Consider the following 144179-nt stretch of genomic DNA (forward strand, 5'->3'; position numbering starts at 1 on the left):
GAGTTGAACCCCGTTCCGGTAAACCAGAAGTCCGACACCAGTGCCTTAGTTTTTGTGTTGTTCATTTACAGGTCCAGGTGTGCATATACATGTGCGCCTGTGCGTGTGTAGGTGCACGCTTCAATATAACCCATCGTTTTTTTCATTTTTTCAATATTGTCAAATCATCAAAAATGATGAAAAACGGCGCGCTATAGTATGCCGTACGATATACGCTATAGCCCATGGTCCAAAATGATGAGAAACGAGGCTAACTTTTTTTTTCAAAATTTCAAAAAACATGGGCTATAACCCATCGTTTTTTTCATTTTTTTATTTTTGTCAAATCATCAAAAATGATGAAAAACGGCGCGCTATAGTATGCCGTACGATATACGCTATAGCCCATGGTCCAAAATGATGAGAAACGAGGATAACTTTTTTTTCAAAATTTCAAAAAACATGGGCTATAACCCATCGTTTTTTTTTTTTTTTTGTCAAATCATCAAAAATGATGAAAAACGGCGCGCTATAGTATGCCGTACGATATAGGCTATAGCCCATGGTCCAAAATGATGAGAAACGAGGCTAACTTTTTTTTTCAAAATTTCAAAAAACATGGGCTATAACCCATCGTTTTTTTAATTTTTTAATTTTTGTCAAATCATCAAAAATGATGAAAAACGGCGCGCTATAGTATGCCGTACGATATACGCTATAGCCCATGGTCCAAAATGATGAGAAACGAGGATAACTTTTTTTTCAAAATTTCAAAAAACATGGGCTATAACCCATCGTTTTTTTTTTTTTTTTGTCAAATCATCAAAAATGATGAAAAACGGCGCGCTATAGTATGCCGTACGATATACGCTATAGCCCATGGTCCAAAATGATGAGAAACGAGGATAACTTTTTTTTCAAAATTTCAAAAAACATGGGCTATAACCCATCGTTTTTTTCATTTTTTCATTTTTGTCAAATCATCAAAAATGATGAAAAACGGCGCGCTATAGTATGCCGTACGATATAGGCTATAGCCCATGGTCCAAAATGATGAGAAACGAGGCTAATTTGTTTTTTCACAATTTCAAAAAACATGGGCTATAACCCATCGTTTTTTTAATTTTTGTGAAATCATCAAAAATGATGAAAAACGGCGCACTATAGTATGCCGTACGATATACGCTATAGCCCATGGTCCAAAATGATGAGAAACGAGGATAACTTTTTTTTCAAAATTTCGAAAAACATGGGCTATAACCCATCGTTTTTTTTTATTTTTGTCAAATCATCAAAAATGATGAAAAACGGCGCGCTATAGTATGCCGTACGATATAGGCTATAGCCCATGGTCCAAAATGATGAGAAACGAGGCTAACTTTTTTTTTCAAAATTTAAAAAAACATGGGCTATAACCCATCGTTTTTTAAATTTTTTAATTTTTGTCAAATCATCAAAAATGATGAAAAACGTCTGCTATAGTATGCCGTACGATATACGCTATGCCCATGGTCCAAAATGATGAGAAACGAGGATAACTTTTTTTTCAAAATTTCAAAAAACATGGGCTATAACCCATCGTTTTTTTCATTTTTGTCAAATCATCAAAAATGATGAAAAACGGCGCGCTATAGTATGCCGTACGATATACGCTATAGCCCATGGTCCAAAATGATGAGAAACGAGGATAACTTTTTTTTCAAAATTTCAAAAAACATGGGCTATAACCCATCGTTTTTTTCATTTTTTCATTTTTGTCAAATCATCAAAAATGATGAAAAACGGCGCGCTATAGTATGCCGTACGATATACGCTATAGCCCATGGTCCAAAATGATGAGAAACGAGGCTAACTTTTTTTTTCAAAATTTCAAAAAACATGGGCTATAACCCATCGTTTTTTAAATTTTTAAATTTTTGTCACATCATCAAAAATGATGAAAAACGTCTGCTATAGTATGCCGTACGATATACGCTATAGCCCATGGTCCAAAATGATGAGAAACGAGGATAACTTTTTTTTTCAAAATTTCAAAAAACATGGGCTATAACCCATCGTTTTTGTCATTTCGTCATTTTTTTCAAATCCTCAAAAATGATGAAAAACGGCGCGCTATAGTATGCCGTACGATATGGGCTATAGCCCATGGTCCAAAATGATGAGAAACGAGGATAATTTTTTTTTTCAAAATTTCAAAAAACATGGGCTATAACCCATCGTTTTTGTCATTTCGTCATTTTTTTTAAATCTTCAAAAATGATGAAAAACTGCGCGCTATAGTATGCCGTACGATATGGGCTAGATACTGGTGATACTTCGACGGGGCGACAGCAGACGGCTGACAAATCCGATTTGCTTGTCAGAGCCTTAGGACCATCTGTCCACACTGTTATGCCCCCATCACCTGGTCCTTGGTGAGTTTGACCTCCATGGCCTGGCACTCTGCGTTGACCACACTCCTCACCTCCCTGGGACTCAGTGGGTCCAGGTGCAGGGTGGGCCACAACCTGGGCAGGCACACACACACAACCATTTACAATTAAAGACGGATTTATACTTTGTCTTATGGCGGTATCGCGCATCTAAAATCGCCGTTCAATAACCTCACAACACGCACAAGTTGTGAGCTTGTAGATTAGCCATTGTGAGCATGTGATACCGACATGCAACGGAGCATTAATTGACTAACTACGCGCCCACTAATGGCACGCATATACCATACACGTCCCGTACTTTATTACATGAAAGCAGTGCTTTTTCCCACAGATGAAGAATAAATAAAGGCTCGTCTGTTGTTGTTTTTTTCCGAACCCAGCGCTTTGTTGAAGTTAACAATTACAAAAGTAAAGACTGCAACTCAAGGGGCTTATCCTTTAGTGAAATGTTTTAATACATTTCAAAATGAAATAAAAGCAATAACACAGCATACCTGCTCTGCTGTACGGTGAAATATAGTCACTGTAGGGTCAACATATCTCACAGTATAGTACCCGCTCTTGTACTGTACGTTATTGCTTGTTCAGAAAGGTATTTAGATATGGAAGCATTGGAACAGATAACAGGATACACATGCTGGATGCGATTGCACGTAGCTTCATTGACAACAACTGAATATTTGATGATAGATACGTGGTCTATTTTCTGATGTGTCTCACCTCCAGGCCTGAGGACATGTTTCCACATTGACAGACACCACCACTCTCACATTGACGGGCAGAGGGTCAATCAGCCACTTCATGTGCCTTTCAGCTTGCTGGAAGCAAAAGAGAAAAGCCTTGTGAATGTCTGCTTCATGTGACTGTTTGACACAGTGGTTCTCAACCTGTGGGTCGGCCTGGGGGTCCCCACATGATTTTGGGGGGGGTCAGATCATTGTCAATAAATTGACAAGTTAAGTACTTTTAAGATTTTTAATTCCTAAAAGAAATCGAAACAAAAGATTGGTCAAACATTGGCCAAATTTTATAATCATGAAAGAGAATTGTGAAACTATATATTCTATTTATCTGTGGACCGGGTCAAACTAAAAGTAATGCCTCAACTCCTACTATTCCCAAGTGCTTGTCAGGGTGGATGTCCCCAGTTCAAATATGATTATTTGGGGGGTCCCCAGTTCAAATATGATTATTTGGGGGGTCCCCAGTTCCCCGAGTTCAAATGTGATTACACATGATTATTTTGGGGTGGCCCAGTTCAGAATTTGGGCCGGTCGCGGCCTGAAAAGGTTGAGAACCGCTGGTCTATCGTGGGTTCCAGCAGTACGGTGTACTGTACCTGTGTCTGGTCGATGGAGTCGATGATGATGATGATGTTTCCATGGTGGCGTGCCGACAGTCTCTCCAGCCAGCGTGGGAACTCCTCCAGGATCTTACTAGGCTCCATGGACAGACCTGAGATGGACCAGAAGTGCTGCAGCAACTATGAGACAACAATCAATCAGACAAGAAAAAAAACCTGTCATTAAAATAATAATAATAAATAATAAAAAACAAACAATGAAATCCAGCGATATACGTTTCTGCCCGACAGCGCCAAATGTATACAGTATGTTAACCTTGACAGAATGCTGAGCTTGACTCTGTGGGAACTGAAGGCCACCTTACCTTGACAGTGAGGCGTTTGATGATCAGAACGGGCTCTGAGCTGGTGGACAGAGGCCGGCCAACAAAATGATAGAGGAATAAAGTGTTGGGGGCCTGCTTCTGCTGAAGTTCAATCCTGCAGGACATTACACAGCAGTCAATGGGGGATGCTGCTAAATTATTTTACCATTTAAAAAAAGCTATATGTATGGGTGGGAGTGGGTAAATAACCTAAATTAAACTTTTAGAGATGTTGAATTATGAGGACAGTGACTCCCGCTTCCCACATAAAAAGGACACACAGTTTTGGCAAGCAGAGGGTCGAACCAGCGACCTTCCAATTCACAGTTGTTCTTTTTGTTTTTTCTTAATAATAAAGTTGGTTCCCTTTATTTTACGTAAATCGACTTAGAAAAGCACTATATAAATCTGAGCTACTATAAACAAGTCAAGTCTGCCTGTGGGGACGCAACCTACTGTATATTAACAGTCATTTGGATGGTGAAATACAGTAGTTGTTACCATTTGGAGAGCAGGAGAGACTTCCCTGAGCCTGGACCTCCAGACACCAGCAGTGGAGGGGTTGGCGGAGGGGCTGCCACCATGTCATTAAGACGATCTATATACTGAGAGGACAGGAAGAAATCATTTAAATCTGCATTCCGTACGTTGTATGCCCTCCCTGACAGTGAGACATTATACAGATTGGTTAAAATAACATTTTATCAATTGGAAGAACTTTCAGATTGCATTGATTAGTGACTGAGATGTGAGAGACGTGGTTAAGGACATCAGGAGGGAATGTGCCCTACCTTCTGGAAGCCTAGTTGAGAGCAGCTGGTGCTGCAGGCCTGCTGGTAAGCTTAAATCTGCTCCTGCTCGTCATGCAGGTCCCACAGCACGTCGCCCGAGTCTTCCTCGTGTCCCTCGTCTATGCCCGAGTCCGCGGAGTCCACGTCTGTCCCCTCCAGGCCCAGCAACTCCTAAAGCAGTGACAGAGACGATATCTAAAAATATCTATACGCTCACAGTGGCTATTCTTTTTGCTGTTTTTGTGCATCACTGTTGTATGACAAACACATGAGGATTCTGCCCAACGGCAATGACATAATACTGTTTTATACCTGCTTGACGACTTTCTCCAGCTGGGCGTAAATCAAGGCTGCTCCATCCTCTGGGGAACCACTATGATCCACCACCTACAGTAGGTGAATGTACACATCATATCATAGTATACAGAAAGGCTGTGTATCAGGGGTCATCAACATGTCCGTACAGTGTACACGGATAAATGTGTCCGTGGCAAGACTTCCGAGGGAACTCTTAGATTTTGATGGTGTTCTCATTATGGCAAAGATGTCCAAGCCAGCCATGTAGGAGTGGCTGATGTGAAAGAATCCAATGAATTCTGCACTTGAACATCTGCAAAGTTACACTTGAACACAGACACACGCATGCGCGCACACACACACGCACACACACCTTGACTTTTGCTGCTTTGTCAGCTGCATTGACCCTCTCCAGCAGCTGCCTGGTGGATCCAGTGAGAGGCTGGTCTCCAGTCCTGAGATACAGCACCAGGGGGCAGCCATCCGGGTTCTTCACAAAGGCCTCCTCACTATCCTCCACCACAGAGCTACACACACACACACACACACACACACACACACAGTTTATATCAGTGAGGATTGCAGGGCCTGTATGAACAGTTTTGGATACCCTGACAGGCTACTTTTCTACAGGGGTTGAACCGGTTCCGCCTAATTTGGAATCAATTTAGAGAGTTTTCACTGAAAATGAATTGGTTCAGAATCCTAAAAGTTTAGAACTGGAACGAAAAACATACTTGTTTTTTCTTTCTCTGAACTGGGAACCAAGGAGGACGTGTCACTATTCTACAGGTTGGAAGATGCCGATGCGATATAAAACAGTGGCAAAATGAAGCAAGCAAAAAATAAACTGAAACTGTAACTACCATTGATGATTGAATTTTCCCCCGTCGATAGTTATCATCACTATCAAAAGGATAAATGCAAGAAAGCCAACAGCTTTTGTGTGTGTGTGTGTGTGTGTGTGTGTGTGTGTGTGTGTGTTTCGTGTACACAAGAGACAATGGGTACATAACACACATCAGATACAGATTTCCATTGCAAAACGATACATAGTCAATGTTGCCGTTTTAATTTCGATACTCTTCGATTACTTGAAATTAAAATAAATGTTTCGATGCACTTACTATATCGTTACACCCCTAGTAAACAGTGTTGAGCAGGCTACATGCTACCATAATGATACCGACATAAATCACATACCTCCACATCACACAAAGTCCACTAGTGAAGAACTAGGGCAATAGATAGGCAAGAAGAAAGAAATTACTTATAAAAATATGTGAATAATGTAAGTCTGAACCAGGACCTTAAATTAAAATATGTCCAGACCACCATGAAAATGTAAATAAAACCCAAATAAATTATCCTAATATAGGAATATAGGACTGTCAGTTTAAGACAGTAAGAAACCTTTTCAAAAACCTTAGGCCTAGTTGTCAAATATAGTGCGCTGTCAATTTAAGATAGCACAATGGATAAACCTTTGAGAGAACTTTGAATGGAACCAAATTAATCGGTATACATTATCTTTTGCAAATGAGTGAAATACCCTTTGAATAAAATCCTTTAGTCACCTTAACCAATCCTAGAAAAACCCTTTGAACACAATCCAGGCAATGGATAAAACACCTTGTTAAAAGACCTTTAAAAAGTAATTGGAAGACGAAGGAATTCAGACCACACCTAATTATAAAGTTTAGAGGAATTTATATAAATTGATTCTCAGTGAAATGATGTTACAGATCCAGGCTTGACATAGCGTTATTCCATGACTGAATCACAACATTATTCCACAGTTTTACAACTTAATATAGTAGGGACAGAGACCAGGGGGTTAATCTGGCAACATAAATATCGTAAGTGATAGGCCCTGAAATATTTGTTATGCATAACAGGATGGGGACAACACAAAAGTGGACTCAGATAAAGAAACCCTTCTTTATCTGAGTCCACTTTTGTGGCAGTTGAAGCAGAGAGAGGTACTCACCCATCTCTTCCAAAACAAGTCAACGAGATACTGCACTTTTTCACCCTTCAGCAAAGTCTTTACAAGTCTTTTGTGCATTTCCATTGCTGACACACGGCAAAGGCCAGGTCTGGGTTGCTACCAGTGGGAGTGAGTGAATTCACATCATATATCTTCTGCAGATCAGCTTCCACCAATATGGAAGGAGGTGGTGTTAGGTGGTGTTAGGATGTGTTAGAAGGAGGTGGTGTTAGAAGTTGGTGGAAGCTGATCTGCTGATCTACTTGCACCTGTCATATATACAGGGGACTTCAATTCCCAACACAAGGTTTGGGGTTACAGTCAAACATCAAATGAAGATACACAGAGCTAATGGGCCTCTAACACACTACTGTTTGACCAAAAAGAGCCCCCAAGCTTCTTTCTCGTGGGTCAGCAATGGAAATATAATTATCAGCACCTCAGTCATGCCACTTGAGCTTGTTGACTTGTTTTGGAAGAGATGGGCGAGTACCTGCCTCTGCTTCAAGAGCCACAAAAATGCACTCGGATTAAGAAGAACCTGGCAATGGCAGACGTTATGATTATGGACGATTCAGTGCCAGAGAGGTTGTGGGTGTGTCGGGAAGAGTCAAGCAGATGATACCTGATGCAAAGGGAAGAGTCGCATACCTAAGCCACTACAAGCAATAACATTCACCCACTTGTTCCCACATACATAATGCCTGCTACAAGCGACTGTCCTTTTATTTCGCCCTTTTTGACATGATTTCTGACATCATTGTTGCCACAATGATGTCAGATCATATGAAGTATTACTTTTAAGATAAAATGCAGCGTTGTGATGTACTATGATATGGTAGCAGTCCATGGTCGTGCTCTGTGAGGAGGCCGGGTCCACAGTCACACTCTTCATAGGCTGAGTGAAGGCTCTGTGAAGAAGCCTGGTCCACAGTCACACTCTTGATAGGCAGCTGGGGGTCCATATTACAAGTCCATGGAACTGCAGAGTGTGAGACAAAAATAAACACCAGGGAGTGGCTCCCCGGATGATGAGTTAGTGGCAGGCCTTACTGGACAGTGAGTCAGTCTGTACAATGTTTATTTATTTATTTGACAGGGAAAATGCTCATTAATCAACATGTCAGTTTTCACATCCATGTAAATGGGCCAGAGTTAGCCAAAAGCTAGTTTACATCTGTAGTCCCTGAGTAGGCTCTTAAAAACGATGATAAAACTATCCATACAAAAACACATACAATAAGTGTTAAACAAACAAGTGTTAACTGATTGGAAATGATCCCACACAACCAAGGGGTTAGGAGAGGAGAAAAGTTAGGGGGATGTTTTTACATGTACTGTATATAGAGCAAAGGTCCGACAGAGATACTACCCAGAGCAAGCAATTTTACAGGCAAATACATTACAATATAATGATATAATTGTGAATACAATTATATATTATCTGACCACATTGATATACCATAACAAGAGGTTGTCATGGTAAAGTTTATTTGAAACAATAAAAATGAAAATAAATGGTACAGGGAATGGGTTAACGATGAACGTGTCTGCTTTACTACATATTTTCTAAATTTCACATGACTTCTGCAGATCAGCTTCCACCACATAATTCAAGGAGGTGGTGTTAGGTGGTGTTAGAAGGAGGTGGTGTTAGGAGTTGGTATTAGAAGGAAATAGTAGAGGAGGTGGTGGAAGCTGATCTTCAGAAGACAAGAGAATGTGAATTCACTCACTACCGCTTTTACCTGCACGTGCTATCTATACAACACTCAAATATCATTCCCAACACAAGGATTAGCCGTTACAGCTAAACATCAAATGGAGACACTTGTCCACCCTTGTCCACAGGTCTTTCCAGTGTGCTTGTCTTGGCCTGCACACAAATGACCAGCTCCTTTCCTACTGTATAGTATCGATGCATAGTTTATTATATAGAAATTTTAACGGTTAGGTTCTTCACTTACATATGATACTTGATGACTATTCCCAGGCAGGCAGACACTCTGTTGCTGGCTCCATGAAGAGGCCTGGTCCACGGTCACACTCTTGAGGCAGCTGGGGGTCCATAGTAGAAGTCCATCGACCTGCAGAGTGGGAGACGAAAAACTCCGGGGAGTGTCTCCCCGGACGATGAGTTAGTGGCACGCCTTACTGGACCGTGAGTCTGTACTGTGTTAATAACAGCCACACTGATGGGAAACACAGGGGGGGGAGGAAAGGGAGGAGGGGGCAGGGAATATAAAATGCCGCCCCCAGGCTAAAAAAAAACTTGAATAACCTCCCTATTCTGCATCATACCGACACTTTACATGTAGAGCAAAGGACCGACAGAGATACTAGCCAGAGCAAGCAATTTTACAGGAAAATACATTACAATATAATATTATATCATTATTATATTCACAATAATATAATCTGACATTGATATACCATAACAAAAGGTTTTCATGATAAAGTTTATTTGACACTTATATGGTTAACATTGAAGGTGTCTGTTTTTCTCCATGTTTTTAGTGATGGGAGATTAATCGGCAAACACATCGGTATCGGCCAATTTGAGTTGTTTTTAGATCAATCGGCATCGGTTCGATGAATCAATTAGACCGAATAATTCATCGGTCCGATTAATCGGTCTGTCTTCACAGATAAACAAGCCCAAAATAACAGCTTGAACAGATCTACAAGCTCACAATATTAAATATAAAGGTATTTAAGTTAAATCTGACTTGCCTAAGCCTGTAGTGCAGTTACCCTGTTACATGTATTTTTCAGAATGGACAAAATCATTAAAAAAATCAATACAGAATGACATATCAACATCGGTAATATCGGTTATCGGCCATAACAGCAATTATTTATATCGGATATCGATATCGGCCAAAATGTCTCATCGGCACATCCCTAATTACCTTTACATATATTTTCTAAATTTCACATGTCTTCTGCAGATCAGCTTCCACCACATTATGGAAGGAGGTGGTGTTAGGAGGTAGTGTTAGAAGGAAGTGGTGTAAGGAGGTGGTGTTAGGTGGTATTAGGAGGTGGTGTTAGAAGGAAATTGTAGAGGAGGTGGTGGCAGCTGATCTGCAGAAGACACGGAAATGTGAATTCACTCACTACCGCTTTTACCTGCACGTTCTATCTATACAAGGGACTATCATTCCGGGTTACAGCTAACATCATTAAATGGAGAGATAATGCTCCAAAAAAAAGATTTATCATGAAAACAATAAACTTAAGTGTCAGTCTGTGTCAGATGAGGCATAACTTGTCCACAGGTATTTCCAGTGTGCTTGTCTTGGCCTGCACACAAATGACCAGCCCCTTTCCTCAGGTATCATCTGTGTGACTCTGCATAGATACTGCTACTGTATGTCAAGTTTCATTACATAGACATTTCAACAATTAGGTTCTTAGCTTACATATGATACTTGACTATTTCCAGGCAGGCAGGCACTCTGTTGCTGGCTCCATGAAGAGGCCTGGTCCACAGTCACACTCTTGAGGCAGCTGGGGGTCCATAATAGAAGTCCATGGACCTGCAGAGGGGGAGACATAAACTCCGGGGAGTGTCTCCCCGGACGATGAGTTAGTGGCAGGCCTTACTGGACCGTGAGTCTGTACAGTGTTAACCGCACTGATGGGAAACACAACCAGGATCATACCGATCAGTCCCCAAGACACTTTACATGTAGCTAAAAGGACCGACAGATACTAGCCAGAGCAAGCAATTTTACAGGCAAATACATTACAATATAATGATATAATTGTGAATACAAATATTATCTGACATAATTTATATACCATGACAAAAGGTTGTCATGGTAACGTTTATTTGACACTTATGTAGTAAAGCAGACACGTTCATAGTTAACCATACCCTGTACATGTCTTTTTCATTTTTATACATATTTTCTAAATTTCACATGTCTTCTGCAGATCAGCTACTACCACATAATGGAAGGAGGTGGTCCAGCCTTACTGGACTGTGAATCTGTACAGAAGAGGAGAAAAGGGAGGAGTGGATGGGGAAATAAAAAATGCTACAATATCAAATATAAAAGTATTTAAGTTAAATCTGACTTGTGTTAGGATATTGTGCTCTGGGGCAGCAGAGGGTTTCACATATATATACACATCAGTCATATCATTCCACCTCATGCACACATGGTTTGTTTATTTGTTTTATTATGTTGGCACCGCCTCTACGTCACAACATTGGAGGCCGGCCACTGGAAGTACGACGTCATAAAATAGACGTCATCACAACGGGACGGGAGACGGAGGAAATGTTTGGACAGCACGGTGTCTAGGGCGTGAGGCAACAGTTAGGAGGACGCGACTCAGTGGTACCGACCGACACATACGAAGGCCACCGGCCAGCTGCACTGAACTAGACGATAGGCCACGGAGGGATAGCGCTGTCCTAAGTAGGTCTATAGTGTTACAGTGGGTTGGGTGTATAGTGGAGCTTCGCGTAGTTGGAACGTTGTTACTGACCGTCCCTTGTTGTCCTCCTGTGTCGGCGCTGAGCCACGACTAATCCATAAAACTAGAAAATACCCTACGGGGAACAAAAAAAGAAGCAAACCAACGGAAGCTATTAAAATAGTAACGACGCGGGTTGTTATCCCCGCACCTGAACACCTACCGATCCAGCACCTCGCTTCGGCTGTGGGCCAACGCCAGAGCTGGCCGTGGACAACAGGTGAGTGGACCGGGGTGTTGGTGATGCGGGGGCCGGTGCCGTTTTTGTTTTAGTTTGACATATGCACGCTCACACGCACATACGTTCATCCACGTCTTTTAGGTCAGGGTAGCTCCTAGTGTGTTGTTAAATATCGAGCCTATAGGAGCAACCCGTGACAGAATGGGGGCTCGTCTATACTGAACCTTTATATCTAGTTGTTTGGAAAATAGTTAGCCTAAGTGTTAAGTGTTAACAGTTTAAAGGAAAACATGGCAGAATTTACACCAGAGACGTTTTTGGGAAAAATGCGCAAACTCAGTGAGTGGTATAACCTGAAGAAAGAGGAGTTGCGGCTAGTGGCTGATTATTTAGCAGTGACGTTAGCACCGGAGATGAAGAAGGGGGAAATGGTGGAGATATTGGTGCAACGAGTGGGGGGAGAGCCGCTTGATAATGCCACTCGACAACAATTGTCAGCAGTAGAATTACAAAAAGTGGCGCTGGAACAATTAAAAATCAAAGAAAGAGAAGAGACGGAGCGTGAGCTTGCTCGTATTGCTTTAGAGAGAGAAAAACTGAGGGTCGAATTGGAAATCAAGAAATTGGAGCACGCTGCTGGACGAAATGAGAGAGTATTTGAGGTGGGGCGTAATATATGTCTCGTGCCCAAGTTTAATGAACAAGAAGTGGATGTATTCTTTTTGTCATTTGAGAAAGTGGCAAGTAGCTTAAAGTGGCCCCCAGAATGTTGGGCGCTGTTGGCACAAAGTGCATTGACAGGAAGAGCTCAAGAGGTGTATGCAGCTCTAGATGAGGAAAAATCAGCTGATTATCAGACGGTGAAAAGGATTGTTTTGGGTGCTTATGAATTAGTCCCTGAATCATATCGCCAGAAATTTCGGGGTTTGCAGAGGAAAGGGGGGGAGTCACATTTAGAATTTGCCAGACAAAAGGAGATGGCATTTGATAGGTGGTGTCGAGCCCAAAATGTGAATCAAGAGTATGATAAACTGAGGCAGCTCATCCTAACCGAGGAATTTAAAAATAGTATGCCCGCAGAGATTAAAACACATTTGGAGGATCACAAAGTAGACAATTTGCATAAAGCTGCAATATTGGCAGATGAATATGAATTGTCGCATAGGACAAATTTTGCTGGGGCAAAGACATTCTATCAAGAGGTACAGGATGAAGGGGGATTTTCAGGTTCCAGGGGAGGGGGGAGGGGGAGGGGAGACAGGCCAGGAGCACCTTCGGGTATGCCGGCGGGACCAACATGTCATTATTGTAGGAAAAGAGGACATATAAAGGCTGAATGTTACAAATTGCAAAATGATGTGGCAAGAGAAGGGGGAGCGAGACCAGTGGGGGTGGTTGCGAGGAATTCTGAGTTGGAGAGGACTATGGAAATGTACAAGGAGTTCATTTCAGAAGGGTCAGTCATAGTTGATGGAAAGGAGAGCTCCATAGTAGTGTTGCGAGACACAGGAGCCAGTCAGTCGCTGTTAATAGAAAATGTTGGAGAGAATGACGGAACGTTTCTCAAGACATATGCGCTGATTAAAGGGGTGGGAGGTGAATATACATCTGTACCTATCCACCAAGTGATGTTAAAATCAAAAGTGGTGAGTGGGCTGGTGTCTGTGGGAATGGTTGCCAGTTTGCCAGTGCCGGGAGTAGATTTTATATTGGGTAACGACCTGGCTGGGGACAAGGTTTTTGCCAACCCTACAATCACTACAACACCAGCGGTGTCGAGGGAGACTGAGGAGTTACAGGATAGATTCCCAGGAATATTTCCCGCTTGTGTTGTGACACGAGCACAGGCGAAACAGACAACAGAAAGTGAGGGAGAAGAGGAAGCAGGAGAGGCTCAGCGTAGTGTGGCAAAGGTGTTTTTTGCAAATGTGGAAGGCTCCATTAAGACCTTTACACATAGGGATTTAGTGAAGGCCCAGCAGGAGGACCCAGACACTAAGAAGCTGTCTGAGGGTGCGATGTCACAGGAGGAAATGGAGAATGAAGCGGGGGGATTTTATGTGAACAATGGTGTACTCATGAGAAAATGGAGGGCTAGGGAGTGTCCAGCTAATCAGGACTGGAAGGTAGTGTATCAGGTGGTGCTCCCACCGGGTTATCGAGAGGACATCCTTAAATTGGCTCACGAGGTTCCGACAGCGGGACATTTAGGAATTAGGAAAACCCAAGCCAAGGTGCAACAACATTTCTATTGGCCAAAGATGCATAAGGACATAGTCTGGTTTTGTAAAACGTGTCACGCTTGTCAGATGGGGGGAAACCAAACCAGGTTATTCCCAAGGCACCACTCATTCCGATTCCGGCCTTTGAGGAGCCTTTTACTAGAGTGTTGATAGACTGTGTAGGGCCCCTGCCAAAAACGAAAAGGGGGCATCAGTATCTGCTCACAATCATGGATGTGGCAACGAGATATCCTGAGGGAATCCCCCTGAGGAATATTAAGGCAAGAACAGTGTTGGATGCACTATTAAAGTTCTTTACCCAGTATGGCATTGCACGGGAGGTCCAATCGGATCAGGGTTCGAACTTCATGTCAGGAGTGTTTCAGGAGGTAATGCACCAGTTAGGTATAAAACAGCTGAAGTCATCGATCTACCACCCGGAGTCTCAGGGAGCCCTGGAGAGGCACCATCAGACCTTGAAGACTATGATTAGGACCTATTGTGTGGAAGACCCAGGTGACTGGGACAGAGGTATCCCTTTTTTGCTATTTGCAGCAAGGGATGCGGTAAACGAGTCAACAGGCTTTAGTCCGTTTGAATTGGTGTTTGGTCATGAGGTAAGGGGACCGTTGAAGTTGGTAAAAGAGAAGTTTCTTGGGCAGGAGGCCGAGGTGAACATCTTGGATTATGTTTCAGAGTTTAAGTCCAGACTGAGGGCAGCCTGTGGGATTGCGGGAGAGCATTTGAAGGGTGCCCAAGAAAAAATGAAGGCTACATATGACCAGACAGCTCAGAGGCGCAGTTTTAATGTGGGGGACAGGGTGTTGGTACTGTTACCTATTAGGGGAGATCCCCTGCAGGCGCGGTTTAGTGGACCCTATGTAATTGGTGAGAAGATCAGCGAGGTGAATTATGTCATTAACACTCCGGATAGACGTAAGAAGAAAAGGTTGTGTCACATAAATATGGTGAAGCGGTATCATGGTCGGGAGGAGAAGCCAGTGGCGGCTATTACCATAGGAAAGAGTGACCCAGAGGAGGAAGGTGGGGCAGAGAGTTTGGAGCCAGTGGGAATCCGGTTGCTAAACAGTGAGGTGATGGATAAGTGGGGTCCGTTGGTGGAGCATCTACAACCAAGTCAGGGGGAGGACGTGTATGCTCTGATCCAGCAGTTTCCGGAGGTGTTTACTGACACTCCGGGGTTGACCTCGGGGGTTAAACATGATATAGAAATAGGGGATGCCTTGCCTGTCAAGCAGCATCCCTATAGGTTAAATCCTACGAAGATGGCTGCAGTTAGGGAAGAAATAAAATACATGCTAGAGCATGATATTATTGAACCTAGCAGTAGTGATTGGAGCTCGCCGGTGGTACTCGTGCCAAAACCGGATGGGAGTATTAGGATGTGTGTGGATTTTCGCAAGGTAAATGCAGTGTCTAAGGCAGACTCATTTCCGCTTCCCAGAATTGAGGACTGCATTGATAGAATTGGCTCAGCCACATACGTATCTAAGTTTGACTTGTTGAAAGGATATTGGCAGGTGCCGTTGACAGAACGGGCCAGAGAGATCTCAGCATTTGTGACTCCCGATGGACTGTATCAATTTCGGGTCCTGCCGTTTGGGTTGAGAAATGCTCCGGCCTGCTTTCAGCGTCTGATGAGCCAGGTCACCAGAGGACTGAGGAACTGTGTAACCTATATTGACGATGTGGTTTTGTACCATGATACGTGGGACGAACATGTAGCTCAGATAAGAGAGTTCTTTGCCCGGTTGACAGAAGCCAACCTAGTCATTAACTTAGCAAAAAGCGAGATTGGCAAGGCTCAGGTGACGTATTTAGGGCACGTGGTAGGTCGTGGTCAGGTCCGCCCACGTACCGCTAAGGTACACGCCATTAATGATCTGCCTGTACCTCAGACAAAAAAGCAGCTCATGAGAGTATTGGGAATGTGCGGTTTCTATAGGAAGTTTGTTCCTAATTTTGCGGCAACTACAGAACCCCTCACGAATCTCTTGAAGAAAACTGTGAAATTTATTTGGAACGAGAAGTGTCAGATAGCATTCGAGCAGATAAAGGCCATCTTAACCTGTCAGCCTGTGTTAGCGGCACCTGATTTTGGGAAACCATTTAAACTGGCGGTAGATGCATGTGATGTGGGAATCGGAGGGGTGCTCATGCAGGAGGACTGTGATGGTATGGATAGACCAGTCGCTTACTATTCGAAAAAACTGAACCGACACCAAAAGTTCTATTCAACTATAGAAAAGGAAGGGTTGGCATTGGTGTTGGGGTTGCAGCATTGAGAAGATCAGCAACCCGTGACACTTGCCTAAGCCTGCAGTGCAGTTACCCCGTATGTATTTTTCAGAATGGACAAATTATAATTTTTCAATACAGAATGAGATCATATTGACATCGGTAATATCGGTTATCGGCCATAACAGCAATTAATTATATCGGATCTCGATATCGGCCAAAATGTCTCATCGGCACATCCCTATATTTTCTAAATTTCACATGTCTTCTGCAGATCAGCTTCCACCACATCATGGAAGGAGGTGGTGTTAGGAGGTGATGTTAGAAGGAGGTGGTATTAGGAGGTGGTGTTAGGAGGTGGTATTAGGAGGTGGTGGTAGAGGAGGTGGTGGAAGCTATTCCGCAGAAGACGGAAATGTGAATTGACTCACTACCGCTTTTACCTGCTATCTATACAAGGGACTATCATTCCCAACAGAAGGATTAGGGTTACAGCTAAACATCAAATGGAGACATTGAGCCAATAAATAAAATGTATCATGAAAACAATAAATGCAAGTGTCAGGTCTCACAGATGAGGCATAGCTTGTCCACAGGTCTTTCCAGTGTGTGCCCACGCGCCTACTGTGGCCTCTAAACTAACCGTACACAGCAGATTAAACATAAAAATAAGATAAATACACCATACCAAAAGCAAATAAAGTACATAGCAGCAACATCTAAACCACATCAATCAATATTAATAATGGCCCAGTATGCGCCCAATCATTGCACATTAGGCCATGGGACAACGGCTTCTAAAAGCTTTAGATTTTGAGATAGTTTGCCCCCAGCCAGCACACAGCAAATAAACAAATCAAAATAAGATAAATATGCCAAACCAAATTCACATAGTAAAGTAAATATATTGTAAATATATATTTTATAAATAAAACATTAGGGCAATAATCAGTGAGGCAAGATACTAAGATAATAAAGTGACAAGTTTATAATTAGCTCTCCTAGGGAACATTTGATTATTAAGGTCAAACAAGACAAGATGGAAACAGACTAAAGTGCACAAATGAACAATATGGCCAACAGTGGCATATGCTCAACCAAACAAAAGCCATTAGCAACATTGGCTGCAACAAACAAGGCCTACCATGTGCTTTCTCCTTCACCCTGCATGAGAGGGTACCCCATTTCCTGCAGCAGAGGCAAAATGGCTCTCAACTAGGAGGAACAAGACTTTTGTGCTTCCTGCTGGTCATGTGACTAGGTCAGGTGCAGTAGGTGCACCCATTCACCTGGATTCCCACATACATTTTGACCATATTTGAAAATAGCCGATCTACAAGCTCGCAATGCGGCGCATTGTTTGAGCTTGTACAGCTGCTATTTTCTAAAAGGTTTTTATACATTTGAAAACTTGAAATGGGACATTCTGCACAATGAGCATAGGCGGATCCTCAAAAAAGATGAAAAACGGCGTGCTATAGTATGCCGTACGATATGGGCCCATGGTCCAAAATGATGAAAAACGAGGATTAAAAAAAATCAAAAATTCAAAAAACATGGGCTATAACCATCGTTTTTTATTAAAAAAAATTTAAATCCTCAAAAATGATGAAAAACGGCGTGCTATAGTATGCCGTACGATATGGGCTATAGCCCATGGTCCAAAATGATGAAAAACGTGGATACATTTATTTATTTTTAATTAAAAAAACGATGGGCTATAACCCATCGTTTTTTTTAAATCCTCAAAAATGATGAAAAACGGCGTGTCTGTTATAGTATGCCGTACGATATGGGCTATAGCCCATGGTCCAAAATGATGAAAAACGAGGATTAAAAAAAAATCAAAAATTAAAAAAACGATGGGCTATAACCCATCGTTTTTTTCATATTTTTTCAAATCCTCAAAAATGATGAAAAACGGCGTGCTATAGTATGCCGTACGATATGGGCTATAGCCCATGGTCCAAAATGATGAAAAACGAGGACTTTTTCTTTTTTTTTTAATTAAAAAAACATGGGCTATAACCGATATTCTTTTACATCAAACTTTTTTAACTAAAATAATCTTTACTTCGGTCACTGGAAAAACATATTTTCAGATGGGGGTCGGCGGCCAATTACATATATTTTTGGGGGTCCTTGACATGAAAATGTTTGAGCACCACTGACATAGAAACATGGGCTTTTCAGAAAACTGTGAGGATTTAGAAGGCATTAAGAATAGTCCTCAGGTCTAAATGGTTAATGTATGTTTTGTAATAAATATTTAAAAGAAATCTGCAAGTAACTAGTAACTAATGTTTTCAAATAAATGTAGTGGAGGTAAAAGTATAATATTTGGATCGGAGATGTAGTTGTTAGTAGAAGTAAAAAATATTGGGAAAAAACTCAAATTGCAAAAAAGGAATGACCGAAAGTACTCAAATTCCCTCGAAAACCGTTTTTAACATTGTAACATTGTAGGAACCTTGCAATAACATTGTAACACTGTAATAACATGATTGTAACATTGTAACACACTCACCGGTCTGCCGGGTCCACAGGCCGAGGAGAGGCAGGGAGCCAAATCTGTACCTCTCCCCCCGCTGTTCTGAGAAGGGTTCCAGACAAGAGCACCAGGCATCATTCTCCTTTAAAAACAAACAAAAAAAGTATATATATTATAAAAAGATCAGACCCCGTCTGAAGTGAGTGGTGCTGTACTGTACTGTACTGTACTGTACAAGCCCTCCTCCCTGGCCTGTGTGGCCTTTGTGGTGAACAAACGCTATAACACTATTTTCGTGCTCGGACCCAGGGACACAGCCACACACATAGCTGTCTATAGGAGTGGTTGCACCACTCAAAAATCACACCCGTGTGAAGTGAGGGTTGCTCATCATCATCGTACATCATCATCAAGAATGGTGGTCCCTTAGTGTTCCTGAGTGTTCCCACCGACATCCGACTGGTTAGCGGATTTGCTCGTCTACATACGACATACATTTTCCCTTCATTGTCAATGGCAATTTATGTTTTGATGTTTAATTTACGTCATGTTTGAAGGAAATTTGACCTAATTTCTCCTGTCATTGGCAAATATTGAGACGTGTGGGGACAAATGCTGTATTAAAAAAGAATCACACTCGTGTGAAGTGAGGGGTGTCTTATCATCGTACATCATCATGACGTAACGTATGTCGATTTGCTCAGACACATATGACGTAAATTCACCATTCATTGTCAATGGGAACTGAAAAAAATAAACCGAACAAGAAAACTGTGTTTGAATTGATTTCGGACCAAAATTGGGCATAGGTTCGCCGTGACATTACTCCTTTAACCCATTTTGGACTGAGGTCGATTAAAAAAAGGCTTCTAGATCCCAAAAGAAAATCTGAAAAACCCGTCTTTCTTTGTCAAATATAAAATAGCAGACCTACAAGCTCGTAGAGCGCCACTCAGTGGCGTGCTATGAGCTTGTAGATCTGCTATTGTTGGCCGTTATAGGGAAACTGTTGGACGTTGTTATATAGGGAAAAACATAAGTAGGCTACAACAGAAAAAAAATGTTACTTGAGTATTTCAATTTCCAGTACTTTTACTTCACTTTCACCACTCTCAGGGGCAAATATTGTACTTTTACTCCACTACATTCATTTGAAAACTTTCCTTACTGTATGTTAGTTTGTACATTTAGAGCAGTGGTTTTCAACTCTTCATATCAAGGCCCAGTATTTATTTATTGGGCATTTGAGCCACTGAACCACCATTTGACGACATTTAGCCTCTCAGACCCAAAACTAAAGAATATTTTCATGTCGTTGGATAAGATCTTTCTGTATTGATGTTGGTACCATTAGGAGAGATAACAGGCAGACGTTGATCAAAATAATTCTTCTACATTCTCTAATTGTGTGGACTTCTGATAAATTAAGTAATGCAGATGTTTAATAATTTAACTCTCGAGAGCGTAAAATGATACCAGGTCCATTTGGTACATCATTACTACAAAACACACATCAACCACATTAAGCCCTATATACACTTCGGCCATTTGAAAATTGCTGATCTACAAGCATGCGATGCGACACATTGAGTTTGTAGATCTGCCATTTTCAAAAATATTTGTATACAATTTGAAAACTTGTGTGAAATGGGACATTCTGCATAGTAATTGCGACCGTAGATCACTATGAAAACCTGCAAAACAAGTGGCTCCGTCACCATATACGCGCGTCAGTCCATCACGACTTGTGACACGAGGACAGAGCGACACGGAGGCTGCCATGACACTCCATATATAGGCATTGCATTGGGACTGGATTACCCAGAAGCCCTGAGAATTAGACCAGAGGACGATTCTACGAATGCCTTCTAAATCCCGACAGTTATGAATATTTTATAAGAATATTTTCAAAAATAGCAGACCTACAAGCTCGTAGCTTGAGCTTGTGAGCTATGAGCTTGTAGATCTGCTATTTTTCAATGGCTAAAGTATAACAATGCTTAAAACACCAAAAGGGGTTCCCACCACAAAATGGGTTAATATTCATCAAAACCAGAGCAGAATTCCCACCACGGGACTCAGGCAATCAATTAATACAGTTGCAACGACTATAGAAATTGTGAAATATCCCTTCAAGAAAAAGTATCAATGCTTCCATGTGGAAATATATCCAGATTTCAAAATGTACTTGATTAAAACACTGTAGACATGTTATTTATTATGAGCTACTTTCTGTCAAGAAATTCTGTGCAGGTGATTATTTTTTCTAAAGTGTTGGAAGCGCTCATTGAAGTCACTGAACAGCCCTGCGTAACACCCGTTTTGAATTTGCATAATGCAGGAGGCAGCATCACGGCCAGTTACATTTTGTGCAGGAACCCCTTTTGGTGTTTTAAAGCATTATGTTATACTTTAGCTATTGAAAAATAGCAGATCTACAAGCTCATAGCGCGGCACCGAGTGCCGTGCTATGAACTTGTACAGTAGGTCTGCTATTTTTTTTTAAATCATGAAAATGTGCCTCAAATCTTTGAATATATATTCTTCAATTTCAGTTTATGTATATACTAAGCTCTTCTTTTCTGACTTCCAACATGACTGTACTCCTCCCTGGCCCCTGGCCTGTGTGTGTGTGTGTGTGTGTGTGTGTGTGTGTGTGTGTGTGTGTGTGTGTGTGTGTGTGTCTGTGTGTCTGTGTGTCTGTGTGTTAGGCTGTGCAACAGTGACACTTGGTGGTGAACAAATGCTATAACACTATTTCTGTGCTCAGACACAGACATACCACTCAAAAAGACAAAACGCCATACAAATATGAACATGAACACCCCCTCCTCTACAGTGCTTTGGCCCTTTCTAATCAACAGGATTACCAACAACACTGCAGATGAGACAGGCCAATGACCCACAAATAATTTAGCTTCCGCAGTGTCAACAAATTAATTTAAATAATGGACCCTGATGTGAAAGGGGTTGAAAAGCACTGAGCTAAGCTAACAGTAGGCTAACACCTGCAAACACACACGGTGACTCACCTGCAGTTTGATGCAGCTGATGGACATAAAGGCCTACTTCTGTTTCCACAATTCTTCTTCATACAGTAGTTGTTTGGTTTTTCACCAGCCATGGTAAAAAAAACACTGACGACTCTCATTAACTCCATGTAGGCCTACATGTCAATAAAAGTTGCATTCCGAGGTGTTTAATATTAAAACAAACGGATTGTTGTAACAAACAAACAAACACTGTCTCTAGTCTAGAGCAGCGTGCTCGCCGTGCTGCTTGTTGGGCGTGGGTGTGGTGGTCGTGGTGGTGTGACGTCACTGTGACCAAAAGGTGGCGTGCACGAGCTGATGTCTTAGATACATGCACGTGCGTTATCATGGATCCCACATCAGCTCAAGCACAGCTCAGCTCAGAACCCCGACTGCAAAGATGCGCGCACGCACACACACGCACACGTACGCTCGCAATAAACTCTTATATGTTCAACAGCAGTAGATAGGGAAGATGAAGAGAAGAGTTGTGTAATTTCAGAGTTCAACAGAAATGTTTAAAAGTATTCTGTTGTGATTTTACATTCAAAGCAAAAGGGATGTAGTGATATGTGCTATAACAGCCACTAGATGGCAATGATGATGACTATATACTATACTGCTATATCTAGACCAGTGGTAGTTCCCAAACTTCTTCATGTCAAGAACCCCCACTAAGTATCCCGCGGACCCCCATTTGAAAACATAATGCCAGGGACCACCATTTGAATGCCAGGGACCACCATCTATCTCTGGGTCCCCCAATGTATTTAACTGACAAATGGAACCAATGGGTCAATTTGGTTCCATTTGTACACTCTCTGAGGTATAGGCCTACAGACCCATTTGGTTACTAACCATCATTTAGCTGGGGACCCCCTAGAACTCCCTCAAGGACCCCTAGCTGGGTCCCCACTTGGTCAAGATGGAAATAATTGATCCAAATTCATCAATTCAATCATAACTACTAACAATGTGAATATAAGCAGTATAGAAAATCAAGGGCAGAGAAAGAAGTAAGTTACAAACACAGTGGTGTACAATTATAACTCAACGTTGTTTTTATGTTTTACATCCAGGTAACTGAATGTCTCGAAAACCAAGGAAATGTGTGTAGACTTCAGGAGAGCCCTCCCAGTTCCCCAGAACAGCGTTGCACATGGTGAGCAAGTCCACCTGCAGACCACTTACAGATACCTGGGTATACTACATTTGACAGCAAGCTGAAATTCGATGTGAAACTGTGAAATGTTGTGCAAGAAAGGCCAACAACGCCTCTTTTGCTTGAGGCAGATCGCTACATTTCAGGTTGACAAATCCCTAATGAAACTGTTCTACGGTGCTTTTATTGAGTCAGTTATCTCATTCTCCATCATTTGTTGGTATGGAAACCTAAACATAAAGGACAAAAACCACCTTGGTAGGATTGTGAGAACGGCCTCAAAGATTGCCGGAGTTCATTTCAGTAGTCTAGATCTAGACCAAGTATTTAAAAATCAGGTGCTTAAGAAAGCCACGTCCATTTGTACGGACAACTCCCATCCCCTCAGCTATGAGCTCAAGCTGCTTCCCTCTGGCATTCGCCTAAAGGTTCCAGGGGCCAAAAGCAACAGGGTATAAGTTCTCCTTCGTGCCTGTAGCTATCCAGGCTCTAAATGCCGATAAGAGGAGGAGGAGGTAACTTGTCACCTGACTCGCTTGTATGAATTATTTATACAACTGTTCTGAAAATGTTATGAATTACAATGTTACACTGATACCTTGAACTGCCATCCTGTCCGCACCTCGTAACTTTGCCTGTTCAAACCCCGTTGGTAAATTTCCTACAACACGGACTACTCGTTTTTGTGAGGTTATGGTTAGTTTGACATGCATTAGAATACGGACCCCCATTTAGTGGCATTTCTATCTCTGGGACCCCCAGCAACAAACAGGTAGGTACTAGGTAGCCTACTGCAGGGGGTCCCCAGACCCCAGCAACCTTTGATTTAAATAATTATTAATTATTAACAGCAGAATTACAGTACATTTTGATTGATATATGGTCATAAATCATTACAATATATGTCTAAAATGGTGCTGACTAGTACACAAAATGTACACAGGCTGGATTAGCAAGATATGTGGTAGTATTGCTTGAAATACAGTGAGACAGCCATGAAACAAAAGTACCTTCGCTCTCATGGTTTCAATCCTCTCCTGCGTCCCCTGCATTAAGGCGTGAGATTCTGTCCTCTCCTTCCTGAGATCCTGGAGGGGTTGTTTTCAATCAGTTATGTGGAGTAAGCTGCTGACATACTGTATGCTAAATAATTAGAATAGTAATCACTTAACATGGAGTGCCGTGATTTCTTCCAGGTGTTTATGAGTTGACAGTACTTCATAAGAAATTTTAACAAATACTGTACACACACACACACACACACATATATATATATATATATATATATATGCGTGTACAGTATTTGTTAAAATGTATATATATATATATATATATATATATATAGACACACACGCACACATGTGTGGGCACCGCTTCGCACCGTTGGTCCACTGAGCCACACAATCATGGGGAATTTCTGTGCTGCTTTAAAGTTGTCCTTCTGAAAGTCAGTGTGCAAAGCAAAGCATCACAGAGACACATGAATAATGTGGGATTTGAACCCTGGACCTGTGGATCACAAGCACAGCCACTCATCACACTGAGCTAACTGCTGGTTACTACAACACAGCTTTTCTGTGCTAGTTGATGTTAGTGTGGAATGCAAAGTGTCAGTAAAGATTTGAGTATGTCGGGGTTTGAACCGGCACACTTCTACTAGGTATACTACGGATATCATTTGACTTATCCGTTGGTCCACTGAGGCACACAATCATGGGGAATTTCTGTGCTGCTTTAAAGTTGTCCTTCTGAAAGTCAGTGTGCAAAGCAAAGCATCACAGAGACACATGAATAATGTGGGATTTGAACCCTGGACCTGTGGATCACAAGCAAAGCCACTCATCACAGTGAGCTAACTGCTGGTTACTACAACACAGCTTTTCTGTGCTAGTTGATGTTAGTGTGGAATGCAAAGTGTCCACTGGCATGTAAGGTACAATCGGGAAGTTATATTTAACCATCCTTTCAGAATAAAGAATGGACATTGAAAATGTTCTTCAGGGGACTTGAACCCAGAATGTCTTATGTCTATGGTTTATATATGCGCTGCGTCACACGGACCCCACAAGGACACGCGCCACCTAGCGACCTGGCATGTATATGCATGCACTTTGTAGCGTTTTCATTCAAGTGTGCGTTCTCATTTAAATGGTCCAAAAAAATGAGAACGCAACAGGACTTTGACGTGTTATATGGAGATGGTCGCCGTCTAAAAGAGGCCTCTCATGGACACACCCAGCCTCTTATAGTGCACCCTGGGAACACTGATCAGGTGCTCCCAATGCACCTGATCAGCAACTCGGCAGGACCTGTGGGAAGCACCAGACTAGGCCTACCTGAAACAAACCACACAGGCCCTAGTAGCCCAACTACAGGGGGCTGTGACAGGCGTTTAAGTTAAATAACTCAGAAACTACAAAACATTTCAAAGTAAAAACTTCCACAGTAAGCTGTTCTGCTGAAAGCTGCAACTCGGAGAGTGTACGGAATGGAACCAAATGGACCCTTGCAGATCCATTTGGTTCCATTTAAGCTGAAAGGAAACTACATTACATTGCATGATTTTTAGATTTATTAGAAATAACAAAACCAGACAAATTAAGCATATGTATACATTCATTTGATGAAGATTCAATTAGGAAATGTACCACAAACCTAAAATAAATATTGTCAATAGCCTATAGCCATAGTTGTAGGTGGCAGTATCTCACATCGTTCTAGAGTAGATATATCCATGAAATGCTTGTTCTAGAGTTGATTATCTTTGTGCAATGCTTGTTCTAGAGTAGACAGGGTGACCGATATCAGCCAATAAGAAGCAAACATGCAGGTTCTGTTTGTAGAAGGTTTTATTCATTGTATATACAAGCTTGTTTTCGTCGCCGAGGTGGGGACTGTCCGAGTCAATGAACACAACAGAAGTAGAACACATCTACAGTATAAGGTGCAGAACAGACATTGCATCGGTCCCTATTCCCTATGCCCCCCCCCCCCCCACACCTCTCCCTCCCACCCCAGACACCATGCCTGTCCCATCCAGCAAAGCTATGTACAAGGAGTTCACATTAATAGACATACTGTACGCCCAGGCAGTTGCTACTGTATATCGTCACTGTCGGGTGGAAACATTTCCGTGTTGTGATTATTTTGTATTTTTGGTAAATGAATTCCCTGCTTGATCAGCGCCACACAAAAAAAGCACCAAAAGTAGCAGATCCGCGAGCTCGAAGAATGGCGCAAAGCGACACATTTGGAGCTTTGTCTGTCCACTGCATTTGCAATGTTTTTTTATTTGAATGCTGAAAAGTTATTTTGGGACATAATGCAGTTTCCACTATATCAAATCGTCGATGCGAGTGGAAAACTTGTAGCCTGGCATTAGCTGATGTGGATTCACTACACGTGTGTGCTGAATCCACGTGATCAGTCTGGCTGATGCCAGGCTAGAAAGCTCGTATCTCCATATCTTTTTCATAAATGAATGCCCTACTTCAGTGGTTCTCAATTTAAACATTTGAAAAAGGACCCCCGTAACCCGTAGAGTGCATAAATGGAACCAAATGGATCTGCGAGGGTCCATTTGGTTCCATTCCGTACACTCTCCGAGTTGCAGATGCTGCATGGGTCCATTTGGAACCCCCAAGAGGAACAGTGAGAGAAGAGTTTACAGTTTGAGAACCATATATCGTCATATCGCCCAACGGGTATGGACTACAAAAAAATGCACATCTCTGGACAAGTGACATTTTGGACAAACAGTGACGATACATGGTACACCCAGATACAGTAGAACCTGTGTGGAGTCCAGACTAGAGTGACGTTGCAAGACAATATAAAGCTCCATGCTAAAACATGCACACTAACAGGCCTGCAGGGGGCGCCATCTGACAGCATATGGAACAGAAGACATGTACACTGGTGGATGAAACAAACCCATATTTTTAACAAATGGGATTTGTAAGCGGTCTGAACAAAGCCTTTACACATAGTGACAGGACCGCGTCTCTCGACGAAATAACAGCAGGTGTTCAAAACGTGATGCAACGCGTCGAGCGAAACAGACTAAATTAGCCCTTAGATTCCATACCCTGCCCCATAATGCACCACCACAAAAAGAAAACAAGAAAAATAGAGAATGTGCCTTTAGGAAATGAGATGACATCCTAACGCCACTTGCATCATGAACCTAGACAAAGCACCTTGGTAAAGTTAGTTAATATGGAGAACCTGTATAGTATAGTTTTGTTATTACCACCCAGAAAATAATAATAAACACATATAATAAACTCTGTGTGTGTGTGTGTGTGTGTGTGTGTGTGCGTGCGCGTGTGTGTGGTTGTACATGCAGGATTCGATTTGTAAAGAAAAACATTGGGAGGGGGAGGGGGGGTGATATAGTAACCCCCCCCCACACACACACACACACACACACACACACACACACACACACACACACACAATCCAACCATGCATGTAAGTCAGTGTCTGATTGAGTGGAACACAGCAAAGTGGAGTTTACAGCAACTGTTTGTACATCTGTCATCATAATATTGATTGATGACGGTGTAAGAATGTGCCTCAAAGACATTTGGGATACCAGGGATACCAGTAACGAGGTCGAAGGGAAAATCAAACCACCCCGATGTGAAGTTTTCCTCGGTATGGCTCGCATGCAGCCTTATCTGGTAAAGCGAATGGTTTTAGTGATAACAACCTATTCTAAAACTTTAAGATGGGTCCGGGGGAGGGCGTGGAATGTGCCCTGTGGGCCCACTGTTGGCTCAGCAGAACCGGTGCTGCGGAACGACGATGACCCGGGCAGCAGGTTGGCGTGCCCACCGTAACCCCACAAAAGCGGATTCGCAGTGGTGGAAATTAACTAAGTACATTTTTCTCAAATACTGCACTTAAGTACCATTTTGAGGTATCTGTACTTTACTTGAGTATGTCAAATTTTCCGTACTTTTACTTCTACTCCACTACATTTCAGAGGCAAATATTGTACTTTTACTCCACTATTATTTGAAAACTTTAGTTACTAGTTACTTACTGTAAAGCATATTAACCACTTCAGCCATGGCTACTTGAACATAGCCGATCTACAAGCTCACGACCAAGCTGTGACCTTGTAGACCTGCTATTTTCAAAGGATTTTTATACATGAAATGGGATATTGTGCATAATGACTACTTTAAACTTTTAGTACTTAAGTATATTTTGAAGTCAATACGTTCTACTTTTACTCAAGTACATTTTGAATTCCGGACTTTTCCATATTGCAGTATTGATACATTTAGTCAACCCATTTTGGGCGCGAACCCCTTTTGGTGTTTTGGTGCTTTAGCTATTGAAAAATAGCAGATCTACAAGCTCATAGCGCGCCACTCGGTGGCTTGTAGGGCTTGTAGGTCTGCTATTTTTGAACGACTGACATAGAAACATAGCTTTTTCAGAAAACTGTGAGTACTTTTTCCACCACTGCGGATTCCATGGAAGTTGGATTCCACCTGCCGAAACAGCATCCTCATGATGGCGCTGGTGCATGTCAGGCACGTACCCGGCCATCCCATATGGCAGTGGTCGCCAAAGTGGGGTCCAAGGACCCCCAGGGGTCCTTGAGGGACTTCCAAGGGGTCCTCAGCTAAATGATAGTTTGGAACCAAAATGGGTCTGCAACTCTGAGAGTTCCATTTGTATACACTCTCAGAGTTAAATTAACATTGATTTTACAATATAAATTGGGATCGCAGAGATAGAAATGCCATTAAATGGGGGTCTGTATAGACTAATGCATGTCAAACTGGGGGTCCTTGAAATTAAACAGGTTGAGAATCACTGCTAGAGCCGTAAACATCTCTCTTGGGGGTCCCTGGCAAATCTTTTCAAATGGGGGTCCACGGGTTAATTAGTGTCAATTTGGGGGTCCTTGACACGAATAAGTTTGGGAGCCTCTGCCATACGGGACATGTCTATGTAGAATGAGTGACCTCCCCGCCCCCAGCGTCCATCCAGTTCAATGGACAGGTGGCGCCATCTTGAGAGACCTTTTTCAGCTATTACTTTCAACGTGTGACATCATGTTCTCTCTCTATATATACTTATAGGACATAAACGGTGTTCATGGGAGGGTTTTCCTTTTCCAGAGAACATTTTTTTTTTAAATATATCCACATAAATAAACAAAACAAAGAAAAGAAAAGGGAAGCTAAATTTTTTTCTTCTTCTTCTTTAAACATTTACAAATAAATACGACCTAAAAAAAAACGTGTGACTCTGAAAAGATTTGCATAGAAAAACTAAAACAAAGAACACAGCTAAAAATGCTTGAAAGGAAAGAACAGCGGACAGCACAAGTTGCACAACATAGTACACCAAGCATGCTCCATAGGATTATAACATAGTAGGATAAATCTCTGGTTCTCAACATTGGTCCCGGAGACCACCCAGGGGGTCTTATGAAGGGGTTCCCAACCACCGGCACGCGGACCGGTGCTGCTCCGCGGGACACGTGTACCACCGGTACGCGAGAAGGCGGACGGGAATTCAGTTTCCCGGCAGTGAATCTAGATTCTAGAAGCTTCCAAGTGGAGAGAACTTGACTCTGTCGCATGAAGACACCAAAGGATTCGTCAGTGATGTCATGTCACTGTGGGTTTTACACAGCTTCGAGTCTGTGCCACTTCCGTGAGGTGTAACCTCACTGTCGAATCCTTGGCATCTGTGTGTTCATGATCAGATGCGTCACAACAAGCTGTCCTGTTTAGTCACGTTCACGCTAATGAAACAACGTACAACTATCAGAAAACGTAAACCCAGTGAAACTAATGTGTCACTTTGCAACCTGTCCACCTGTCCAAATGCCGCGCCAGTCCACAAAATTATTTGGAAACCGTCAGTCGGTCCGTGGTAACAGCAAAGTTGGGAACCGCTGTCCTAATGGATCGTTACGGTTCTGTAACTCCCAAGAGCTTACAAATGGAACCAAATGGACCCCTGGTCGTCCCTGAACCTGCCGTTGAGAACCACTGGGCTAAACAAAAACAACATGGCTTCCACTCCTGCGTGTGTGTGGGGGGGGGGGGGATACAGTCGCCATTTAAACCAGTGACACTCGTTGGTCCATCCGTAGCAACGTGAACGCTATGCTTTGTGTCCTCTCTCGCATCCTCTGTCATCGTAGAAATAGGTCTTAAATAAATATATACACACACCTTTCAAAACAGAGTAAAAAGTTTAAGACGTGACGTGACACGACGCGCTGGGTCGCTTTATGTTCCGGTCTTCATCTCCCATTCCTGCAAGACAGAAGCGGAAGAGATCGACCGGTTAATTGAATACATTCCCATGTGCATTTGTCAAACGTCTATACGTGTCCTGTGTACCTCATTGCACAGATGCGTATACTTTGTTACATGTGCGTTGGGACCGAATAGCAAAAAATAAACAAAGGGGAATAAAACATCCCATTTTTAGTGCTCTTAAAGTACTTAGACAAAGGGTGTGTGTGGGTGTATAGTAATCTCTCGAGAACAGATTCCGAGCTGAGCTCCCGAATCTGTCGGCAGGGGCATTTAGAACGTGTGAACATTGGGGATTAGTGGAATGAAAACATAAGCGCCCCCACTGGAACAGGAGGGCTGAGAGCAGACCCAACCTCGCGTCACCAGGCTTTCCACCTCGGAGGAAAGCCTGGTCTGTGTTACTAAATGGCTGTGTGATGACATCTTATGTCATGTTGTAGTCACTGATTCGGAGTCATCCGGCCAGAACCACATCCAGAATAAGAACTACCCAAAAAAAGTTCCCCGCAATCATAATATTAGGGCCTACCCAATCAAATGTAATTTCCCCTGTGGGATAATAAACGTATACAGATTACAAACGTAAATAGTCTCTGGAGAGAACACTCACATTCATATTTCTTTTGTATTTCAAAAATCTGCTAAACATCTGCCGCATCAATGATTTTATTGGCCTTAATTTCGGCCATTTGATATATTTGAATAGCCGATCTACAAACTTGTAGATCTGCTATTTTCAAAAGATGTTTTGAAAACTTTAAATGGGATATTCTGCACAATGAGTACTTTTTTGGTACTTTAAAGGAGCATTCAGTGATTTGGGAAAACCCCCCGGTCCGCCCCGGTAACAAGATGTGCACATGCACACACTACAGTGGGGGGACACGCAAAAGGCCAACAGCACACACACCAAGGCCCGCCCCCGCTTGATCATGATTGGCGGAAGGCCCCTCTTTATCCCGATTGGATGAAGGCTGGGCCACCTAGCCAAAAACTAAACCTACGGTTAACTCCTTATATGGTCAGCACACTCTATAGTAGGGAGGATTGTCACAACAAAACAAAAAAATAAGTGATATTTGAATTAAGTGAAATCACTGAATATACCTTTAAGTCACAAGTTGATGCCACTACTTTTGTACTTTTACTCAAGCACAATTTGAATTCTGGACTTTTACTTGTAACAGAGTATTTGTATGTTGCATACTTTTAATCAAGCAAAAAAAAATTACGAGTACTTTTTTTTAGTTTTTTTGCCACCACCACCACCGCGTCCTACCTTGGCCTTCCTCAGGACGTGGCCCCTGACAGGCGGGGGCTTACCTTGGCCTTCCTCAGGACGTGGCCTCTGACAGGCGGGGGCTTACCTTGGCCTTCCTCAGGACGTGGCCCCTGACAGGCGGGGGCTTACCTTGGCCTTCCTCAGGACGTGGCCCCTGACAGGCGGGGGCTTACCGTGGCCTTCCTCAGGACGTGGCCCCTGACAGGCGGGGGCTTACCTTGGCCTTCCTCAGGACGTGGCCCCTGACAGGCGGGGGCTTACCTTGGCCTTCCTCAGGACGTGGCCCCTGACAGGCGGGGGCTTACCTTGGCCTTCCTCAGGACGTGGCCCCTGACAGGCGGGAGCTTACCTTGGCCTTCCTCAGGACGTGGCCCCTGACAGGCGGGGGCTTCTGGCCGCCGTGCGCTCGGCGCAGCAGAGAGGCGCTGTTGACGGGCAGGGAGCACGGCTCTGCGTCGCTGGTGTCAGCGCTGGAGAACGGAGACGACTCCTGGTTCCGCCGCAGGAGCACCGGAGACTGCAACCAAACAACGGATTCATTTGGGTATAATCGTCCAAGGCGCTTCACAGAGACACAGAGATCGTGCATTGCATTCACCCATTCATTCACACGCACAGTCGTGCACCGATGGCGGAGGAAACCATGCAAGGCACCAACCTGCACATCGGGAGCAATTATGGGTTCAGAGTCTTGCTCAAGGACACCGACACTAACTCCGGGGTTCAAACCAGGAACCTTGCGATTCACCTCCAGCTGCTCTATACCGGCCACTCTATACCCCTGATCGCCGCCACTGTAGCCGTCTAATGTAGTGTAAGATGTACAGTAAGTGATATCTTTTGGAGGTTGAACAAAAACTTTATTTTTTTTAAGAAAAAAAGGGAAGGGTACGACACTTTTAGTTTTTGTTTTTCTTCTTTCTAATTATTTGTTCGGTCCAAACAATTGTGTGTATTGTCATGATTTGTCACCATCCGCGTTGGCTTTGTCGGCTTAACATTTAAATTGCCTGGGGTTATTTAATCCATTACATTATAGTTAAGTTAAGGGTTATTTAATCCATTACATTATAGCGCCCATTCCATTTATAAACACGGACCACTTTTAGCGACGTGGCTAACCGACATGGCTAACGTATGATCCACCGTTCAACTCCCAATGAAGCGAGGAAGAAGGAAACCACGCGGTCGCCTTCTTTTTTCTCTTCCTCAAAGTTCTCTACCTGGAACGTTCCACTTCTCCCGCGACCGACATTGCATTTCCAACGGGCTCCAACTATGGAACACATCGACGGATGACTACAAACCATGACTACGACATGACGTGAGTCATCATCTGTTCCCCAGACCGGATCATAAACCTCTCAGCCAGGCTACGTTTGGCCCACCCACCCACCTGGGGTCCTGAGCTGCCTGGGGCCTTGGGCCCACCCACCCACCTGGGGTCCTGAGCTGCCTGGGGCCTTGGGTTCGATGGTGAGGCCCAGGGTCACTCCTCCGCTCAGGGCCTTCTTCAGGCTCTCCTTCACCTCCGTCAGCTCCAGCTCCAGGGTCACCCGCTCCTCCTCCTTCTGCTTGTGCTCGTCCTCCACCTTCTTCAGGCGCTCCGTCAGCGAGGCCTGGGAACGCTTGCCTGATGGGGGGGGGGGGGGGGGGAGATGTGTTTTACCACCAGTTTTATCATTTCAGCTCAAAAGGCTTCCAAGCCCCAGAGAAAACTCCAGACCACGGCAAATCCACTGAATGTTCAAAGTTCAGGTTTTTTGGGTGTAAATGAGGTCATAAAACCTAAAACAAAAACGGAAAAATGAAAATGAATGTCACGAAACCTTAAAAAAACGACTGACATAGAAACATAGCTTTTTCAGAAAAGTGTCAGGATGTAGAAGTCATTTCTAGAATCTGATCTCAGGTTAAAATGGGGTTACAACATAGAGACGCGTGGTGTGTGTGGGCCTCTCACCAGCAGCCGCCTCCAGGGCAGAGCGCAGCTCCTTCCGGTCCTTCTTCAGCTGGGTCAGTCGGTTCCGGATGTCCTGCTTCCTCCTCATCAGGTCGTCCTCCCTGGTCTGCAGACGCTTGGCGTCCGCCTCCACGCGGTTCTTACCGTACTTGTACTGCTCTGCGTCTGGTGGAGAGAGAGAGAGAGAGAGAGAGAGAGAGAGAGAGAGTCTATGAGTCTTGACTAGTGAGAGTCTTGTCCATGAGTCTACCTACTATAGTCCGGCAGGGAGGGAGGGAGGGAGGAGAGAGGAGGGGAGGGAGAGAGGAGGGGAGGGAGAGAGGAGGGGAGGGGAGGGAGATAGGAGGGTGGGAGGGAGGAGAGAGGAGGGGAGGGGGAGAGAGGAGGGGAGGGAGAGAGGAGGGGAGGGAGATAGGAGGGGAGGGAGAGAGGAGGGGAGGGAGATAGGAGGGGAGGGAGAGAGGAGGGAGATAGGAGGGGAGGGAGGGAGCGAGGAGGGGAGGGAGAGAGGAGGGGAGGGAGCAGGGGAGGGGGAGGGAGAGAGGAGGGGAGGGGAGGGAGAGAGGAGGGGGGGGAGAGAGGAGGTGAAGGGAGGAGAGAGGAGGGGAGGGGGAGAGAGGAGGGGAGGGGAGGGAGAGAGGAGGGGGGGAGAGAGGAGGGGAAGGGAGGAGAGAGGAGGGGAGGGGGAGAGAGGGGAGGGGAGGGAGAGAGGAGGGGGGGAGAGAGGAGAGAGGGGGAGAGAGGGAGTGAAAACAAAACAAAAGGGGCAGGCAATGTCTCGTTCACAGAGGCCAAAGAGAAGACATGAACCATCCACAAACCCAGTAAACTCCTCTTCACCACAGCACCAAACTGTCATTAATCACGCACGCACGTGCACACGCACACACACACACACACACACACACACACACACACACACAGCAATGTCCTACATAACTGTATCTAGTCTGCCCACATTTCTCCAATCACTAGTGGGCGCGCGTCCGTGTGTGCGTGCATGTGCGCGTGTGTGTGTCTCCCACGAATCCAACCACCATGGAGTGACGCTCTCGACCTCAAACGCAATTATTTGGGCTGACGATGGAAATATGCAAAGTGCTTTTAAATCCCACTTGACAAGACATTCGGAATTCCCACTTTCGGCGAGGGACCGGCGGGCAGTGGTGGAAAGTAACTAAGTACATTTTTAGGTATATGCACTTTACTTGAGTAATTCCAATTTCCAATACTTTTACTTGTACTCCACTACATTTCAGAGACACATATTGTACTTATATGTACAGACATTGTACTCCACTACAATTATTTGAAGGGTTGTGGCGCCGCAGACGAGGAGGCGTGAGAGGCTGAGAGCGGTCCAATCTGTCCTCGTTCACACGTATCCGTCTAAACACACACTTGTCAACAAGCACCGATTTACGGCCTCGACACTCTCCCTCTTTCCCCCGGCCGCGTCCCGCCACCCAACGGCCACAAGCATTTATGTTCTTCTTCCGACAGGCATGAACCCGCCGGTTCTCAACGCCGGGTACGCGGAACCACCAGTGGAGTCCAAATAGCCTCTGGCAGGTCCGCTAACTCTGAGAGTGTACCCTCTGGCAGGTCCGCTAACTCTGAGAGTGTACCCTCTGGCAGGTCCGTTAACTCTGAGAGTGTACCCTCTGGCAGGTCCGCTAACTCTGAGAGTGTACCCTCTGGCAGGTCCGTTAACTCTGAGAGTGTACCCTCTGGCAGGTCCGTTAACTCTGAGAGTGTACCCTCTGGCAGGTCCGTTAACTCTGAGAGTGTACCCTCTGGCAGGTCCGTTAACTCTGAGAGTGTACGGATGGATTGGTTAGGGGGCGGTGGTTCTCAACGAGGATTCTACGGACTCTCTGGGTTCCTTTAGGGGGTCTAAATTTGACTCTCACAAGTCTGTAACTATAGGTTCCATTCGTAGAATCAATACTGCAGATCTAAAAGTGTAAATTGGGTTCGCAGGAATAACCCATCGGATGCTCTCGGGAGTTGCAGACCCGTAAGGGTCTATATTTCGACCTCTGGTGGTCCCTGGACCAGACATTGAGAAACGGTGATGTACAGTACGCTGAGTTGCATTGTTCTTGTTGCTCTGGGGTCTGCCACCATGCCGCTCGGGGGTCTGCCACCATGCCGCTCGGGGGTCTGCCACCATGCCGCTCGGGGGTCTGCCACCATGCCGCTCGGGGGTCTGCCACCATGCCGCTCGGGGGTCTGCCACCATGCCGCTCGGGGGTCTGCCACCATGCTGCTCGGGGGTCTGCCACCATGCCGCTCGGGGGTCTGCCACCATGCCGCGCGGTGCTCGGGGGTCTGCCACCATGCCGCTCGGGGGTCTGCCACCATGCCGCGCGGTGCTCGGGGGTCTGCCACCATGCCGCTCGGGGGTCTGCCACCATGCCGCTCGGGGGTCTGCCACCATGCCGCTCGGGGGTCTGCCACCATGCCGCGCGGCGACACCACGCTGGCTTCCAGGGGCAGGACTTTCGGAGACGCCGAATTAAGCTCTCTCTCTCTCGCAATTTATTTACTCCTGCTGCACAAACCGACAGCAATTTGGAAATTCCTGCATTTTCCAGATTTCTGTGGGGGATGAGGGTTCAGTAGGTTTTTTTTTGCTGCTAGAAAGCAATCAGCGGTGGTGGTGAGGTTTGGGGCAGGGGCGCCAGACTCACTGTCTGTCTGTCTGTCTGCCTGTCTGTCTGCCTGCCTGCGTACAGTAAATTGCGCAGTGTTCATTTGATGGGTGAATTTAGAGTCAAATGAGCCCTGAGGGTTTTACTGTGTAAGACAGACAGACAGACAGACAGACAGACAGACAGACACAAACAAGACTCGTGTTTGAAAGAATTAAATGAAAACACCTTTTAGGTATGATTTTAGAGCCAGTAATGTGTACACACAGAGAGGGCTGGATAACACACTGGTGACATATGCAATATGTATGTGTGTGACAGTTGAGCGAACAGGTATTACAGGTCAAGGATATAAACTATTCTCCAGATAGGCAAACAGCAGTGATAGCTGAGATAGAACAATGTAGTCTACTTGTCTACTAGTGTTCAGCACACACACACACACACACACACACACACACACACACACACACACACACACACACACACACACACACACACACACAGCTTACTGGAGTCCTTGCGTTTGATGGTGGCCGCTCCGTTGGTTCCATTAACACCGTTCTTCTTGGTCAGGTTCTTCTGCTCCGCCTTCTGCTTAGACGCCGTCCCATTGGCTACTGGGCCCTTCTTTCCCTTGAGCTGATTGGCGGAGAAAGAGAAAGTTACTCGACAGCACTCGCGACTCTTGAAAATATCTCAACATAATAAGTTATGGCAGTCGTTTTCAACCCTTTTCATACAGTATCAAGGACCATCAGTTATTCGTCATTTGAGCCACATATGCACCATTTGATGAGATTTAGCCTCTCAGACTATTCTGTTGTCCAAAATCCCATGCTGTATTGATGTTGGTACCATTAGGAGATAACAATTCGTCTACATTCTGTAATTGTGTAGACTTCTTGTAAATTAAGTAGTGCAGATGTTAAAAAGTTTAAAATAAGTTACTCTTGAACTCTTGAGTGTTAAATGAAACCAAATGGACCAGTTTAATTTGACACTTTCAAAGGTTAAAGATCTATAAAGGTCCATGTTTAAACCCTGGTCAACTTATGCAATCGGGGTTGTATTTTGTCTCCCTGCATGCTCTTCTATTGAGACATTTAGAACGTGTCAGAGGTCATGTCTCACCTAGACACGGGATCTGACACGGTATGGCAAAAATGTCAGCACTTGCGCAAGTGTTCAAATCCGTGATAGAAGAAGAAGTTACATCTATAAAGTCATGGCCATTTTTGCTTCATCTTTTGGTTTGCCTGATATTCTTGTGTAAAACATATTTTATGTTATGTCTAAAACAACCCTGTAATGCACAAGATTATGCACATACATTATTGTGTCAGGACAACCCTGTTCTATCAGCAGGTTGCATTGATGTATAAAAAGTGATATGACCATGATGAAGGAAGAAAAACCAAACACAAGCAGAGGACTGCTGTCTAAACCGGCAGTGGCGTGCACAGATAGACACTAGGGGGTGCTAGAGCACCACCTGCCCTTGCCCTCTGGACAGCAATGTGCCCTTAAAAATAAAGAAATAAAACCTTTTTTTTGTACAGTGTATAGTATGTGAACCATGGTGACATTGATCAATTCTTGATTTAAAAAAAGCTTCTAATATATTATTTATGCCCCAAAATCTATAAATCTCACACTATTAAGGCAACTGGCCGGTTCCAACTGGCCAGGAGCACCTGCCCCTCTAAATGTCTGTGCACGCCACAGTAAACCGGTTTGTTCTCAAAGTGGGGTCCGTCCTGGGGGTTCCCCACAAAATAATCTCGGATGGGGCAGGGGGGCCAAAATAGGAGTTAAAAAAATAAAAAATAATAATAAAATAAAATAAAGAAACACTGCCATAATGCGTGTGCAATAAAAGGCTTAATCCAGGAACAGAGCTTGAGGTATAAGTCAACACGAGCTTACATCTACAGCTGTGTAAACATAGACCCAGGTACCCTGCACTCGTCACTGCACCAAACCCACTCGTTTCATTGGATGGCTACATACTGCTGGTGGGGAGAAACGTGTAGTGGAGTAGAAGTAAAAGTACCGTAGAATTGTACTTAAGTAAATGTACAAAGTTACATTCAACCAATGCTCTTCAGTACGCCGAACCCACTCATTTCACTGAATGGCTACATATAATGTACCACATTCACACACAAAGACAGACGTGCTGGTGAAGGCCGCTCCGAGCACTCCGCCTCAATTTACAGCTTTGCAGAGCGAGGCGCAGACTTGGTTGGCCGCGGTGCTTTTTCCTTTTTACACCTCATATAGGACCAGTGGTGGAAGTAAAAGTATCACTACCGCAATGTAGAGTGTGTGTGTGTGTGTGTGTGTGTGTGTGTGTGTGTGTGTGTGTGTGTGTGTGTGTGTAAAGAAATGCTCACAATGATTGTGAACTTGTAGATAGACTATTTTCAAATTGCCGAAATGTACATAGGGCTGAAGTGATGCATGTTTTGTAATAACAATCAAAATCTACAAAGTAATTATAGTAACTGAAGTTTTAAAATAATTGTAGTAAAAGTACTGAATATTGGAAATATTCCAGTACAGTACTTGAGTGAATATACTTTACACCACCGTATAGGACCTTAATGTACTTCTCAAGCCGGTGGTTGTGGTCCAGGAGAGCGTGTTCACAGGCATATTGCCGCGCCACAGAACTCACACACATCAAAGGGCTGGGCGGGGGATGGGGGGGACAGACCAGCCCCGTGTGGTCGCTTCTCCTACAGGGTAGCACTTAAAGAAACCCGCGGCGGAGTGGTTGTAAAAAAAAAAAGAAAAGAAAAAAAAGTCACACATGCCATTTGATGCTGGAAGGGAGTCTTGAGACGGCATTAGAGACCTGGAATTTGTGAGTGGCGATTACCCACTTAAAACACTATGTTCTTTGCATTCCATTGTGGCGGAAAGCCTGCCTGTCCCAAAGATGAGCGCGGACATAACGTAGATCAAGTGGTTGCTGAACTTTTTTGCTCAAGGCCCAGAAGAGAAATTAGAAATGTGCCCCTGGGGACACAAACTAGTGAAAATCAGCACATATACAAGCTCATAATCTATTTCAGTTATGATATTTTTAGGTTATTTTAGACAAAATTTAAAAAAAATCATTTGATTAGCTGCTGCTATTCAAATAAAAGACAAACTAAATTTAATTAATTAATTAAAGCAACTCATGGTGTCTTTAGGCTTATTCTGACTGCATACATTTGATTAAAGAATAGCTACACATGTGTCAGTCTAGAAGGAACAGTACTCTTCTGAACTCAAATAGGTCATTTAAAAATAAATATTCAAGCCATGTGTTTTGTTCTTGATACTATAATGTGTCATATTTTGCTTTGCAGTCGCTACTGTGCAAACTATCATCAGATTGTAAGGGAAGAGAGGTGGATCACTCCTCTTTACTTTAGTTACACTTAACACTAGAATAACTATGGTTGAGTGGGAAATCATCTATGATGAATTGCAAAGAACTCTAGTGATTAGTTGCCGATTCGATTAATCGATTACTAAATTAGTTTAACTGACATCTAATTGAAAAATCGATTCGATTACGATGAATCGATGAATCGTTGCAGCCCTAGAACACGAGGCACACCGTCAGGCTGACTTAGCAACCTATAGGAGCCCAACTCGCAACCCGTACAAATTGGTCCCGACCTACTGTTTGGGAAACGTATGATGTAGCTGAGAGAGCAGAGGGTTGAACCGTGACCTTCTGCTTACCAGACAGCATCTCTACCCACTCCACTCCATCCCCCCACCCAAACACATACTATATACACGCAGAACTGCTAAAACCGGTTCTAGGCCAGCAATTCCCAAAGCGGTTTCCCACGGTGAAGAGGTCAGATGGGAGGACCGCAAAATTATTTTCAAATGGGCCCCTGATCCACAACAAGCTTAGTGAACTATAGTGTTCTAGGGCAGCTTGGCCATTTTAGACCTGAGGCCGATTCTAAAAATGACTTCTAAATACTGACCCGAGTTTTGTGAAAAGCTCCAAATATTTATTAAAAAATGAAAAGAAAAACGTATGTTGCTATATACTGTACATCGCAGCAACTACCCCAAAAGAGGTTCCCGTCTTAAAAGGTAAAAACCCCCAAAAAGGGCTTCCCGTCCTAAATGGGTTAAAATAAATCAAGGTGGTCTGAATGTGAACTAAAATGAACCCTCAAAAGTCATTTATTAGTTACACACTGCTGACTGCTCTTCTAATAGGAAACCACAGCCATTTGATATCCTACCAGACCTGGCCGTGGCACAAGGGATATCTTGACTAGAACCCAAAGTGTGAGGCATTCGCTGTCGACGTCTCCAAATGGGCGAGAGTCCAGCGAATGGACGCACAGAACTCACCAGAGCCCTGGGAAAAAAAGCACACAACACTGGCTGGTGCAGTCGTTCGGACACGCTAATCAACATTATTACGTGCTACAAGCGCACTGGGGACCACCGGGGCGGGTTTACATTTACTCAAGTACTGTCCTCAGGTATACATTTTTAGACAGGAAAAACTTTCCTTGAGTGTGTCCGTTTTTCAATACTTGGTACTCCTACAGTCCTACTCCAATACATCTCAGAGGAAAATTTGTCTTTGCAAGGTCAACGCGTCCACGCAACGTGTTGTGAGCCAGATGAAGTTTGTATAAATACATAACTACTCTCTTCTTTTGTAAAAAATATGTCTACATTGTGATATTGCTCAAAATCAATTTGCGTTCTCACTTTTGTCTTCAATGTTTGCGTTTACACACTTTTGTCTTTGATGTTTGTGTTTACACAGACCCTCAAAGCTGTACATGGGACGGGCTAGCAGCACCCCTCAAAAATAAAATAAAAAGTAAATCTTCCACTACTGGCATTCAGGAGAGCTTGTGGGAAGGCGAGGTGATGTGCTCGTGGGTGGCCAACGTCAACAGTGTTGTGTTCAATCAAAGCGTGTCCAGGCAAGGAACAATAAATGAACGGAGCAAATGAGGGGCTAGGGTTTCCCCTCTCCTTCTTCCACCTTGTCACACTTCCAGCTGAACTGAGATCATCCGCCCAGCGGGTGAAGGAGGAGGCAGCCATGTCAAGCAATCAAACGTTTTTAACCATATGAACCCTATATAGCCTCCTAGTGTAGCGATCCCCATTCTCAGGGATTAAAGCAAAAAAAAGTCATTAATGTGAAAGCGTGAGAAAGGATCCCTCCACTTTAGTGCCGTTGCCTAAACCATGAACACAATATGTAGAATGATGTACTTCTTACTGTTCTACATGCGGTCATCAACCAGTTGAAGAAATTGCCACCCCATTGCCACCCCCAGTTCCTGCTTACTGATGCATGTGTCCCTAGCGATGACATCAGGGACAGTTTTCTACCTCTGGTCTGCTTTGAGGCAGGACTCCAGAGAAGAAGGGAAGATATACCCTCATTGTCAGCTCTGTAGCAGTGGACGGCAAACTGTGTTCTTCTGGATTGGACTAGTGAAGAAACACGGGGAAGGTTGCCGTATATTAGATTAGTCAATGGGTGGCTCTTCCAAGACAGATTTTGCGCTCTCATTAGAAGGCGGGTTTAAGTGCCATCCAACTGTTTCTCTAGTGTCTTTGAAAGTGTCAATGTCTCGGAGCCATAGAGTAGAATCGGCTCAACGGTCGTCCTAAATAATTTTCACTTTTAACATCTTACTAAGCTGGGATGACCAGATCTTATGCATGTCATTGCAGGCTGACCAGGCCATACTCTTCCTAGTTTGAACGTTTTAAAATAGTTCAACTAGCCGATCTACATCGAGACATTGTGAGCTTGTAGATCGTCTATTTGAACTATATTTTAAAGGTTTTTTTTAAATAGTAAAAAATGGCAAATATAGCCTTTGGTGTACAGGGAAACGCAAGCAGACTCAGTACAGAGCCCTTTGGGGAACCCCGGACAAAACAAAATATAATAGGGTTTTCATTAGTTTTAAAAAAGTCCTTCAGCAGGCGTGTCCAGACATACTGCAGTACGCAGTGATAGTGTCGAAACGGCGTTGAGCCGAGGAAGACATTCACTCTGACCCAGGCGGAGAGCTGCTGCATGCGTAGTGTCAATTTAATGTCACAGCCATCTGGCACACTGGCATGTAATGATTGGTTAATGTGAGCTAAGAGTCTCCTTTAAAAGGATGGTTCGGTTTTGGGAGGGGGGGGGGGGGGGGATTTCACAGTTTTTCCTACTCATCCAGAGTCAGTCAGACGAACACATTTTTTTAAAGTTCTTCTCTGCGTGGCATCGAGTATCAACTGTGTTTGAGTTGGAAAAAGATTATAGATCACACACCCCTTCAAAAAGCGGAACTTCCCCAAAAACCCCAGCATCTTTCATATTATTCTGGGGAAAACATTAGGCAAAACAAAAATAATCCAATCTACACGCTCACAACGCTTGTAGCTTGTGGATCAGCTACTTTTTGGCAAAGACATTTTGGTGTCGACAGAGAAATAGCTGTCAAAGTACGGAGCCAAACTCATCTCCAGTCTAGAGCATTGCTCGAGTATATAAATATAATAAATATATATTATATTTATTTATTTTTAGGAGTAAAGAGAGCCTACTTTCAGCTGTCCAGCAGTCCAAATATTATTAAATATAATTTCAGAATGGTACACCTGAGGCCTGAGGCCTACCATACCAGGCCTCAGGTCTGAGGCCTGAGGCTTGAGGCCTGAGGTCTACATGGCACATCTATGCACGAAATGTCTATGTTCACAGGCTTCTGTGTGCGGCCTAGAGGAGCAACTGAGCATGTGCGGCACTACAAGTCTTACACCACATGCGTTCGAGAAACCCAGCCATTGACTGTTGGCCAGTCAACTTCTGTGTCTCGTCTTGGTATGATTGATCCACGACTATCGCCCACCGCCCTCCCCTCAAGCTCAATGATGTGATGAAGATGATGATGATGGTGATGATGATGAGTAGTGTTCAAGCAGCAGGGTGATACAGATATCACACTTGTGTGAAGTGAGGGGCGCTCTTATCATCATACATCATCATAAATCACATTATAATGTACTCATGCAGCCAATCAAATCATCACACAAACACATTCCGTGTTGAAATGGACACACACACACACACACAGAGAGCTGTACATAGGAGGGGCAAGGGCCCTCAAAAAAAGAAGTCTCCGTTCAGAAATGTTAATAGTTTAGAAAAGCGGAGTGCTATTCACCTGAGTGGCACCTTTAGCCTTAGTGTCAGCGCTATTCACCTGAGTGGCACCTTTAGCCTTAGTGTCAGCTGTTAGGAACTTAGAGGACAGTTTAGACACGGGAGCTTTGTAGTGAGAAGAGGAAGAGGAGGGAGGGGGCTTGGGGGAGAAGCGGGCAGACAGTTTTTTGGGCGAGGGAGCATTCTCATAGAGCTCCGTATTCTCATAGAGAGTATCCTCCTGGTTCGGCTGGCGCCCTCCTGTGGCCGGAATGGAGTAGCCAGGTGCGTCCGGGTCCTCGGGGAGGGATCAAGGAGCAAGGATGCAGGGAGGCGAAGGGAAGGAAAGGAGGAGAGGGGAGCGTAGAGGAGAGGAGAGCAAAAGACCCAGAAAAAGATAGGAAAGAAAAGTAAAGAGAGAAACTGAGGTTAGCGACAGTTAGTTAGCACAGCGACAGTTAAGGTCCGTGCAGACTGATGCGTTTTTCAGAGTTTTTGCTGCATTTTTCCACCGATTCTCCGAAAAACACGGTCAGTCTGCATGGGCCTTTACAAGCACAGTGACATTGACTGTTAGCACAGTGACATTGACTGTTAGCACAAGTGGGAAACGGTACAAACAATGTTAGCACAAGTGGGAAACGGTACAAACAATGTTAGCACAAGTGGGAAACGGTACAAACAATGTTAGCACAAGTGGGAAACGGTACAAACAACCTAATGTTTAAAGGCCTCATGACATGCTGTTTTTCCAATCTTTTAAAGTCTTAATCATGGTCCTTCAAACGTGTGTTAAAAATCACACCCGTGTGAACTGAGTGGTTCAATTCCCTCTCTCTCTCTCGCTCGCATTAGCAGGCAACAGTGCAGCACTATTCCCCTCTATTTCTGGCACAACAGCGCCCCTACTGGTACTCATAGTCATATACTGGTGCTCATTAACCAACACATAGACACATAGGTGAACCAAAACATAGGTGAACCAACACATAGGTAGGTGAACACAGACATTGCTGTTCCTTGGAGTGGTTGCACCACTCAAAAACAGAAAAACCCATTCCAGTGAGCCATGTCAGTGTTTTTTTTCTCTCAGTGTTCTGAAGCTTTTCCAGTTGCGATGAAAAAAGCCCTGTTTGCCTGCGGGTGTCGCTGCTGAGTGATATTGCCTGTCAATCATAGCCTTAATCATCAATTAGACGACTTTGACATCAAAGTCTGCAGACCAAATCTACTGAACGTACAACGTTACAGTTCTTTGGGTGTAATTGCTGTGACAAAACAGAAAATATTGGATGTCATGAGACCTTTAAGAATCACTACTAGCATCGCATCATTAAATGCTACCAACGCAGTTGTTAGTGTTATTAAAGGCTATTTGCATAGCGAGAAATGTTAAATGCTACCAATGCAGCTGTTAGTGTTATTAAAGGCTATTAGCATAGCAAGTAATGTCAAATGCTACTAGCACATGTTAAGAAATGCTCCCAACACATGGCTAATAATGTTAAGAAGTGCTACTAACAACTAGTTCAGAGTTCTGTCAGATAACTCACGAACGGATTGAACAAATATCTATTGTGGATCACAGAATCTGGATCTTTTGTGGCCAGATGAAATTTCCTGGGCTCTAGTAGGACTATAGTAAATAACAATAAATAAAACACCATGAAATTAAGAAAAAAGAAAAAAAAAAAGAAGAAAAAAGCCCCTTGTCCGAATGCCCCTGCCCCCCTATCAAAAATAACGAAAGAAACGGCACATAAAAAATAAAAATAAATACGCTTACGGTTCCATTGATGGGGACGTCATCGTAGTGCAGGGCCAATCCAGAGGGACAGGCGTAACCGTTTACAGGATTGTCCAGGTAACGGTTGGGAGACACTGCACGCTTACTGGTGAAACTGGAACCACGCGCACACACACACACCATCAGTGATGAAGTGAGAGCTCAAACATACACACGTGCACAGCAGGCTTACAAAAGACCAGATGAGTGAAAAGCAACAAAAAAAAACCACTGTAAACATTTGATTTGTCGGGCTATTTTATGTTTGTACGGAACCGCATTTTACTCAAAGTACACACGGTAACAATAAAGAAACATTTGGTTCTTACAAAAGAACCTGTGTAATGGTAATATGTGGTCATGTTATGTGTAATGGTAATATGTGGTCATATTATTGCATACATGCAGTGGTAATATCTTATGTGGTCATATTGCATACAGTTCATAGTGTACACATAATGCAAACAGCACTGTGTGGAACATGTGACGCATCAGAAGGCTACATAACATAGCCTGCCTCCCACTGGGACCAAACAAAGCCACTGGCTTTGTTTTTGTGAGTGTGTGTGTGTGGGGGTGGGGGGTCTGAGCAGCTTGGACACACACGCACCCACACGCACATGCACACAGGTTTGACTATACTTGTGAGGACAAACATTTTAGGGCTGCAATTTTGTCGAATCAAGTTTGTTTGTTTGTCATTTTTAACCGTAGCCCTGAGTGGGCTTGTAGATCTGCCCTAACTCCTAAACCTCCCACACACACACGGCAGACGAACGACAAACATTTGCCTTTCAAGTTGATGACAAATGAAGTCACATCCTTCGACTGCATCCCGCTGTGGGAGAGTCGTCTGAACCTGTGAGTGTGCACGTCTGTGGTGTGTGTATGTGTATCCTTACCCCCACGTGTGTGTGTGTGTGTGTGTGTGTGGTCCTCACCAGAAGGACTGCTTGGCCAGCTGGATGACATTAGCGGTGGTCTCCACGTCGATGTAGTCGTAGTGAAGGGCAGCAGGGTCCGTGGTGGAGCCGGTCTCAGCCAGCAGCACACCCAGCCACCTCCCCATAGACTCTGAGGAGGACGCCTGGAGTGGAGAGGAGAGGAGAGGAGAGGAGAGGAGAGGAGAGGAGAGGAGAGGAGAGGAGAGGAGAGGAGAGGAGAGGAGAGGAGAGGAGAGGAGAGGAGAGGAGAGGAGAGGAGAGGAGAGGAGAGGAGAGGAGAGGAGAGGAGAGGAGAGGAAACTATTGTTTTAGCTATTGTTTTGAGTTAGGAAGACATCACATGGGGCATGAGAAAAACAATCAACACTGTACTGCAACCAGTGGGTCGGGACCATTTTGTGTTTTTTATTATTATTTCAAAACATAACAAGCAAACAAAACATAATTATTAACAAAATCATTTCATAATTGAAATTGAAAAATTCCACAAAATGCAACTTTTAGGAAGAAGCTAAAATGGCCGATCTGTCTGCTATTGTCACTATAGTTGGGTCCCGGGAGACATCAAAGGTCTCTTTTCGGTCCCAAGAGGTTTGCGTGCAGACCAAAAAAAAGAAAAAAAGAAAAGATGAAATGAAATGAAAAAGTGGCGAAACGGAGGGAAGCCTACATGGAGCACATCAAACAGAAGGGACAGAAGCCACTGGTTGGTGGGGGAGATGAACCAACCACATGAACAACCAACATGACCAGCCATGGTGAGCAGAGCATGTCGTCATGAGGAGTGTTGCAATAAACACCAACAATATGTGACCTAAACATGGCAAAGAGCAGTTCATTGTTTGGAGAGAAAAGAACAAAGACCCATTACTCTACTGCATCAAAGGTAAACAACAAAGGCACACAGAGGGCGTAGTTGGTATAGCACTATCATCAGCGCCCCAAAAGGGCCTTTCTGTGTGGAGTTTGCATTATTCTCCCCGTGTCCTCTAGGGTAGGTACCCGCGCAACAAAAACATGCAGAAAATCCTGGTCTCTATACTGCCTCCTTCCTGCTCACTCCTCTGCATTGATAGAAGGAGCTCAGTTCGGGTCTCTCCCCAGGTTGGCGAGTAGAGTAGCGCCCAGGATTACTGCTTAGGCAATTGGCGCCGGGATAAATACAGTATTTATTTGGGGGGTTTTTTTAGCCCATTTTGGACTGACTGTCGATTAAAAAAGTGGTGCTCAACCAAGGACCCCCAGAATTATCTCTATTGGGCCACGGACCCCCATCTCAACATTTGTTGTTCCAGGGACCCCCCAGAAGCCAATATTTTAGTTAAAAATGTTCGCTCTGAAATATATATTTCAAAGATTTGTGCCACATTTTCACAAATAGCAGACCTACAAGCTCGTAGCGTGCCACTCGGTGGCGTGCTATGAGCTTGTAGATCTGCTATTTTTCAATAGCTAAATTATAACAATGTTTAAAACACCAAAAGGGGTTCCCGCCCAAAATGGGTTTAAAGGAGAGGAGAGGAGTTACCTCGAGCACGGCCACCTCCTGTCCGTTGCGGAGCAGGCGGAAGGCGAAGGGGTGCTTGTGGTCGAGGCCGGGGCTGACCTCGCAGCCTCGGAGGGGCAGCGAGGCCATGTGGCTCTTCAGGTCGCCGCGGTCCTTGTGCAGCAGCAGCTGGTTGTCCCGGAGGCGACACCAGCGCTCACGCCACCGGTTGTTGGAGAGGACGTTCAGGTAGCCTGTAGAGGGGAGGGTGGGCGAAGAAATGGATTCACTCAAATAACACGCTTTTTAATGCCACAATATTTAAAATTGATTTTATTTTATTATTTTTTTTCGTGTCAGAAATGTATGATTCAACTTTTCGTGCTTTGTGTTGTTTAAAATTGTTTTAAAATGTAAAAAAGTATAAAAAGTAACACCCGTCCTTGTCCTTCCTGTTTTGACATTGCATATGTTGATCTGACCTCATGAAACCTTCTCCTTTTTTTTTTATTAATAATTATCATTATTTTTACCACAGGTGGGAACGTCCTCCTCGGCTGACGAGGTCTGCTCGTCGGTGGAGGGCTTCTTCTTGCCCAGGCCGATGATCTTGGTGATCTTCTTGCCCGCTCCCTTACCCACCGTGCTGCTCTTCTGCTTCACCTCCTTCACCTCCTTCTTCCCTTTCCCTGAGAGAGACGAGACGAGAGGATGAGATGAATAAAAAAAGAAAGACAGCATCTCGTTGCTGTCTCTCCATATTTCAACTCATTGCGTTTTCTTGTAAATGAACGGTCTACTCGAGCGTCCCACGAGAGCATCAAATGGAGCAGATCTGCATGTTCGAGATTTGTCCATCTGAAACTTTTGCCATTTTTGTATTTGAATCCTGAACAGTAACAATGTTGGAGATATGTGCAACATTTATTTGACGGGTTTCCACCCGACAAATACACTGTAATAATGGCGCTGCTTCTCTGTGCCGCAAGTTGAAAGGTACTGCAGTACCAATACAAAGTACCGTACCATACGTTGGTACCAGCTCAGTGGCCTTGTGGTTAAAGTGTCAGGCCTGAGACTGGGAGGTCGGGGCCGGGTCAGAAAAAAAAAAAAAAAGAACGGAAGAAGACAGAGAGAAAGAACCAAGACCAAAAAACCACGACAACAATAACAACAGACAGAAGGAATCCCCCTCGTGAATTGGAGCACACACACAGTCACACACACACACACACACACACACACACACACACACACACACACACACACACTCACACGCACACAGAGACAGCATCTTTTGTTTGCTGAAATTGTGAAAACACACAATTGCTATTGCTATGCCCCTCAACGCAGCTGGCACTGGTCCTAGTGGAACACAAACACTGTATACTGCATCACCCAACTAACACTGGAGAGAAGAGACTCTGTACTTTTCATTTCACATTGCTGCGTGCGTGTGTGCGCGCGCGTGTGTGTGTGTGTGTGTGTGTGTGTGTGTGCGAGAGAGAGAGTCAGGAGAGGAGAGGGGAAGAGAGGAGGAGAGAGAGCTTGAATGAGGGGGTTTCGAAAGCAGGGGTGAAAAAACATTCCCCTTCACTGATGTCATTAGACCAAGACAGCTAAAACTCAAGTGTCTGGAATGATTCCGCGCGCGCACACACACACACACACACACACACACACACACACACACACACACTTCAGTATCTGTGTCAGACACTATCCCTGCACGAGCACACACACACACACACACACACACACACACACAGACACACGGCATGACAGCCAGCGCTGCGATGAGCTCTAATTCAATGTGGAGCCATCTGCACTCAATTTCTGCTGCTATATGGTTTCCCTCGTGACGCACACACGCGTACACGTGCACACGCACACACACACACACACACACACACACACACCAAGGCCTAAGGTGGAAACCAGACACACAGATGTGAAAGCGCTTCAGCTTTTTAAAAGGGGGTATTATTATTATTATTATTTTCTGGGGGGTTTTTTCCCCTCAGAAGACAGGCGTGCAAAAAAATCCTGTGATCAGGTTAATTTGATTCCACTGAATCAGTAACGCTCAGCCTTACCAACCATGGAAGGAATGCTATGCTGATTAGGCTTAAAAAAAGAGTCCTTCCTCTAGAAATCTGAGGCGTTTGCGCCGGTATCAGAGAGAGAGAGAGAGAGAGAGAGAGAGAGAGACCGACCGACCCTGCCTGGTGGTGGGGGTGGAAAGCAAGATTACGTCACAAAGAGAAGAAAAAAAAAGAGTGGTGCAACTCCCCCCCCCCCCCCCTCTCTCATTAGCAGGTAACAGTGCAGCACTCTCTCTCGCTCTGTTTCTGACACAACAGCGCCCCTACTGGTCATACTGGTGCTCATTGACGTCACATAGGCGGACACATAGGTAAACAAGACGGACATTGCTGTTCCTTGGAGTGGCTGCACCACTCAAAAAATTGTTACTTTAAAGAAGTAGTGAAATGAAAAAATACATTTTCACACTTTTAGAGCATATCCATGGTCATCATTATGGGCATGACTAACAAAAGATGTAAAAACAATGGAAAACATTCCATCTTTGTGTGTGTATATCAAAAGTCCATAAACATCCAATTTAAATTACTTCCTTTGAACGAAAACGTGCTGCGTGATGACAACGATAAAAGATTGAGGATTAAAAGCAGCTTCAGGAGTGATTTAAAACGAGGAAGCGAGTCGGCGAGCCTGATCTACAACAGTCTTATAGGAGTCTGCCTCCTTGGCCACGTCTCACAGCGTGGTCTGTAGTGTGTCACTGAGTGTGTGCGCGTGCACACGTGCGTGTGTGCGTGTGTGTACTGTATTTTTTATATCAAGTCCATGCACATCCAATTTAAATTACTTCCTTTGAATGAAAACGTGCTGCATGGTGACGTACTGCTTGCCTTACGAATATAAATTAATCTTGATTCCATTCACCTGTTTGATTCGCATTGCTGGACTTTCCTCCAAACACAGCTGATGTTGATTACAGAGCTACTCCGTTTTTACTCTCATTCAGGATGACATCCAGACAGTGGAGGCTATTACTCATTTTAAACTGATTCAGCACGCTAAAATAATATGTATCTGAAAACATTACAGGTTTAGAAATAAGCCACTTAGTAGCAAACATGCTTTGGTGGCCGTCTGTCTCTCTTGTAAACAATCAGACTCAACTAACGTCCCATAACCTGAAGGGATGCAATGCTCTGATTGGCTCAGAAACACAGAGGCTTCTGTCTTGCGTGTCGCTTTACGTCAAATCGCAAAATAACTTTTTACAAGCGGTTTACAATACGCCGCAAAAATCACTGCTGTGGAAACCGTTTAGATATAACTATGGTGGAAACAGATATTTGTTGCATCTCGGCACATACTGTGTGATATGTCCAGTTAAAAGCACCATTCTGTCGCCAAGTAGTTGCATGTGGGGGACATACGTTAGTCTGTCGTATGAACAGTAGTTGCATGTGAGGGACATACGTTAGTCTGTCGTATGAACAGTAGTTGCATGTGAGGGACATACGTTAGTCTGTCGTATGAACAGTAGTTGGGGACATACGTTAGTCTGTCGTATGAACAGTAGTTGCATGTGAGGGACATACGTTAGTCTGTCGTATGAACAGTAGTTGCATGTGGGGGGCATACGTTAGTCTGTCGTATGAACAGTAGTTGCATGTGAGGGACATACGTTAGTCTGTCGTATGAACAGTAGTTGCATGTGAGGGACATACGTTAGTCTGTCGTATGAACAGTAGTTGCATGTGGGGGACATACGTTAGTCTGTCGTATGAACAGTAGTTGCATGTGGGGGACATACAGTACGTTAGTCTGTCGTATGAACAGTAGTTGCATGTGGGGGGCATACGTTAGTATGTCGTATGAACAGTAGTTGCATGTGGGGGACATACGTTAGTCTGTCGTATGAACAGTAGTTGCATGTGGGGGACATACAGTACGTTAGTCTGTCGTATGAACAGTAGTTGCATGTGTGGGGCATACGTTAGTCTGTCGTATGAACAGTAGTTGCATGTGGGGGACATACGTTAGTATGTCGTATGAACAGTAGTTGCATGTGGGGGACATACGTTAGTCTGTCGTATGAACAGTAGTTGCATGTGAGGGACATACGTTAGTCTGTCGTATGAACAGTAGTTGCATGTGGGGGACATACGATAGTCTGTCGTATGAACAGTAGTTGCATGTGGGGGACATACGTTAGTCTGTCGTATGAACAGTAGTTGCATGTGAGGGACATACGTTAGTCTGTCGTATGAACAGTAGTTGCATGTGGGGGACATACGATAGTCTGTCGTATGAACAGTAGTTGCATGTGAGGGACATACGTTAGTCTGTCGTATGAACAGTAGTTGCATGTGAGGGACATACGTTAGTCTGTCGTATGAACAGTAGTTGCATGTGAGGGACATACGTTAGTCTGTCGTATGAACAGTAGTTGCATGTGAGGGACATACGTTAGTCTGTCGTATGAACAGTAGTTGCATGTGGGGGACATACGTTAGTCTGTCGTATGAACAGTTCAGAACCAGATCAGTCTCTATCCTTTTAATACTCTATGGTTATACCTCACCGCGCAGGTAGTTCTGTAGTCAAAGTGTTAAAGGGTAAGACCACTTTTTTTGAGGTTTGGGTTGTGTAGTTACTTTGCCATGATGCTACTCCAAATGTGGACAAGAAATAAAAAAATACTGCTCCAGTGATTAGAAATTGACAATTCAAAATATGCTCCTCATTGACTTGCATTGTAGCTCAAACAGCTCTCAAAGGCACTCTTTTAGTACGTATACAAACACAAACAAAGTTGATTCAGACAATATAGAGCATCACCAAAACTCATGCGGTTTTATTTTTTCATAAAAATGTTAGATTCCTGTTGATTTTACTATTTGAAGATCTGGATCCGGATCCACGGATCCAGTCCGGGTTTTCTTCCCAATAAAATGGACAAATCAACAGGAAGATAACATTTTTATGAAAAAATAAAACCGCATGAGTTTTGGTGATGCTCTATATTGTCTGAATCAACTTTGTTTCTGTTTGTTTACGTACTAATAGAGTGACTTTGAGAGCTGTTTTAGCTACAATGTAAGTCAATGAGGAGCATATTTTGAATTATCAATTTCTAATCACTGGAGCAGTTATTTCTTATTTCTTGTCCACATTTGGAGTTGCATCATGGCAAAGTAACTACACAACCCAAACCTCAAAAAAAGTGGTCTTACCCTTTAAATACTTTGCAATAGTTTTTAATTGTTGTAAAAGTTGTGACTTCTTTTGCTTAAACATTTTTCATTCGTATTTGGGTCCCAGACACACTGTTTGGTAAACAGTCAACTTGTGATCTACCGCACGAGACAGCTTGTGAAAATGAAATATGATTTGGGTAAAGGATTAATATTGGGCAACATGCTGCAAGACGTGAAAAATGCACTTATTTGGAGATGACTCGTTATCTGGCAGCACGTCACATGGGCTGGCTGCGTGTTACTGCATTCACCACAGTGTCATACGGTGGATAATTATTACACAATCATCAAGTCGTCGTGCTGAATGTGCAGAGAAACGAAACCACGTCATTGGTGCAGACAATCACATGCCCCCGTGGGAGATGTGTCAGTCACAACACTGGGTAATAAATATAATAATAAATGTTGCTCTCAAGAATGTTTTTGAAAACGAGAAAAAGACTGTAAAAAAATTGATTCTATTTGATTACTCAATTCCTTGTTTTTCCGTGGCGCATGCACGCACGCACTGACGCACACACACACACACGCACGTGCGCACCAAAGATCACAAAACCTCACAAAACCTTTTCTAGTCTCCTATGTTCACCTATTGGCACGTACACAGCTTCAGAATGGGGACATGGCACCTCCATTACATATACTCACTGAATAAATCCATTAATTCAATATTAAATCCATCCTTTTGTGATGGTCATTATTGCTGAATGGGGGTCCTTGTCCCGGTCCTTATAGGGATGGGGACCCCCGTCGTCATCATCAGCTGAGGGCTCACAGCAAGACTTTATGTATTCAGGATTTAAGGACATTAATTTTAGTACAATTCGTTGTCCTGTTTCCCAGACTAATCACAACAGATCTCTCTCTCTCTCTCTCTCTAATGGCTACTAATTTTGTTCAAAGGCTCGCCATTAATCAAGTTGAAGCCTATTGGAAGTTGATATTTTTTTCCCACCAGAATCAAAAGTGTTGTTTTGTTGTGCGGAGGGAAGTCTTTCGATTCTTTTTTAATATATATTTTTAAACCAAATTCATCTTGGCGTCACCATTTTGGGGAAACTTTTCTACACTATAAAGGCGTGTCTGCAGCCTGACTTGTAGCACGGCACTTGACCTTGAACTTTTTGCACTTGACCTTTTTGGCAAGACGCTGCAGTGTGTCCTCCTCGGCATCCTGCGGACGGCTTTGGGAACACCGTTGCCCGGTTACTTCCTCAGTGTCAACGTGCCTGTGCCGTTTCACAGCAGGTTTTCAGGCTTGCATTCTATCCACTAGGACAGTGGTTTTCAACCTTTTTCCACATCAAGGTCCATTATTTATTCGGCATTTGAGCCACAGACCAACATTTGATGAGATTTAGCCTCTCAGACCCAACGCTAAAGAATAAGTGTCGATTTTGTCTACAATTCCATGCTGTATTGATGTTGGTACCATAGGACAGATAACAGGCAAACGTTGATCAAAATAACAATTATTCTATATTCTATTTCTAAATAGTAATGCAGATGTTTAAGAATAATTTAATTCTTGAGTCCATTTGGTTTCATGTTGCGCTCTCAAGAGTTAAAGGGTCTAATAAGGGTCCATGTGGTTACCAACTCTCTGTCATTTAGCTGGGGACCACACACACACACACACACACACACGCACACACAAACACACACACACACACACACACACACACACACACACACACTCACCTTGGTCCTTGCAGTCTGTGTGTCCGTTCTCATGGGGCACGTCTCCATCGGAACTCGGCCTCTCGCACGACACCTTCTGAGAGAGAGAGAGAGACGTTAACACCCCAACCAAACAGTAACAGGTGCCTTTAGGGTCCACCAAGATGTTTTTATTTATTCTGTTATTGTTTATAATGGGAGCGACGCATACAGTATTTGGAAACACCGGCAGCGCAGCGTAAGGTTGGGAATTAAGTTTGCGGCGGCGGATTCACGTGGAAACTGCATGTTGAAAGAGAACCAGATAAACTAGGGTTGCATGATAACTCTGTCATCAGATCAGTAATAGCAATATCAGTCTTAAACAATGCAATATCAGTATCAGTATGAAAACACACAATTCCACCGGTAATTGGGTATCGGGCAAAATGTCTATATGGTCGATCCCTAAAAGAAACCTTTGTTTGTACAAACTGGGGTACATACTGTACACAATACACTCCTCAGGAGCATCTACTGTACAACGTCTTGCCGTGTTTCGAGCTTGTAGATCTGCTACTTTGGATGCTTTTAAATATGGAGATAAGAGGTTTCTACACGACAGCAACGATATGGAATTTATGTAATATTCCATCGCATAACGGCATTCCGCTCCAGAAATAGCCTATCTACCAGTTGACGTTGCGCTGCAATGCCACATGTCAACTTGTAGGTCGGCTATTTTGTTCATGGGACGCAGTCTTACGGTGACATATACATCAGACTTTTACGGTCAAATAATTAGGTTGTGTGTGCTGTGCCAAGTTGGGAGCGGTTTGTCATTAAAAACACTCTGATCTAGCTGATTTTCCACCACTAAACACACACACACACACACACACACACGTGCCGACTACAGTAGGGCTCCAGTATTAGCAGCGATTTACCTGCTTTTCCAAATGAAAACCAATAACGGAGTGTTTTTTCCCTCGCCTCCCCTATAGCTCGACTCCAGTGCCACATGTAATGAAGTGTTATTTGGCACAACAATTACAGCGTTTTACTGCCGCGCGTTGCCTGTGTTCTATTAGAGCTGGGAGACGCAAGGCAGGCAGCCCCCCGAGGGACCCAGAGGGGTGTGTGTGTGTGTGTGTGTGTGTGTGTGTGTGTGTGTGTGTGTGTGTGTGTGTGTGTGTGTGTGTGTGTGTGCGTGCGTGCGTGCGTGCGTGCAGGGCTTGGCTAAAACTATATTTTCAGGCCTGATATCAATAAAAAATGTAACTTTTTTTAATGAACGTATTAACAGGTCTCATATGAGGCATGAACTAGTAGAGAAGAGCTCCAGTAGAATCATGTATTTAAAGGCATCCTCTGCCACTCCTTTCTCTGAAAATACACTTTTTCATGCTACTGTATCATACCAATATACTGCATTGCATGATGAATTGAGTACGATGGACTACAATGGAAACGCGCCTTTGTGACTTTTTGTGACCCTTAGATAGCAATTCTGTAGACTTAGATAGCATTTGATACAGACTTATAGCATGTTTTGTAAACAGCATAAGTGCATTGTATGTAGTCATAGCACGTCATAGTACATAATGTATATCATAGTACTATAGATGTATAGCTTATATGTATAGTTTCATTATAGATATTCCACTGTTACTTTCTTAGCTTACGCATGTTTCATGATAAATGTTTTTATGTGATGTATTCCCCATGCTTTTTGTTCTTGCTTAATGTAAGTCGCTCTGGATTAAGAGCGTCTGCTAAATGCCTAAATTGTAAATTGTAAAATTGTGGTACGCTTTTAGCTTAATCTTTGACCTGTACTACCTGTGTGTGTGTGTGTGTGTGTGTGTGTGTGTGTGTGTGTGTGTGTGTGCGTGCGTGCGTGCGTGCGTGTGTGCGTGCGTACGTGTGTGCATGCGTGCGTGCCTGCCCACCTTCTCCAGTTCAGGCTTGTGTACAGGCGATCCATTGCCAGGCCCGTCAGAGTCTGTGTTCCCGTTCAGGCACACCTCTCTCATCACCTAGAGAGTGAGAGAAAACAACATGGACGCCACAGGGTTAAACCATGCAGTTCCTATATACAAATTAATGATACATTAGGGTATGTTTCTATAGGGCTTCTACTGATTCTACCCAGTGAAGACTGTGCCCTCGCTGCGGTTGCAGCAGATTTTTCTGGTTTAATTTCGGGATGGGAAGTTTAAAGACGGCAGATATCAATTCAACGTAAAACGTGTCTTCAAAGCGGTCTGTAGTAACCAATGGTGTCCACATATTTTACAGTCTATGGTAAATAACTGTTTGCCGTCTATGAGAAATGTTCTGATATGGGCCACCCCATGTGGACACCTGCAGTACCACTCATAGCATTACAATTTTCAATTTAGGCATTTAGCAGACACTCTTAATCCAGAGTGATTTACAGTAAGCGAGAACAACACGTGGTAATACATCAAATACATAAAAATAGTCATAAAGGATCATAAGCAAGCTAAGAACCTAACATCCGTCTAAGAGTAGAATATCTGTACAATTAAACTATGACTATACAGTATACACGAGTGCTATGTCCGCAAAATAATTCAGATATTGTTTATAATTTATTTTCAAAAATGTTTTTATTAATTTTTTTGCCAGTGAATTATGGCATGTGTGATATGTGAGATTACCATAATCACAGTAATCCTTAATCATATTCCATCATTCAAGGGATTTGGTTAGAAATGAAACAGACTGTGACTGTGACCACCTTGATGCATCAAGGAAGGCAATTATGTTTCTGCACTGTCAAATAGGTCTACATCTACAGTATTCTAAGATAGTGTCTTGAATACATGTTGTGAAAATGTGTTGTGACTTTGATTGAAAGGTTTTAATACAAATAGTTCCAATGGCATCTAAATGTAAGGTTGCAAATATGCTTATCGGTGTTGCGAGGATACCCCCAAAGGGTACCTGGGCCAAAAAAGTTTGGGAACCCCTGATCTAAATGACATGAAATGACGCCTTCCAGGGGCCCTTTGGGGCTTTTGGGGGGTTGGTGTCATAGAACAGTGTGGGAATGAACGCCTGTCCTGTCCTCTCCCGGTCCTGACCACCATCCTAACCCAACGGAGCATCCTACTGTATGTTTATTTCCTCATGCCATTGCCACATACATTTTAAACAGCTCATTCTATATGCCTAGAGAACATTGCCTGGTTTAATGCAACACATATGGAACACTACTGTTCCACACCCAGCTCTCTCTCTCTCTCTCTCTCTCTCCTGCTATACGGTGCTATAGTATGATCAAGTACGGCGTGTATTTAAGGGGCAAAAACAACAACACAAAGTTAAAATATGGAGACAAGAGTTTTTGTCCGAACATACTGTAGCATATCCAGTCATGCTATTGGCCTGCAGCCAGCAGTACATATAAGAACAAGCACAAACACATGCAGGGCGGGAGGGGAGGGGGGCTGTCGTCTGGTAGACACATTTATGCACCAAAGTGTTTTACTACCATGCCCATTGGAAGCATTATGCAATATTAAGGTCCGGTCTGGGGAATGGGAAATGCAGGGTCGTGTGGATGTACGGGGCGCCACTGCATATTACCGTGACCTTGCGGGACCTCCAGACCTGGCAACGCCCCCCCCCCCACCCACCTCCTTGCTATCAGTGAGGCTGTGGAGACTGTAGTATGTGCATAGCGAGGTTCGGATCTTTGTAAGACATGAATGGCCATTGTCTCTTCCATATCGTTACGTTTGACTTGTAAGCAAACCAATTCATGAATAAAAAACACCTTTTTTATACTGTAGGACAACAAAAACTGAACTTTATTTGGCCACCAGCACAGCTCAGAAGCTCACATGTTGTGAACTACCGGTATGTAAGACTTTTGTAAAAATCACGTAGAAGACTTCTGAAAAAGTGTCCACGGCCAAACAAATAGAGGCGCCAGGTTGAAATTGGTCAAATTGGGACACATTGGCTGCAATGAGTGCCGATACCAATGCAAAGAACGCCAGGAAAATGGCCGCCATATCGCTCTGGCCAATATGTGGGCCCCTGGCACTAACATGCACACTCTCTGTCTCACAAACACGATCCTTCCCCACATGTATTCATTCTAGCCCTTTTCTCTCTCTGCACTCTCTTGCATTGGGAGTTCTTCAGCTCATTGGTTTTGGCTGGGACGGAGTGTAATTGGGCTAGCGGAGGGAAATGACAGGCTGCGATCCAACATGTTTGGCCTCACATCGGGAGCCGGGAGAACGGGACGGAATGGGATAGCTAGAGCTGGAGTACAGTAACTAAGTACATTTACTCAAGTACTATACTTTAACTTAACCCATTTAGACCTGAGGCCAATTCTAAAAGCACTTTCTAATACCTAGCATAGGTTCCTGCAAATTCCTATTCAAAAATTAAAAACAATAATTATGTTGCTAGGTGCATAGCAACGACTGATGAGACACAGAGGTAGCTCCTGGATTGAAAGGTATAACAATGCATAGTTTGCAACAGATCTAAAAGAATATATATATTTTTTTATTACTGTAGCCTATTAGAGTATTTCCAATTTGCAGTACTTCTACTTCTACTCCACTAACAGGCAAATATTATACTTTTCACTTCACTATAATAATTTGAAAACTTTAGTTACTAGTTACTTTGTAGATTTTGATTATATAGCATTAACACAATTTCAAAACCATTAACAACTTATTCAGCCCTATATATATATTTCAAGCTCACAACGTGTCACATTGTGAGATTGTAGATCTGTCATTTTCAAATGATTCTTTTGAAAACTTGTGAAATAGGACGCATAATGAGTACTTTATACTTTTGTAGTACATTTTGATGACAATACTTTTGTACGTTTTCACACAAGTGAATTCCAGACTTGTACTACATGTACAAGAAAAAGGTATTTTTTGTATTTACAGTATCAATACTTTTACAGTAAGTACCGCCACTGAGTATGACCACAACCGGCCATCTATCGCTGGGGAGCGCCAGCTCCACAAATCAAGGCGAGAGTGGTGTGTGGACTGTGGACTGCGTGCGGTCTGGGTTGGGGAGGTGTTGATGAGACACACAGCTCCTCATAAAAACATACACTACATTTGCTGATGGAGAAGTTGTTTCTTTTAATTGCTTTTTGGAAGCTATTTCTGACTGGGAGGGAGGGAGGGAGCGGCTGGAGGACTCCAATACAAAATCCTCAAAACCGCGTGATTATGCATCCCACCAGCGTTCTAGGGAGGCCCCTCTGTGATTGGCCAGTTGTCTCTGTGATTGACAGTTGCTTTCCCCTCCATCGGGCGCCCCGGCTGACCAGGGGGAGGCAGTTTAGCCCATTCTGGGCGGGAACTCCTTTTGGTGTTAGCATTATGTTATGCTTTAGCTATTGAAAAATAGCAGATCTACAAGCTTGTAGGTCTGTTATTTTTGAAAAATCGAAGAACAACCGACATAGAAACATAGCTTTTTAAGAAAACTGTCAGGATGTAGAATCTGATCTCAGGTCAAAATGGGTTAGAGACCAGGATTACTGCATGGTTTTTGTGAGCGTTCCATAGGGGACACTAGGGGGAGAACATGCAAACTCCACAGTCCGCATAGAAAGGCCCTTCTGCCAACCCCACCTAGGGTATGGGCACTGATGAGGCCCACAGCGTCCCCAGCGGGAATGGAACCCGGGACCTTCTAGCTGTGAGGCGAGGAAGGTCTTGTTCTTGTTGAGGAATTGAAAACGCCAGCAAAAACACTGCAATCCAAATATGTAATGAACTACAGACCGCAGCGAAAACCTCCCTCGGAGAGTCAGTTACAAGGAAAACACGGGGCCAAAAAGATGAATTCATATTCATGCGTCGTACGGGTGATTCGGGGTGAATGCCTTCAATACATTCTGAACGACAGACGGTAGCACTAAAATACACCGGACCTTTTACAGAGATGGAGTCGTCGGATACTTTCTGGAATGAACACGCAACTCGATAAAAGTGTTCAAAACGCGGACTGTTCTGCCAGAGGAAAAGATGGACCACACGCACGGTCGCACGCATGAGCGTGCACACGCACGGTTGTGTGCATGCACGCAAGACACACACACACACACACACACACAAACGTTATTGCCTCCATACCTTTGTGGGGAGAGGAAGGGGGGGGGGGGTCTAGGACAGATTCCAAGAAAGAGAGAGAGAGAGAGAGAGAGAGAGAGAGAGAGAGAGAGAGAGAGACAGAGAGAGAGACAGAGAGAGATGGGGGGGTGGTGGGGGGGGCAAGATGAAAGAGAGACAAAGATATTGTATAAGTCACCATGAGAGAAAGAATAACAGCGGGCCATATTGAAGAGGGGAGGAAGGGAGATGCATAGAGAAGGAGGAGGACTGAACTGTTGGACGGCGTTGGGGGAGAATGAGGTAAGGACACGATATGGACATGTCTGTTTCCATAAACACCACGCCATTATAACACACACAGCTAGCGCTCTGCTAGAGCCATTAGCTAGTCAGCTCTCTGGAGGACCTTGAGGAGTACTCCCCTCCCCTCCCCTCCCCTCTCCTCTCCTCTCCTCTCCTCCCCTCCCCTCCCCTCCCCTCCCCTCCCCTCTCCTCTCCTCTCCTCCCCTCTCCTCCCCTCTCCTCTCCTCCCCTCCCCTCCCCTCCCCACCCCTCCCCTCCCCTCTCCTCTCCTCCCCTCCCCTCCCCTCCCCTCTCCTCTCCCCTCCCCTCCTCTCGTCTCCCCTTTTTTCAAGCCGCGTCACAACATACGATATGGTACGAATCGTACGATACAATATGATTATCAGCAAGGAATGCGATACGATTATTTCCATATCGATTAAGTGAACCCACCCATAGTGAATGAGATAAGGCCCTACTTCAACATGTGAACCCACCCATAGTGAATGAGATAAGGCCCTACTTCAACATGTGAACCCACCCATAGTGAATGAGATAAGGCCCTACTTCAACATGTGAACCCACCCATAGTGAATGAGATAAGGCCCTACTTCAACATGTGAACCCACCCATAGTGAATGAGATAAGGCCCTACTTGGTAAATGGTAAATGGTGCATTTATATAGCGCCTTTATCCAAGGCGCTTTACATAGATTGTGCATTACATTCACCCATTCACACACACATTCATACACCGATTGCGGCGGAAGCCATGCAAGGTACCAACCAGCACATCGGGAGCAATTTGGGGTTCAGTGTCTTGCCCAAGGACACTTCGACATGTAGACAGGAGGAGCCGGGATTCGAACCGCCGACCCATGGATCATTGGACGACCTGCTCTACCTCTTGAGCCACAGTCGCCCCAGTACTTCAACATGTGAACCCACCCATAGTGAATGAGATAAGGCCCTACTTCAACATGTGAACCCACCCATAGTGAATGAGATAAGGCCCTACTTCAACATAGTGAATGAGATAAGGCCCTATACTTCAACATGCAAGAGTGTCACACAAAAGGTTGTAGATCTCCTATTATTTTCACTATACCTGGAGATGTTTTGGAAGTAATACTAAACAAAGAACCAGAGGCCAGGCAAAGACCTGAAGGTTCTTTGTGAGTGAAAGCGAATCGTTCTGAGGTGCCGGCTGGCACCACAGAAAGCTACACACAAGACAGAGAGAGAGACCCCGAACCCCCAAAAAGAAAAAAAGGGGGCCCATCCCCCTCCACCGTCCGTTTGATGTCGGCAGGGTACGTTTTCTTTTGAGGTTTTGCGGTTGACTTGATCGGGTCCCGGAGAGACAGATCACAGAGAGAGATAGAGAGAGAGAGAGAGAGAAAGAGAGAGAGAGATCAGAGAGGAAACGGGGAAGGCAGAAGAAAAAAAGTATGTGAGGGAAAGAAAAAAAAAACGTAAGCGGGATCAAGGGAAGATAATGAACCAAAACATCTCATGAGATCCTATCATAACAGATCAGAAAACACCTGCTCGCTGCCAACAGCCACCGCTCGCTCGCATGGCGTCAGGAAAAGGCAAGGACACGGCCAAGCTGCACTTAAAAGGGTTACGCTCACGTCTAATTTTAACTTTCTGACAAACGTCCTCGGTTGACGATTTCGGCGACCTTTCAACATGAGCCGCGGATAAATAAAACAAAATCTCTGGTGAGTCATGCAGTGTTGTGCATGAGCCTTTTACTGTGTTTGACAGTTCCACAATGAAAACCTCCACATCAGTCACGCCTTTCAACTAACATGACATGTTTTTTATTCTGTAGTAGACAGGGCTGCAACTATCAGTTATGTTCTTAGCAATTCATACTATCAACTGATTTTTCCCATTTTGGGCGGGAACCTCTTTTGGTGTTAGCATTATGTTATGCTTTAGCTATTTAAAAATAGCAGATCTACAAGCTCATAGCGCCACCGAGTGGCGCTCTACAAGCTTGTAGGTCTGCTATTTTTGAAAAATCAAAGAACGACTGACATAGAGACATAGCTTTTTCTGAAAACTGTCAGGATGTAGAAGACATTTTTTTAATCTGATCTCAGGTCAAAATGGGTTAATAGTCGACAAGTGTCAACCAATAGTGCTATGCCTTGCTTCGAGATAGCAGTATTAGGGCCAGTCAATTCTAAGCTAAAAAGGGGTGTGACCCAAAATAAATGGACTATCCTGATCACAACGTCCAGTCAACCCCCTTGAGGGGGTTAAATGTGTACACTGTCAATTATTGGGGTCCTTGAAATCAAAACATTTGACCAGCACACATCCAGAGGGACGGTCGTGAGGCACTGTGAGCCTGTGACTGGCTAGATGGTTGTCAAATCTAGGGCTGAATGGCAGGCACATTCTACAAAGCAAAGGGACTTAAACTCATTATGTCTTGCGATGATTTATCCCTGTCCAAAGAGCACCTGATTCCAGTTGGACATACGTAATTGCAGACCCACGCATCGCTCCTATTATTCTTCCATTTTATGTATTGAGGCTCTGTTTTGAATTTAAAGGGATATATTTCACTTTGAAAAATGGTCATTTTTTAATCTACTCAGGCGTTTGTGAGCACAGACAGTTTTTACTCCACTTTTAGTTGAGTAAAAGTACAACAATTGGATCCAAGATGTAGTGAAGTAGAAGTAAAAGCATTGAAAATTGGAAATGCTCAAGTAAAGTAGAAATACCTCAAAATTTTACTTAAGTGCAGTACTTTAAGTACCGTAAATGCACTGAGTTACTTTCCACCACTGCATTCACCGTGCCCTCCCTCTCCAGGGGTCAACAACTCTTTGAACATTTCGACAACCTGCAGCCAGCCACGTGTTCGTTCAGGGGAACGTCTCTCAGCACCGTTTCAGTCCGATTCCACAGCACATCTGTGGCCGTTTTAAACCGCATCCATGCCTTTCTCCCGTTGTAAAACCAGTCCTTAAATCTACTGCTGGACCTGTTCTGCTCCTCTCGGCCGTGACGACAACATGCGTCTAGTTGTATCTGGTTACCCGTTTGCCGGTGTCTCAAAGTGGGGTTCCCCCAAAGAATGAGCTATAGCATATCAACCCATGTACTCAAATACCAGGGTATAGCATGTACCCTACAACAACAGCGTGCCACAATGCGGCGCGTTGTAGGCTTGTAGCTCTTCTATTTTATAAAGAAATGAGAATAAATTATGAAATCTTCTTTTCTGGGAGTCCCTGGCACTAAACCTTCTCAGATGGAGCTTGTAGATCTGCTATTTTTCAACAGGTAAAGTATAACATAATGCTTAAAACACCAAAAGGGGAACCCATTCAGAATGGGTTAATCGTTCCACCGCCTTACCTTCAGCCACTCGTCGGCCTGCTCCTGGCTCTGCACGGCCAGCACCAGGGCGTCCGCCCCCTGGTGGACGATCTTCAGCTCGTGCCTCTTCTTCTTGCCGTCCTTGGGCACGTGCGTGATGCTGCAGCCCGACAGGCACAGCTCCATCTGGGGGTCCTTGTCTTTGGACGACTTGTAGCACTGGAGGAGTAGGAGGAGGAGGAGAAAGAGCAGAGAGGAATGTTTTTTTTTTTGTGTGTGTTTTAGTCAAAGATTGTGAAAATCGGTGTGTAGTTTGCATGTTCTCCCCGTGTCCCCTAGGGTAATGGCACTCTCACAAAAAAAAACATGCCAGTAATCCTGGTCTCTATACTGCCTCCACCTGGCCAGCCGGAGCGCCTGGTGGAGGGGAAAGGAACCCGTTATCCCTTCCACGCGCAACGTCCAACCTGGGAAACTCCCCCCTTGTCAGGTGAAAAGAAGCAGCTTGGACTCAAGCATTGAAGGAAGCATGAGGTCAGTCCGTTGCTCTCCCCAGGTTGCCAGTGGGAGTGTAGCACCCAGGATAAGATAATTGACGCTGGGTGAACAAATGGGTTGCAAAAATCGTGGGAAAAAATTGGAAAAGTTAAATAAAGTTCATCCTATTGTTTTCAATCAATTGACCCATTGTCAGCTTTGCACAGAATACATGCAGTAGGTCGATTGCGTTGTCTTGATCAATTGCCTACTGGTGATTATCGGTTTACTTTCATTGGAATCCGCTATCAAGAGGTAGTGTTGGGCAGGTGAGTTAGTAGGATACAACAGCAATGACAACACACAGTGTGTGGGGAGGAATCAGGTGAGTTAGTAGGATACAGGTGAGTTAGTAGGATACAACAGCAATGACAACACACAGTGTGTGGGGAGGAATCAGGTGAGTTAGTAGGATACAACAGCAATGACAACACACAGTGTGTGGGGAGGAATCAAATGGCCTGATCCTTTCATAGCCAATACTGGTCAGCATCTTGGATACGTCCAAATGTTTTTATGTAGCTGCAGCCGAGTTGATTTCCCCCAGTTCTTTGTTTTGGCAACTGTCCCCCATCATCTTTATCCAATCAGATGATTTGTTATTTGGGTTATTATTCTTTCACGGGTTACAAGATCTACTAGCAGCCAAGAAGAGCATGATAAATCAATTGGCCAGCTGGAAAAAAAAAACACACAACAGATAATTAAACGGGGATGAAATCGTATATAAGCAGATTTTTCTGTTCGTTTACCAGTTCACAACCAATCTAACACACCTAGTATTATTCAGATTATCTGCAGCTTTGATGCCTGCTATGTTTTTAATCTGCTGTGGTTTTTAAATTTAACTGTAAAGCAAGGACAGAACATTCAGTCAGTATAGTGTTTCATGCCCCTATAATTTACAAAATGTTCTCCATTTTTGAACTTTTTATGTTTCTTGTAAATGACTACCCTAGTGGGTAGTAAGCTTCTAGATCCACTATTTCATTGGAAAGAAATAATGATTACATTATTATGTCGGTTACTTATTTGTCATATATCCCCTGTCCAATTTCCAATTTGCGAACAGAAATGCAAATTGTAACGTTACAATGTGGGGGAAAATACGCAATTAAATCGTTTATCGCAATTATTTCTGTGACAATTAATCGTCAACATAAATTCATAATGGTGCCAAAAGAAACTACTACAACCTACCAGCAGCTTGTTGTCCTTGATGACACACAGCAGCTTGGTCCACTGGCCGAAGCGCTTCTTGCGCAGCAGGAAGGCGCAGATGCGCGCGTCCTTCACCAGGTGCATGGACGCCTCCTCGCTAGGCCACTGGTGACGCATCTTCTGACCGCCCTTGCCGTCCTCCTCCTCCTCGTCGTAGGACTCGTACGAGCTGCTCATGGCATCGGAGTCGTAATCTAGACGGCGGAGGAGATGTGGGACCATAATCGTTATTACAAAACAAACAAGAATGACTCGGAAAACACAACTGCCATGTGCAACAAGCTCTTGTAGTGCCCGTTTTCGTTCGTTTCCGACGTTCTTTGGTCGGTGCACTCACTGTGTTTTGTTATAGCTTTCCTCTAGCTCCAGTTAGCTCATAACATTAGCTTCTGTTGCCACACGCGTTGCGGTGTTCAGACTTCAGAGTAGGGGTTTTTATGTCGTTCAGACTATGGGTTTTATGGCTAAGTATTGGCTTAGAGGCAGCCTTTTTCAATCATGAAAAGTGTCCAGTACAGTCGTCTTTATGGTTGTCAGTAGTGGTGCGTGCAAACGTAGTCCAGGTGCTTTTCAAGCACTTTTATTTTGCTTTCCAGCACCAAGTGCTTTTTCAAGCAGGTGGCAAAAAAACACTTGACTTCTATAGACTTAAAATAGTTGATAAAAATTATCACATTTTTGTAACTCTCTACGGGGGAAATGAATTTTCAGTGGAACCAGAAAGCCTGCTGTGCCCTGCTATTTGCAGCACATGCTGTATATGACTCACTGGAGGTGATGTACTCTGGAGCCTTGCCTGGACTCAGGGGCACCGCCTCCTCGTAGTAACCCTCTGGAAGTGACGTGCTGGGGAGGGGAGGGGGGCCGCTGTTTGGGGGCTGGAGGGAGGGAGAGACAGAGAGACACAGAGATAGACTTAGTCACAATGATCACACATTCGTCTAATCGCAATCATTTGAGATACTAACTATCATTCGCATAATCTTCAGAATCGTTAAAGGTTTCATGGCATTTCGTTTGCTTTCGTTTGCTAAATGCTAAATAAAAACTGCTCTCAAAATCAAACACTGGTCCGGTGGTATGTGAAAAAGTTGAGCCTACTCTACAACGTCTTGTCACATCATCTGAAGTCCTCTCATCTCACAAGGTCACATGATGTCAACCTCTCATCTCACAAGGTCACATGATGTCAACCCGCTACGCAGCCACAATGAACCTACTCCAAAGAGCGTTGGTTTTAATCGGCGCATCACAGTCCAGACACTGGAACAGGAAGTCCACTCTGCAGTGAACCGTGGAGGCTAAACTAGGACAGTGAAGTACTGTATGTTTTTCCACTTAAGAGACTGTAGAGAGAGAGAACCGTAGCCATTGTACAATGCTCTAGTCTAACCAGTTACCCCAAAGCCGAAGGAGGAGTCTACCTTCTATGTCCATGCTACATCCTACCGGGTAAACTCCTTTACTTAGCCGACTGCTCAGGGCTCAGTAGTGCTCAATATAGTGTGTGACCCGAATGTGAACCTTATCATCTGCCGGGGTCAATTCAATTCAATTTTATTAAAGTGTCAAATCACAACAAGTTGTCTGAAGACACTTTACAAACCAACAAAGATCCACCCAGAGTAAGCAATATTGCGACAAGGGGTCAATACATGGGTCGTACTACAAATAGACAGAGTTGCGCTCGAAACATACAGACATATGCACATAGAGACACACATTGCCCTTCATTGGAGCGGTGTGCACCGCTCAAAAATGGGTTACACAAAAAAAAAGAGAGAGGTAGAAACCGTAGAAAGAGAGAGAGAAAGAGAGAGAGAGGTAATGGCGGTTTTATGGTGTACTGTAATTTATCACAAACCGCAAAATATGGTAAAACACTGTGCAGCTGCGGGAGTATACAACAGCTGCATGTCTCTCAGTGCAGTGACATTCTGTGATTATTTGCAATAATCGTGTAAAAAAGTTATCATTTTCGGCCAAATACAACGAGCCAAATTAGTTTGGGGACTGCTGGCTTAGGCAATTTGCACTGGGTGAAAAAATGGGTTACAACATTGTGGGATAAAATGTACCCTATTAAGACCTGGAACACATCTTTAACCATTATTTTATACGTTATCTATTGAAATATACGTTACATATTTTCAAATGAGGGTCGGCGGCCAATTCAATTGCACATGAAATAGTTTGAGAACCACTGATTTATAGAAACATTTTCAGAAAACTGTCATGAATTACATATTTGTAGAATCTGGTCTCTGGGTTATGAAGAAGAGGAAGGTTTGTACTATTGGCGCGGTGCGGTAACAGGCCCTGAGCTGCAGCCAGCGGAGGAGCCCCAGAGGGGGATCAGCCAGGCCAGGCTGACGTGATGCGTGTTGGCTCACGCCGTAGCGCTGTAGCGCAGCGCGGCCCTGACATACCGCCTATTAAAGTAACATAATTGCGGCAATAAACATCGTATCCCCCCGTAATCACACAGCGCGTGGAATTAGGCCGTCTCACTGCTGAGTGCCGCACTGTTGCGATTCCAGCATTTCCAGGAACGAGCGGCCTCTGCCCAGTGTGCGTGCGTGTGTGTGTTTGCATGCGTGCGTGTATGTATGTGCGTGTATTCTTTATTACTATACTTGTGAGTGAGGGCCAAATATCAGCCAGAAGTATAGCAGAATTTGAGAAGTTGACGTACACAAAGGGAGAAATGCAGGTTGTTGTATGGTGAGAAAGCATTTGGGGAGTGTAGACTTTTCAAATGGAGTAACCATTATTGTACATTTACTCCACTGCATTAATTTGAAAACTTACTATAGTTACTTAGATTTGAGTGAGTGAGTGAGTGAGTGAGTGAGTGAGTGAGTGAGCGAGCATGCGTACAAGCTCACAACAAACATGTGCGTGCATGCGTGCGTGCGTGTGCGAGAGAGAGAGGCAGAGAGCTTTCCTGATCAGGAATCATATCTTGGCCATCAAATTTCACTGGCTTGCCTGCGCCTGCGGCAAATGAATACTAGCTATTGTTTCCAAAATAAATATGCTTTACATAATTATAACGCTCATTACTCTCATTTTACTCCTAACAAGGGCTCACATGCTGTGTGTGTGTGTGTGTGTGTGTGTGTGTGTGGCAAAGCCTTAAAGTATGTGTCAAACTGCGCGGCGAGCCGTTAAACGACCTCCTTGCGCCGTCATAACTCGTCAAAAGGTTTTTAACGACGCGCTTACGCCGCTTATGATCGCCTCCACTTAGCTCCTCTCGCAAACTGTTACGCGACCGAGCCATTATTCTATGACCACTGCGTCCAATTCACAACTCATTTTATTTCCCTTTCGTTATTTATTTTTTTATTTTTTTGTCTTGCTCTCATGGAAACTTCCTCTTTGCTTTCTTGCATATTTGAACATTTTATTTGGCGGTGGCGGGCGCCATTTCCCCCCCCCCCCCCCCGTTGCGGGGCGGATATTTTAATAGCTTGAGTTATACTTGAGTCGTGTGTCGGTATCTCGCGGCCCGGAAATAGACGATCTACAAGCTCACAGTGCGTCGCCCTGTGCCGCACTGTGAGCTTGCAGATCAGCTATTTCCAGAGGCGCGTGCACGCAACACCGACCAAAGTACAAATGAGGCTTAGCGAAGGAGCCTCGCCCCGCGGGCTGTGAAACCCAGGCGCCACGGGTCATTGGTCGCAGCTCACCCAATCAGGCGTCGCTCGCCGAGGGGAGATGCCAGGCGGGGCGTCGTCGTTGATTCGTTGCCGCGGCGACCGTGGAACATGTGGCCGTGCATGAAAGGGCTTCGGCTAAAAGTGGACGTTGAAACCGTTGGCTTTTTCCAAGAACGTCCAAACTCCATGCGTCACTGTCGTCTGAGTTATGAACGGGCAATAAATAGGGATACAGTAAAACTAACTGTTACACATTCAGAAATCAGTGGGTCTGGTATGTGGGTCGCACGCACGCACACACGCACGCACGCAGGTTCTAAGGTCCTGTGGGGGACAGAAACCTATATGTGTTGAGTGGATTTAAAAACACCAAAATCAAATGGTGCATTTATGAACTGCATGTATGACAAAAAGCAGATTTTATCTGCAGGATCAGAAACACACTTAGTTCTTAAGCCCTGCTGTCATTAAATACAAACGCACGGGCAGGGAAAAAAACATCTTGACTGGGACTTTGAGAAAAACTGGGTCAAGGTGCTTTTTGCAAGACAGCTTTGGAAAGGTTTTCTACTTCTCCAACTATTCTGGCAGCTGCACATTTCTTCTTCCAAGGCTGACGGCCTACTAGACAGAACCCGAAAGCGAGCCATCCACCCCCAGTGCGTAGTTGTACTGTACTGTACTGAATACGTACAGTAAGGTAAGCCCCGTCTGCTACTGCCCGGCACGTTCGAACAATCACAGTCAATTCCGGTTGGCATTGGGGGCTCCGCTTTGGGTCTGCTCGCCGAAGCCCCTTTTCCACCAGGGTCTGAAAATGAAACCTAAAAGTCGCTCCGGAACTGGACCCAAAAAATGTCCGCCGGTTCCATGAAAGCACCAGGGTTCCAAGAGTCTAGAACGGAACCAGTTCTAGAACCAAGGTTATTTTTGGTGGAAAAGGGTCCAAAGTGGGGTACAGGGTTGTCCCCACTAAATAATAATTACATATTTACAGCAACATTACAGCATCACAATCATTTTAAACACGTCTGCTGACTCTCTCTCTCTCTCTCTCAGGGGGTCCAGACCCAGGCAGAGCCTTATCATGTATCCTCGGGTGGGAGGGAGGGAGCAAGGTGGTGAAATAATTTCTTGGCACAGGTAGTGTGCAGAGCCGCTATGCACTTTTGTTCATAAATTAACGTCTTAATACTTGACCATACTACAGCGTCACACCAAAGCATCAAAAGTGGCAGATCTACAAGCTCGAAATATCTGCCCCCCCATAGTAGTATCTCCCTAGCGGTGCCGGACCCCCTGTTGAAGACCCCTGCGTTACGGTAAACGCACTGAAGAATGGACATGTGATCCCACTGCTCTGCTATGCGATGACTCAACGCTATACGAGGGGCAGAGGCCAAGCGTACAAGTGCACACACACACACACACACACAATGCAAAATGAGAGGCGTTGCGCATGCACGCCTTCCCTCCCGCGCGCCAAAAAGCTTGTGCGTTTCCAGCGGGTGGACGACATGTCCAGATCAATTAGCGAGCCGCTCCGCAGAGAGCAGAGTATTGTTGGGTCGTTCCACATTCCGCCCGCGCCGCCGTCCATAAACAAACTGGGTCTGTAATCACGGCGATGTGCACTGCAGCTGTGAGCAGCTCTGCCCCTCGCGGGAACGCTCCGCTCGCCATCTGTTCTACACGCCTCAACAAGAACCGCTTGTGTCCCCTCCGTTCGTCCGTCTGTCCGTCCGTCCGTCTGTCTGTCCGTCTCTCTGTCCATCTGTCTGTCACCACTTGCCCTCGGGTCAAGTGGTGGACACAGTAACAAAAGTACATTGACTTAAACTTAAGTACTTCTTCTTTTCATTTTGTGTACTCCACCACATTTCAAAGACGAGATATTGAATCTTTGACTCCACTATACATTTCTACAATGGGAGACAATTAATGCATTATGAAATCAACCGCTTTATAGGCACCATTTCAAAAATATCAAACATTCCTGGAAAATCTTTTACTTTCAATACAGCCTTACATTGAAGTTAAAAAAAACTAAATGCACTTTTTTTTAAACACATACTCCAGTACTTGTTCTAAAGTACAAACTCGACAGAGCAACTTTCACTTGTAGAGTAACATCTGGCCAGTATCTGTCCTTTACTTAACCCATTTTGGGCGGGAACCCCTTTTGGTGTTTTAAGCATTATTGTACTTTAGCTATTGAAAAATAGCAGATCTACAAGCTCTTGGTCCTCGGTGCAGATCCCAGCGTCATAATGTACTGAGGTTGAGTAGTACTTTGTCCTCGGTGCAGATCTCAGGGTCATAATGTACTGAGGTTGAGTAGTACTTTGTCCTCGGTGCAGATCCCAGGGTCATAATGTACTGAGGTTGAGTAGTACTTTGTCCTCGGTGCAGATCTCAGGGTCATAATGTACTGAGGTTGAGTAGTACTTTGCCCTCGGTGCAGATCTCAGGGTCATAATGTACTGAGGTTGAGTAGTACTTTGTCCTCGGTGCAGATCCCAGCGTCATAATGTACTGAGGTTGAGTAGTACTTTGTCCTCGGTGCAGATCCCAGCGTCATAATGTACTGAGGTTGAGTAGTACTTTGTCCTCGGTGCAGATCCCAGCGTCATAATGTACTGAGGTTGAGTAGTACTTTGTCCTCGGTGCAGATCCCAGCGTCATAATGTACTGAGGTTGAGTAGTACTTTGTCCTCGGTGCAGATCCCAGGGTCATAATGTACTGAGGTTGAGTAGTACTTTGTCCTCGGTGCAGATCCCAGGGTCATAATGTACTGAGGTTGAGTAGTACTTTGTCCTCGGTGCAGATCCCAGGGTCATAATGTACTGAGGTTGAGTAGTACTTTGTCCTCGGTGCAGATCCCAGCGTCATAATGTACTGAGGTTGAGTAGTACTTTGCCCTCGGTGCAGATCCCAGGGTCATAATGTACTGAGGTTGAGTAGTACTTTGTCCTCGGTGCAGATCCCAGGGTCATAATGTACTGAGGTTGAGTAGTACTTTGTCCTCGGTGCAGATCTCAGGGTCATAATGTACTGAGGTTGAGTAGTACTTTGTCCTCGGTGCAGATCCCAGGGTCATAATGTACTGAGGTTGAGTAGTACTTTGTCCTCGGTGCAGATCCCAGCGTCATAATGTACTGAGGTTGAGTAGTACTTTGTCCTCGGTGCAGATCCCAGGGTCATAATGTACTGAGGTTGAGTAGTACTTTGTCCTCGGTGCAGATCCCAGCGTCATAATGTACTGAGGTTGAGTAGTACTTTGTCCTCGGTGCAGATCCCAGCGTCATAATGTACTGAGGTTGAGTAGTACTTTGTCCTCGGTGCAGATCTCAGGGTCAAGTACTGAGGTTGAGTAGTACTTTGTCCTCGGTGCAGATCCCAGGGTCATAATGTTCTTAAGTTTAAGTGAGTGTTTCTTTTTTATTCCTTCTTTTTTTTGGAGCGAGGCTTGACCTCGGTCTTGGACACTCCTATGGTGTGGTCTGTGCTGGTCTTTGGCAGAGGTGGAAAAATAACTCAAATGTTTTACGGAAGTAAAAGTATACTCTAAATATTGCAATATAGAAATACTTCTACTAAAGTACCAACGGTAATAGTACTCATTGTGTCCCATTTGAAGTTTTCAAATGTAGCAGATCTACAAGCTCACGATGGGTCCTGATCGGCTATTTTCAAATGGCCGAAATGATTATTGGGTTGAAGTGGTTACTGTATGTTTTGGAATATAAATAAAACTACTAAGTAACTAGGCTATACTAACTAAAGTTTTCAAATGTATGCAGTGGAGGAAAAAGTGCTAATACTTGGATCCGAGATGTAGTGGGGAAGAAATACTCAAAGTACAACGTTACAAACACTTCAAAGTTAGCCAGAGTTGGCGTGTGCGAGCAGGTCAGTTTCTGGCCCTGTGCGTAGGAGGCCTGTCTGACACTGTGGAGCACTGCTGGACTGGCCTGTCTGACACTGTGGAGCACTGCTGGACTGGCCTGTCTGACACTGTGGAGCACTGCTGGACTGGCCTGTCTGACACTGTGGAGCACTGCTGGACTGGCCTGTCTGACACTGTGGAGCACTGCTGGACTGGCCTGTCTGACACTGTGGAGCACTGCTGGACTGGCCTGTCTGACACTGTGGAGCACTGCTGGACTGGCCTGTCTGACACTGTGGAGCACTGCTGGACTGGCCTGTCTGACACTGTGGAGCACTGCTGGACTGGCCTGTCTGACACTGTGGAGCACTGCTGGACTGGCCTGTCTGACACTGTGGAGCACTGCTGGACTGGCCTGTCTGACACTGTGGAGCACTGCTGGACTGGCCTGTCTGACACTGTGGAGCACTGCTGGACTGGCCTGTCTGACACTGTGGAGCACTGCTGGACTGGCCTGTCTGACACTGTGGAGCACTGCTGGACTGGCCTGTCTGACACTGTGGACTGGAGCACTGCTGGACTGGCCTGTCTGACACTGTGGAGCACTGCTGGACTGGCCTGTCTGACACTGTGGAGCACTGCTGGACTGGCCTGTCTGACACTGTGGAGCACTGCTGGACAGGCCTGTCTGACACTGTGGAGCACTGCTGGACTGGCCTGTCTGACACTGTGGAGCACTGCTGGACTGGCCTGTCTGACACTGTGGAGCACTGCTGGACTGGCCTGTCTGACACTGTGGAGCACTGCTGGACTGGCCTGTCTGACACTGTGGAGCACTGCTGGACTGGCCTGTCTGACACTGTGGACTGGAGCACTGCTGGACTGGCCTTTCTGACACTGTGGAGCACTGCTGGACTGGCCTGTCTGACACTGTGGAGCACTGCTGGACTGGCCTGTCTGACACTGTGGACTGGAGCACTGCTGGACTGGCCTGTCTGACACTGTGGAGCACTGCTGGACTGGCCTGTATGACACTGTGGAGCACTGCTGGACTGGCCTGTCTGACACTGTGGAGCACTGCTTCCCAAACCTTTTAATGTCAAGAACCCCCAAAATGACTCATTGACCTCATTAGCCTGCGTTGAACATATATGCTAAGGACCCCCATAAGAGAAGGTTTTGACGGCTCTAGCAGTGATTTTCATTTTCATTCTTTCCTATTGAAAAAAACAATGTTATTGGACCCGTTAGGGTCCATTTGGTTCCATTTGTACACTCTCTGAGTTACAGACCCATAAGGGTACATTTGGTTCCATTTGTATTTTGTACACTCTGAATTACAGACCCATAAGGTTCCATTTGGTTCCATTTGTACACTCTATGAGTTACAGACCCATAAGGGTCCATTTTGGCTCCATTTGTATAAGTTACAGACCCATAAGGCCCATTTGGTTCCTGAAAACAAGCCCCAAAAGAAGCTACAAGAGCACTGTAAACCTATTATGCACCGGCTGTTTGAAAATAGCCAGTCTACAAGCTCTTGTGTGCTTGTAGATCTGTTTATTTTTTTTAGATTTAGGAAGAAAATGTCAAAAATAAACCAACCATCCATTTTCTGAGGGCCAGGAAAATTGTCTTTCTCACAATGTCAAAATCGCAAATTATTATATGTGTGGGGACATTTGGCATATAATACAAGTATGCACGCACGCACTCACTCACGCACACATGCACGCAGGACTTACTGGGTTTAGGTCAGGGTAAGGTTAAGGTAAAGCCATGTGAATGAGTTAAAAATGAATGCCAGACTGTAGCAAAAGATAAAAACACAGTGTGTCGGTAGGGTGGGGGGGGGGGATGGTAAGTAGTTCCACCCATAAGCCTAAGGGGGGATTGACCTGCACTGGCACCGACCATGGGCCTGCTTTTTGTCCTCAGATGGTCTCGCTGTGCGCCTCAGTTTATACGACTCCATCTGCTACTGTTTTCTGTCCCGTCTGTCCCGCGCACGCTGCCGCGTCCACCTGGCTAGCTCATGGCTGCCATCCGAAAGTTTCTTTTCTCGCACTTAAATAACCGATTTTATTTGCGCTCCGTTTACATGACCGTTTACTCCCGTCGGTCATCGGCGTTGTGCCGTTTCACTCTGATCGAGCGCTGCCGTCTCTAGATCGAGGGGTCTTCGACGTTCTTTCAGGCCCAGGGCCCCCTTAACTGAGAGAGAGAGAGATGAAGCACGGACCGCCACTACAAATTGTGTCTATAAACTTTTTCATAGACTGCTTCCTAGACTTGTTTGACAGCACTATCGTCAGTGCAATATGACTTTCCGACATCACGTCATAGGCCAGCCAAGTCTATGGACATTAATGTTATAGTTTAGGGCAGTAAATGACTATACGTAAGACGTTATCTGATATAAATACATATTGTAATTAATTTATTTCATTTTTCACAGACATGAGAACATCAACATGGTCCCAAAAAACCTGGGTCGCCCCTCACTTCACATGAGTGTGATGTTTTGTAATCACATAACACAGACACTGCAGAGAGTGCAGTGCAGTGCAACTAGGAAATCCCTTCATTCTGTCTCAAGACAAAAATAGGTGGGGGAGGGGCTCAGGTCCCTGGCCGCCAGCATGGGAGCTTTGGGCAGGGAGAGTAGTCCTCCCGGTGGGGGCTCCTCACTGGCAGACGAGTCAGTAGGATGAAACAGCAGTGACAAGCAGTGTGTGTGTGTGTGTGTGTGTGTGTGTGTGTGTGCAGGACCTCTGCTTTTGTTGCGAAGGAAGAAGCGTGGGTGTGTCTGTCTGGTAATGCGGAACGGGGGCTATTGTACTGGACGTCAAGCTGGCACTGGGAAAATATAGGAACACACTGTGATGAGTGTGTCTATGCGTGAGTGAGTGAGTGAGTGACACACACTCATGCACGCAGACACACAGGTTCTGCCAAAGGCAAACATGGACAAAGAATGTACATGTAAACTGTACTCCACAAATACACTCTTACAAAAGACAATACACATAGATTCTCGCACGCACACACGAGGAAAGAAAAAGAAGAAAATCTTCAAAAGCGCCCGGGACAGAGAAGAAAATAGACAAAATAGGTTTTCCCATCGGTGCTCCACTTTTTATTGCTTTCCTCACCAAATAGTGTTGTGCACACACACACACACTCACACACACACACACACACACACACACACACACACACACACACACACACACACACACACACACACACACACACACACACACACACACACACACACACACACACACACACACACACACACACACACACACACACACACACACACACACACACACACACACACACACACACACACACACACACACACACGTGGCCGCTTTTTTAAATCGCACCAATTAAAAGGTGTCATTATAGATTTTGGTGTTGGTGGATATTTAAAAAAAGAAAACAATATACAAGCTCACAGGGTGTCACGTCACGCGTACATTTGCTATTTTTTTAAAGTATTGAAAGAACTACTGGTTTAGAAGGCATTTGTAGAATGGGCTTCAGCTCAAATCGTCTATATTTCGTAAACTGGACCCAAGTTGGCTCGGTACCTGTGTTGATTTTGAATGATTTGTCATTTGAAAAGTGTTAATGGCTGCTTTTACACTTGATTGCATGCTGAAAATAGCGGATCTACAAGCTCACAACGCGTCTCAGGGTGACATGTTGTGAACTTGTAGATCGGCTATATGTTCAGAGCGCAACCAAACTTAAAATGACTCGTCTTTTAGTTCAACGGGAGCTCTTCTCCACTTGTCCCTCCATAAGATTTTAGTCTTGTTTTTTGAGAGAATGTGGAGATACAGTGGTTGCTCATGCATCTTTTGGTCTTGTCCTGTAATGCAACCATTTTGGAAGGAAGTGACAACGCTTATCTCAAACATTATGTGTTTTGGAATAGATGATACATTCACATCTTTGTACCTACAGTAGAACAACTCCCAGATGGGCTAAATCAGGATGACTCCTACTTACGGTACTTAAGATTTGACTTGTAGCAAGCAAAAAAGCTATTGGTACAAGAATCTGGTTACAAAATAATTGTCCTACTGCTGACCTATTTATCAACATTGTGAAACAATTGCATCTCCTAGAACAGATGACCTATTCTTTAAGACTGCAAAAAGAGCTGGGTGAAAGAAGATGGGAGAAATGGATGGAGTATTTAGCTGGGGGGGTGGATATGGAGTGAATATGGGCTGTGTCTTTCCTGTCGTCAATGAATGTAAGGATTCCATCATTCTGTAATATGTATGGTTGTTGCTTGTTGCTGTACATCCCATGACCGCTTCTGTTTTATTGTTTTTTTTTTGTTTTTTCTGTTGATGTTTTTGTTTTATCGTTTAAAAAAATATCTGCCACCCAGCCTGATCCAGCCTCACAGAGACGTAGTCGTCACCCAGCCTGATGCAGCCTCAGAGACGTAGTCGTCACCCAGCCTGATGCAGCCTCAGAGACGTAGTCGTCACCCAGCCTGATGCAGCCTCAGAGACGTAGTCGTCACCCAGCCTGATGCAGCCTCACAGAGACGTAGTCGTCACCCAGCCTGATCCAGCCTCACAGAGACGTAGTCGTCACCCAGCCTGATCCAGCCTCACAGAGACGTAGTCGTCACCCAGCCTGATCCAGCCTCACAGAGACGTAGTCGTCACCCAGCCTGATCCAGCCTGACAGAGACGTAGTCGTCCCCCAGCCTGATCCAGCCTCACAGAGACGTAGTCGTCCCCCAGCCTGATCCAGCCTCACAGAGACGTAGTCGTCCCCCAGCCTGATCCAGCCTGACAGAGACGTAGTCGTCCCCCAGCCTGATCCAGCCTCACAGAGACGTAGTCGTCCCCCAGCCTGATCCAGCCTCACAGAGACGTAGTCGTCACCCAGCCTGATCCAGCCTCACAGAGACGTAGTCGTCCCCCAGCCTGATCCAGCCTCACAGAGACGTAGTCGTCCCCCAGCCTGATCCAGCCTCACAGAGACGTAGTCGTCCCCCAGCCTGATCCAGCCTCACAGAGACGTAGTCGTCACCCAGCCTGATCCAGCCTCACAGAGACGTAGTCGTCCCCCAGCCTGATCCAGCCTCAGACAGAGAGTTGATGATGCATGGTGGTGGTGTCGCCGACGCAGAGCTCCCCTCGTGCGACAGCGCAGGCGGCTCCTGGAACGAGGCTCCATCTGGCTCCGTCCGGGGGCCCATTGGAACGAGGCTCCATCTGGCTCCGTCCGGGGGCCCATTAACATGATTTACATGGGATTTGCATGACGGCTGGGCAACGTCCGTTGCCAATTCTGCGCGGTGGAAATCGATGCACTTGCTCTGTTCTCCGTCCGCGGGGGCTTTCCTTTCCCTCCACGCTTTGCTCGGCGGTTTGCGAGCGATGACATCACCTCCGTCGTGACATCACCAACTCCTTTTTTTTTTTGGTCTGGAAATGTTTTATTTTCTGTCTTTCCCCCCCTTTTTCTCTCTTTCGCTCGGTCACCGTGGCAACCAGAAGAACAACAGGCTTCAGGTTTTTGTAGCTTCGTCACAGCTGTTGTTTTCGTTTTGAGGGGCCTCCAATGCATGACTTTAGAAGAATATACAAGGAAGACGCGCAAACGCGGGAAGCGAACGCAGCTATGTGAGGTGCACACACGTTAGTAGTTAGACAACGAAGCGCTGTTGTGGCAGTCTGACACAGACACACACACATATACATGTTAGACAGCTAACTGCACTGTTCTGCCTGGCTTCCATAGTAACTGCGCCCTCTGGTGGCGGGTGTTGGTGTCACACCGTGATACACAGACTGACAGACAGACATGTTCTGCCTGGCTTCCATAGTTAGGGCTCATTGCATTCGCAATTATGTCATATGGCAGCCAAGTCTATATGGGATTTAATGTTTGTTTAGAGCACTTATGACGACATAAAACGGTAAATGGTGCATTTACATAGCACCTTTATCCAAGGCGCTTTACATAGATTGGGTGATTCACCCATTCACACACACATTCATGCACCGATGGCGGCGGAAACCATGCAAGGCACCAACCAGCACATCAGGAGCAATTAGGGGTTCAGTGTCTTGCTCAAGCACACTTCGACACTAACTCGGGGGGAGCCCGGGTTCGAACTGGCAACCTTGCGGTTCCCATCCAGCCACTCTTACCCCTGAGCCACCGCCGCCCGCAAGACGTCATGTGACAGATATAAATACAGTTGGCGCCCCTCACTTCACACGAGTGCAATCTTTGAGCGGTGAGCCACTCCTACATTCCGCTATCGTGTAGATTCTTGTCCTAACACACATATTAAATGCCATTGACAATGAACGGAAAGTTTACGTCATATGTGGCCAAGCAAATCTGCAATTGTCCTAACACGAAGATTAAATTCCCATTGACAATGAATGGATGATGTATGATGCTAAGAGCACCCCTCACTTCACAGGGGTGTGATTTATTATTTGGGGACTATGGATGGAAACTGGAATTCTTTCTAAATGTGTATTATCTTGTATTATCGGTGTATATCTTACATGGCTTTGTTTGGGTTGTGTTCATGAAATATGAGCTGTCCCTCCCAAAAAAAATTATAATAATAAACAAATGTACCACTCGAACCTCCAGCATTCAACAATCATTATTCTGGGTAGGAGATGCGACCTGGGAAACACAGTCTAGAGTGTCTAAATTTAAATTGGTATTATGATCTACAGTACAAGCTCACAAGTGTCACACGCTTATAGAATATAGATCTTGTACTGTATATGTAGATCTTACAGCCATAGACTTGTATGAAACAAAATGTGTTACAACATGTACATAATATGAGCCAAATGACGTCAGAAGTTGTCAGCCCTAAACGTTGTCAGCCAGTAACAAACATTAAAGTCCATAGACTTGGCTGGCAAATGATTTGCGTCACAAGTGCTCTAAACAGACATTAAAAATGCCATAGACATGGCTGCCATACTACGTAATCTTCAAAAGCCATGCATTAAAAACAAGAAGCCAAACGTTAAAGTTGACTCGGAGACAGGGAGACAATGTAAAGTAGCCAAGACTGGCTGATTGGCTCACATCTTTATAGTTCTCATTAGCAGTCCAGCTGCAGAGTTCTTAATTATTTGCAGTAATCTGTAAGGACATAAATGAGGCGTTACAGTCCAGTCAACTTGACACAAAAGCATGATTCGGCATCATTATGGGATAAAAAACAAGCGTATCCTGGTGGAGGAGGAAATGAAGGAAACCTTATATTTTGAAAACAAAATGCCTCAGAGTTGGTCTTGGTCTGGACTTTATATATTGGCAGATACTTCCATGAGAGTGGGAGAGGTTGTGGAGTTAGCTGCTTTAGCAGACAGTTTGAGGGTCCAATGGAGTTAAGAGGTTGTGTCCGGGGCGCGTTTTGCTACTTTTCATTAGCAGAACGCTAAAAATATTTCCGAAACAACACACAGACGTGAATTAAAGGCTGTTGAATAGCACTGATTTATGCAAAAAAAATCCAAAACCTCATAAATTGAGTTAGGTGTTATCCTCCGACAGCAATGATAAGGCAGTTGAACTTCAGTCCAAAATGACACCTGGACCACCGGCTTGATCAAATGGAGCTGGCCTTATTTAGCTATTGAAAAATAGCAGATCTAGGTCTGCTATTTTTGAAAAATCGTGAAAATATTTCAGAAAACTGGAGGATTTAGAAGATTTAAAAAATAAATTGAGGTCAGGCCTAAATGGGTTAAGCCCCAACTCCCCTTCAGAGCTCAATATGACCACCTGAGCAGTCCCCAGCTGGGTGAAGCTGAAACTGAATTAACCCCAGCGTCTGTAACGTGGGGAAAGCTTTCATCACAGAAATGAGTAGATCTACAATGCATGGCAACGTCAGCTCTCCATTTAAATGAGTAGATCTACAATGCATGGCAACGTCAGCTCTCCATTTTCCATGGAATAGCTTCCCCGACGACAACAAGAAAACAGAAAAAGACCCCAGCACGGAGCCCTGAGGGCTTTTTAAGTGGTTAAGGGAGGGAGGGGAAGGATGGAGGGGGGGGGGTAGAGAGAGAGAGAGAGAGAGAGAGAGGGTGGGCCGGGTGGGGGGAGGGAAGCCCACACTCTCTCCAACATCAACACAGATGGAAGTCGTTATCGTGTGTGCATCGTCAAGTGTCTGCCCGAAGGCCCGAATCTACAAGCTCACCACCACGCGTCCGGGACGCCACGCGTCGGAAGGGGCTTGTCCATCGGGCTATGTCTGCTCATTTTGCGAAGCATTGGTTCTCAAAATGGGGTCAGGGGACGCCCCGGCAAGAGTAGTTAGTGTAGGCAGCGTCGCAATAATTTTAAACAACTTTATCCATGTATATGTTGGCCATTGAAAATTGAGATAAAGGCTCGCAGTGAGCTGGTACATCTGCTATCTTTGAAATGTTGAATAATTTAGGCCTTTTGCTTCTTCTTTTTTTACATAAAACTCTCTTCCACGGGTCCCTGGCACAAAACATTTTGAGATGGGGGGGGGGGTGTCTGCGGCCAAATCAATTTGGGATGAAGTTGAAAACAGTTTGAACCACTGTAGAGGGCTTAAGTGGTTAACTGTGCTCTGCTGCTGACACGACGACGGGACGCGTGCCAAGAGCGACCAGACCCCTAATGTAACCCGTAAACTGCAGAGAGCGAGAGAGGTGTTGAGAGGATGGAGAGGAGACAGAGAGAGGGAGTAGAGTGTAGAGAACAGCAGAGAGAGAGAGAGAGAGAGAGAGAGAGAGAGAGAGAGAGAGAGAGAGAAGAATCTTTTGGTTAGATTCTGTCACGTCTGCCGGTCGTTATGGCTTTAATTGGAGCCAGGCTTCATTCTGTGTGCGTGCGTGTGTATGTGTGTGTGCACGTGCACGTGCACCACACTAAATGTGACACTTTACAATCCGGAAGAGACCATTCGTCTTGTTCCTTGTGGTTCTCCATATGCTTGTGCGCACGCACGCACGCACGCACGCACGCACGCACGCACACACGCACACACGCACACAGTTCCACACCCATGACAAGGTCACGAGTTTGTGTCCTTGACAATTGTGTGACAGTGTAACATTGTGAAGACACAGAGTGTCTTTGTGGGTGAAAATACCACAGTGCTTACTGCTGCTCTACTATACCATTTTGTAAACAGCAAAATAAGTTATCCAAGAAAGGGATTAAGGAGCAATTCTGTACCTCTGTACCCTCATATCGTCTCTGTCGGGTGGAAAGTAAACCTCATATTGGCCCTATGTCCAAAACTGTTGTGTACTTTTCAGGATTACATTTCAAAATCACCAAATGCGTATAGGGTTAAAATTGCTCAACCGGTTTGGATGCTATATATATTGAAAAACAAACAAAACCTGGGTACCCCGCAACTTGGTTGAGGAGCCGGTACCCTTTTCTTTGGGGGTACCGACTTCTAATTGACCCCCGACACACACACACACACACACACACACACACACACACACACACACACACACACACACACACACACACACACACACACACACACACACACACACTCCTAAGTGGATGCCCATGAGGCGGTTCAAAGCAGGCCACTGTGAGCTTTGGGGACTAAAATGGCCCAATCATCTAATCTTTGTCTATCTGATTAACGGACATCCTGTCGGCTCGGCTGATTCCTAATCATATTAGTCTCTGTGTGTGCGTGTGTGCGTGTGTGTGTGTGTGTGTGTGTGTGTGTGTGTGTGTGTGTGCGCGCGGGCGTGCGTGTGCGTGCATATAGGGTTCAATATGGAGTCAGACCTTGGGAAACATGTGTGCAGCGGTTACACACCGGCATTCCCTATTTCGACACACTGCCATTCCGACTCGCCCGCATTACTAACCCTGTCCCTAAAACAGTAACTGCACGCGTGTTAGTGTTAGTCAGGCCTATATACTGTACGTTTTTGGTATAATCTTTCTAAAGCCATGCGTCTGCTTGTCTACATACAGCCAAGCCAAGAAATCAGCTTCACAATACAATGCTTTAAACACAGATTTTACTTTCCAGACAAATGATCACATTTCTTTCTCTCTTACACAAATCCAGTATTTTCTTCGCTCTTTTTTTTTCTTACAATGCTGTTTTCTCTCATCCACTGTTCAAGACAGCTAGCAAATGGCTGAAAACATGTGAGTATTAGTGAGCTGTTTGTTATGGTCTCATCCCTGCATGGTACAGAGCAGAGCAGCCGCTGTTAAAGTCCCACAGAAACAGAGACAGACAACGTGGGCCTCCGTGGAATCCAACATGTCTGAGATCAGTCCTGACCACGGAGGACTTTCCAACGGGATATATCATTAAACTAGAGAGCCCTCGCCTCCCCGGCAACCGACTGGCCAATCACGTCACCGTCCATCCCTTTGCGCTATGGGATCTAAGGACTCCACCCCACAATGCTCTCAGCGACTAGAAGTGGTGCGGGTTTGGCTCGCCGCTGGGCCGCGACCGGGTCACAGACAGGCGTGACGGGCCGGCCTCTCCTCCCCCTGTGCTCTCTCTCTCTCTCTCTCTCTGACTCTTAAATGGCTCTCGCACTCTCGTCTATTTATTGCGTATCCCTCGGTCGAGTTCCCCCCTTCTCTACCCTCACAGACAGACAGACAGACAGACAGACAGGGGTGAGGGAGAGATAGTGAGAAAGTGTCAGACCTTCCACTTTCTCTCTCGTCTTGCAAAACTCCTGACTAAGTGTTACAACTTAAAACCTGAAAGGGTTAAACTGACCGTGTACTCAGTAGAGTAGAGGTCAGTAAATGGTCATTTACACAGAGAGAGAGAGAGAGAGTAGGTGAAGGACTGAGACAGGGAGGGACAGACAAAGATATGGATGGACAAAAAGAAAACATCCCTCCCTCTTCCCCTCTCCCCAGCGTTCCGGGAACAACTCTGTTGCTACACACACAAACACGCGCACACACACACACATGTGCGCGCGCACACGCACGCGCAGACACAGCTGACCAGAGGTGACTGGGGCTGTCGGCTGCTTCTAATTACAAAGTGCGCTGTAAAAGAGCCCTGCGCGGGGCGAGGGTGGGTGTGTGTGTGTGTGTTGTGTAGAACAAGGTGTTGTGGTTCTGCAGCTTCGTGAACCATCAAGAGACACCTGGCTTTCATAAGACACACATCTGCTCTGACACACACACACACACACAGGAACCCCCCACCCCAGCACACACACACACACATACCGGACCCCCCCCCCCCCCCCCCCTCCACCACCACATACGCATTCATCACACAAACGCATGTTCACACATGCACAAGCATACATACAGTATACACGCGCGGCCGCACACACACACACACACACACACACACACCGAAGCAGATGTTCCATTCACATGCACACAGTAAACACCTCCGTACATTAAACTCTGAGAGTGAAACAAATGGAACCAAATGGTCCATTTGGTTCCATTTGTTTCACTCTCAAGAGTTGCCAATCGTTTAGCTGGGGACCTCCCGGAACCCCCTTCAAGGACCCCCCCTTTGAGAAACACTGTCGTAAAGGGCACACTCAAACGGGCTTGGACCTCACGCAACGCCCTCCCACCCTGTCCGACCGCCCCGGGCCCTCCCACCCTGTCAGACCGCCCTGGGCCCTCCCACCCTGTCCGACCGCCCCGGGCCCTCCCACCCTGTCCGATCGCCCCGGGCCCTCCCACCCTGTCCGACCGCCCCGGGCCCTCCCACCCTGTCCGACCGCCCCGGGCCCTCCCTCCCACCCTGTCCGACCGTTTGCCTCTTAGGCAAACGGTCTTAGTTCCAATGTTCAAAGCCAAAGAGGCAATTAGAACATTAATCGCAATTATTTGTATGACAATTCATCGTCAACTAACGGTAAATGTGTAATGGTGACAGCCCTAAGGCGCTGTGTGCATGCACGTCATATTGGAAAGAACTTGGGCCACTTCCCGACTTCCTTTACAGGTGTTACCAACGTTACTAATGAAGGCTCTGTTCCATTACTGGTAAAACAGTGTCAGGGTGCTGCTGCTATTGTGCATGTTGGCACCTTGGCTCAATGGCTCACTGGAAACACTCTGCTACACTAGTGGGTCTCAAAGTGTCCTTGAGTGTGTTTCAAATGGCCCCATACGGGTGTGTACGGGTGTGTACGGGTGTGTAAGAGTCCATTTGTAAACTCTCAGAGATATAATGGTCGTTGAAATAAATAACAAAAGTTTGAGAACAGAGCCTTAATTAGTATCATCGGTAAGACCTGTGAAGGAAGTAGGGAAGGGGCCCGAAAGTAGGAAGAGTTATTCTGTGTGCATAATAGCCCATTGGAGTGCTGAGCAGGGGGCCTAGAAGCAGGTCCTGACATGTCCCGCTGACCGGGTCGCAGTTATACTGGAGGAGCCGCTTCATCACCCCAATAATATTATGTTATTTAATCCTCTTTTTATGGTTTAAAACAAAAAACACACAAAAAAAGGAAAATCCCAGCAGGCCCCATTGTGATACATAGCGAGCTGTCAGCGCGCCGGTAACCCGATCAGACCACATGTATGCAACGCACGTCATCCTCCTCGACCACATCTGAAGACGTGTGAGAGAAAGACAGAAAATTATATGAGTCTTTCTCCTAGAAGAGAAACTTTTTTTCTGCCCCAGACTAAATATTATCGTCTTTGGCCGGTGGAAACCTTGTATGTACATTAAATCACTTTACTTCTCAGGATTCAAATTCAAAAGCAGCAGATCTACACGTTTGAAATGTGTTGATTCGCACCACGTCTCAAGCTTGTAGATCTGCTAAAAACACCAGTGTGGATTTTGTCGATTAAACCTATGACGAAAAACTGACAAAAACGAAATAAAATCTAAGACGACAAAAACGAAGACTTAATACACTGACATAGGACTAGTGGAGAAGAAGAAGAGATCCATAGAACTAACCACATCATGTTATGTTTGGTTGCATGCTAAAAATGATCAAATCAGCCATCAAGGCCAGCCAAAATATTTTTTTGTCGACTAAATCTACTGTAGATTTAGACTAAAACTAAATCAAATCTGCTGTCAAAATCAACACAAAAACACACAAAGTTAAAATATGGATTAAGATGTCTCTCCCCCGACAGTGACCTTACGATTTGGGCCAGGTTATTTTTTATATTTATTCTTCCCGCTTTGTGTTGACGACGATCAGCGTGTGGTTGGTGACTACGTTTCCCAGCCTGCACCGTGTGTCCTGTGGGGTGGGAGGTCAAGGGTCAAAGTTGACAGTCTTGCCCCCCAGAGTGGCTGGCCAACGTTGAAGCCGCCGGCCCTACTAGTCAAAGCTGGAATTGCAGGCGGAAGAAATACATGCACGAGTGTGCCGGTGGGTCTTTGGTTTGCTTTGTGAACGCGTGAGGTGACGTTGGGGTACTCATGGAATAAAGCTAAATAAAATATCAAGACTGAAAATGTAATGATGATGTTTTAGACCGACCGGCTGAAGAAATCAAAGATTTGAGGCATTAAGGTTGCTTTTATGACATTTCTGAGACCATTCATGTTTCTTGGAAGATGAGAGTTTGATCACTTCAAAGTTCAAATACTCTTTCCAGCTGCTTCAAAACGCCGCTGAGCAACCTCCGTTTAAATGAACAGCTGGCTGTCCGCTCTCTAGTTTATCATACTGTATAACTCTGTGGTCTTACCAGCCAGGGCTGAGGGATCTCAGGGAGAGGCATCTGAGGAGGGGCCGGGAGGCCGCTGTGGATCTCTGACTTGAACGAGGGCTCTGGAGGGAGAGGACAAAGGAGACATTTGGGGATCAGATCAGTGGCACGATCTGATGAATAGAGGGAATATGGGCAAGCATAAAGTGAGTGGAAAATCAAGTGGCAAAGTAGGTGGAAAAGTGAATTTAACGTTGTTTAATGCAATCAAACTTTTGGATGTATGCACTGTCAAGGACAGAAAGTCGTTTTTTGCCACTCGGTCAGTGGCTCATGTATGCTTTGTAATAATAATCAAATCTACAAAGTAACTAGTAACTAAAGTTTTCAAATAAATGTAGTGGAGTAAAAGTACAATATTTGGATCCAAGACGTAGTTGAGTAGAAGTGGAAATCGGAAATCCTCAAGTAAAGTAAAATACCTCAACATTAGACTTAAATACAGTACTTACAGTACTTAAGTGAATGTACTTTAACATTAGACTAAAGTACAGTACTTAAGTGAATGTACTTTAACATTAGACTAAAGTACAGTACTTAAGTGAATGTACTTTCCACCACTGCTAAATACTGAATCAAGCAACGTAAAAGGATCCCTGGCTAATAAGACAAATATGCCTTAAAACATTATACTTGCCCTCTATAACTAAACTAATATTTAAACACCTTATATATGTTATTTCTTTCATAAATAGAGAACTCAATAAGAAGTTGATATGTCCATATGGTCTAGCCCTATGGAACGTATGGAATGCATGTGCTAATAAAAAGTATTTAAATATTGCTTTGATGCTCATATTAACTTTAGGAAGTATTAAGTTGTTTTGTATTAGCATATGCATTCCAACATTCCATAGGGCTAGACCATATGGACATACAGTATGACATTATCAACTTGCGACGGGAGCAGTTCCTATTGAGTGAAATATATTTATGAAAGAAATAAAATATGAAGGTGTTTAATTTTTTTTGTCTAGAAGGCAAGTATAATGTTTTAAGGCATATTTGTCTTATTAGCCAGGGATCCTTATAAAAACTGCCTGGGTTGTTCAGAGAAGCCTGAGTAGACGATGAAAAAACAAAACGTGAAATATTCCTTGAAATGCTATGTTGTATTTGATCCATTATGCTACGTCTTTGCTGCTGCAATGACACTATCCCTGGAGGGAATGATGCATCTAATGTTTTATGTTGGGGGGAGGGTGACCCCCGCCGTGAACCGTTCATACCACCGTGGAGGGTTCTGGTCAGAAAACACATGAGCTAACTGAGATGACAGTGTCCTCGTTCTCTCCACGGACCTCCCCTGCTGAGACCAAACACAGACTACAGAAGAAATAAAGCCATCACCGTCCCCTGCCGATGTGCACGTTTTGCTTTGTTTTTTTTCTTTATCCATGTTTAAATGTTTCTTCCAGCCAAACGTTTACTCTGCCAGACAGACAGTTAAACTGGACATGTTCCGTTTTGTCCATTAGAAAGCTAATGCATCGCGTCCTGCTACTTCCCTCTGCCAGAGAAAACCGGTAGCCTAGCCCTTTAGCTCGTGGCCACGTCGGTTGTGCCATGGCCATGTTTTTCATTGTCTTCTTACCCACCCGACCCTGGGTTTCCCCCTGCTGGTTATCTTCTTACCCACCCGACCCTGGGTTTCCCCTGCTGGTTATCTTCTTACCCACCCGACCCTGGGTTTCCCCTGCTGGTTATCTTCTTACCCACCCGACCCTGGGTTTCCCCCTGCTGGTTATCTTCTTACCCACCCGACCCTGGGTTTCCCCTGCTGGTTATCTTCTTACCCACCCGACCCTGGGTTTCCCCCTGCTGGTTATCTTCTTACCCACCCGACCCTGGGTTTCCCCCTGCTGGTTATCTTCTTACCCACCCGACCCTGGGTTTCCCCCTGCTGGTTATCTTCTTACCCACCCGACCCTGGGTTTCCCCCTGCTGGTTATCTTCTTACCCACCCGACCCTGGGTTTTCCCTGCTGGTTATCTTCTTACCCACCCGACCCTGGGTTTCCCCTGCTGGTTATCTTCTTACCCACCCGACCCTGGGTTTCCCCTGCTGGTTATCTTCTTACCCACCCGACCCTGGGTTTCCCCTGCTGGTTATCTTCTTACCCACCCGACCCTGGGTTTCCCCTGCTGGTTATCTTCTTACCCACCCGACCCTGGGTTTCCCCTGCTGGTTATCTTCTTACCCACCCGACCCTGGGTTTCCCCTGCTGGTTATCTTCTTACCCACCCGACCCTGGGTTTCCCCTGCTGGTTGTCTTCTTACCCACCCGACCCTGGGTTTTCCCCTGCTGGTTAGGGACGGATTCAAACATTCATGCTGCCGTTGTCCTTCTTTTTTTGAATCAGGGGGGCAGTCAGACAGATTTTTTGTGAAGCCACTAAAATGACTCACTAAATGAAAGTTCATATAATGGCCTGTTGTGCCGCTATCATTGGGCTCAAAAAAACCCATAGCCCCATAGAAGTCCATGTATTTGGGCCCAACTTCACCTAGACTGTATTACCTTAATAAACATGGTCATGAATACTTTTCGCTTCCAGTCACTAGTTTAAAGTCTCATTTCTAATGTCATAATATTCTTTTTGGAAAATTATGGTCCCATGTATAAAATAAATGACCATAAAGTCGCGCATGTTCTGAGGGGCGTGGCTACCGTTACAGTCTATGAAGGGGATCCCCCACCCACTTGAGTCAAAATAAAAACCAACGAAGAAGAAGAAGGGGGGAAGTCCCGCCTCGTTGTCTGGGCCAGCCAATGGGCCAGCTGGGCCTGGGCCCGGATCTTGAAAGATGGCTGCCTCCACACAGAGACAGGCTTCATTTTACGTTCATGTTAGACCCGCGGAACGCTTTGTCCATATTTTTTACAGTCTATGGTTTGAATAGCCAATATTTGTACAAAATTTGTTTCTCCCAATTTAAGACGCTATACCTCCCCACACATTTCTGTGTTGCCACAACCACCAAATGGAACAGAGCCCTTCATTAGAATCCTTGGAAATATATCTGACCCACAAGCTGTGTGAGTTGCCGTGTTGTGAGCTTGAAATACAGGCTAATTTTATGCACGCGACCACCAAGTAAGCGATAGCTTGTGTTCCAAGTTACCTTTGTCGGCCAGGACTCTGTGCAGGATGTTGGACAGGTGCAGCTTCTTCTCTCGGACCCCGGCGCTCAGGTACTCCCTGTCCAGCAGGTCCAGGAAGTGACGCAGCTCACACACCAGCTCCTCCATCGCTGCAAAACAGAACAACACAGTGGTTACACACCCCATGTCCATACAAACTACAGAATAACACAGTGGTTACACACCCCATGTCCATACAAACTACATGGTTACACACCCCATGTCCATACAAACTACAGAACACCACAGTGGTTACACACCCCATGTCCATACAAACTACATGGTTACACACCCCATGTCCATACAAACTACATGGTTACACACCCCATGTCCATACAAACTACAGAACACCACAGTGGTTACACACCCCTTGTCCATACAAACTACAGAACAACACAGTGGTTACACACCCCTTGTCCATACAAACTACAGAACACCACAGTGGTTACACACCCCATGTCCATACAAACTACAGAACAACACAGTGGTTACACACCCCATGTCCATACAAACTACAGAACACCGCACGTCCACACAAACTACAGAACAACACCGCATGTCCACACAAACTACAGAACAACACCACACGTCCATACACATACAGAAGGCAGGCCTTCGGCCTGGTGGAGACAATAATTTGCATAAACTGGCAAAATAGCAGCATTGCCCAATCAGGACAATGTGGTATTGCAGCTGAAACAGCTTTATACGGCAGAGAGAAATGACTTGGACTGAAACAGCTTCATAAGGCAGAGAGAAATGACTTGGACTGAAACAGCTTCATAAGGCAGAGAGAAATGACTTGGACTGGGTATATCTGAGTGGTGATTTAGAACCAAAACTTTAGAAACACGTTTGAGGGACATTAACAATACGATATTAAAAAAATATTCTTAAAATGCGAAGTATGCAGAGTAAGAATCTCAAGAGGGGGAAGTGCAGCGGATTGTCTGGTTGCGTCATTATTATTAGGAAATTATTAGTAGTCAGTGGACAATTGGTTGAGAAACAGTGGAATGTATACACATGGGATGCATAGTGTTACAAAAGCATTCATCTTAGCCCTTAGCCCATATCCCAACCCAACGCAACTGTGGTCCCCTGGTTCACAATCAGTTGAAAACCTCTGGTGTAGTAGATCCTTTAAGGGTCAGATGGTTTCGCTTTCAAGATTTTCAAGTGTTGGAAATGCTGGGAAATAGACTTTTCTTCCACATACTAAAGTACAAGCACAAAGGGATAGTTGCGTCGGATTTGGTGGATTGGCAAATGTGGCGTCGTAAAACACACAGCTATAAAAACAAGACAGCTAGTAGGCAACCAGCCGGTAATGAAGGTTGCCCTCTCAATCAATCAACTGAGCAGAGGTGAATTGAGTGAATTCCAACTGGAAGCTCCCAGAAGGCAGGATGCCCAGCACCTGGCAACCCACCTGAGGGATCCATCTCATCAAGTAGAATTATAGCTCTAAGTGGAAAACACAGCCACTCGTGCGTCAAAACAAAAGGCCATGGGCTGTATAAACACACGTAACAAGAGGTTGAGGTAAGTGCGTAACAATATGTGTGGCATGCGCGCGTGTCTTTTCTACTTTTATGAGGACCAAATGTGTCATAAGGCTATAAACAGGTAAAGACAATTTTCCTCAGGATTCAACGGGCCTTTATGGTGTACTGGGACGCCCAGGGGTCCTTGAGGGGGTTTTCTAGGGTATGCCCACGCAAAAGGATTGATAGTTAGGGAAGGAACCCAAATGGACCCCGGTTGGTGACTCTGAGAGTGTGCAAACAGAAGAACCAAATGGACCCCTGCAGGTCAGTAACTCTGAGAGTGTGCAAACGGAACCTCACAGGTCTGTAACTCTGAGAGAGTGCAAACGGAACCTCACAGGTCTGTAACTCTGAGAGTGTGCAAACGGAACCAAATGGACCTGGTCCATTGATTGAGTTGGTTCCGTTTGCACACTTTCAGAGTTAAACTAACACTGTGTTTATTTGCACACGTGATGGATGCGTTCACACTGGTGGTTAGCAAAAGAAACAAAATGGCGGAATGTGTTCCGGCTACACTGTCGACCAGGTCCCTGTTGAAAGTGTTGCTCAAGCCTGCGTGAATGAAGCGTACAGTACCGTTGCTGTCGGGCAGAAACCGCCAATCTCCATATTGTAGCTTGTTGTGTCGCTTTCGTAAATAAACGCCCCCACTCGATCATACTACATCGTCACACGTAAAAGCATAAAAATAGCAGATCCGCACAAGCTACGAGCTTGTAGATAATATGCTACTTTTGAATTTTTACATGTGAGGTTTCCACCAGACAGACGATCATATACTGCAGGCCACGGCTATGTCAGAGAATGTCTGTTGCCCATGCCGATATCAGGGACGCCACGGTTAACGTGGTCAGAAGGAGTGCGAGGTCAGAAGGTCAGGGGGAGTGAATAATAGTGGAGGGAAGGCGGTTGCGTAAGGCATGTCCCGTGTGTGTGCTTGGGGGTGTTGCACGGCCGCGCTCGTATCTCAAGTGATGCCGTCAAGATGGGGATCACTTTACACACAGCGAGTTCACGGGGGCAGATTGTAAAGAGCTGCAGCGCTCGGCGCGGCAGTGCAGCACGTCCACCGAGGCGATAACAAGCACGCCCCCTCTCTATAACGGATGGCTTTGGCTTCTCTCCCTCTCCCTCTCTCTCTCGCTCCGCGCAACTGGAGCTTATTGTAAACAGATGATGCTATCCCGTCATTGGGTGATGATATCATTTATACCGTGTGCAGCGGTTAAAATGGGTGGAAAGTAACTAAGTACATGTACTCAAGTACTGTACTGAAGTAACTTTTTTGTTTTACTTTACCTGAGTATATACATTTTTTTCCCCCAATACTTACTTGGGAAAAAGGTTACTAGTTTTCTTTGCATATTTAGGTTATTGTTACAAAACACGCCATAAGACGCCTTAAGGCGACGGGCGACCGAAGGGCTGGCACACTTGCAATGTGACATGTTATGTGACATATTCTCGAAACGTATGGAATGGGACATTCTACATAATGTTTACTTTTGGTACTTGTGTGATGCCGATACATTACAGTAAAAAACATTGAATACAGTAGGTAGCGTTACTTACGCTGTGTTCACACTAGCAGCTACAACGATGCAGGCTACCGTTCATTTTCAACGGAAGCCAGCGACATGAAGATACAACGCCACGCCAACGCCAAGGCACATATGTTTGTAGCCGCTACCAAAGCTACAAAAAAGTTGAGCTGGTTAGCCTGGTTTCAACTAAAGCAATAAGCCACAAGAGGTGTGAGGTTACCTTGTATTTTATGTATTTATAAAACACAAGGTAACCTCGGACCTCGCGTGGCTTATTGCTTTTCTAAAACGGTTACAAACAGGAAAATACTTCTTGAACAGCGAACGGCTGTTCAGACTAGAGTGACGAATGAATAGGGTGCACTTGTGAATGTACAAGCGCCGCCAGGGCCGGAGTCACTCAGTCACAGCTCACCATGCTATGTGCTTAGAAGCCCGCACGGCCAGGGTTTGCATGGAAATCAAGCGCTTCCCTTCCCTAGTTCAGCTGCAGATGTGCTGGATCACTGTAACGCACCTGGGATTGATTATAAACTGATTTAAGGTGTAGATTTATCGTGAGATTTACTATGTGGTCGAATCAGAAAGCCAAGGCCCTGGACCAGGGGATGAGCGAGTGACATCAGGACTTCGGTAGAGATTTCACCGCCTGTCCGCTCCGCTGTAGTGCTGACATAATGAAGTGACATTATTCCGGTAGAGAGTGTCAGCCCTGCGGTCACTTCTCGCCCTAAAAGGCGTCTTACTGGTATTGTGTCTACATTGTGGCATTGGTATTTAAAAAAATAATGAGAGCACTTCTTGGACCAGCTGGTGTTTAGTCACATGGAGGTTAGCATAGCGGGGGCAGGCCCAGCAGAGAGGGGGGGGGGGTATATAAGCCATGGTTGAGGTTTTCTCAAGTCTCCTGCTAAGAGGAAACTCGCGCTGTGCGACCGTGATGAAGCCATCCGTCGTCTCCCACGGCGATGACCTCAACATGCTTTATGATCTTTTAATGCAGGGCTTCTCAACACGGGGTTCGGGGGGACATCCCCCCCTGGGTGTCCTGTGAGATGGAGTTCTCAACATGGGGTTCGGGGGGACATCCCCCCCGGGTGTCCTGTGAGATGGGGTTCAGGGGGACATCCCCCCCGGGTGTCCTGTGAGATGGGGTTCAACATGGGGTTCGGGGGGACATCCCCCCCGGGTGGCCTGTGAGATGGGGTTCCAGGAGGTCCCCGCAAATAAGTAATCGAGTTAGTCTTCGCCATGTCAAAGTCAATTTCACACTAGTGGAAGGGCATGTAATCTCCATGCCCTTCAGTACATAAACAGTAGACTTTTTTTTTTTTACCAAATCATGTCTTGTCTAACAGACAAGACATGTGCCAGAAATAGAAATTGTATCAAATGGGTATTTGTGGCTATTGGGCAGAAACGTGTCCATAATCTCCATATCCTTTTATCCATTTTGCTGCCGCAAATGAGTGTCTCATTTCAGGTTTTCAAATGTATAAAAATATTTGGAAAATTAGCAGCTCTACAAGCTCACAATTTGTCGCATCGTGGTTTTCCTGGGATTGTGTGTTCTGGAGCCTTTTGAGCTGCAAAGACAACAGGCCTCAACAGTGACATTTGCTGGCAAATTCCTATGTCATATATGGGATTTGTGGACTCTTACCTCTCAGTCCACAGGCAAATCAGAGCACTGGTTTAAGCCAGCTAGAAAACCCCAGACCACAGACAATCTACTGAATGTTAAAAGTTGAGCACCACTGACATAGAAACATGTTTTTCAGAAAATTGTTATAGGATTTAGAAGACATTAGTATAATCTGGCCTCGGGTCTAAAGGGGTTAAGTTACTTTACGCCACTGCTCATTTCACACAATCTCCTTCACAACTTCCACGTGGGGAGATCTGACAGTGGAATGTACGCGGCCCTTTTGTAGTATACATCAACCACCATGTTCTTCAACACACCTACTTATGACAGGTTATCTGCAGAGATTCAAATCTCACACACACACACAACATACACACAAATAAAGCTTGATCCTGCATATACCTTCCTTGTCGGTTGACGAGGGCCTTTTTGGATTACATAATAGCCAGAGTTGCACTTGGTGGCAGGTTGGGACGTGGCACAGAACATAGGCAATCTACAAGCTAATGAGGTGTTGCAGTGCGATGGGTTGTGAGCTTGTAGATGGGTTATGTGCGGGGTCACGTCACTGGATGGGTTTTGAGCTTGTAGATGGGTTATGTGCGGTGTCACGTCACTGGATGGGTTTTGAGCTTGTAGATGGGTTATGTGTGGTGTCACGTCACTGGATGGGTTTTGACTAGCTTGTAGATGGGTTATGTGTGGTGTCACGTCACTGGATGGGTTTTGACTAGCTTGTAGATGGGTTATGTGCGGTGTCACGTCACTGGATGGGTTTTGAGCTTGTAGATGGGTTATGTGCGGTGTCACGTCACTGGATGGGTTTTGAGCTTGTAGATGGGTTATGTGTGGTGTCACGTCACTGGATGGGTTTTGACTAGCTTGTAGATGGGTTATGTGTGGTGTCACGTCACTGGATGGGTTTTGACTAGCTTGTAGATGGGTTATGTGCGGTGTCACGTCACTGGATGGGTTTTGAGCTTGTAGATGGGTTATGTGCGGTGTCACGTCACTGGATGGGTTTTGAGCTTGTAGATGGGTTATGTGCGGTGTCACGTCACTGGATGGGTTTTGAGCTTGTAGATCGGTTATGTGCGGTGTCACGTCACTGGATGGGTTTTGAGCTTGTAGATCGGTTATGTGCGGTGTCACGTCACTGGCGTAAGACTAATTCTGGACACGTCTTCCAAATGGGTGAGAACGCCAGTGGTGGAAAGTAACCAAGTAAATTTACTTACCGGTAACTACAATTTTGACTAATTTTTGTACTGTACAAATCCCAGTACTTCTAATCCACTACATCTCAGAGGCAAATATTGTACTTTTACTCCACTACCTTTAATTGCAAACTTTAGTTACTTTGTAGATTTAGATTATAATTACAAAACATACATTACCCACGAGCTCACAATATATTGTAACGTATTATGAGCTTATAGATCTGCTATTTTCAAAATATTTTAAAACTTTCTGCATAATGAGTTATACTCAAGTACATTTTGAATTACAGACGTTTACTTTCTATATTACAGTAGTGATACTTTTACTTAAAGGACCACTTCACCCCTTTTCAACCTATCTTCATATAATTTGACACTATTTGACATGATTTGACACTAAATAATCATTTTTTTCTACTAGTGGGTGTAAACACACCCACTAGTCCGGGCCTCTTTTCCGGGTTTTTAAACAGCTGGTGGATGGAAATGACGCACGTGCACGGCTTCTACTCGTAGAGTCGGCCAAAACAAACAGCAACGCTTTGCCGATGAACTGCCCACAGCCCTTCTGTGAGAGACAGACCGAGTAGAAAGACATTTGGTGGTATTTTATCATGAACATTACTGAGGACCAATTACATGAAGATAGTTTGAAAAGTGGTGAAAGTTGTCCTTTTTTCCACCACTGGAGAATGCCATGGGAGTTCCTCACGGGACCACGACTCGCAAGCAGCGAGAGAGAAGAGGAGCTTATTGGCTCGACCTCTTGGATTCCACGCTTAGCCGGCATTACGTCACGCATTCCGTAAATAATCTTCACATAGACGCTCGTGGCTTTTCCGATGGAATCGCAATTTAGTCTTCTATCCAGAGTTTGCGAGGAGGAGGAGAAGGAGGACGGTGCTGCTCCTCCGCCCAGAAAGATAAACAGCAGATTTCACACATTCACATACATTCCTGCCATAATCTTATCTGATCATCCTGAGAGAGAGAGAGAGAGAGAGAGAGAGAGAGAGAGAGAGAGAGAGAGAGAGCGCTCTTGCACAGTGCAAACACACAGCGCTTGTTGACAGGAAAAATGACATCCAATGGAATACAATCATCTTAAGGGCCGGCAATACTGTGTATTCCTGCTCCATATGATGCATACAAACAGAGCAGATGCTGTTCCACCTCCTCTGCTACCCAGAGAGGTCTGGTCTGTGGCATGGTGTGGCGTCAGTGTATATATATGACACAAACACCGCTGGTCTCCTGCCTGTGTTTTTATATTGCACACATTTTATATACGAGAGACTCCAACGGCTCCTTACAATGGTGCTGCAATTGCCATTTCATGCTGCTTGTTGTGGAACCAAACGCAAAGTTACCTCCACAGGGGTGGTCAATGTGCATGTGCACGTGTACGTGTAGGTGTGTGTGTGTGTGTGTGTGTGTGTGTGTGTGTCTCCACACAGTCTTGCACACGTGTGCGCCTGTACGTGCGTGCATGTCGAGTCTGTTTGAGCATGTGTGTCTGTGTGCGTGTATACTGTAAAAGAGGGACGTTAAAAACCAGAGTGAGCTCTCCAGATCACCAAAGATGGGGAGGGGGTGGAGGTGGGGGGGGTTATTAAGTGGTGTGCAGCGAGCATAAAGGACCACCCTCAGACAAGACCCTGAGGGCGCTCTGGGCCGGCTGCAAAATACCTCGCCGTGCAAACAAACCACCCACTCGCCTCCTTTAGGGAAAAGGGAAACAAAATCCCCCTGTCCTTTCCCTCTTGCCTATTCTCTGTCACCTCGCCCCTTCAATTACGCTTTCTCTACCCCGCGTTTTACCTCTCTCTCCCCTGCGTTTTACCTCTCTCTAAGAGGATTTTATTGTGTGTGTGTGTGTGTGTGTGTGTGTCCTCCTCCTCTCCCTCACTTTCCCGTCTCCCCATCTCTCACCAGCAACTCATCACTTCCCAATAACACAGGCCGGTGTGCTGCGTCAACAACAGGGCTAGCAAGCCAACGATAGCCACTCCCCCCCCGAAAAACACCCGCCGTGCCTCGGCCTGACTTTGCACCCGGCAGCACCCACGCACGTATGCACACACACGCACCCACGCACGTATGCACACACACGCACCTATGCACACACACGCACGTATGCACACCCACGCACGTATGCACACACACGCACGTATGCACACCCACGCACGTATGCACACACACGCACCCACGCACCTATGCACACACACGCACCTATGCACACACACGCACCCACGCACCTATGCACACACACGCACCCACGCAGACAAACAAAATGATAAAAAACAAACCAAAAAACACCTAAGGCGGCGTCAAAAGAATGTTTACACTGCCAGCCAGGCTGCAGTATTCCCGCATGGCCCTCCCTGACCTGGGAGGAGAGAGAGAGAGAGAGAGGGGGGTGAGAGACCTGTGCATGAATGCTGAGGTGAAAGTGAGGTGTGTTTATGTTTATGGTGCACGACACCGCCAACACAACGGGCTGTCAAGGCCAGAAAGTAGCTTTTTGCCACTCAGTAGGCGTTCCCACATAACTTCTGACTGAGTATGATGATGATGGCACGTGCATATACCCTCAGATAGGTGATGGTTAAGGTTAGGAGGACAGATTTGGTAATAAATAGGTTGAATTTCATCCGATAGTCTTCAAGTATAGCAGTACAAGAAAGAACATGTGAGTGCAGCACTGCAGCATGCACATTAGGCCATAGGGGTCATGTTTGCTTGTGGAGTACAACTTCCATTGACAGCTTGTTTTAAGTGAAAAATGCTTAGTTCTTAGGACAGCGGAACACAGGTGTCAGGATTGACGACACACTGACAGACGCTAAGTTCTGTGTGTGCGTCATGGTGTGCCCTTAAGATGCCTGTTGCTTGTTACAAAACCGTCTCTGTAACACTTCTGGGATGTGTTTAGTCTGGAGATGACAAGCTTTCAAGTTGAAATCTGTCTCTTTAATGTGCGCGTGCGCACGCACACGCACACACACACACACACACACACACACAGACACGCACACACCGGGCTTAAGAGACTTAGTGGCATCGCTGGAGAAAATGTGTCAAACATTAAACAAACAGTGAATACAAAGTATCTTACACACATTTAAATGTAGTGTATTGTGTACACACACGCTCGCACCTGCGCGCGCGCACACACACACACACACACACACACACACACACACACACACACACACACACACAATTATAATAGATCAAGTTTCTCTCTTTGCCAAGTGGAGGGATCAGAGTTTCCCTGGAGAAAGGCTGTCCTCCCCTCCGTCTAATTACAAACCACGCTGATCACAGAACCCGGCCCGTCGCTGTAAATAATGACAGGTTGTTAGCCCGAGACGAGAGAGATATAAGTGAGGGTTTTACAGCAAACAGACTACATCCAGTAATGGAAAAAAAGTACTAAATACTTAAGTAAAAGTATCAGCTTTTTTGTTCTTGCTTAATGTAAGTCGCTCTGGATTAAGAGCGTCTGCTAAATGCCTAAATTGTAAATTGTTATCAATAATGAAATGCAGAAATCCTTGAAAATAGCCGATCTACAATCTTACAATGTGTCGCATCGCAACGCACTGTGAGCTTGAAGATGGGGTATTACATTTTCAAATGGCCTAAATGTATATAGGGCTGAAGTGGAACTTTGTGTATGTATTTTTTGTAATAATAATCAAAATGAACTGGATAACTATAGTCATAATTGTAGTGAAAAGAGAAGTAAAAGCACATTATTTGGATCTGAGATTGAATGAAGTAGAAGTGGAAGTAAAGGTATTGGAAATTGGAAATACTCTAGTAAAGTAAAAAAAATAAAGAATAAAGTACAGTACTTAAGTAAATGTACTTAGTTACTTTCCACCACTGGTTTCACAGCAAACAGAACATCATAACTACATGTCCAGGTTTTTGGCGAGCGGTCTATAAAGGCGGTTTAATATGCGCGTACCGTACCAGGCTGACAGCAAGACATCACCACAGCTGGGCCAAATCAACTTTGGAGTGGTTGTTGTTGTCTTTGTTGGGTTTTCTCTGATAATTACAAGACTTTTTGTGACGAGTGACTGTGCATCTACAAGAGCCTCTACCAAAGCCCACATCTGGAACGGAGGACATGGACAGTGTCAATCGTGTAATTCTAGTGCCGAGAACATATGACTTAAAACATCTGCCTTGATTACGATAATGAGCTTCCAGTCGTTGACACTAACTGGGTTGATCATCTGCGGCTGCCCGTCTGGCAGGTAAATATAACTTTTGGGCAGGTAGAGTTTGCTTACAGGTTGCCCAACAAACAAAAGGTGCTCGTTTGAGAGGGTCTATAAACACAACATGAGATATCTGTCTAAAAACACCTGAACGTGGCCAGAGCGTTGGGCAACATGACCTGTACTTGCTCGACAGGCAAGTTGACAAAGTAGTAAATCTGCTATTTTGTAGTGTGAGAAGTGAACTACTGAAACTAATATAATATAACTACTAAAAGGCATTGCACGGGGACACAGCTAGAAGGTCCTGGGTTCGATTCCCGCTGGGGGTGTGTTCTCTCCTCCGCGTCATCGGTGCCCATACCCGAGGTGGGGTTGGCGAAAGGGCCTTTCTGTGTGTAGTAAGTTTGCATGCCCCCCCCCCCCCCCGTATATCGCTGTTATATCTCCATATATGGAGCTCTAGGTGAAATAACGAAGGCTTTCACCGTGAGCTCCATATATGGAGACAACCTATAGCTATAGCTGATGCCCCCCATGCCAAAGCCCCATGCCAAAGCGCCAGCGCTCGCCCAGCAGTCTGCCGTCAACGAGGCGGATGCGTGGCGTCCCAGGCGTCTTACCGGTAATTGTGCAGTAAAAATGTACAAATCTGACAGCAGTGACATCAAAGTTACTTTTATGGTTCAATGGTGATAAATGCTCCATACAGTGGTTTAACCTAAGCCTCCTCCGCCTCACTGGGGGTGACGATAGATCTTAATGGGCTGTTGACTGAACCAAACCAGTCGCAGGGACCCCGCTTTGTTTTTTTACCGCTTTAACCATGCAGAATCGACCTCAGGTCTTAATGGGTTAATTTAAATAGTGGGTCGGGGACCCTTCGCACCACGTTGTGACTTGTGAGCTTGCAGATCTGCTATTTTCACTATAGTTTGGGTCCCAGGCAAACGTCTAACTTCTCTTCTGAGTCACGGGCTAAGTTTGGGAACCACTGGGTTAATGGACCAATCACAGGTCTGGTGACATGAAGCCCATGTCAGTCAGCACAGTGACTCAGTGAGTTCATCCGTGCGGTTGTGGGGTGTAATCGCATTGTTGGGTAAAAGTGGTGTTACAGTAAAAGATGGTGATGGTGGCATTTGTTAATTGGGGCTGGTTTATGGTCTGGCACCGTCGCCATAGTTACCCGTAACCCCCCGCCACTCAGCGCTGGCACCGTAAACGCTGGTTCTCATAGTGGGGTCCGGGGACACAAAGAGAAGTCCTTGACGGGGTTCCAGGAGGTCCCCAGCAATTTGAAAATAGCTGATCTATAAGCTATCTTTTTACTTGAGTGTGTGTGCTGTGCGTGAGTGCGTGAGTCCAGGGAAGTGTCTGTATTCGAGTTAGCCTGCACCTTTGATCCTAAGCCTTTATGACAAAGGTCATTAAATATTACCAACCACTTCTACGTACCATCTCAGAGCTGGGCTATAGGTGCAGACTATTTGTCTTTATATTTGGCAGCCTAGGGCATACGCACAGACTGGTTGGTACTACTATTGTATTGGTAGAGGGTTCCAACAACTTGGGTTGCCCAACAAGGAGGCAAAAAGGCTGGCAAAGTGTTACTTGTTACTTTTTACTGAAAGCAGCACAATTTACCCTTTTCTAAATTAATAAAATGTAATGTTGTCCAATCTGTATGGTAGAGCAGGGGTTCTCAACCTCTGGGTCGTGACTCCCTGTGTACTAGAGTATGTTAATACAATATCCTATCATTGTATTTTGTATATTCTATAGGGACATTTAGATCACGTCAAAGGTCATGCCTCACCAAGACACAGGATCTGACGTACATTTTGACCAATCTTGGTCAAGATTCAATATATCCCCTGAGCAAGCCTGCCATTAGCTTTTACCTCAATGGTAAAAACTGCAGCACTTGCGCAGGAATAAACTTCTTCCACCACTGCCCATGTGTTGCCCACCTTCTTGCAACAGTGTTTAGATTGGCAGGGAACCACTTCCTCTCTCTCTCTCTCTCCCTCTCTCTCTCTACTTGGGCCTGGGTCCGAGAGCCAAGCTCCTTCCTGCAGCTCTCCCAGATTCTGACTCGGCACATTTCCTCACACCCAGGGCAGGAACCCACCGACTGGACGGATGGACGGAGAGGGAGAGAGAGAGACAGAAAGACAGAGACAGAGAGAGAGAGAGGGAGAGGGGAAGTCGTTCCCAGCTGCGCCCAAGCTGTAGTAAGTCGCCACCACCACCACCACCACCTCCTCCTCCTCCTCCTCCTCCTCCTCCTCTGGGCGTCTGGAAACTCTCACTCTCATTCTCTAGTGTCCCATTGTCCAGCTTTCCGCTACTTCCTGTAGAATTTCAGGTTTGGGATCCTTGAGGATTTTAACCGTTCCGTTTCCTTAATGATTCCCTCGTAACGGTTCAGTTTCTTACTGGTTAACGTAAACGATTCCTATATATGGGGTTCCAAATGAATGTTACAGGTGTACAAATGGACTCTCGTGGCTCAAGTTTGCTGTTAAAGTCTAAAACTGTACTTTATGTCATGAGACGGGTGTGACAATCCACTCCCACGTCAGTCTCCACTTCACACGAGCGTGATTTTTCTTTATACATTTTGATCAACCGTGAAAGTGAGAAGTTAACTACCGATTTAGAAAGCATTTGTAGAAACGGCCAGCTGTCTTAATGGGACCAATCAGCAGTGAAACGCTGTGCACATCCTGCGATCAGTCGAATACTAAGCGATGCATACGCGCTTGATAAAGACCGGCGTCGCCCTGAAGCTATAGGCAAGACGCATTCATGTCAGATGAAAGGGGGAAAATATTATAATCGGTAAGTTATTTGATGATCAAAGATGGACTCTCTCTCTGGTCTGTAATTACGAGGGCTCGCCAACATCACAGGGCCGAGCCGACAGAGATGGCTATCAGGCGATATGCGGTACAGGTGGTTTTGCAGAGCAGATGTTTCTGCGGCGACAAATAGCGATCCTGTGAAACCGTGATCTGAGAGAGGGAGAGAGAGAGAGAGAGAGAGAGAGAGAGGGAGAGGGAGCATGCAGGGTTAGAGGGGGTTATAGATGGAGGCGAGCGATAAGGTGATGCGGAAATAAGTATATGGGAGGGGGAGGGGGAGGGTGAAGAAATATGAAGTAACCGGAGATTTGACAGAGAGAAACAAAGCGAGAGAGAGAAAGAGAGAGAGAGAGAGAGAGAGAAGGAGAGAGAGAGAGACAGAAAGAGAGAGAGAGAGAGAGAGAAGGAGAGAGAGAGAGAGAGAGAGAGAGAGAGAGAGAAGGAGAGAGACAGAGACAGAAAGAGAGAGAGACAGAGACAGAAAGAGAGAGAGAGAGAGAGAGAGAGAGAGAAGGAGAGAGACAGAGACAGAAAGAGAGAGAGAGAGAGAGAGAGCTCTGTTCGTTGTCTCTTTCAGAACATGAACTCTTGCGCCCCTATTCTGGGCATGTCATGAGAGACAAACACTTGGCGAAAACAGGTGAACATTAGGTGAACACAGTCAATCTATACTAAACTCTACTAAACAGGTGAACATTAGGTGAACACAGTCAATCTATACTAAACTCTACTAAAACAGGTGAACATTAGGTGAACACAGTCAATCTATACTAAACTCTACTAAAACAGGTGAACATTAGGTGAACACAGTCAATCTACTAAACTCTACTAAACAGGTGAACATTAGGTGAACACAGTCAATCTACTAAACTCTACTAAACAGGTGAACATTAGGTGAACACAGTCAATCTACTAAACTCTACTAAACAGGTGAACATTAGGTGAACACAGTCAATCTACTAAACTCTATACTAAAACAGGTGAACATTAGGTGAACACAGTCAATCTACTAAACTCTATACTAAAACAGGTGAACATTAGGTGAACACAGTCAATCTACTAAACTCTATACTAAAACAGGTGAACATTAGGTGAACACAGTCAATCTACTAAACTCCCCATCTGTGCGAAAACCTTTTTTTGGGGGGGAATTAAAAGACTTCAGTGCACTGTGCCTACACATGTGTAGGCACAATGAAAGGAATAAATGCATTCGCCATGTATCCGAAGGAAGTCTGATCCAATCACTTTTAGATTTCTCCAGTTTAATCCTGAGTTTAAGTTTTGTAGTGTTCAAGATCTGATTTTATCCTGACAGTTTCCTGACAGTTTTCTGAAAAAGCTATACGTTTCTATGTCGTTCTTCGACTTTTCAAAAATAGCAGACCTACAAGCTCGTAGCGCGCCACTCGGTGGCGCGCTATGAGCTTGTAGATCTGCTATTTTTCAATAGCTAAAGCATAACATAATGCCAACACCAAAAGGGGTTGCCGCCCCAAAATTGGTTAAAAGATAAATCAGAGAGCACTCCGTCTGGGAACCGCACGCCAAACGGGGGAGAGGGGCTGGTGTGGTTAGACGCTCTCCTGGTTTTCAGGATTTATCCTCCCTGAGAGCATATGGGAGGAAATGTGGGTTCCCCATGAGAGACTTGGGGAGGGTACAGCTGAGGGTATAAACTGCCTGTGGGAAATCTCTCGGACGTGAGAAATGCGCTCCTTCCGCAAAGGCACCGACACAACGATGTATATAGTCACGTTTGGCAATGACCTTGAACTCCATCTCAACCAGTGGTCCTTGACGGGCGTTCAAGGTGGTTCCCCAGCTAAATGGTGGAGAGTCGGTAACCAAATATACTTATAGAAAGCTCTCAAGAGTTAAATTATTGGCTAAACATCTGGCATTACTTAATTAACAGGAAGACTACACAATTAGAGAATGTAGAATAATTGTTATTTTGATCGTTCTCCTGTACTATTAGTGCAATGCAGCATAGAATTGTGGACAAAATCTCATCCAACGATAACAAAAGTCTTGGGTCTGAGAGGCTAAATCTCATCAAAATGGTGGTCCGTGGCTCAAATGCAGAATAAATAATGGACGCTTTGAAAACCGCGGTGAGTTGCTTAGCACATATGCATATGGCTTTTACTCTCCGAGTGTGGGTGTGTCCCTGTGAGTGAGATGAAACAAACACTGTCATTCACACGTATTTCACACATACATACACACGCACGCACACACAGCTGCTGCAACATTGCGTCTCTCAAGCGATGCCACAGTCACGCAAACGCATACAAACGCACAGATTAATTATACACTCACACACGTGCGTGTCCTCCAAGCTACCCCTCCGTGTCTCCCCCTGCATTGGCACGCCACCACTGGGGGTGACGGTGAGGCCTTCCCTCCGTGTATAATCCCTGCTTTGTCCCAAGAAGACACAGGGCTCATCCCATTACTACAACACTAAGCCTATTAAGAGCCGCCGGGGCGGGCGGAGGACTCATCAAACTTATCCTACCATCTTTAATGGATGCAATTACCACCAGACAGGGGGAGGGGGGGGGGGTCAAATGTGTGCATGTCTTTTTAAACTGCCTTGGTTTACATTCGGGGCCGGGAGGGAGGGAGGGAGGGGGGAGGGAGTCCAGAGCTACATGCTTTTTTAAATGGACGTGTGTTGTTGTTCAGACCGTGCGGGCACCGTGCCAGTTTACGTTAAGCCACATGACAGCGCGCTATTTTGGCACGGTGTCGGCCTTGTTTCTGACAGGGAGCGAGACTTGTTGAGCTTGGCTTGCGACTAGAATCCTCTCTCTCTCTCTCTCTCTCTCAGGTGGTTCCCATGCAGCTAACCAAATGGACCCTTTTAGTATAACATGAAACCAAAAGTACCTCAACATCTGTATTACTTAATTTACACGAAGTCCACACAAGTCAATTATAGAATGTAGAAGAATTATTTTGAATCCAACATTTGCCTGTTATCTCTCTTAATGGTACCAACACCAATACAGCATGGAATTGTATATCTTATCCAACGATTTTTACAAAATATTCTAAGTCTGATGATATATCTCATCAAATGGTGGTCCAATGCCCAATAAATAATGGACCTTGACATGAAAAGGGCTGAAAACCACTGCTCTAGATGCATACTGACTGACATGGGGTAGGGGGACGACCTCTGTACACTGTGATTGTAGTATTTCTATATTGCAGTATTGATACTTTCACTTAACCTTTTCCCGCTAAAAAACGTAGTCTGCGTTATTTGTCGGGAAGCGACGCTGCCAAAATACGTAGCTACGTTTATTCAGTTGTATAGATGTGTTTGATTCGATCTAGTGAAAAGGCTACTCTGCTTAGACCCTGGGCTGCGCCATCTTCATTAGTCGCTTTAGTCTCCAAATCCCCCTCCCAGGCGGCATTTCTGGTCCAAACAGCACTTATTGCACGGAGCCTAGCGGGTAGAGGTAGAGAACAACAAGCGGTCCAGAGTCAACACACACCATTAAGCTGACACAACATCACGGCCGCTGTGTTTTGGATCGGAGCGATATCCTGGCATGTTATTAATTAATCCTGGCAGGGAAACTTAAGTAAAAAATATGAGTATACTTTTTCCACAACTATCCCGCGACATGTGAAAGCTTTTAAACTTCAATCATCATTTCAGTGTGGGAGTGGGCTTCTCAACGAGAGAGAGGACCCCCCCCCCCCCCCCAAATGTTCTACTAAAACCCAACCAAATGGGCCAAATGTTGACACCATGTACCCATTCTAACCCAATCTAAGCCACATCACACAAACCCAACCACCAATGGCCAATTAATAACACATCAACACGGCCATAAACACTTTCAACACGCTTTTGACCCCCTCGAATATGGCACCTCGTATAAAGCCAAACAGCTTAGAAAACTGTCAGCTAACTGTAAACCACAGTAAACTGTATAGCCGCCCCACACGTACAGACCTCGTTTTATTGTAGGAAGGAACATACTAGGTAGGTAGAAACCCCCCAAAAATATAATTTGGCAACCTCTCTGCACACCACTTGGAAGGTGACAGAAGGCCTTCTACAACGCACAGGGGTCTTTGACATTTTTCAGCCCAAGGACCCCCTAGAAGGCAAAGCTGAGAGAGAGAGATGAAGCAAGGACCCCCACACTACATTTTGTATATAATTGTGTAGGGGTAGAATAGGGATTCTAGGATTCAAGTGGTTAATGTAAAAACAAAAAGGTTAAAATCATACAAAGATTCGGAGACCCCCACCCTACAGTAGTAACTCTGAGGACCCCCTAGGGGTCCCAGACCCCCTTCTGAAGACCCCTGCACTAGAGAATCCTGCTCCAATATAAACAGCACGCTTTTACATCAGGCCTAAGTTCCACACAACACATTTTATTGGCCAGTCCTTTCCTGTTCACATAGACATGCAAATGAAGAGGTCACAAAGGATGGGTCTGCGCGGCAATAATCAGCTATTGTCGGTCCCATGTCACAAGCACTCAACTATGTATTCAAGTCAACCCCCCCCAACCCCTAAATGCCCTCACTAGTATAGTAATACAAGCACACACACACACACACACACACACACACACACACACACACACACACACACCCCCACCCCTCCGGCCAGAACAGAACTGCAGCGCTCTCAGTAGAAAAATGTGTGTCTTCACAAAGCGCGTCTGTCAGGGACCGCGGCAAATGCCAGGCAGAGAGGACGAGTCGCCGAGCCACCTGATACGGCACAGCTGCCGACCAGAGGCTGGCGAGCCCCGCCGTGGGCTCTCCTCCAACCTGCTTTGTGTTACCATTCACTGGGACAAGGAGGGGGGGGCGAAGACACCGAAGAGCACTTTTACTGCCGTGCTCTTACAGTCGAGGCGTTTCAGCAGCAGCTCTTCGTCCTCCAGAGCGACTCACATTTGACCAGAGTGAATCAGAGGAGGCAAGAGGAGAGCACGAACCCGAGAGTCGACAAACGGCTCAAAGTACGAGTGCTTCAAAGAAACTATAGGTTATACCGGATAAACGTAGCTTATTATCTGAACAATAGGCTAAAGTAACATTCTTAATTTGTGGTCAAGCAAGTCTATAAGGACGACAAAAAAAACCCGAAACATTCCTGACATAGTCACTGACACTTAAATCTGCGTCTCTTGTGTGCCGGGGGACTTTAATGGGTTCCTATTTGACCTGCAAACCTCTGGCATGCATACCTGCAGTCACCCACCGTACCTCCTCGTGGGCCCCTGGAGGGGTATTAGAACATCTGACAAGCACTGGTTGGCACCGTTCCTATAATCTTCCCCACTTTGAGAACCAGTGAACTATAAGTCTAGAGGGATTTACAGTACACGGGAACTACGGCGCACGCGCACACACACACAAACACAAACACACATACACAAAGTGCAGTGTCTGTCAAGAGAGTTATGCTCCTTACTGGACTAAACAGAATCAGTGCAGTCTTGTGCATATAGCAGCAGCACAGTGTCAGTTCTGTCTGTCTCTCTCTCTCTCTCTCTCGCACACACACACACACACAGCCTGCGGAGGGCAGCAGGGGAGCTCGGCTGCGCCCCGGCCCGGCCGGGCTGGGGAACAGAACAAACCAAGGGTTATCATCATGCGGTGGTGCTGGATGTCGTGAGGGCCGTTATTCAATCAGCCAAGAAGACCCAGGGAGTTAAGAGTAGAGGGGTTGGGTTGGGGGGGGGAGGAGGGGAGAGGAGAGGAGGGGAAACACAAGGGGCTGATCTCGGGTTGCAAGCAAGCCGCTGGAGCTCCCCGACTCCATAATACCAGAGACAACCAACCACGACCTTAATGACACCGTGAGGAGCCAGCAGTCTTTCCACAGTCTCTCTCTCTCTCTCTCTCTCTCTCTCTCAGGGGAAAGTTATTTCATATTACTGCCCATTCAGTGTGCCATTTGCAGTGTGTGTCCCTATAATAAACTAACTCTACTTAATAACAGGCTAATTGCTAAAAGTGGATATCATACAGTGGACGTGATGTCAAAATGTCTAACCTATGAAAGCTTATTCCATTGTTTATGCGTAAGTCGTTGTTTTAGATTGATTGAATACTGCAGTCTGCAAATAGTGCAGAGGTACGATTATGCAATGGTGCTAAAACTTGGATGACACAAAAAGCCCTATGGCCTTTGTTATTTCCATTGTGGTCCTGACCTGTATTCAATTTCAATTCATAGAGACAGTTATGTTGCTTTAGAGTCTAAAGTAACATAACTGCTTTAGAGTCTAAAGTAACGTAACTGTCTCGATGATGAAATGTCATTTAGTGATCATTTCTAAACAAACTAAAAGAGGCACAATACAATATATGGACAGGACAACACGTGTGTAGCCTGTGTATGAAAGTAGTTACTATTTCAATGAAAATGCATTTCTAATGAACATTGGATTAGAATAATGATCATCCCCACACACATTATTAATGAGCCTGCAGCTGTTGAGACTGCAGGATAACTGATTTATACAGAGGTGCACGGGTCTCGCACGTCCACAAAATATAGCAGAACTACAAGCTCACAACAGGTCGCGGACGGACGCGACGTGTTTTGTTGTGATCTGCTATTTCTTTTCTCCGACAATTCACAACAACTTCGATCCACTCAGAGAAAACTCACCCCTGCTGGAAGCGAACAAAATGGGGTCGCTCCTCATGATGATGATGATTCGGTTCCGAATAATAACAAGCTCCAAGTTCCAACCGTATGTGTACGTGTACAACTAAACAAATCCCCGGGAGTCGGGACAGAGTACAGCCGCCGGGCGGGTCACCGACAGCCGGCCAGAGGTTTGTCCTTCTCCCGGTGAAGGACCCGGTGAAGACTGGAGGAGGCTTGGATGGAACTAAATGGAACCTCCTCTTTTCCTTTCAAACTTTTCTGTTTTCTCTCCTCCCTCTTTCCCCCCCTTTTTTTTCTTCTTCTTTTGTCTACCGTCCCATAGTCCGGACGACGCTAGCTCCGTTTGGAACCTCTAGGACGGTGAGGTAGAGTCGGTTGTCAGGGGAGATGCATATTATTAATAATCATCATGATAATTATTTATTAATGTAATAACCTTTTATGTAAAATAATAAGAGAGAGAGAGAGAGAGAGAGAGAGAGAGAGAGAGAGAGAGAGAATATTAAAGTATAAGATACACAATAACACAAAAACGTCAAAAAGACAAAATGTCTGGTTTTGGAGGCTTTTTGGGAAAGGTATCCACGATGACGATGACACGCACCAACTTGTTCAAATGTATTAATTAATGTAATTAATTATTGGTAATAATGTATACTTATTATCTAGGCTACCTATTTAACTGCGTTTTTTTCTCTCCTTAAAATAGCCGAATATGCCCTTTCCCCCAAGGTATAGCTATCAATAAGCTAATCATAACAGTACAGGCTGTCAGTGTCAATGGTTGAGCCAATGGCGTTGCGGTCCTGTTGGCCATCCGGGCTATGGGGTACACTGCTCCGACCCCCCCTTCTCTCTCTCTCTCTCTCTCTCTCTCTCTCTCTCTCTCTCTCTCTCTCTCTCTCTCTCTCTCTCTCTCTCTCTCTCTCTCTCTCTCTCTCTCTCTCTCTCTCTCTCTCTCTCTCTCAAATTAACAACACATGGTTAGCCTATACTACAGGCCTACTACTATATCAATGCACTTCTAAATAGACATATTGAAATGTTTGTCAGCAAATAAATTAATAAATGAGTAAATCTGAATGTTTCTTTTTTGCAGATATCCATATTATAATAATGGGCATAAAAGGGACAAGGAGTGACGGATACAGAGATCTCCATTACACGTCAGATCCGTGGTGTGACATACCGCCCAGTGGATCCCAAGCTTTTTCACGTCAAGGACCCCCAAATTGACACTAATTAGCCCCGCGGACCCCCATTTGAAGAGATATGGCAGAGACCCCCATGAGAGAAGATTTTAACGGCTCTAGCAATGATTCTAACTCCGATTTATTTCAAGGACTAATGCATTAGTCTACGGACCCCCAAATAATGGCATTTCTATCTCTGGGACCCTCAATTTGTCAAATCAAAGTTAATTTAACTCTGAGAGTGTACAAATGTGCGACATGAAAAGGCTAATGGCGGTGCTATGGTTTTATTTTAAATTAACATATTATGCCGTAATATATGGCAAGTATATGCAGGATATAGCCTATATGCTGCATATACAGTATATATGCCATATTCAGTTTCATATATGTGGATAAATAGGATGTCTCTATATCTCTATCTTATGCAATTTATATTTCCATGTTGTGCGTCAGCCAGGTCAGGAGGTAACAGGGGCTTCCAAAAAAGTTTGAAAATAGCCTAACATTTATCTGTGGAACCGATTCAAAGTAAATGTAATGCCTCAACTCAATTCCAAGTGCTTATCGGGTTCAAATAATGATTATTTGGGGGATCATGACCTGAAAAGGTTGCGAAACACTGATGTAAGGTGAGCCGGTCCTATTATAACATACCGTAATATCTCTCTCTCTCTCTCTCTCTCTCTCTCTCTCTCTCTCTCTCTCTACCTCTCTGCCCCAATTCACGACAGAAAAAGTGCAGTCAGAGGCAGCCCCCCCCCCCCCTCCCCTCTGATGAAGGCAGATGGGATATGAAACCTGCGGCTGGGTCCTTGTGTCCCCGGGGACAGTGGGAAACGTCAGCTTATGGTAATGGTGTGTAATTAAGGAGTCTCTCTCTCTCTCTCTCATTACTCATTCTCCTCACCTCAGTGTGGTTTAACCTCTATAGCAAGTGTACCAAAACACAAATCCACCAAAGTGTACCTGAATATGTACAGTATACAATACATCCATCCTCCAGTAGTACCTGTACACTATATACTCATTATACTGTATACATCCATCCTCCAGAATGTGAAATAATAGGTCATATACAGACCAAGACTTTTAGCCAAATAAGTAATGATTATTTGGCATTTTGTCAGATAACGTATAGGCCAATTGAACATTAAAATATAGGCCTTAGTGTCCACTGTGTCCCCCGCGTCCCATGAACACACACAGGGTCGGTCAGACAGACAGACAGACAGACAATATACGGTAACTTAAGTTACTTTCCATCTCCATGCGTGCGCGGCTGCGTGCACACACACACACACACACACACACGCGCGCGCGCAAACGTGCACACACGCACACACACACACACACGCGCGCGCGCAAACGTGCACACACGCACACACAGAGAGAGTTCAGGGAGACGCACATGCACGCGCACACACACGCAGTCCATGCGGTCTGTGTTGATTGCGCGGGACAGGCCTGTCAAAACATAGCAGCGACCTAATCGGCCTCAGAATGCCTCGCAGACTTTATCTTGATTAAATCTTGTTATTTTCTGTCCAAGAAACATGGGCCGAACCAAAACCTCCGGCCGGGGATAATAAAGTCCGCAAAGTAGGCACAAAAAGGACAGAGCACGCAGGTTGAGTGCTTTGGGGGGTATTTTCATGGGCAAAGTAAGGTGGCATTCCATTGCTGTTGGACGAGTGTTGAATGTTTATGCGTTCGTAAGCACGAGAGCGTATAAATGAAACCAAATGGACCCTCACGGGTCCATTTGGTTCCATTTGCACACTCTCAGAGTTACACTAACACCGAGGATTTTTCTGTGTGCAAGAACTGCAGACCAGATGACCCCGAAGAGGGATTATGAGAGCTGCACAACAGGAATTCAGTGGGAGGCCTCGCTAGTCGAGTTAGCTGACTCTCATCGTGGTGAAATAGCGTGATGGAGCGACTATATGGGAGTGTGTGTGTGTGTGTGTGTGTGTGTGTGTGTGTGTGTGTGTGTGTGTGTGTGTGTGTGTGTGTGTGTGTGTCCCCGTGACTGTGTGTGTGTGCACTTGTGCAAGCCGCAGCTCGTGCACAAGAGTATATCATGCACTGTGCAGATATATTTCTATGTGATACTTCTTGGCTTGAGACAGTTTTTAGAAGTCAACAATGACATCACCTTTTTGGACCCTGACCGAGAAAGCAAAACCTTTCTTTTATTGTCTTTGTTATTTGCATTTAACTCATTATGACCTGAGGCCGACTCTACAAAGGCCTTCTCAAATCAGTAGTTCTCACACTTTCAAGACTTTTCAAAGAAAAGTTGAAAAAGTAGCAGACGTACAAGCTTTAATGGGTTAGATAACAAATGTAACAGTGGGCTGATTCGGGAGGAATCCACTTTTTTATTGTAATCACATCCCGACGGTGTCTCTCACCAACTCAACGCCCAGTAATGGCGGGGGGGGGGGGGGGGGGGTTCCCCCTCTCCCCAAAAAAACACACACGCACGCACGCACACCTACAGAAGAAGATGTTGCATGAAGAGAGAAACCGTGGACATAAATCACAGATAACACCATAAATCTCCCCAACACATCCCCATGGCAAATAATAACATGCAGTAACAACAATAGAACGATAACGGCACAGACACACCCCAGAGGCATTCTGTGAAATACCTCCTTTAGCAAACTTAAAGGAGTAGTTCACTCCCAACTTTTGCCACGGACATACGACATGAGCGCACCATAATAATATCCCCAGAAAGACATAAAGAGAGAGCCCTGAATGACCATAACAGTTCTGTAACTCTGAGAGTGTTCAAATGGAACCAAATGGACATTTGATCTTTGGCCACGTTTTTCTCGGAATCGAGGCTCAGATTGTAGAGCTGGGTTAATAGCGTGTAGTCCCAGTGCTTAGTAAAAATAAATGCCACAAAGACTTTAAATGAGTGGACATTTGTTATAGTTAAAATGCTGTATGCAATGTTCTTTCCCCCTGGGGGTGCAGGGTTGTAATTCCTTTCATGGGCCCATGTAAGGTGATACCTTTTGCATTAAGGGAGAGCAAATCTAATAGAGATTTGAGACTTGGGTAATAACTTGGAGAGCTCGTCTCATATATACAACCGGCCATCAAACTGTCATATTATACACTACGCCCTGCCCTGTAAGTGCATTTACTTAACTACTGTACTTTGGGAGGTATTTTTTGACTTTGCTGAAGTATTTCCAGAGTTCAACACTTTTGCTTTTACTCCACTACATCTCAGAGGCAAATATTGTACTTTTTTCTCCACTACAATTCCGCAGACCCCCATCTGAGAAATATGTTGTGCCAGGTAAGATATGCATTCAAAGGATTTGCACAATATACAATTTACAATCAAACACAGCACTAGCAGATCTGCAAGCTTGTAGATGTGCTATTTTCGCAATATTTAAATGTGGACCCGGGTCAAACTAAGTGACAAGTGTCTCAACTTCTACATTCCTGTGTTTATCAGGGTGGGGGGTCCCCAGATCTAATATGATTATTATGGGGGGAACGTTGGGAACCACTGCTGTTTACCACAGTGAAGAGTACTTAAAGGAGAACTGACACGCCCCTCGGGAGCTAATAACTGCTATCAAACAATGCTATCATGATTCTGACGTCAGGGTGGCGAAAGCTTTCCCCAACGACTTCTATGCGGGCTCGCCGGGCTTGGTGGCCGTGGTAGCATAGCAACTTATGCTACTATTTTGGTGTCACATTTAGCTTGAATACTGGGTGAAAGTCTCATTCAAAAAATTAATTTTTCGCAACATTGTTCAGGTGAACTGTGTGTTTATGCTTGTTCATTGTAATAATCAATATCGCTATGATTATTTTATTTATCGCCGCGTCGCTCCGCATGACAACATACAGTCTAGCCCGTCTCAGATGCAGGCTGCACACACGGTATTACAGAGTGAGAGCGAGGGTGTACATGTCAGCCTGCGGCTGAGAGGGGAAAAGAACAGTAGTCGCGCTGCTCTCACAGCGGCCAGACAACAGCAGACCGTCCGTAGTCGCGACTGTCGCGCTGCGGGGCTGAGAGGTCTCAGAGCGGGCAGACAGGGGTGTTGGCGACCGGGGGAACATGGGACTCCAGTCCAAAATTTGCGCTTGTGCTGCAGTTCCCCTAAAAAACCCCACGCCAACCTCAATTGCATTCAAACTAAGCATTTCTGGCGAAAAAATAATTTTTTCAATTACATTTATAGCCAATATGACGCTAAATGTACCGTCAAAAACGCTAGCCTGACCTATAGCCACTTGTTGCTAGCGCCGTAGCCCCGTTTCAAACTGTTTCAAACTGTTTTCAGTCAGACCACGTGATGTGCTGTACCACCCATATTAATTTCGGGGCATGTCAGCGGACCTTTAAAAGCTCTGCATTCTGATAGTAATCATGTTTGTTCAGTAACAGGGGTCTCCCCGTCTTACCCAGATCTTTAATGAACAGAAAATACTTTTTCAGGTCGGGATATAGGAACGCCAGTTTCACCCAATAAGGAGAGAGAACAACACAACGATAAGATCAGCTTCAATGCGTTCCAGTTCCAATAGATATAGACCCTTCGCTAAGCCCCACCCACTCTACTCTGCCAGACCAAGTAGTAAACAAGGCCTGCAGCAGTCTATGCACAGGAAAAATGTGCATGACATTATTTCAATAAATAAATACAGGGAAATGTGGGGGGGGGGGGGATCATAATGGAAATATAGAGCTAATTAACACTTATTCTAACCATGAAATATCCCGCACAACCCATTCTACACTGAGGATTTGACTGTGCACTTAACGGTGTAAACTACCTGCTACCCCCCCACCCACCCCCCCACGCACCCCCCAGCACCAGATTGTCATATCGAATTAAGACACTTGTACCGTGGCTTGGAGACAAGGCGTGCCTTGTCCCGCATGCAGAACGCAGTGGAGCCGCCGTGGTATAGCACCATGGTGCGAGGGGGTGCAGAGGGGAGGGGAGGGGAGGGGGGGCCCAAACTGTAACCTCAGGGTCACACCGTGGGCCCCTCCACCTGCCTGACAAACGCACTGTCAGACCCACTTCATGGTGAAAATAGCAGATCTACAAGCTCACAACGTGTAGCTACACGCCGCATTATGAGCTTGTATAGATCGGCTAGTTTCCACTACTACTAATTAATGGAATTTCTTAGGCTTTTTGGTCATGATTCACCATGCTGGATAATACATGGATGGCTTGATTCTAGGGTTAAAATAATGTAAATATTTTTGCCAATTTCCAGAAAAATGGCTGCCACTGCTATTATGCCCTATAGCAGTGGTTCTCAACCAGTGGTCGGGGGACCCCCAGGGGTCCTTGAGGGGGTTCCAGGTGGTCCCCATGCAGCTAAATGATGGAGAGTTGGTAACCCCTTATAGATCTTTAACTCTTGGGAGTGTTAAATTAAACCAAATGGACCCTCACTGGTCCATTTTGGTTTCATTTTACACCCTCATGGAGTTAAATTATTGTTAAAACATCTGCATCACTTCATTTACAAGAAGTCACGTGTGCCTGCTATCTCATCTAATGGTACCAACATCAATAGAGCATGGAATTGTGGACATAATCTTATCCAACAATAACACGATAGGATAGAGGCTGAATTGAGGCAAGATCTCGTCAAATGGTGATCCGTGGCTCAAATGCAGAATAGATAATGGATCTTGATATGAAAAGTCCATAATAATGGGCATAAACAAGAAGTTTGAAGGGAACATTTAGGAAGCATGAGGTCAGTCCATTGCTCCCCCCAGGCAGAGGGAGTGTAGCGGACAGAATTACAATGACACAAAAATAGGATCCAAAAATTGTGGGATAAAAAGTTAAATCAAAAAGAAAAAAAGAAGGGAAAATGTATAGGCGTGATACTTATATACCGTGCATGTTCACATCATGCATATTACAACACATTCTCACCCACAACTTGTCACTTATTGCAGTACTGGGAAAGTCCCGACCCACTGTTTGGGAAGCGGTGCCCCAGACATCTGTTAGAAGTTCAAACATGTCAATACCGTCAAATTTAAAACTTCGTCTTTGTTCCGACTGACAGCCCCAGTCCTGGACGGCAACACTTTATCTGACAGAGTCCTGAGATAGAGCGATGACTGAGGTCACAGATGCAGGACCTGAAGCCAAATCAACAGCGTATGTGACTGTGTGTGTGTGTGTGTGTGTGTGTGTGTGTGTGTGTGTGTGTGTGTTCTTCCCAGAAAGGAGCTGTGGTATTCTAGGCATGCTTTTCAAAACAGCAGCCCCACAGCTGCCCACCTCTCAGCACGCAGGCACCTCACCTCACCCATCACGCATGCACGCATGCATGCATGCACGCACGCACGCACGCACGCACGCACGCACGCACGCACGCACGCACGCACGCACGCACGCACTCACGCATGCACGCACGCACGCACACACACACTTGCAACCAGCACAACAGAATGGAGCGACTCGTTATAGGGGGTTGCGACTCGGATTTCGGCGCACGTGCGACGTGCGTGCGTCTGAAATGTCTGGAATGATTACTTACGAACACACCCAGCCACAGTCACACACAGAGGAGCTTGTCTCGGCCCCCCGGGAGAGGTAGACCCCGTGTATACACCCAACCTGGCAACCCCCCCCATCATTTCAACACATGCAACTCATTCCCTCAAAGCAAACTTGCGCCGTCTTCCCCATGGGTGGCAACACGGGCCGGGCAACCTTGATGGGTTTTCATCTCCCGCAAATAGAAAGGAGGACGATGAAGGCGAAAACCGCATGCCTTGAAAACACACATTTCAAAGAAGACCCCCAGAGTGTGTGCATGCACCCATCACTCGCTCGCCCACGCCGGCACCAGTCTGTGTCAAGGACAGGAATCTTTGTGTCTTTGAAGTGGGGGCCTCGACGCCAAGCTTCAGGGCTAAGAGGGGTTATACCGAGAACAAAGCACAGAAAGAGATGAGCCTCTAAACCAGGGCTTCTCGAAGTTGGTGTCGTGGCACCCTAGGGTGCCTTGACGCAAGTCCAGGGGTGCCTCAGAATACTTTGATAGTATTAGGAATTGATACAAAAAGAAATCACTTCAGTTTAACTACTTTTACCATAAGCCTTATTATTCCAAAAATGTCCAAACATTTTCAATATTTTTCAGAAAGTTTCAGATCAACATGGCTTGCAGTGCGGCACAAAATGTTACGCTGAGCTTGTACATCATTGTAACCCCAGAGTGACCCCACTGTGAGAACCAAGGTGCAAAGTATAAATTAATGAAGCTGAACTGAACTCTTTTCCTGTTTCAAACTGAATGGGAGTGACTTCAGAGACATAGTTTCACAGCTTAGGTTTCCTGCGGTCAAAACAAAACGGCACACTGGAAGAAGACAAAAGGTGTTGCCAGCCCTTTGTTTCAACTGACCTCTGACTGTGGTTGAGGATATATTAAGAGCAAAGTGTTTCAGAAGCAGCTAAAAAAAGGTCCAGAGGCTGAGAGTCACACACACACACATGTTTTGTTTTCTCTTTTCTCTCTCTCTACAAAGTGCCCTAAAGTCTGAGCAGGGTTTGATTTGTAAATGAAGACAGAAAAATAGGCGATCTACAAACTCACTCGCAAGATTGTAGTTCTGCCGTGTAAAAAAATTAATGTTTGAAAGAATTGAGAATTTTGTTAAAGGTACAGACACAATGTTCAAAAAAGAAATAACATAGGGACACAATGATCCACAATGTGGATCATTGTGGATCATTGTGTACCTACCTAAGGTGCCATGATGCAAGTCCAAGGCCTCAGAATACTGACAGTAGATAAGTTATTTTTCATTCTACACCAAATCTCTTATCAGATCTAACCTTATACAATGCATCACAACGTCCTTCAGTCGCTTCAGGACTGCCCTACATTCCTATTACATCTTGATTCAACTTGTTTATGCTTCTAATCTGACAAGTACCAGAAATGACACTGATGTATTTGCACTGTGCCCTTCTTTCTCTGTTGTTTAACAAAGTGAAAAGTCGTACGATTAGTCACACACGTTACCGCAGTGAAATCTCTTGGAGCGGTGAGCTGCAGCGTGCAAATCATTAGTTGATTTGACCCCCAATCCAACCCATTGATACCGAGTGCCAAGCAGGGAGGCATTTTTACAATGTTTGGTATGACCCAGCCAGGGATCGAACCCCCGACCTCCCAGTTTCAGGGCAGACACTCTAACCACAAGGCCACTGTCTGGTGCGTTAATGGCGCATAAGACCCACAGCTGATGATGTGGTGGTTGGTGGCGTGGGTGGAAGAGGGCGAGCAAGCTAGCTGTGTATATGTACGTATGTATATTGTCTGTATACTGTATACTGTATGTTTCTATGTATCTTGTTCATGTTTTACGGATGCTTTTATATTAGACGGTCCTTGTTCTCAACTGCTCAATTCAGGGGTGCCGCGGAGGAAAACGTTATTTACAGGGGCGAGCGACCTGCGCCAAAAAGAGTTAGAGAACCACCGAAGAGGATTGTTGAAGACCCAGAGCCTTCGGTCCTTGACCGGCCACAGCCCAACCCCTGGTGGCGTCCCCTCCACACCCTGTGTGACGTGTTCTGCAGCCACGTGGATTAACGGGCTCGTTCCAACGCCAGAGGACCGGCCACTCCCCTGTGTGGACCGTGGAGGTTAACAGGCAACACGGAAAATGCCTGCTTCGGAAATTAAACGCTCCCTCAAGCCAGCTGCGTTTGTTTGCTTGTATACTCTATATGCGAGTGTGTGTGTGTGTGTGTGTGTGTGTGTGTGTGTGTGTGTGTGCGTTGCCGTGCGTGCCGTTTGTATCTGTGTCCATGCGTGTGCGCGTGCAGGCACATCTGTGCATGCATGCATCCATGCATCTGCATGCGTGTCCGTGTGCTCACACGCGGTGCAGATGTTTCTCATCATGTTAATGGCGCATACGACCCATGGGTACCAATTAAACGCTTTTACGGTTGCAACTAAGAGAGCTCAGAAACGCATGGAAACGAGAGATCCAGAGACACACAGAGAGAGAGAGAGAGAGAGTACCTGCCATCTACAGTGTCTCAGTGACCAGTGATGGAAGCAGTACTCGCATGCGCGGAACAAATGGTCCATGGTTCCATTTATTTCCATTTGTACACCCTCAGAGTTAAAGACCCATAAGGGTCCATTTGGTTCCATTTGTACAAGTAAAAGTATCAATACTGCAATGTAGAAATACTTGGCTTCAAAATGTACCAAAAGTAAAAGTACTCATTGTTGCAGAATGTCCCATTTAAAGTTTTCAAATGTATAATCTATTGAAAATAGCAGATCTACAAGCTCATAATGCAGATCTACAAGCTCATAATGCAGATCTACAAGCTCATAATGCAGATATACAAGCTCATAATGCAGATCTACAAGCTCATAATGCAGATCTACAAGCTCATAATGCAGATCTACAAGCTCATAATGCAGATCTACAAGCTCATAATGCGTCTATTTTCGAATGGCCAAAATGGATATAGGGCTGTAGTGTCTAATGTATGTTTTGTTGCGACCATTGATCGCATTTACTATGAAAACCTGCATCTCCCATCCGTCCATCCGTCCGTCCGTTCATTAGTTAGTCACTCACGCCTCCACATTATGGTCACGACATGTGACATCACATCTCCATATATGGCCACGCCTCCATATATCATGGTCATGCCTCGTGACATCTCTTGACATCACGTGACATCACGTGACATCATGGAGACCCTTAGATCTCCATATATGCATATATGGAGCCGGGCCAGCAACTCTACATCTGACCTCAAACCTCAAACCCTTAGATCTCCATAAATGTATGGAGCTGACCTGTTCTGACATTCCATTATGTTGATCGGACTTCATCAAACCCTGTACACTCAAGACACACTCCATATATGGCACAAGTACAAGTACACAATTAATTCCATACGTATGTTGATCTGACCCCCCCATGCCAAAGCGCCAGCACTCGCCCAGCAGTCTGCCGTCTGCCGTCACCCAGGCGGATGCGTGCACGCGGGTGAGGTCGCTTCTCGGCCTCAGGGCGTCTTACTGGTAATAATAATCAAGTTAACTAGTAACTAAAGTCTTAAAATAAATGTAGTGGAGTCAAACTAAAGTATATATACGACATTTGCCTCTGAGGTGGAGTAGAAGTAAAAGTATTGTAAATTGTAAAGTGCAGTCCATAAGTAAATGCCCTTAGTTTCCACCACTGCTGCCTGACATTTCTTCCAGTCAAGGTGGAGTTTTGTGTTGCCACTGTCCCACTGTCAGAACGCCTGACCCTTGGTCAGATGTCGTCCAACTCGTCACTGTAGCATGACGTGCGCTGAGCTTGCCGTGGCAGTCTTTTGCCGAAACGTTGTCCCATGTCTGCCAAACGATGGCCCGTTACGACACTCCCCAGAACCAGGACGCTATAGAGGGCTGCTGTGGTTGAAATGTGATGGTCACTGTGCGTCATAAAGCCATGAGCGTCAAGCCATCTGGAAGTACCATCATCATTATCATCATTATTATCTGACTCAACGGGACTCTCTGTCTCTCTGTGTGTGTGCATGTGTGTACAGTATGTGTGTGTGTGTGTGTGTGTGAGTGTGAGTGTGAGTGTGAGTGTGAGTGTGAGTGTGAGTGTGAGTGTGTGTGTGAGTGTGTGTGTGAGTGTGAGTGTGAGTGTGTGTGTGTGTGTGTGTGTGTGCGTGCGTGCGTGTGCGTGCGTGCGTGCATGTGTTAATAGGCATGGATAGTTACAAGTGTGCAGTATTCATATTGTCTGTCGGGTGGAAACCTCATATGTCCAAAACTTTTCAGGGTTTAAATAAAAAAACAACAGATCTACAAGCTCAAAACATAGATCAGCTGCTTTTGATGCTTATTGTAGTATGATCACCTATAGGGCGTTAATTTATGAAAAAAAATAAGAAAAAAAGCATTGGAGATAAGAGGTTTCTGGCCAAAAGCAACGATTTGTGTGAGTGTGTGTGTGTGTGTGTGTGTGTGTGTGTGTGTGTGTGTGTGTGTGTGTGTGTGTGTGTGTGTGTGTGTGTGTGTGTCTATACAGTATGTAGTGTGCGCCTGTGATATTCTGTTTGCATCTGCGTTTTTATCCGTGCACTCGTGTGCGTGTGCGCCAGACTGCGTGTGCGTGTCAATGTCGGCATCTGCCCGCCAGCGTGCATGTTTGTGTCAGTGTGTGTGCGTGTGTGTATCCTCCCTTCCCGTCAGACACCCAGGTAGAGTTCCTCAGAGGAGAGGGAGTGTTGCATAATTCGATCCGTCCGGATCAGTCCTGCCCTCTTCTGTGTGTTAGAGTACAACAGCATATGGTGCTGGAGCTGGGCACAAAACCTCGTATCTCCATCAAGTTTTCATGTTTTAGTTAGTTTTTTTGAGCGGTGCCAACCGCTCCAATGACTTTCCGCGTGTGTCTCTATGTCTCTATGTGTCAATGTATGTCAGTCTGTATGGGGTGTGAAACAGCTGCAATACCGCTGGTTTAAGAGCTTGTGACACAATGTGAGCTTAGATCGGATATTTTCAACATACCTTTTACCATACCTTTTTCAACATATACTTGAAATGAGACATTCTGCATAACAAGCACTTTCTACTTTAGGTACAATTTTGATGCCAGTACCTTTGCACTTTGGAATTCCTGACTTCTACTTACTTAACTTCTACTTACTTAACGTAACAGCAGTAACAGCAGTATTTCTACATTGCAGTATAGGCCTATTTGCTACGTTTTACTTTAAGTAGGCCTAACGAATGTGAGTACTTTTTGGGTAACAGTTTTGGACATAGCAGGTTTCCATGCTGACAGTGATGACATGGATCTGTGTATAGGGGATGTATGGGAGCTGGTCCTATAGACATGGAGCTGTGTGTAGTGTATGGGAGCTGGTCCTATAGACATGGAGCTGTGTGTAGTGTATGGGAGCTGGTCCTATAGACATGGAGCTGTGTGTAGTGTATGGGAGCTGGTCCTATAGACATGGAGCTGTGTGTAGTGGATGTATGGGAGCTGGTCCTATAGACATGGAGCTGTGTGTAGTGTATGGGAGCTGGTCCTATAGACATGGAGCTGTGTGTAGTGTATATATGGGAGTTGGAGTTGGACCTGGACGGGCTCCAAACTGAACAATGAGCTCAGGCCAGCCAGCCTGCAGTGCCTCAGAAACTAGGTCACAATCTCCGGGGCTGGAGATTAACATTATCCTTTTTTTTTATGGCAAGTTGCGCTATAAATGTGCACTTGTTTGTTTTTCTTTGCGCGTGTGCGCGCGTGTGTACAAGTGTGTGCGCGTGTGTGCGTGTGTGTGTGTGTGCTCGCTCGCGTGTGTGCGTGCATGTGATTGTGTGAGAGAGAGAGAGAGTGTGCGCCTAAAAATTCAAGTATTGGACTTCTTCCAAACAGACATGGCCTCACGTCCCGCAGTGACATTTGGTGCCCCTCCACCCCCCCCCCCCCCCCCCCCACCCAACGAGGGCCCGGACCCCAGGCCAGAACCCCCGGGTTGAGACACAGTGACCTATCAGAACAGAGCTCCCTCCCTCTCTCTTTCTTCCACTGATGCCATGGTGTGTCTCACACATGCGGCAAGGGGAGCGAGGGAAAGCCATCCATGTTTGCCATTAGAACAATAACCTGAAGGTTAAAGGAGCTCCCTTGTTGCCGGAAGGTTAACAGAATAACGGACAGACAGACAAACACTTATCTCTCCTTGCCGCTGTCAGTCTGTCTAACCTCTCTCTCTCTCTGAGTTTATTGTTTTCTCTATCCCTCCCCCATTAGTTCTCTCTCAAAGTCAACTGTGTCTAATTCTAAGCGAACATGTCCACTCTCTCTATGGGAAGGAATGCATGGACCTATAGTGGTCCTTTTGACCTGGGTTCCTATACAATCCCTTAGGTGAAGATTCTCACAACCATTTACTGCAAAGAGTGCCATGCTATTGTGAGCATTGTAGATCGTCTACTTATCATTATTATTGGTTAAACATGTATGAAGACTGTGTGGACCAGCTGTTGCCATGCTCCCCTGCAGAGCCCCGATGTCGGACCATTGCCAATCAATGCCTATCCTCTGCTCAGCCATCTGGCTGTGTGTGTGTGTGTGTGTGTGTGTGTGTGTGTGTGTGTGTGTGTGTGTGTGTGTGTGTGTGTGTGTGTGTGTGTGTGTGTGTTCAATCAAGGTCCATTATTTATTCTGACTTTGAGCCACGGACTACCATCTAATGAGATTTAGCCTCTCAAACCCAAGACGTTTGTTATCGTTGGATGAGATTTTGTCCACAATTCCATGCTGTATGGATGTGGCAACATAGGACAGATAACAGGCAAACGTTGATCAAAATAACAATTATTCAACATTTTCTAATTGTGTAGGCTTCTTGTAAATTAACTAATGCGTTTAACAATACATTGTTGAGAACAAAATCGACCCATAACGTTTTAACTCTGGCAGTCAGTTTATGGGTTTAATAAATAAACAATGTAACCTATTAACAACAGCTTGTGACTAAATAATATCTGGACTAATTGGATTCACAGGTTTTGTTTTGTTCTCCAAAACTATGAGGTTTCCACCCGACACAAACACAGTGCATGGTGGGAGTTTTAAATGTCCCAATGACATGAACATCCATTTCATTTTACACTTCTGGTGGTCTGAAACCATGACCTGTGTGTGTGTGTGTGTGTGTGTGTGTGTGTGTGTGTGTGTGTGTGTGTGTGTGTGTGTGTGTGTGTGTGTGTGTGTGTGTTGTGTAGGGGGGCAATGTACAGTGCTTAAGGAAGTTGTCTTTCAGAGGTCATTGGTCTATAACGGCATGCACGCACACACACACACACATGTGTGTGCGTACATGTGTGTGTATGTGTGTGTGTACATGTGTGTGTGTGTGTGTGTGTGTGTGTGTGTGTGTGTGTGTGTGTGTGTGTGTGTGTGTGTGCATGTGCGTGTGTGCATGTGCGTGTGTGTGGTGCTTTGGGGGGTCGTGTCACTGTATTTCAACAGAGGAAACCCAGAGTTCATGCACCATCGTTAGTTATGTCTCCCCATGGGAAAGACTTGGGTTCCAATACACCAGAGAGAGAGAGAGAGAGAGAGAGAGAGAGAGAGAGAGAGAGAGAGAGAGAGAAATTCACTTACACGTGCATGCAGGACACAACTTATCCCACTTGGTTTTGACACAGCCTAATTTTGAGTGTGTGTGTGTGTGTGTGTGTGTGTGTGTGTGTGTGTGTGTGTGTGTGTGTGTGTGTCCATGCCGCTTCTTTTCACACAGAAAGGCAAAGATGATGACACACACACACACACACAAATTCCTCCACAGGGTCCCCCTACCCGACACTTTTCAATCGTATCCATTTCCACTCCCACTACACACGCATTATCTGTGCTGAAACGCTACAAGCTATAAAAGGGATTTAATAACAGCCTCAGTTGACTCACCATGGCTAAGGGGCAAGGGGTGGGACCATGTAGGGCTTAGGGGTCTCAGTTGACTCACCATGGCTAAGGGGCAAGGGGTGGGACCTGTAGGGCTTAGGGGTCTCAGTTGACTCACCATGGCTAAGGTGCAAGGGGTGGAACCATGTAGGGCTTAGGGGTCTCAGTTGACTCACCATGGCTAAGGTGCAAGGGGTGGAACCATGTAGGGCTTAGGGGTCTCAGTTGACTCACCATGGCTAAGGTGCAAGGGGTGGAACCATGTAGGGCTTAGGGGTCTCAGTTGACTCACCATGGCTAAGGTGCAAGGGGTGGAACCATGTAGGGCTTAGGGGTCTCAGTTGACTCACCATGGCTAAGGTGCAAGGGGTGGAACCATGTAGGGCTTAGGGGTCTCAGTTGACTCACCATGGCTAAGGTGCAAGGCAGGGACCATGCAGGCTGTTTTCTCTGAATGTAGGCAGCATCCACGGTGAGTGAACAGAGCACGCATTGATCTGGGATCAATTCTGATGTTTTGCTGTGTCGAGGTTACAATATTAAGAGATACTTTCAGGGGGAATATTTTTTAGACGGATGGAGTGAGTTATGGTGGCTTTCAGATACAGAAGCTGGCGCGATGCTAGGGGGAGGGGGTACTTGTTAGGGGGAACCGGTAAATAAAAAAAGTTAATAAAAGAATGCAAGCACATTGTAGAATGTGAAATGAGTCTATGTTGGTGAGAAGAGATCCAGTATAGAACTAAAAGACAAGTCATTTGATTTCATGTTTGGTTGCGCTCGCCGCAACCAAACACTAAAACATTTCAGGTGACCAAAACATGAAAACTAAATTCAATTGTTTTCAAAAGACTATTACTAAACTAAATCAAAAATTGCTTTAAAAATCAACTCTTGTTCAACTACATCTGTACAATCTGAGAGAAACACGAAATCGAATATGAATAAATGAACCACCATGATTGTTGACTCATTAAGATCTAAAGCCGGTTCTACAAGGTAAGAACTAAGTCAGTAGTTCTCAAACCAAGGAGCCCCAAAATGACAGTATCTGGCCGCGGAGCCCTCCCCCCCCCCCCCCAGATCCACTGTTTGAGAAACGGTGGGGTATAAAGGTCATAGGTCATAGGTTTATTCTCTAGGTTGTAAAACCAGGAGAGGAGGTCCCACAGGGAGGAGAGTGAGGACTTCAGCCCATGACCTTCAGCCCAGGCGCATGTGTGTGACACACGTGTGCACGTGTGCACTAAACAAACTAATGATGTACGTCTTAAGTACTCTAAAGAAACATTAAAAATGACTGGAGGGACTAGTGCCCCTTAAAAAAGATTTTCAATAATCAAAATAGTAATAAATAAAAAGAAATCGAATCCTATATATACAAGTACAAGTACAAGTGGTTGTACTGAAGTACATGACTTGAGAAAACGTACTTTCCACTGGAGTGTATCCAGGCTCACAGCTGTGTACTCTCTCTCTCTCTGTCTCTATGCAGTGCTGCGTGTACTCTCTCTCTCTCTCTGTCTCTATGCAGTGCTGCGTGTACTCTCTGTCTCTATGCAGTGCTGCGTGTACTCTCTCTCTCTCTCTGTCTCTATGCAGTGCTGCGTGTACTCTCTCTCTCTGTCTCTATGCAGTGCTGCGTGTACACTCTCTCTCTCTCTGTCTCTATGCAGTGCTGCGTGTACTCTCTGTCTCCATGCAGTGCTGCGTGTACTCTCTCTCTCTCTGTCTCTATGCAGTGCTGCGTGTACTCTCTCTCTCTCTGTCTCTATGCAGTGCTGCGTGCGTCTTCAGGAGTCATCGGCGCTGAGAAGCCACATGTATGCTCCACTAATGTGGTCGGTGACCCGCGGAAAACCTGCAGATAAAACGCTGGTGACTTCACCTCTTTTCCAACCGCCGCCAAACAAGAGGACATACTGTAGACTAGGGCTAGAGCGGAGACAGAGAGAGAGACGGAGACAGAGAGAGAGACGGAGACAGAGAGAGAGACGGAGACAGCGAGAGAGACGGAGACAGAGAGAGAGACGGAGAAATACTATGTATTGGAGAGAGACTTCAGTCTTCGCACGCTTATATGCAAACACACACGTACACACATCATCTGGCACACATGCTGCTTGTTACTGCTGCTCGTAAGCACAGTTTTACCCAATCAGGAGAGAGAAGCTCACAAAGAGAATTCATCAGCTTCACCTGTGAAGGTGCACTCTGCAGGCCAACGTGTACACCTTGTTGAATGTTGAAAATGAGTGGTATTGCCTAAGTAAAAAAGGATCAGTATAGGCTATACTTAAGTCAAAATGTAGGCTACTTGAGTAAAAGTACAAAGGTATTGGTATACTGTATGGAGCTGACCTCTCACCTCATCAAACCCTGTACACTCAAGACATTATCCTCCTTATAAGGCCAGTTCAGAATTCATTCCATGTTGATCTGACCCCCCCATGCTAAAGCGCCAGCGCTCGCCCAGCAGTCTGCCGTCAACGAGGCGGATGCGTGGGTCGCTTCTCGCCCTCAGGCGTCTTACTGGTTGTAGTGGAGTAAAAAGTACAATAATTGTCTCTGAGATGTACCGTAGCAGAGTATGAAGTAAAAATATTTAAAATGTAAATACTCCAGTATGCACTCCGCAGTAATGTACCTCAAAACTGTATACTCAAGTACAGTACTTGAGTAAATGTACTCCCCCCGCCCCTCTCTCTCTCTCTCTCTCCAGCAATGTTCATTTAACTGTAGTATACACCTCCTCTTTCTTATCAACTCTTTTTTGCAGAAATACTTTCCAAACAAGTCAATAGCTGAGCACCACTGTGCGCTGCAGTTAGTGCATCATTCATACACGCACATGCATGCATGCGCGCACGCCGCGCATACACGGTGACGGTGCAATGCACAGACCACTGCAGCTTGATGGAGCCCTGATCTACCCACAATGCACCTGATCTGTAATTTCAAGCGAATGCATTTAATTAGTTAAGTGACTGTATGGGTTCCGGAACGGAACTAACGCCTTGTGGCTGTTCTAAAATCAATGTAAACCTACAGCATCGTGTCACTTATTGTTTTTTACAAGACCGCGGCGTTACCAGCAGGGAAATCAGACAGACGTATCCCAATTGATCGTGATAATAATAATAATACATTTTATTTATAACGCACTTTACATTTGAAACAAATCTTAAAGTGCTAAAATAAGTGTCCAGGATAGACAACAATGGACTGAATAACATTGAACAGTGTGGATACAATTAAATGCCTTAAAGCTGCTATAAGCAATAATGTCAACATTTTGATGACCTTTTTATTTTATTTATTTTTGGTATTCAGACAGCCAGCAATGGGTAGAACTCTCCCAAAAATAATGTATTCTCTGTGACACATCTAGGGGCCGCAATCTGCTAGAAGCTTTGTAATTGGTTGCCTGTCTGCTTGGTCATTACGACCAGGTTTTTTTTTTCGACCAATGACAAAGCTTCTAGGAACATCTTTGAATGCAGATTGCGGCCCCTAGATGTGTCTCCAGAGACTACATGTTTTTGGGAGCGTTTTACCCATTGCTGGCTGTCTGAATACCAAAACATAAATACAATAAAAAGGTCATTAAAATATTGACATATTATTGCTTATAGCAGCTTTAATGGCGTGCTGCACATTTTTTATTGCATAATTTGCAGCACACATCCATGCTTTTATCCACGTGGATAGATCAGTTCCAGGAGTGTATATTTCATGTCATACACACCACGACACAGCCGTCTCCTCCATAACTACCAGCTTCATGATGAGATTTATTGAACAGGTATTTGAGAAATGTGAAAGGCGCCTCCCTCTCTCTCTCTCTCTCTCTCTCTCTCTCTCTGTCTCTCTCTCTCCCTCTCCCTCTGTCTGTCTGTCTGTCTAACAGGCCATGGCACCCCAGTAGGAACATGCATTCCTTTGGCAGAGACCTCTCTCCACTCCAGAGGACAAGGGGGCAATAAGTCTTTGGCAGAGACCTCTCTCCACTCCAGAGGACAAGGGGGCAATAAGTCTTTGCCTCGGGTCTCTCCCCCCCACGGGTCACTTCAACCCGCCTGCCTCCGAGCATGAGCTTTTATGCAAGTGCTTCTCAAACATTTTCATGTCAAGGCCCCCAAATTGCTATGTATTAAGGCCCGCGGACCAACCTCTGAGAGGACTCTGTGCCAGAAGAGAAGATTGTTCAGGGCGACACCCCCTCCTATGCCCATGGCTGTGTGTGTCTGTACCACGGAAATGATCTTTCAAATTCTCTCAAGATTTCTCATTTTTGAGAAATTACGTCATAGGCCAGCCAAGTCTATGGACATTTAATGTTTGTTTAGGGCAGTTATGCTGTAATTTTTGCCCGCCAAGTCTATGGACTTTAATGTTTGTTTATGGCAGTAAATAACACCTTAAAACGTCATCTCGCTGCAATGTAGAAATACTATTTTCAAATGGCCGAAATGTATATAGGGCTGAAGAGGTTATTGGTTCATGTATGATTTGCAGTAATAATCAAAATCTACAAACTAAAGTAACTACTGTACTAACTAAAGTTTTCAACAAGATGTAGTGGAGTAGAAGTAAAAGTACTGGGAATTGGAAATATTAAAATAAAAAGTACAAAAATTGTACTTAAGTACAGTACAAGTAAATGTACTACCTACTAAAGTACTAATTACTGCCCACCACTGGGTAGTACACACAAACACGTTCCATGAGGACTGATGCATGCTGGGAGGACTGCTGGCTCCTTGCTGACCATGGGAACACACCCAAAACACAATGGGAATCAGCTTTATTGTCACATCACATGTGACAATATCACATATCGCTTTGCAATAGAAAACAGATCTACAAGCTGTGAGCTCGCTGTTTTTGGTGTGAGCACACACACAACTAAGCATAAGTCAGCCATTCACTGTGGTGGACAACACTACGACACTGTTCATGGGAGAAGACTAGAGGACACTGTGTGTGTGTGTGTGTGTGTGTGTGTGTGTGTGTGTGTGTGTGTGTGTGTGTGTGTGTGTGTGTGTGTGTGTGTGGATTGCTTTCCATGCCCCCCCCCTCTGTTAACACAAACAGAAGGAAGTGTTATTTGCTCAGGGACGGAACGGAACAAGACCGGCCGGAATGGAATATAATGTAGGTCTGATTCACAGTAAGAAAGAGAGGTACTGACACACCCCGTCTCAGCCCACGGAGCCCCGGGACAGCTAGTCCTTTTACTCTCACACTCTCACCAGTTGGAATTAGGGTTACTAAGGTCTACCTTATGTTCTGTAAACTCAATGCCTTCCACATGAGCTGCCTTAGATGCATTATGGGCATCACCAAAAGTAGCCAAACAGCATCCGTCCTGGAGAGTGCTTGCCCAGCAGTCCGTGGCAAAGAGACTGAAGAATGAGGCCCAAAACCAAACAGACAGACCGGCATCAGTCTGTGAAGTGCATAAGGGATGCAAATCCTGTACAAGTCTGTTCAGACACTCCCAACGCTGCACCGAAAGCAGAAGAACCCCTACTATATCCATAGTCTCTCGAGACTGATGGATGTCTTTGTTCATTTAATCTACATGATCTACAAGCTCACAATGTGTTGCAACACAATGCGCTGTGAGCTTGTAGGTAGGCTGTTTTTGAGATTTGGTCCAGTTTACTAAGGTCCAAGTGAGGCCCAGGGACTCTTGGGGTTCCTTGACGGGGTTCCCTTCATGGACCCTTAGAGGTCTGTAACTCTGAGAGTGTAACAAATGGAACGGATCAATTTTAATTTAATTTGGTGCCATGTGTACAATCTCAGAGTTATGAACCGCTGGTGTAGCTCAAACATGTTTGGCTGAGGTCAGGTCAGGCATTGTGAGCTTGTAGATCTGCTATTTTCAAAAGATTTATATACATTTGTAAACTTTAAATGAGACATTCTGCATAATGAGTATACTGTACTTTTGGTACTTAAAGTACCAAAAGTTATCTTTGAACTGATAAGGGACACACTTTGTTCCTTACTTCCTTATTTTATAGATTATATATATTTTTGGAAATGTACTTGAGTAAAAGTACAGAAGAAAGGGACTGGAAAGGGGTCGTTTACTTTCCAAAAAAGGGATGTTTCCGTATCTCAAGCTGGATGTCTGTCAATCTCCATAGTTGGAATCCCAGCCAGGTGCTGCAGTTGCAATTACCTCTAATGTTTCATGCTGTAAGATGCGAGAGTATTTCAAAGGTCAGGTGCATGTTGTGAGCACGCGTCGCACATACTGCACACACACACACACACACACACACACACACACACACACACACACACACACACACACACGCTTTATTTTCCTCACAAGGCAAGGTGGAAATATCACCACACCACAACTGTAACGCTGCCAAAAAGTTAAAACATTTCTCTCTTTTTTTTCATTCTTCCACCTCTCTCTCTCTCTCTCTCTCTCTCAGGGTGTGACGCTCTCATTATCAGGGTAAACATGCTGATCGCAGGCCCAGAAATATCTGACATTTGCGTGGGGAGAGGAGGGGGAGAGGAGGGGGTTCGGGGGCGAAAAGTGGGTTAGACAAATAAGAGAATGGAAACTTTGCATGAAATTGACTTTGCGCTCCGTCATTAGCACGGCCGGCCCTGTGTAAATAACGATTAGAGAACGACTGCCAGCGCGCACACACGTGCACACGCACATGCACGCACACACACGTGCACACACACACACACACACACACCCTCGCATGCAAGGAAATGCCAGCCTCGGCCTATTAACACAAAAATGTACCAAGCAGCTACATATATGGCAGATACTGTAAATTATGGCCCAAAGCATACAAGGATCAAACCCCTGGTATCTGCAGAGAGAGAGAGAGAGAGAGAGAGAGAGAGAGGGCGGATAGAAAAACAATGTGGATTGAGGTGAAACGGAGAGAGTTGGAATAAAGAATGAAGGAATCAGTTTGGAGTCACAACACACGCGCACACACAATGTGGAGAGTTGACCTGCGTGTGCGTGCGTGAGATGATGTCTCTGGCTCTATGCGTGCATGTATGCACTGTCTGCACATGTGTTGTGTTGTGCGTGCGTGCGGGCACGTGTGTGCATGTGTGTGTCCATTCTGTCTATTCTCCCTGTCATACATTTTATCAGTATTATCAGTCTCTCTCTCTCTCTCTCTCATCTGATTCTAATAAAAAGGGACTAGTGCTGCCATTTGTCGCTCGTCACGCTTAGCATGTCTTTCACATTTCTGAGAAGGGTGGGACACACACACACACACACATGCACACACACGCGCCCACACGGTTGACAGTGACACAGTCTTTATGGGCCTGATATCTTAATGCGTGGTGCTTCTGCAGCTGGCTCCTGTAGAGCAGCATGTGTTGTGTGACCATCATGATGTGGACGCTCCACTGCAATGATCCACACAGGGCTGCCAACGCTTATGAAATCTGGATCCCAGCAAAGGGATAGTTCACCCTGAAAATGACTTCTGTTCCTATTGATTACTCAACCCATGCCATGGAGACTTTTCCATCGGGACCCCCCCCCCCCTCAGACTGAGAAAAATTAAAAAATATGTTCAAAGATTTGCACTATTTTTCATGATTTCACAAAATGTGCATAGCGTGCCACTTTGTACCGCGGTAAGAGCTTGTAGATCTGCAATTTTTCAATGGCCAACTAATATGCTACTGTACAGTATAGCTAAAATAAAAAATGACACAGATGCTTTCCCGCTTTAATTGGTCTCAAAAACCTGAACAGGTTGAGAAACGCTGCATTCGGCCACACCTGACCCCCATTAAGGCAATTACACAGAAGGCAGAGAACGGCGCGCGTCAACACAGCCACACCCCCGTTACAGTCCGTCAACAAACCTGCCCCACACGAGCGCACCACCAGCGCTCATTCTAGTGACAGTCCGAGAATGGACTCGGTGACTGACGACAAGTGTGTGTGTGTGTGTGTGTGTGTGTGTGTGTGTGTGTGTGTGTGTGTGTGTGGTGGGGGGGGGGGGGGGTGGTCATACGAGCAACTCATACGAGCAACTCACCTCGGTGGTGGCAGGAAATGACAGCAGCGACAGCTGTCACTGACCGTTTCCTGTCTCCACGTCACCTGGGGAGGGCATGGAGGGGGTGGAGGGGTGGAGGGGGTGGAGGGGAGATGTGTGGGTTGGGTTCATGATGATGTAGATTTTCCCCCCTCTCCCTCCCTCTCCCTCCTCTCACGTCTTCGTATGTTTGGGCATGGGGTGGAAAGAACAGCACTTGTGGAATTAGAGCGAATTGTAAAAAATGTGCTTTGATCGGGTGTGGGTGGAATAAATACGCAGGCCTGTATGTATTCACGTGCAAACTTTTAGTGCCCCAACCACGTGGAATGACCGTCCTACATCTTAAATTAAAGATCTGTTCTCCCATAACATACGCTCAATTACAATCTTTGATTGCAGACTTTCAACTTCTTTTAAGCGCACACACACACACACACACACACACACACACACACACACACACACACACACAGTATTGCATTCCACTTACTGTAAATCATCTCTCCACCAGCCAGGATTGTATTGAATTGTTGGTGTCAGAGAAAAATGTGCTTTTGTTCAAGTTTAGCCCAAAAAATAAAGTATTGCTTTTCTATGTGACATTTCTTAGAAGGGTGGGACATGCACATAGGGACATCATAATAGCACATTTGACATAATACAGATTCTTTACTATGTTTGTCTTACACTGACACTTTAGGAGCGTTGTGCCGGGGAGGAATGTGTTGGGATTGAGGGAATTGATTGGGAGTGACACAGAGGGAATTCAATTAACCCCTTTGGGTGTTTTCTGTCACGGTAGTGTAGGGTATATTTTCACATATGTGAAATGCATTGGTACAAGTGTACAAGTACAATTCTGGAATAAAACATGTACTTGAGTGAAAGTATTAGTATCAAAATGTACTTAAAGTACCAAAAGCAGAAAGTATACTCATTATGTAGAATGTCCCATTTCAAAAGTAAAAAAAAAGAAAGTAGCAAGTACAAGCTCACATTGCCTTGCATTGCAACACATTGTGAGCTAAGCTTGTAAATTGTACTTAAGTATCCTACAGAACCCCTTTAGGTTTAGGTAAGCCAATCAAGATATGTCGATGCCTGTTGAACTTCTTAAAATGGTCAAATGTAAGAATGCATGGACACTGCATCCATGGAGCAGTGCCCTGTTAGCCAGGTGTAGCTAAGCAGTGCTGATTACTCCTCAGTAATGGCCGCGCCCAAATACCAACTGTGTTAAAAAAATAAACTCTAGTTTTACTCTAGGCATTTTTGCTTCATGTGTTTGTGTGTATACCTGTATTTCAGAGAGAGAGAGAGAGAGAGAGAGAGAGAGAGAGAGAGAGAGAGAGAGAGAGAGAGAGAGAGAGAGAGAGAGAGAGAGGGTATAATATTTATTTTACTGAGAGACGTAATGATAGCTTGGTGAGGCTTTGTAAACACAATGCACAATGCAGCACGTGCACACACACACACACACACACACACACACACACACACACACACACACACACACACACCCACTATGAGGGAATGTGCAATGAAGACATGAACCGATTGATGGACAGACGATGAAAGGCAAAGGAGAGCCTAGGGCACCAAATACCTGCCCCCCAGACACCTGTAACACACACACTGTGACACACACACACACACACACACACACACACACACACACACACAAACAGATGTCGCCCGAGCTGACGCACAAAGAATGAACGCAATAAAAGACCCCTCCTTTCACGTGAGCATAAATGTAGGTCAGTGCTCTGCTCCGGTCCTGGACCTGTTGTTTGGACCCCCCTCCGAGCACCTCCACACGTACACTACGACACTGGCTCCCAAACCTTTTCACGTCCAGGACCCCTACATCGACATGTATTAGCCCGCGGACCCACATTTGAAAAGATATGCCAGGGACACCCATAAGAGAAGATTTCTATTACGGCTCTAGGACCTCAACCATTTTCATTTCAAACACCCCCGTGGCATTTCTATCTCTGGGACCCCCAATTTATATTGTAAAATCAATGTTAATGTAACTCTGAGAGTGTACAAATGGAACCAAATGGACCCGATCGGGGTGTTAAGTGGCGCACTTTCATCCTCCCTATTTTAGGCCTATATCAATTTACAATTTACAATTTAGGCATTTAGCAGACGCTCTTAATCCAGAGCGACTTACATCAAGCAAGAACAAAAGCATGGGAATACATCACATAAAAACATTCATCATGAAACATGCGTAAGCTAAGAAAGTAACAGTGGAATATCTATATAATGAAATTTATACGTATAAACTTTACATATATACTACTATGCTATACATATGTACTATGGCGTGCTATGACTATATACAATGCAATTCTAGTGCTGTCTACATAACATGCTATAAGTCTGTTTCAAATGCTATCTAAGTCTACAGAAGTGCTATCTAGGGTAGAGTAAGTGCTATGGGCCATGATGGAGTCTGAAAAGGTGGGTTTTCAGACTACGGCGGATAGATGATGAAAGACGAGAAGAACATCTCCTCCTTCGTCACATATATGACAACGTATACAGAGCTGTAGAGGATGAGGTTATATCCATCACATGTTAACGTCCGCCCAAAATGGCCTGTTCACCTCACACTTCCATGTTGTTGTCGTTGGACCCACCCAGCCACATATACGACAAAAGCATGAAATAATAGGGCTTTGCGTGGTCAGGAGAGGAACGCTATACGGCGGTCTGGCCGGGCACACCGGCGTGCCCAGAGTGAAATCTGAAACAATTAGCATTGAGGTGTTTTGCTCCAGTGAAGCTGCTTAGCGGCTGCTATAGCAGAACACTGTGGTTGGTTGAACTGGGCAGCATGGCCTGCCGACATACCGTACACTGTGAGCAGGGGGGGGAAAGTACACAGACTTCTTTTTTTACCCAAGTAAAAGTATCAATACTGCAATATAGAAATACTCTGTATTTCTAGTAAAAGTCTGGAATTCAATGTGTACTGTACTTGACTTGCTTCAAAATGTATCAAAACGTAAAAGTACTCATTATGCAGACGTTTGTCCCATTTCCAGTTATCAAATGTATAATAATAATTTGAAAATAGCAGATCTACAAGCTCACAATGTGTCGCGATGCGACACATTGTGAGCTTGTAGATCAGCTATTTTCAAATGGCCAAAATGTATATACTGTAGGGCAAGTGGTTGCTGTATGTTTTATAATAATAAAAATCTACAAAGTAACTTTACCTAAAGGATTAAAATAAATGTACAATATTTGGATCTGAGATGTAGTGGAGTAGAAATAAAAGTATATTGAACATTGTAAATACTCCTTTAAAGTAAAAATATCTCAAAATTAAGTACAGTAATTGTAAGTATTCTTTTTTACTCAAGTTAAAGTATCAATACTGCAATGTAGAACTACTCTGTTATAAGTCAAAGTCCGGAATTCAAAATTTACTGGGATAAAAGTACAAAAGTATTGCTATCGAAATGTACTTAAAGTAACAAAAGTTTTCAAATACAATTTTCAACTAATATACATTTCTACAAGATCACAATGTGTCGCATCACGACACATTGTAATAATGAAATAATGAATAACGTTTTCAAATGATTGGAGTGGAGTAAAAGTACAATAGTCGCCTCTGAGATGTAATGGAATAGAAGTACAGTACAGTACAGTACAGTACAGTACAGTACAGTACAGTACAGTACAGTACAGTACAGTACAGTACAGTACAGTACAGTACAGTACAGTACAGTACAGTACTTTAGTAAATGTACTTTGTCACTTCACACCACCGTACTGGCGGCCAGGCTAGCGAGCTGGAAAGCCCAGAGTTGTGGAGTTTGGATTGTGGTTGGACAGAGAGTCAATACAGTACTGTAACTGATCACCACTGTCTGGCAGCCAGTGGCCTGCTCCAAATCCCCAATAAGTGAATCTGTATCAAGCCCTGTCAATACAGGATTTACTTCAAAATATGGAAATTACACAGCTTGATGATTAAATCAGGTTACGACTTCCAGCTGTGTCTCTCCCTCTCGGTGACTTTCTGTCTCTCCCACACTGTCTCCCTCTCAGCTCTCCTACTGTCTGTCTCTCCCACACTGTCTCCCTCTCAGCTCTCCTACTGTCTGTCTCTCCCAGACTGTCTCCCTCTCAGCTCTCCTACTGTCTGTCTCTCCCACACTGTCTCCCTCTCAGCTCTCCTACTGTCTGTCTCTCCCACACTGTCTCCCTCTCAGCTCTCCTACTGTCTGTCTCTCCCACACTGTCTCCCTCTCAGCTCTCCTACTGTCTGTCTCTCCCACACTGTCTCCCTCTCAGCTCTCCTACCGTCTGTCTCTGCCAGACTGTCTCCCTCTCAGCTCTCCTGTCTGTCTCTCCCACACTGTCTCCCTCTCAGCTCTCCTGTCTGTCTCTCCCACACTGTCTCCCTCTCAGCTCTCCTGTCTGTCTCTCCCACACTGTCTCCCTCTCAGCTCTCCTGTCTGTCTCTCCCACACTGTCTCCCTCTCAGCTCTCCTACTGTCTGTCTCTCCCACACTGTCTCCCTCTCAGCTCTCCTGTCTGTCTCTCCCACACTGTCTCCCTCTCAGCTCTCCTACCGTCTCAATGAAGACATTTGATAAGAGTCTAACAGACCTTGCTAGCCAGTCTTGATTGAACCTCTAAGCTCCGCTGGTCTGGAATGACCCCAGACAGTGATGACTGCCAGCTGAGAGGGATGGAAGTGTTTAAAGCTGCGTTGCACAGAGAGAGATATGAACTGGAACAACGTCACAGCAGACTGCACGCTGAGAGCAACTGTGTTTGTGTAACACACACCATGCATTCTGAAAAATGTTCACAGCGCACACATTACCACGCTGCCAGTGGTCTTCCATTTCCTGCGTGTTGTCTGTGAATAAGAGAGGGGGGGGGGGGGGGGGGGGGGGGGGGGGGGGCGGTTGTCCTCCTGTTGTTCCAGGAAGATCAAAGACATATAAAACAAGCTGCTTATTAAAAAGCCTGCAGGCTGGAGACAAACCACACATAATACCCCATGGAGAGAAGGAGACCTATCAATACGCACACAGACAGTGACACACAACCAACCACCACGCATGCAGTCACACACACCACTGTTGATTTTGATTCAGTTTTATAGTCATAGTAATCTGAAATGTTTAGATTTAGTCCAGTTTTAGTCGACTAAAATCCTTTGATATTTAGTAAGTGTACACAGTTGATTTAGCACCAACTTGTATTTGTTGGCAGGCCTCGATGCCGTCGCAATGCCTGGTTCTACAAGTGGTCGCATGCAGAATAATAGAGCAGATCTACAAGCTCACACATAATATAGCAGATCTATACAAGCTCACACTGCCCTGCTTTGTGAGCGTGCAAACAAGAGCCCGAGTAGACATGTTTGAAAGTGAAATATCCCTTTAAGCCTATAACACAGTAGGGTTTATGTGGTGGGTGCAGAGGAGGTTCCCTATGATTAGAGCGCCGCACCACGGGGCCAACTCTTCCAGTACACAGCTCTGGAGGAATGTGACAGCTGGAGCGTCTGCTAATGTGGACACTTCATTTACCATAACACACCTACAGTCAGGAAGAATGCACAAGCAGCGCTTTCTTTTGTCTCTACATGCGTGCATGTGTGTGTGTGTGTGTGTGTGTGTGTGTGTGTGTGTGTGCGCGCGTGCGTGTGTTCCGTGCAGGCTGGAGGACCAATTCAAAGTTGTTTGAATGAATCGGAGGGACTTTACGCTTTCACTGCTCCATGCTGCTACAGGTCTCGGTTTTAAAACAGCCATTAAACACATGTATCGTGTGAGTGAGTGAGTGAGTGAGTGAGTGAGTGAGTGAGTGAGTGAGTGAGTGTGTGTGTGTGTGTGTGTGTGTGTGTGTGTGTGTGTGTGTGTGCGCACACGCGCAGTGTGTGCGTGTGTGCGTGACTGTGCACAGTACCAGCTGTGAGTGACTGTGAGGATGACGAGGCGCGCCAGTGCAATGTGTGGACGCAGGGCTAAAGCCAACACGTTCACGGTTATTTGACTTTCACACAATGTGACATGAGTAACCCCCCCGTCACCCCCGTCACCCCCATCCATCTGCTGCATGACATCTGTAAACGTGTGCTTCTGATATGCATTCAGGCAGAGAGGTACAGGCTTACAGTCACATTACAGGTCTCCCAACAAACAGTGGCGTGAATGGTACCCATCTACATATTTACACGTGGCATATCGTTGCCGTCGGGTAGAAACCTCTTGTCTCCATATTCTAACTTTGTGTGTTCTTTCATAAATGAACGGGCCGACTTGATCACACTGCAGCGTCACACGAGAAGCATCGAAAACTGCAGATCCGCGAGCTGGAGCTTGTAGATGTGCCCCCCCCCCCCCCTACAATGAACACAGCAGAGCGCAAAAAAATATCTGGGCATTCCTTGAAAAAGTGTGGATACATTTTGCCATTTTTTTTAACAACACAAAATCTTGTATGTATTAATTGGCACCGCAGCCAAACTTACACATACATCCTTTTTGAGAACCATTATACTCTAGCCATTCAGCGAGGGCTGAAATGATGCCTGCGGGACGCTTATAGCGTGTTTGGCCTCGAGCTAACTCACCTAGCATCTGTGAGCCATTAACCAACAGGGCAGCACGCAGCCATTAGAGCTAGCATTAAGCTATTCCATTAAGCGTGTGTTTAAACTCTGTGCGTTCCCCCCTTTTTAAAGCGTGATCGACTGTGGGCCTGGTCCCAAACCACAGCGCTTTCCCTCATGCCGCGTGCCTCCTCCTTCTCTCCTTGGATGTGGTGCTTGAAGACACACAGCCTATCTTTCATCATCCCTCTATCTCTCCATTCCCTCATCCCTCGCTCGCTGCATGTGAAGTCTGTGGTGGAAGAAGTATAGGCTATACGCTCAGATGTTTTCACTTACTGGACCACTTCACCACATTTCCAATCTTATCTTCACATAATTGGTCCTCACTAGGGCTGTCACGATTACTACATCGTCTAATCGCACTTATTTGAGATCATCGCAATTATGTCGTCATAGTCTTAGCCGTTTTAAAGAGCAGAAATAACAGATCTCCAAGCTTAAAACGCTGTCCATCTAGACCGAGTGGCAACACATTGAGCAACATGGAACGTTGGAGGTTGGAAGCGCTCAACGGTCCTCCGTTGGCCTGTTTCTAAATGTCACATGATTAGGAGGCAGCAGGACGTTGCGTTATTGAAAATGAGCGCTTCCAAACTGACATGTGCACCTGCACGGACTGTCTTGACTTAAAGTATAGCTCATAACAATCGTTCGGCACACTTCGTGTGTGATATATGACCAGTTAATAGTCTACTGGCCAGCCCATTATAGCCCAATTGTGAACCCGGACATGTTGAGTACACCAAGGTTTTATGTTGAGTATATGGGTCCCCAGCATGTAGGAACCGCCGGATACTAACTTAGCATATGTTGAGCAATTTTCATAATTGGCATAATATGTGACCATTAACAACGTGTAGAAAGCAAAAACGTGTCAAACTAGGGGGTTTTCATGATGCTGAATCCATTCTAAACATTATTTTTGCAACAACAAAAAACCTCATTGGGCTAAAAGCAGCCAGTGTTTCTGTCACAGGTATGTTGCAAGGAGTTGCATGGCAGATCATTGGTGTTGGGCCTTATAACTATAGCATTAGAGAGGACACTCACTTTATGCATGTGCATAAAGTGACACCAATGTAGAGCAGATAGAGGTAGAATTGTATTGTTCCATTCTTATGTGAATAGATACACAACTTTCAAATGGCAGTAGTTCAATAACAACCACAAGTCCTCTGTGTTCATCTAACTCCAGGAGTATATACTGGGTACAAATGGAACCAGATAAGGGTCCTTTCCATTTTGGTTTGGTGTTTGTAACGTTTGTACACTCATGGAGTTACATTTACACCACTGGTCTTCACTGTGCAGACGTCGGAGCCAAAGCCTCACTAGCGGTTGGCCGATCAAATCACACACATTCCTCACTGAGCTGTCCTCATGGTGGAGTCCAATGTAAAGAGTTCAGTACACTGGACATGAATGGCAGGAACATGAGAGAGAGAGAGAGAGAGAGAGAGAGAGAGAGAGAGAGAGAGAGAGAGAGCCCATATGGAGCATCCTAAAAACAGAGCTAGAAGCAAGAGAAAAGATGTGGGTCTTAAGATTTGATTTGAAAAGTATCTATAGTGACTCTAGGCTCTAGTTTAGAGGCAGCGACTGAAAAAGACCAAAATCTGCCCAAAAGTTTTTTTTCGACAGGTTAGCTAGAGGTACACAGAGAGAGAGGGGGGTGAAATGATCAGCTGACAGCCTCTAGCAGTGTTTTCATAGAGCTAACCTTTATAGACAATGAGAGAGACAGGAGAATACACACACTGCCCTGTCTTCACCTCAATTAACTGTAACTGTAAACCACACACACACACACACCCTCTCAGACAGTGAGTCAAGGCACCTGGGTTCATGTGGCTGCCACCACCCCCCCCCCCCCCCCCCCCCCCCACTCATACACACACACGTGCATGCGTGCTGACACAACACAACTTTCTCCATCATTGTTTTACATGCCCTGCAGCTGTGTCTAGAATGATACTACATGGCATGCTAATGTGGAACAACACATATGTACGCACGCACGCACGCACGGACATCCTTGTATTAAACAGGACTTGAGTTGATGTCGGATAGGGTTACTTCAGTGAGTTCAGTCCACATAATTCAAAGCCCAGCCCTTTCATTCAGAGTGAATGTCAACCTCAAATGAACTCTGCAGTATATTAAGGTGAACACGCACACGCACGCACACACTCACACACTCTTGTTAAATCACTCGTCTTTTTTTGTTGCTTTTTTGCCTTTATTAATAGAGTTTTACTGGGAAGAGAGATGGGGGAGTGACACACGGCAAAGGCCGTCAGGTTGGCCCAGACGGTTGAGCTAACCGTCCAGACCCCGAGATCGTCTTTTGACTTCTTTTTTATATAATAATTGATTCAGAATCCACTGGCCCTCCAGGTTGGGGGTTGGGCACAGGGCTAACAACCCAGTATTGTCAAACCATATTGTTACGGAAACAGCAACAAAGGAAATCAACACGAATGTACGGAATGATGGTGGAAATGGATTGGGCATGCAGGCATACGTAGAGAACAGGACAACATCACCACAACTGCACTTCACTGGACACCAGAGGGCAAAGGCAAAAGAGGCCGATCCAAGAACACCTGGCGTAGGACAGTGGAGGGAGAGCTGAAGACCCTGCGTCACACCTGGGGATCTATAAAGACGCTGGCCCAGGACAGACGGAAGGGGAGATCCTTTGTTGCTGCCCTATACATGCCAGCCGGCATAAATGGCATTAAGTAAGTAAGTATTGATTCAGAATGGTCTCGCTGATATCCTCCGTCTAGCAGCGTCTCTAGGTAACGCTCTGCTCGCATCGTGGACGCCACGGTCAATGAATTGATTCCCCCGCCGTCCGCCGCCGTTACAAACGCAATCTTAAGACCCACACACGTGTGTGTCATGCATGTGTTCCTGTTTTTGTCCATGCATGCAACTGTTTGTGTGTGCATGAGAGAGAGATAGTGAGAGAGACACAGAGGGAGTGAGTAGCGTGCGTGCCCATGCATATGTGTGTGTGATGAGGTGAGGAGAGAGGCAGTGCTGAGACAACACACACACACACACACACACACACACACACACAGTCACACAGTCACACACACACACACACACACACACACTCACGCAGCACAAACATCCTGAAAACTGTCACCGCAACCCCAAACACAGCCGTCCACATTTACCCACAAACGCCCCTGGTATTAACCTGTTACTGAGATGTCAGCGGATACGCCGCCGACAACATGTTTTGGTGTAAAGCTGCACGCGTCCACATTCCAGCCAGGTCACCTGCCATAGCATGAAACACTGACAGACGGCAACGCTAACATACTATACAGACAGACATTCAACGAGACAAACAGGACGGAGACAAAACATCACAGACAGTGGAGCATTTAGTGTTCT

The 144179-nt window shown here is 45.2% G+C and overlaps 2 protein-coding genes and 1 long non-coding RNA gene across 5 annotated transcripts; all 3 read right to left on the reverse strand.

Moving 5' to 3' along the window:
• Positions 1 to 2368: 2368 nt before the first annotated feature.
• LOC308335256 (nephrocystin-3-like) lies at positions 2369 to 4915 on the reverse strand (the record flags this gene model as incomplete). Its single annotated transcript, XM_080792274.1, has 6 exons — positions 4874 to 4915; positions 4584 to 4687; positions 4083 to 4197; positions 3754 to 3897; positions 3135 to 3232; positions 2369 to 2486 (listed from the first exon to the last, which is right to left on the reverse strand). The coding sequence occupies exons 2-6, from the start codon at positions 4664 to 4666 to the stop codon at positions 2369 to 2371; spliced, it is 558 nt and encodes a 185-aa protein (XP_080648400.1). The 5' UTR covers positions 4667 to 4687; positions 4874 to 4915.
• Positions 4916 to 4929: 14 nt separating this feature from the next.
• LOC308335472 lies at positions 4930 to 5616 on the reverse strand. Its single transcript, XR_013966015.1, has 3 exons — positions 5544 to 5616; positions 5186 to 5260; positions 4930 to 5044 (listed from the first exon to the last, which is right to left on the reverse strand). It is a non-coding gene; the product is annotated as an uncharacterized lncRNA (long non-coding RNA).
• A 20398-nt stretch (positions 5617 to 26014) lies between these two features.
• afap1 (actin filament associated protein 1) lies at positions 26015 to 110518 on the reverse strand. 3 transcript variants are annotated; one of them, XR_013965956.1, is made up of 17 exons: positions 110319 to 110518; positions 90551 to 90679; positions 87404 to 87486; positions 66884 to 66992; positions 66094 to 66308; positions 64396 to 64575; positions 56536 to 56622; positions 54626 to 54701; positions 48158 to 48313; positions 47667 to 47878; positions 46136 to 46281; positions 45195 to 45309; positions 36714 to 36843; positions 33545 to 33709; positions 32978 to 33214; positions 31931 to 32098; positions 26015 to 30293 (listed from the first exon to the last, which is right to left on the reverse strand). XR_013965956.1 is itself a non-coding variant. In XM_080791970.1 (17 exons), exons 1-17 carry the CDS (start codon positions 110353 to 110355, stop codon positions 30267 to 30269), a joined length of 2226 nt encoding a protein of 741 aa, XP_080648096.1. In that variant the 5' UTR covers positions 110356 to 110518; the 3' UTR covers positions 26015 to 30266. The 3 variants fall into 3 exon arrangements, 2 of the variants coding, with proteins under 2 accessions (XP_080648096.1, XP_080648095.1); XM_080791970.1 differs by having other exon boundaries at positions 33021 to 33214; positions 54626 to 54698; XM_080791969.1 differs by having other exon boundaries at positions 33021 to 33214.
• Between the last annotated feature and the right edge of the window lie 33661 nt (positions 110519 to 144179).

The sequence above is a fragment of the Protomyctophum bolini genome (assembly GCF_963924005.1).
Source record: "Protomyctophum bolini genome assembly, chromosome: 20".
NCBI lineage: Eukaryota > Metazoa > Chordata > Actinopteri > Myctophiformes > Myctophidae > Protomyctophum > Protomyctophum bolini.

Coding starts and splice junctions, on each gene's coding strand:
- afap1 (XM_080791969.1), bottom strand. CDS start 110,355: ATGAGGAGCGACCCCATTTTGTTCGCTTCCAGCAGGG. Junction 48,314..54,625: donor CACAGACTGCAAGGACCAAG/GTGAGTGTGTGT, acceptor CGTCTCTCTCAG/GGAAAGGGAAGAAGGAGGTG. Junction 47,879..48,157: donor GGAGGACGTTCCCACCTGTG/GTAAAAATAATG, acceptor TCCCCTCTACAG/GCTACCTGAACGTCCTCTCC.